At 53.2% G+C, this 138,855-nt stretch overlaps 4 protein-coding genes across 5 annotated transcripts in view; 2 read left to right on the forward strand and 2 right to left on the reverse strand.

Annotated features, from left to right (window-relative positions):
• Positions 1–3,097: 3,097 nt before the first annotated feature.
• On the forward strand, positions 3,098–85,067 carry EPN2 (epsin 2). Of its 2 annotated transcripts, XM_044249344.1 has the most exons (10): positions 3,098–3,195; positions 39,273–40,037; positions 41,828–41,998; positions 61,154–61,266; positions 63,022–63,114; positions 64,189–64,363; positions 77,414–77,587; positions 78,183–78,269; positions 80,340–80,555; positions 82,233–85,067. In XM_044249344.1, exons 2-10 carry the CDS (start codon positions 39,443–39,445, stop codon positions 82,529–82,531), a joined length of 1,923 nt encoding a protein of 640 aa, XP_044105279.1. In that variant the 5' UTR covers positions 3,098–3,195; positions 39,273–39,442; the 3' UTR covers positions 82,532–85,067. The 2 variants fall into 2 exon arrangements, with proteins under 2 accessions (XP_044105279.1, XP_044105278.1); XM_044249343.1 differs by lacking the exon at positions 41,828–41,998.
• A 4,500-nt stretch (positions 85,068–89,567) lies between these two features.
• B9D1 (B9 domain containing 1) lies at positions 89,568–102,336 on the reverse strand. Its single transcript, XM_044249345.1, has 7 exons — positions 102,149–102,336; positions 100,495–100,563; positions 98,390–98,501; positions 94,719–94,815; positions 93,963–94,025; positions 90,215–90,282; positions 89,568–89,891 (listed from the first exon to the last, which is right to left on the reverse strand). Exons 1-7 carry the CDS (start codon positions 102,209–102,211, stop codon positions 89,749–89,751), a joined length of 615 nt encoding a protein of 204 aa, XP_044105280.1. The 5' UTR covers positions 102,212–102,336; the 3' UTR covers positions 89,568–89,748.
• Positions 102,337–131,196: 28,860 nt separating this feature from the next.
• On the forward strand, positions 131,197–136,308 carry MAPK7 (mitogen-activated protein kinase 7). The gene is made up of 7 exons (XM_044249346.1): positions 131,197–131,375; positions 131,669–131,905; positions 132,554–132,719; positions 133,314–134,392; positions 134,499–135,166; positions 135,558–135,691; positions 135,824–136,308. Exons 2-7 carry the CDS (start codon positions 131,674–131,676, stop codon positions 135,975–135,977), a joined length of 2,433 nt encoding a protein of 810 aa, XP_044105281.1. The 5' UTR covers positions 131,197–131,375; positions 131,669–131,673; the 3' UTR covers positions 135,978–136,308.
• Positions 136,309–136,423: 115 nt separating this feature from the next.
• MFAP4 (microfibril associated protein 4) overlaps positions 136,424–138,855 on the reverse strand; it is a 3,128-nt gene continuing 696 nt past the window's right edge. Inside the window, exons 3-6 of the mRNA XM_044249347.1 lie at positions 138,698–138,852; positions 138,111–138,207; positions 137,836–138,018; positions 136,424–137,471 (exon numbers count right to left, since the gene is read on the reverse strand). Of these exons, the coding sequence (XP_044105282.1) occupies positions 137,224–137,471; positions 137,836–138,018; positions 138,111–138,207; positions 138,698–138,852 (683 nt within the window). The 3' untranslated portion in view covers positions 136,424–137,223. The remainder of the gene's footprint in view (positions 137,472–137,835; positions 138,019–138,110; positions 138,208–138,697; positions 138,853–138,855) is intronic.

Below are 138,855 nucleotides of genomic sequence, written 5' to 3' on the forward strand. Positions count from 1 at the left end.
TTGAGAAGTGAGTCCACTGTCTTCCTGGTTTGGCCTCAGTGAAATAAATTCCTTTCCTGCTTTAACTGTGCTTGTCTCTCTGCCTTTGGATTTTGTCAGTGGCAAGTGGTGGGACATGGTCTGTTTGGGAGCCCTGGAGCCAGGCGCTCGTGTATTCCTGGGCTCTGGCTCCACGGGGAAGGGCGGATGAAGTGTCAGCTCCACCCCTGTGCCCTGGGACTGCTTTGGGTTTAGGCAGTGTCTGGCTTATCCTGCAGCCTCTTCTGTAAGACTGTTTCCACGCTCTGGACCAGAACCTGGGTCTGAATAGCAGCATGGTTGTCTGCTGCATCTGTTTCCTCATCTGGAACTAGGGGGACTAGGACTGCTGACCTTAAGGGCTCATGGTGAAGGTGTATTCAGAGAGGGACCATGAAAGACAGTGAGATGCTTCACATCTCAAAGCAGTTTGGGAAGGAGACACCTCTTTATTTATTTATTTATTTGACAGAGAGAGACCACAAGTAGGCATAGAGGCAGGCAGAGAGAGAGAGAGGAGGAAGCAGGCTCCCTGCCGAGCAGAGAGCCCGACTCGGGACTCGATCCCAGGACCCCGAGATCATGACCTGAGCTGAAGGCAGCGGCTTAACCCACTGAGCCACCCAGGTGCCCAGGAGACACCTCTTGGAGGAATGCAGGAATGTCCCCTCTGACCTTGCACTTGGGTGGTGGTCTTTCGGCCTCAGTTGGCCCTGCTCCACTCCCCAGCCTGGCTCTTTCTCCTGCTTTCCAACTTACTTCCTGGGTTGTACTTAAGATCATCCTCTCTCTCTCTCCCTCTTTTCTTTTTTTTTTTTTTAAGTCTATTTATTTATTTGTTATTTATGTATGTGATCTCTACACCCAATGTGGGGCTTGAACTCAACCCCAACATCGAGCGTTGCATTGCTTCTCTAACTAAGCCGGCCATGCAACCCCCCTCCCCCTACGCCATGGTCTCTTTATCTGTATCCAGGTCTTTCCTCAGAATTTGCGTGTTTATGTCTGCGGCTAGGCAGACTTGTTAGCTGGGTGCAGAAGGCAATGGGCTCTACACGTGGAAAAACTGGCCTCGATGACCAAGTCCTGGCATCTCTCCAAACCTCAAATTCTCATCTGTAAGATGTGGACATTAAGACTGCTCACCTTGTGGGGCTGTGGTGAGGTTTAGGGCAGCCGCTGTTCAGTGTGGTCCAGCATCCAGCCGTACGTGGCTATTTAAGTTCATTAATTAAAGTTAAATAAGGTCTTAAAGATTCAGCTCCTTGGGTCATATTAGCCACATCCCAAGCGCTCATATGTGGATGGCACAGCTAGAGAACATTTCTATCATTGCAGGAAGCACTACGGGGCAGCTCCATCTAGGGAAAGCCCTAGAGCCCGCACCGGGCACCCACAGGGTGAGTGTGTAATTCATAGGAAGCTTCAGACTCTGGGGACAGGGATCATGGTTTCATGAAAAGCTCTCCTCTTCCAGAAGGCCCAGCAAAGAGTGAGTTGCAGCTTACAGGGAGTGTTGGACTGGTTGAGGGCCTTCTCCAGCAAAGGGGCGGGCCAAGTTCAAAACGGGGAGCTTGGGTTCCTGCCACGAGGCTAATTAACTATCCGGGTAGAGAAGGGACATTGAGCAGTGGGAGGGGGTTGCAAACCCTGGGGAGGAATTTCTAACATCTGGAACCACCAGTGTTGGGCTTTGTAGAGGAAAAATGGCCACGTGACTTCACAACTGCATTTGTCTCTGCGTTTCTCTCTCCTCATCCCCCCCTCCTTCCCCTCCCTCTCCTTTCTTTCCTCCCCTTCCCTCTGTTTCTCTCTCTCTTCTCCCCTTTCCTTTTGCTCTTATGTTTTTCCCTGAGAAAGGAAGTCTAGATTTCAGCTTGGAAGAACAGAAGGGAAGTCTTCATCCATTGGACTTCTTCACAGAGAGGAGGAATAGTAAGCTTAGAGAAGTGCAATGACTTGTCTAAGGTCTCTTAGTAACTGAGGGCAGAATGGGACTCAGAGACGCAACTTCCCTGAAAACCAGAGCTTGGCAGAGTCTTGATGTCACCTGGGCCTTCTTAGAACACAGGTAACAGGGATGGTGCTGTCTGCCAACCCAGGGAGCTCTGAACCACACCCCAGAATCTGCTCTGAGGGGTTTCTGCTGACCCCACCCTGTCTGGAGTGGGTTAGTCAGCCGCAAGGTCCCAGGAACCTCTCCAAGGTCTGCCTCTTGTCCAGCTTCATCTTCGACTCCTTTTGAGCCTTGCACAGTGCCTGGTGCCTCATGGGCCCTGGATGAACCAGATGGAACGGGCAGCTGTGTTGCTTTTGTGAGTTTCAGGTCGTGTAAATTCCTCATGCGAGGATGACGGTGGGCCAAGGGCTCTCCATTTTTAGTGTTAAGGATGTCTCTGGCTGTCTAGCAAAGCCGATGCATCCCCTTCTCAGAAAAATTTTTGAGTGTGTTTGATTGAAGAATTAACACACATACGGAAAAGGGCACACACCTGAAGTGTACATCAGTGAATTGTCACAAAGTGAACACACCTGTGACAACAGCACTCAGCTCAAGAAACGGAAAGTGACCAGCGCCCCCAGAGCCCCTTGTCCCTTCCAGGCTCCACCTCCTGAGAGAAGCCCCTGTGGGAATAATGTTTCCAAGTGCACGCTGCAAGGTTCAGAACGGAGTTTCCGCGCTGGTGGAGGACTCCGTGTGCTTGCCTGAGGGTGGGGAGATGCTTGTGGAGTATGGAGTGGGGGTTTTGTGGGGAGGTGTCTGAGTGCGTGGGTTCAGGTATGAATTCGCGAGGGTTTGTGGACGATTGGGGGGGTCCTTGAGATGCATGTGTGGAGTTTGGGGGGACGCTTGAGGGATTTGGGCGTAGGTCGAGCGGCACCGCGGGAGCGTTTGGCACTCTGCGCGGGGTCTTGGGTTTGTGGGGGGAGGTCGCGGGGGCGGGCCCTCGGCGGGGGCGGGGCCTCGGCAGGGTGGAGGGGCGGGGCCGGCGGGCGCGCGCACGCCGCCGGCGCGCCCCCTCCCGGCCGCCATGTTGGCTGGTGTGTGGGTGTCAAACGGAGCCAGACGCGGCGGCGGCGGCGGCTGCGGCGGCTCCGCAGGCTCCGGTCGCTCCCGCCTCACCAGCGCTACCCGCGGCCGCAGCCGCGCACCCAGGCAGGCTCGGAGGAGTGGAGGTGAGCCGGGGCCGACGAGCCTCGGGGGGCGGGAGCGGGGCCCCGGGACGTGGACCCTCCCCTCCCCAGGGCACGGACTCCCTCACGGCGCCGCTCCCCTCTAGCCAGCCCCCCAGAGCATGCACCCAGGTGCCCCAGCTGGGTCCCACTCAGGTGGGACCCCTTTCTTTCCCACCAGGCCCCGCCCCACGGGCTGGAGCATGGCCCCCTCCCCATCTGGATCCCTCTTTCCGCTGCAAGGACCCCCCCCCCCATTTTCCTATCTGGAAGCTCTTCCTTTTACATCCTCCGGAGTCTGGGGCTCTCCTCTTACTCCCACCCAAGATCCAGGATTCTCCTCAGGCCCTCATCCTCTACCTTTCAGCTTGGAACAACCCCGCCCCACCTCCCCAGAGCACTTTCCTCCCCTCCTCCGGCCAGGCGCCTCTTTCCTCCCGAGCCGAGCGCGATCTGCCTCCCGCCCCCGTGCACCGCCCAGCCCCTGTTTCCTCCAGGAATCGGGGGAGGGGTCCTCTCTGTCTTAGGATCCGGTCCCGTCCCCCCTCGCCTTCGGGCTGGAGCGGGGCCCTTTTCCCTCCCCAGGGACCAGGTTCTCCCTCCCCACCCCCGACCCCCACAGCACAGCGGGGACGGGGGCGGCCGAGCCTGGTTCCAGCTGCCTTTTGTTCCGCGTGGGATGGCAGAGACCCCGCCCGACGGTCCTGTTCGGCTAATTCGGGTGGGTGAATGGGTGCGTGGGGGCCGGCCTCTTCAAGGAGACCCTTCCTCTCTCTGCCTGTGGGGCGGTTCCCCCTGAGCTGAGCGCGTTGGGAGAGGCTGGCCCTTCCTAGAGGAGTCCGTGCCAACAGGTTTTTGTTTGCGACCTGAAGTTGGCCCAGTGGCTTTGCGGGGCGGGTTGGGGAGGATGGGGGCAGCTTGCTCTCCCCAGAAACCCCAGCTGGGGCCTGTGAAAGTCCATTCCGCCGCCCAGGGGCACGGCCTGGGGTCCCTTCACTGATTTGCCCGGGGGATGCATCTGAAATCCGTGCTTTAAGAGAGGATGGGGCTTGACCATGTTGGGCTTCAGGTGGGGGAAACTGAGGCCCAGAGATGTAGTGATTTGCCCAAGGTCATGCAGTGATACCTTGTCACTGCCAGAACTAGAAGCTTGGTCTCCGGGGTGCTCTCTCCACACATTTGAGAAATTTTTTTAAAGAGAGATCTTCAGGATAACACCCCCTCCCCCTTTTTATTTTTAACATTCACACAAGATAATGGGCTGGGAAAGATGTGAAGTATGAGTTCCACCTTTCTACCTCCAAAAAATGCCCTGTGAAAGAAGAGGTTGGAATAGGAGGTTGAAATAATTGAAAAAGGTGAATTTTAATTACCTCCCCTCCCAATTACGTAAGATAATGAGGATTTGGCAGAAAACATGTACATCTTGTAGCTCTAGATACCAGATGATAGGTACTGGCAAAATCATATACTGAATGCCGCACAGCAGTGATTGAGTTCGTACTGATAATTAAGTTTTCATCTGTATTTAAATGAACATCGGAAGGGACTACAGGGTTTTTTTTTTTCCCCTGACTTGTTCTTATTCCAGTGATTGTATTTGGGATCAGTGATGGTGTCAGAGAAGCCACCAAGATCTGCTCTTTTCTCTATCTGTATTTTTGCTTTTATATTTTTAAAGCTTACTAGTTTCAATATGGGCTTAGTCATGTTACCACTGGGCTTTCTTCTGTAAGCGTTGCATGAGATAATACTGGCCAGTAAAGAGTTAGATAAAGGGCAAATTATTGTTAAGACACGATTCAGGATTGCATCCCACAGGGCCCTGGACCTAGAGCAAGTTTGGATGGTCCTGTGGGATGTACTGATCTCTCCCCCTTTACGCAAGCTTTTTGCCTCCTTGAACCTTGGGTGGTTTGATGGAGAACTCTATCCCAGCAAGGTGTGTTGTGTCAAACACGGTGGCCGATGTGCAGAGATGTAACTTGCAAGTGATGATACCTAGCTTGGTGTATGCAGCCTTGGAAATGGCCCATCCCTTGTAAAAAAAAAAAAAAAAAAAGCCTTTGTAGAAGTATAATTGATGCCTCCTAACATAACTGTCTTCCCTGGTAAGGTGTGAATTTCGTAAGAGTTGGGATTCTGATAAGAGTCCTCCAAAAGTAGATGGAGGGTTTTTAGGACTTTGATTTGTTTTAATGGCATCAGAACTTAAAAGTGGGCTCCTCCCCCCAAAGATTGCATTAGGATGAGGGTAACTTCCAGTTCTTTGTGGACTAAAGTGCCAAGAAATTTTCGTGCACGGAACTGTCCTTTCATACTCCTGGAAGCGTGTTAAAGTTTTTAGGGCTTTTTGGCAGTTGTTCCTCCTGTCTCCCAGGACCTTCCTATCATATTGACGGATCATGGATGACTGTGGTGTTTGTCGTTTCATGGCATGAGTACCTGGTGACCCTGAGCCTTGCAGAAATGAAAGGATTTGGGGCGCCTAGGTGGCTCAGTGGGTTAAGCCTCTGCCTTTGGCTCAGGTCATGATGTTAGGGTCCTGGGATCGAGCCCCACATGGGGCTCTCTGCACAGCGGGGAGCCTGCTTCCTCCTCTCTCTCTGCCTGCCTTTCTGCCTACTTGTGATCTTTGTCAAATAAATAAATAAAATCTTAAAAAAGAAAAAAAAAGAAATGGCTTGCATTTGGGGAACTTGAGGTTGGGGGATATGAGGAATTTTCTAGTTGAGACCCTGCCACCCATCTGTCTGCTGAACTCTCTTCATCTGTTCAGTTTAAACGAACGTCTTCTGTGTAGGCCTTGCCAGCCAGCGCCACCAGTGCTTCTCTCCAAGCCTCAGCGCCCCGCAACAGTCTTTGGAGCGAGCACATAATCACTTGATCTCTGTATCTGGGGCTCTTGTGGCACTGTGACGTCTTGAAGGCCAGTCTTGCTCTACTTCTCCAGCACCTACCCCAGTCTCTGACACATGGTAGCTGCTTAGTGAAAGTCTGAGATGTGGATGAGTTGCCCTGGGCAGGGGCGGAGGAGCAATCTTTTATTGATCCCCTACTACAGGATTCACGGTTCTCTCCTGCTCTTGCAAAAACCACTACTGTTGGTCTAGCCATCATGTGTCATATGGGTCTGTCATGTTACGTAACACATGGGTGTCATCGGCCACAGGCATATTATCCCGCTTCTGCAGTTGAGGAAGCTGAGTGAGGCTCAGAGGCTTAAGCCATGTGCTCAAGGTCGCACAGCTAGTAAATGATGGGGCCTGGATTCGAATGGGTTTATTGGATTCGGAGATATTCTTCTACTTGCTTTCTCATTTGAGAAGCCAAGTCTCACAGAGACGAGGAAACCTGCATCAAGGCCTGCTGCAAGTTGATGGCGGACTGAGTCCTGTGGGACAATGCAACTAAGATTGAGGAGGGCGGGAGAGAGCACATTTTGTTTTTGTCAGCTGCACTGTGAAATGACAGTTTATGTCCATCTGTTGAGTTTTTGAAAATTGACACGCTTTCTGATCACTTTGTCAATGGAATTTTCTTTGGTCTGATTGAGCTTGTTCGCCGTCTCTAAGAATAGAAACTTACAAAAACAAATAGAGTGAAGTAAGTGTCAGCCCTTCAGTGAGTGTATTGAGTGTAACCCATCTATGGACTTTTTGATTAGATCTATTTTCCTGTCATGTGGTTAAGTTTTTTATGACTTGAAATGCAAAGTTGTGTCAGCAGACTTTTTTAACGTCATTTCATTTTGTCTTCGCATCAACATAGAAATAGGAAAACAAAAAAGGGCACCTGTACGGATCAGCCTGTTAAGTGTCCTTTTCTTATCTCAGCTCAGATCTTTAAGTGACCTATTCTTGATCTCAGCGAGATCTTGATATCAGGATTGTGAGTTCATGCCCCCTATTGGGCTCCGAGCTGGCCAGGAAGCCTTCTTTAAAACAACAACAACAACAAAAAAAACAAACAGCCATATAAGATGGGATTACCCCACCCATCTTCAAGTGGAGATAGAGACCCAGAGAGATTAAGTAACTTGTGGGGCAACTGGCACAGCTGGGAGTCAAACCAAGGCCTGGGTGATTCCCAAACCTGGCTTCATACCCCATGAGACCCTCTGTGTTAGGTATGCTTATCTAAATTATGGCATACACTTGTGGTCTTGAAAATCACCACCAAGTCGATGTAGAAGGCTGGGAATGGTGTAGAAGGCTGGGAATGGTGAATGAGAGTTCTTTTTCCTAACCTAGGATCTGTGAAAGCCCTGTGGGTTGAATGTCAAGAGTTTAATGAACCACTTGAACTGATAGACGCCAGATTTAGGATTAGATTAAAAAAAAAAAAAGAAAGGTTTGCCTCCTTTGAACCAGATCGGCAACATTGTTAAAATGCCCGGTGTACATGCATTGGATTCTTTCTGGTGACTCATTCCCAGCATCCCCAGGTGCTGGAACCTTTGTGCCTGGGCACTGACAAGCCTTCCTGTCGGTCAAGGCTGCACTTCAAGTGCTCTGGAGACAGAACAGGTAACTTCTTCTCTTTCTGTTCAAAGCAGTGCTAGGCAGCGGGTGCACAGAGGGCTGTAAATGAAGGGACCACCCCCCCTTCTTTTCATGGCAACCCTGCTGATAAATGGAACAGGGAAAAGCAGGCTCGTCCTGAGGGATGGCTGACTGTCTAAGGCTGATGCATGATGTGGATTTAAAAGCATCTATAATTAATCACTTCTGAGTGCAGGCTTCAGCCTTCCTCTCACTCCCACCCCTCTTAAGCTAATGTCATCGTCGCATCACGGTGGCTCAGTAGCCGAGGGCACCAAATGGTACAGAGAATTTGACTACAAAGGCCATGTGAGAAATAGCTTTGGATTCAGACGTGGGTACAAATTGGTCTCCTGGCTGGGTGGCTTTGAGCACTCTAATCACTGAGCTGCGTTTTCCTCCTCTCCCAAGTGGGGCTAATAATAACCATCTTGCAGAAGAGACTGGTGTTTCTCAGACTCCAAGCATGCATTGGAATCACCCAGAAGTCCTGTTAGACACATTGCCGGGCTCCACCCCCAGAGTGTCTGAGTCAGTAGGTCTGGGATGAAGTCTGAGAAAGTACATTTTCAGCCAGTTTCCAGGTGCTGCTCACATTCCTGGCCCTGGACCCAGATCTGGGGACCCTGGCCCAGAGGACTGAATACGAAGGGGGTGCCTGATTGCTGGGATACTCAAACACAGCGGTGCTTTTCTGCCTCTGAAATGTGCCTGAATCACCTACAAGATGATGGCATGACCCTTGAGAAGAGAGTTTCATTTGTCAAAGAGATGTTTTCACCTTTGTTCTTCTGTGATCAGAACTGGGACTGTGGTCCCAGGCATCATCACTGTGTGAGTTAGTTGGGGTGTGTTCGTTCATGAAGGGGCTGTAAGACGTCAGTGCCCTTCAGAGGGGCAGTAAATCTAGGATTCTGTTAGAAAAGCCAGTTCAGGGGCGCCTGGGTGGCTCAGTGGGTTAAGCCGCTGCCTTCGGCTCAGGTCATGATCTCAGGGTCCTGGGATCGAGTCCCGCATCGGGATCTCTGCTCAGCAGGGAGCCTGCTTCCTCCTCTCTCTCTCTGCCTGCCTCTCTGCCTACTTGTAATCTCTCTCTGTCAAATAAATAAATAAAATCTTTAAAAAAAAGAAAAGCCAGTTCATCGTTCCCACACATCAACAAGACATTCACTGTCAAGGCTTTTTAGAAATGCAGCTGAGAAAGGGCAGGGCACCAGGAGACTCCCACGGGGCCATTAGGGATGGCCACTGGTGTTAATGGAAGTCACTCCTCCTCCCTCCAATGGTTCAGATTGATTAAATATTCTTCGGTGTTTAGAGTTTGTGGGGGGTATTGTTTTCCTCCAATAGTAATTATCAGCTTGTCCATCAAAACCAAACCTGTGTGTGTGTGAGAGAGAGAGAGAGCCCTGACAGTTTTTGAATGTCTTCTATGTGCCAGGCCCTATGCTACTCTTCTTATGCACAATACTGAATTTCTGTCATCCTGCAGGGTCACTATTTCTCTTTTTGCATATGCAAAAACTAAGGCTCAGAGGGGTTAAGCTGCCTGCCTCAGGCCACACAGCCAGTTAAGTTACCCCAGCTGGTATTCGCTGCCACCTGTGTCAGATTCAAAACCACATTATTTCCTCTCCCTCACTCTACAGCCCTGCCAGGTGCTCCCACTGCTTCGCTGTACCTGGGAGGTACGCGTTTTACAACAGATGAACGGACTGTGGCTTGGAGGGGTCAGGCTTGTTCCTGTGCCCCCAGCCAGTCTCATACCTATCCATCTGGTTTTGGAGCCTCATGAAGCTGTTTCTATGACAACCCCTCACCTCCCTGTCCGGGGCCATGGAAGTAAATTCAAAGACCTGTGTCTGCCTTGTTGCGTACAGCAGGGACCTGGGAGGACCCCAGCTGGCTTGGCTGGGAGGAAGTCTGTGTGGGCTGGTAAGGGTTTTTGTGTTTGCAAAACTGTGTTAAAATAATTGCCCAAATTGCTCTGAGGAAAGGGCTCATTTCTTTTTTACTCTGTAATCCTAAAGCTCTGCACATTGGCTCTGTAAACATGACACATGGGGATTAAGGACTAAAAAAAAGTCTCCTGGTTAATGCCGGTTGTTAAAATGTGATTGGGTTCCTGCAGCATAACTCGATAGTCTTAAAAAGTTCTACAAATAAAAATATAAAGTGTCTCCTTCCTCAGCGGGCAATTAACATATGACTTACAGCAACTGGGTGATTTTTCTGGTCTTAACAGTGTATGTGGAGGTTGGGGTGTGATCGCTTTCCCAAGGTTTGAAAATGGCCTGCAGCTCCCAAGCCAAGGAATGGTAAACAGCTATGTGTCAGTACCTGCCCTGTGCTCTCGGGAGGCCCGGGAGGTTTGGACTCAAATTTGTTGTTTTGTAAACTCTTTGAGGCTGAGGTGAATAAATCGTGAGAGCTAGAAGGTGGGCTGTTCAGAGTTTGCACCCTTCCCCTCCCTCCCCCCAAAAGTCGTAGTGGAGGAATAGTGACAGCCTGAAAAGTCACATTTTTAACTTGAAAGCAACCTCTCCATGAGTGCCTGTTTGATATCTGTTGCTGTCCTGGGGTACAGTGACTGTACTTGGGTCCAAAAATTTGGGAAACAGAGGACAAGGGGAAGAATTTTGATAGCGCTTTATGAGAAGCAGTCCAGTTGATGTAGACTTATGGGCGTCAAGTCAAGGACAATTTCATGACATTAGAGCAGAATATTTGAGGTCGGCGTCGGCCTGGAAAATATGCATGTGGTCTCTAGTCAAAATGATGGGTGTAAATGAAAGGCCATGTTTCCTGCCACTGATTGAGAAGACAAAGTTAACGTTTGTGAGACAATTAGAAGCTGGTGATTTGCTGAGCCGTGATTTTGATTCTTTGTCAGGGCATCGAGAATGGAGAAGAATCTGGAAAGGTCAGGGAAGACATCAGGGAGAAGGTGGGATTTGAGGTGGACCTCAGAGGACAGGGGACAGGGTCCAGGTACAGAAGACAGATGGGAAGGCATATCAGAAGGAGGGAACAGCAGGGGGCAGAGCTTGGGGCACCCCACATTCACAGAGGCAGTTCTGCTCTGTGGATGCCCGCTGGGAACAATGAGGACTAAGGTGGCCCGATGGCCGTAGACTCTGACGAGGCAGCGGCCCCGGGATTCGGTGCTGTTAGCAGTAGGGAGTTCAAGTGTTTGGGGAGGGACCCTGGGGCAGGGCCTGACCGGGCAGGTTGGTGAGACTGGATGGGTCGCAGTTCCAGAGAGAACACAGGTGTGTTTCAGCGCGAAGGGAGGTCCTGGAGCCCTGGTCTTTTCGGGGAGAGGCAGGGGCCCTGGAGGCCTTGGCGCTGGCTGGGAAGTGTGGATGGGACAGCCTTCAAGCCCGCAGTTTTCCTCCTTGGCTGCACCTGCAGATCACGTGGCCTGAGAAGCTTTTTTAAAATGCTTGTGCTGGGGCTCCACCCCAGACCAGGGAGGGAGAGCCAGGAGTTTTTTTAGAAGTGCCCCAGATGATTTTCATGGTTTGCGTGGGCTGACAAGATGAACTGTGTGCTCAGGGGAGCCTCTGGGAATGTCAGGGATTAGAAGGTGGGAGAACATTGGAGCCAGAAGCCTGTGCATCGAGGAGATGTGGGGTGCTGGGTCCTGAGTTACTGTGGAGGAACTGAGGACAGGCTGCGGGAAAGAGGGAGGGGGCGTCAGAGAAGGTGGAATCGTGCCAGGGACAGATGACTCCCCAGGCTGCTGGAGTTTGCCTTTGAGCTGCTTTGCCAGCAGAAGCTGGTGTATAGCCAAGACTGTAAACCCCGGTGAGGGCAGGAGAAAAGATTGGGTCCCACCTGTTTGCTGATCCTAAAGATAGTTGTGGTTCAGAGTACCCGACTGAGGCAGATTCACTTTATCCGTGGATGATCAGAAGGGAGGTTTTACCCCGTGCATCTGATGCATGTCACCATATCATAACTTGGATGTTTCCAGAAAAAAATTAGTTTGTGGTCCAGTCCATCTTTAGTGTTTATTGAGCACATATGTATTGTGCGCTGTAGGATGGGAATGCATCAGTGAAGAGCTGTGTGTTCCTGACCCGAATAGCTCGTGTTTTGCAGAGAGCTGCTCCTGATGGAGAGAAAGTAATGGCAGCCCAGGGAGGGAGGAATGGAAAAAGTGGTATCAGACCCCGAGAGTGAATCTGGGGGTCACAGAAGGCTTCAGAGGAGACGTTAGGTAGGAAGGAAAAGTGGGAGCTCTGGGCCACACCAATGAAAGGCCTCGGGGCCAGAGAACTGCACTGCCGAGGGCCTGAAGGGTGGCTCTAGCCTGGCTGAGCAGGGCGGGTGGGGTGGAGGGAAGGGCTGGATATGTGGCAGAACCTGCCCAGTGCTGAGTGCGCTGAGTCGGCCGTGGCTTTTGCACAACCTTTCGGTGGCTGAGTGGGCAGTGCTCTGGGTCCTCCACTTTGCCTCTGATCAGAGCAGCTCTGTGCCGCTCTGAATGTGGGAAACTAAAAAGAGCTCCTTTGAAAAGTGTTCCTCTACTGTTTAAAAAAAAACCCAAAGTGATCTCATTGCTTTCGGTGCTGGGGAGTCACTGAGCCAGAGGGTGCCCTGTGGGTGGCTGGCTGGTGGGGGCAGGGCGGAGGCTTCCCCAGGGAGCTGCACAGCCCTCCCTTCTCCATGCTTGCAGGAGAAGGCAGAGTTGAGAAGGGTTCTCAGCCACGATACTGTAGGCCAGTGTCTCAGGTCCTAGGTGAGGTCTGGGCATGTGCCTGCATTGCTTATGGCTAGCCGGTCTGCTGGGAATGGAGCTCCCGATGCTTACACTCAAGCAGCTTTTATTTTTCGTTTTTTTTTTTTTTTGTTTTTTTTGTTTTTTTTTTTTGTGAGGAAGCTTTGTGCCCAAATGAGGCTTGAACTCGTGGTCCCGAGAGCAAGAGTTGCATGCTCTACCCACTGAGCCTGCTAGGTTCCCCAGGCAGCTCTGTTTCTCCAGAAATCCCTGGAGAATTTTGTGAGTGGGTTTGAAGGTAAGGGACCTAGTGGTTAACCCTGGGATGCGTGTCAGAGAGCTCCTGGGCCAGGCACTGTGCAAAGTACCCAGGAGATGCCCAGCCTTCAACTCTTCCTTGGAGTAGACTAGACGAAGTCGTCCATGGGCCCCATTCAGCCCACAGATGTGTTTTGTTGGGCTGTACTGTCCTTTTTTAAAAAATGAAATTTGGTTGTTGTATTAGTTTCCCATGGGTGCTATAACAAATGATCACAAATGCAGTGGCTTAAAATGGTCGTCCTGCGAGTTAGACTTCCAACACAGGCCTCCGGGGGGTAAAATCATGGTGTAGCCTGGACTGTGTTCCTTCTCGGAGGCTTTAGGAGAAGATCTGTTTCCTTGCCTTTTCCAGCTTTTACAGGGTGTCCACGTTCCTTGATTCATGGCCCCTTTTGTCTTCAAAGCCAGCAGTAGCTGGTCCTGTCCTCATACCGCATCACTCTGACACTGACATCTGCCTCCCGCTTCCACTTTTAAGGATCCTTGCCATTACATTGGGCCCACTGGATAATCCGGGCTCCTGTCCCTGTTTTGAGGTCGGCTGATTAGAAACCTTAATCCCGTCAGCTATCTTAATTCCTCTTTGCCGTGTAACTGGGATTAGGATGTGGACGTCTTTGGGAGGCCATTATTCTGTCTACCAGAGTCGCCAACAGGAAAATCAGGAGATCTTACATAGCAGTCCAAACTTGGAGCTTCATTGACAAATCAGAACACTTGGCAGCCGGGGGCCTGCACTGTTGCCTGGCAACAGTGGGTCAGCGCCAATGTCGGCGCCATCTCTGGATGGGGTTTCGTGTGCCCGTTCTCCACAGCCCCTACCCCTCCCATGATGCCTCCTCATTTCCCTTCATTCCCTGGGCCCTGCTCTGGAGACCAGGGCCTTACACAGCGTTGGCCATGGACGCGTCTTGGGTTCAGGGTGGTAGAGCTCGCCAGCCTCCCTGTTTGATGCCTTCTTCCTTGCCCTCCCTGCTTTAGACGTTTGCCTCGCACCCTCCTCTGCCTGGCACACAGCCACCCCTTCTCTCCATGCCCCCCTCTCTGTGACCCAGGCTCTACATTCCAGAGCATCTCTGATGCTATTTTCGGTGGTATCGTTTGTACCATAACCCCTTGTCTCCTGTCTTCTCCTTTTCTGGCACCCAACACTGGTACATTCTGGTGCCTTCCATTTGATGTCTTGCACTGGCATTTGTGAATAGCTAGTCTTTATGATGCATCTTTAGAACAGTATCCATCAGAAGTCAGGATCAGACAACATTTAGTCGAGCACCTACTACAGGCCATGCACTTTCCTAGATACTGGGAAGACAACAGGGTGGGAGGGAGGGATACCTGCCTGGCCTCCCACCCCTCATCTAGTTCTGGAAGACGAAGGAGAAGGAGGAGAAGCAAGTGGATAGGCAGTTGAAATTTTAGCCTCCTGTTGTAGCATCCTGAGATGAGATGAGAGCTTGGCAGCATCCTGCTTCCTTGGTGCAGGGAGGCGAGCTCTATCTGCAGCGGTGGGGGTTCCATAGCTCTGTTAAAGGCATTCCAGTGAAAGATTTCCCTGTTTCCTGACCCTAGCTGATAGCTGAATTCGGGGCAGGCATCTTGGAGGTCTAGATAATGTATCGATTTGCAGGGTGAAGGACTAGGTCAGATGAGTCCATGTGTTGCTGCCTGGCAGTAGGAACTGGTTCTTTACCAGGGATCCCTGTATGTGGCCTCTTGTGGATGGGCCTGCCCTGGTGACCCTAAACTGTAGGGCACAGGAGGAGGGCCCCAGGTAGAGCCACCAGAACTTGACAGCCTTGGAGCATCTAGTTCTTTTTACTTCTGCAGAGCATTATCCAGAATATGAAAGATTCGGGAATTGCTTGAAAACAAAGCACAACTTACCATTATGGAGAATTTCAATCATATAAGTATAGAATACCTGAGTATGCTCATCTAGGATCCTGCCCCCTCCCCCCTCTTCAATTATTTCCAAAGCAAATCCCAGACTTACATCATGGATAAGTGCTTTGATACACATCGCAAGCAGATATGGGCTCTTTGGAAACTTGTTTTTAAGAGAAGACTGATCACCTGCCATCCTAATTTTGATTTTTGAATGCTCTGGGATTGAAGCTGACTTTCTGCACATGTGGAATAATGATGCACTTTAAAAAAAAGATTTTATTTATTTATTTGGCAGAGAGAGACACAGCAAGAGAGGGAACACAAGCAGGGGGAATGTCAAGGGAGAATTAGGCTTCCCGCTGAGCATGGTGCCCAATGTGGGGCTTGATCCTAGGACCCCGGGATCATGACATGAGCCAAAGGCAGCCATTTAACAACTGAGCCACCCAGGTGCCCCAGTGATGCATCTTCATACAAAATCTTAATGTGGGTTGAGTTTTTTTTTAGCACTTCTGTTGGGGCAAAACAATGATTTAAAAAAAAAAAAGATTTTATTTATCTATTTGAGAGAGCAAGGGAATGGGCACGCGCAGCACAGGATGAGGGAGAGAGAGAATCCTAAGCAGATTCTGTGCTGAGCATGGAGCCCAATGTGGGGCTCGATCCCACAACCCTGAGAACATGACCTGAGCCGAAATCAAGGGTTGGATGCTTAACCGACTGAGCCACCAGAACAATGAACATTTTCCCATTTTAATTTTTTTATTGTAAAATACATGTGACACAAAATTTACCCTGGTAGCCATTTCAAAGCATTAAGAATTCAGGGGCATTAAGTATATTTACGCTGTTGGGCAGTGATTACCACAGTGTTGTTGACAGACTTTTTTCATCACCCCGGAAGGAAACCCGTACCCATTAAGCAGTTGCTCCTGATCCTCCCATCTCCCAGCCCCTGAAAAGGACTGATCTGCTTTCTGTCCCTAGGATTTGCCTGCGTTGGGCGTTTCACATGCATGGCGTCCTCCATATGTGACCGTCTGTGTCTGGCTTCTGTCACTTAGCAGTGTTTTCCGGGTTCAGCCCTGGGGTCACATGTGTCATTCCTTTTTATAGTCGAATAGTATTCCATTGTGTAGCTCTACTGCAGTGCATCTGCCTGTCCGCTGATGGACACTGGGGTTGTTTTTGCCTTTGGCGATTGTGAGTAGTCACCGCTGTAACTTGTCAGTGCCCACTTTGAAACGTGGTGATGCAGTGCATGGACCAAAAAGAAAATGTCATGAATAAGGGGTAGGAGGGTGGTCACTTCCTGAATCCTTTGATTTTAACACATTTATAGAGAACTTCTTCCCGAGGTATATCATACATAACAGCAAAGTATACTATGTGTAAGGGACTCGGAGGCCTCTGTTATTTTTTGGTTTTGGTGGCCATGAGGCCTGCTTACTGGTTGCCAGTCTTGGGAGCTCTGAGAGCTGAGAGATACCAGCAGTGGGTCTGAGTGTGAGCAGTGGCCTTTCTCTGCATTGGCATTGAGGGAAATGCTTGACTCTTTCCGCTCCTGCATTATGGGGACAGTCTCAGTGTTCTTGGTGTTTTCATGAGTCACTTCCTTTATTTCTCTACTTCAGTAAACAGCATCTGTGCCCTTCTGTTGTTATGACAAGGTGCTGGAGTTCAGGGGAGCAGGCTAGGTATGTCATGGTCAGGAAGACAGCGTGAACTTGGTGGCATATTGTATGTGTGGACCTTGATTTTGGGTAGGCTTTTATTTTCAGCATGGATTTCAAGGGCAGCCCAGGATACACCCATTGTGGACCGGTGGGCACCCTTCCGAAGGCTGCCCTGTGGGGTGAGAAGTGGCATATGCTCTCGTTGCAACACGGTGTGTGTCCTCCTTCAGAGGGTATCAGGGAGGCGTTCATCTCAGGCCCCAGGGCAAGGAAGAACTTCTGTGAATCTGCTTTATTTCTTGCTTGTGGACAGAGAACCCTCTTTGCTTTGGCCGTCAGGAAGCTCAGCTCGAAGTCAGTCCGTGTTAGCTCCAGTGTGGCCTGTACTTTGGGTTCTAACCCAGCACCCTCTCCTTTCCTTGTTGCCTGGATTTCTTTGTTGAGGTGCTTTTCATTGTCCTCTGGGCTTCTCTAAGCCAGTGGTTTTCTGCTTGGCTCCTATGCTTTGTCAGAATCGCCTGGGGAGCTGCCTTATTTTTTATTTTTTATTTTTTTTAAATGCCAGTGTTCATGCCCCACCACCTTCTGTTTTAATTGTTCTGGGAGGGGGCCTGAGCCCAAGTATGTTTCCAAAGCTCCCCAGAGATTCACATGTGTGGGTTGGGAACCTGCTACTTAAGGCCATTTCATATTTGTTTAGCACACAAGGGAGGGGGACGTAAATAGACAAGGAAGGAATGTGGGAGGACAGCCTTACCCAGAGTAAGGTGGTTTAAGCTCAGAGATGCTGGGTAAAGAGGATTATGTGGTGTCCAGTGGTTTTCCTGCCAGTGGAACCAGTGGGACAGCTCCGAGGGACTTCTCTCTGGGGCCAGAACCGCAGAGGCCCTCACTCCTGGACCAGGGTTGGGGAGGAGCCATGGGGATTTGACTCTGAAGATCTCAGGCCTGCCTAGGGGGTACGGCTTTTTAACCAGGTCTTTTTGGGCCATTCAGGACCCACATCCCATGCTTGGGACCTAGTTCGTGCTTAATTTTGATTTGTATTTCAGTCTGCTCTACCAAAATAGACTGTAATACAATATTTCCAGGTTGATTTTCTTTTTTATCCTGAGTCTTGGAGAATATTTATGGTGCCTCTTTTAATGGTCATCGAAGAAAATTTGGAAGTAGGAAGGATCAGACTCGAACTTGACCTGTGGCCTTGTCACTGCAGTTGCTGTTAGTAGCTAGGTTTGTTTTCTCTAAATCATTGGTTTGTTTAGTACCCAGGGGTCTTGACAGTCTGTGCAACCATCACCAGAATGGTACAGAGCTTTCCCTTGAACGACCATGGTGGGAAGAGGTCAGCACTTCCTGTGGTTTGTCCCCTCCTCTGTTGCTGGGGGCATCGGGGTCTGCAGCTCCCAGAGGTGTCAGGAGGCCGAGAGGGAACTCTGCTCTGCTGGCTGGAGAGGTTGATTAACCAGGTGGCTGTGGGTGAGGGTGGGCGGGGCTGTTGGTGATGGTGCTCAGATGGGGAAGCATGGAGGGGAAGCGGTCAGCGGGGAGGATGACTTCAGAGCTAGACAGGGGAACTAAGGACCTCTAGCACTGTGTGCATTTCAGAGACTTCTAGAGAGGCACACTGGCCTCTCTGGGCCTCAGTTTCCCCATCTCTGATGTACATTAGAGAGTAGACTAAGCCATACCTAATCTGATGCCCAAATGTTGTCTTCTGTTCTTAGGTAAGAGCAGCGGTCAAGCCGGCAGCACTTTTGTTCACTGAATGTGACTTTTCCCTTTGGTAATGCTGAGCCCATAATATGTTGCTGAGGTGGGCATCAGCCTGTTCCTCCCACACAGTTGATTGCCGCTCTCTTCTGGGGTCCCCAGAAGAGATAGGGCGCCTGAGTGGCTCAGATGGTTAAGCATCTGCCTTCGGCTCAGGTCATGATCCCAGGGTCCTGGGATCAAGCCCCACGTCAGGCTCCCATCTCAGTGCAGAGCCTGCTTCTCTCCCACTCCCCCAGGTTGTGTTCCCTCTCTTGCTGTTTCTCTCTCTGTCAAATAAATAAATAAATCTTTAAAAAAAAAAAAAGGAAGCCCCCAGAAGAGGCCACAGGCCAGTTCCTTAGGAACAGAGTGAGGTTCACCAGCTCACTCTGATCCAGTCCAGAGAGCTGGTCTAGGTCGTGGTCAGCTCGCTCACTTCAGGGAGACCCGTGACCTGTCCGTGACGGTCATTTCCTTCTGGGGCCCTCAGCACTGGCATCACATGGGGACACCAGAGGGGTTTCATGAGCAGGTCTGCCACACTGGGGGAAGGCCCCTGATTTCTCTGCCCACCGCTGTGACGCACGCCTGCCCTGTTCCTGAGCCATCCCCTGTGAAAGAGGTCAGCTCTCCCACAAGGCTGCCTGTCCCAGGAGGAGGGCAGGCCCTTGCTCTGTGCTGCATCCGGCTGGGGGCCTGGTGGCGGGGGGGTGGCATGGGATAGACTCGCCACTTTGAGTTTGCGTTTGGGTGCTGTGTCACACTGCCGACTGGTGAATATTTAAGAAATCTTTTAGGTAGAAACTTAAAAGTTATTATCAAGGTCTTTGTTGTTGTTCTTTTCGAATTGGAAGAAGGAAATCCATTTAAAATTTGAAAAGGGGAAATGTCTTCTTTAGGAGAAAAAACTCATTTTGTAATCCACTGGCTTCCGAATTGAGGCCTCAGAAATGAGATTTCTAAAAAAACTGCCCTGCGAGGCTCATGGAAATATCATTTAAATCAGTCAGCCTAAGGTCGTGCTCCTTCTGGGAGGTCGTGTGGAAACACGGTTTTGCTGCTGCTTTTGTTGAAGATGAAAGAGCGCACTACCTCCTTCACTTGGCATCTTTTGAGCGCTGAGTCACTTCAGAGAGAAATTTCCAGACCAATGAAGTATCAACCCTTTGAGGGCCAAAGCCTGTCCTCACTTGCAGCTTTTGTTTCCAGCTTTCCCCCCTTAGTTCTCCAGGGACTGAGAGAGAGAGAAGAGAGAGAGACAGAGAGAGAGAGAGAGATGGGCAGGGAGGAGGGCTGCCTCCTGGGGAGCTTGCACTCTCTGGTGGGTCTGGAGGGCGGGATGCCCCTTGCCCTGGAGGGCCTGGAGGAAGAGTCTCTCCTGGCCTCATCTCTCACCGCTGTCCTCTCTCTGCTTGCCGCGCTGGGGACCGAGCCACTTGTTTTGCTTGGAGTGTGCTCTGCGGGCCGCTCGCCCACCTTGATCACCCCCTTGCCCAGTCCACACCTGGTCTGTACCCTTTGGGCTTCCACCATAAGGTATCAGCTGTGTTTCCTGCTCCCCATGGGCTGTGTCATGTGCCGTCTTGGCATACGGGACTTGTGTTGGATCGACCCGCCTACCCCAATACTCTGCTGCTGCCTGGCTGGTCGCCGGTGCTGGGGACTCTCTTGCTGCTCAAGTTGGGGGGGGCTCGTGGTTTCTTGTTCTTCCCTTCTTTCCCTTTGCCCCTGCTGATCAGAGAGAGACCTGTTCGGGGCCGGGCATGGGGTGGAGTGGGGGTGAGGGGTAGGAGGGGTGAGTAGGGATGGGAGGGTGGGGATGGGGGTGCACAGATCTCTGGGCAGTACAGGGGAGAGTACAGGTTGGAAAGGGGTGTGGACAGTTGGGAAAGACCACCATAGGCCATTTGCAGCCTTCCAGGTGTGAAACCTGCAGAGCCTGGCGGAGACTGTGGCAGGGCTGGCTGCTGGTGCCTGCCCTTGAGCTTTCCCGGGGTCGTGGGGGCTCTCACAGGTGGGCCAGCAGAGGAATGGAGGGCCCAGGTGACGCTTACTCCTGTCCTGCTGAGGCCACCAGCATCTGGGACCTGCTGGCCAAGGGCTTTGGTATTGTTTTAATGAGGATAGGGCTTACATTTTTTTTTTTTTAAAGATTTTATTTATTTATTTGACACACAGAGAGATCACAAGTAGGCAGAGAGAGAGGGGGAAGCAGGCTCCCTGCCGAGTAGAGAACCCGATGCGGGGCCCAATCCCAGGACCCTGAGATCACGACCTGAGCCGAAGGCAGAGGCTTAACACACTGAGCCACCCAGGCGCCCCTTACATTTTTTTTTTTTTAATGTTTCATTTTCTTTTTATGTTCTTTGGAATAGGCCACACATTGACATAGGTCTAAAATAAAAAGATACAAAAGTATACTTTGAGAGATCTTGTCCTTCTCCTCTGATGTCATCTGCCTTGTTCCCCACCTCCTTTCTCCTTAATAGATAACCCCTTTCAGTAGTTTCGATATCTTTCTAGTATTCCTTTACACAAATAAGACAAACACAAATTTACAGACTTCTTCCTTCTCCCTTTTTGTTCCCACACCTAGCCTCTACACATTGCTCTTTGACCGACCACTGTAGCCAGGAGACTTTTCTACGTCAGTATTTGGAGAGTCTTTGTCATTCTCTTTGAGCTATGTAGTATTCCCTTTTCTTGGAGGAACAAGAGTCATTTCCCTTGTTTTACTTTGTTTTCTGTCCCATCCCTTCTGCAGTGGCATTCACGCACCTACACCGTCATCTTACCTGCATCCTTTTGGGCACCTGTAGGTGGACCTGAGGGTCAGGTCCCTGGGACATCGCTGGGGCGGGGGCGGGTAAACAAGTTTGTGGTTTGATTGATTTTGCCCGCTTGCCCTCTGCAGGGCTGGCTGCTGTTATACTGCATCAGCAACTGAGAGTGCCCGTTTCCCCACAGCCTCGCCAAGAGAACGTATAGTCAGATGTTTGGATTTTTGCCAACCTGACAGGTGTCCAAAGTATCTCCATGTGGTTTATTTTTGTTTGTTTGTTTGTTTGTTTGTTTTGCTTGCTGCTTGGAGTTCATTTTCCACTTGGTGGAAGGTGCACGGTTACAGGGTGTCAGGAAGCCTTGACAGTGGCTTTGATAGTAGGAGTAGGGTCCTCTCAACTTCCTTTTTGGTGTTTTGCTATTTTGATATACAAGAACCCAACTGCTTCTGCTCAGTGTAGTTTTAATTTACATTTTTCTGAAGTGTTTAAAGACCATTTCTATTTTTGCGTGGACAGTTCTTTTCCCATCTTGAGATGGGGTATTGGTTGTTTATTTCTTCGTTTCTGTGAGCTCTTTTGGTTTTCGGAAGATGAGTTTGTTATGTTGTGAGTTGTAAAAATTTCTCAGGCTAGGAATTAATTTCAATCTAGCCAGACTTTTTCAAGTACTTCCTTCCCACCCCATCTCCTGTGTTTAAGGATTCAGACTGTGGCCTTGGGACAGAGTCTGGTCTCTGTTGGGACAGAACCACGACCCTGGCTTCCTTCCATGATTTTTAAATTAATTGACCACAGACACATGTTCAACATGAACATAAAATAGTGTAGAAGCATTTGGAGTCTGCATGGGGATGGGCCATTCGATGCTGTGAAAATAAGCAGCCCCTCACGTGTCTGTGGCCTAACTTGTCCTCCTGCTGCGTGTCCGGCACGTTTGGTCATCATAGTCGTTCACGGGCCCAGGCTGATGGAAGCACCCTGTCTGATTCTCTGTTATTGGTTAACGGCTTTGATACACAACTTATATACCATGCAGTAAAGTTCACTTGTTTGAAATGTACAGTTCAGTAGTTTTTTGTGTATTCAGAGTCGTACAACCATCCCACACAGTTGTATTTTACATTTCATCACTCTCCAAAACACCTCATATCCATTAAGCAGTCATCCCCCCCGCTTTCCGTCAGCCTCTGGTCTCCTTCCTGTCTGTGTGGGTGGGCCTGTTCTGGACATTTCGTATAAACGGGATTATACACTATGTGACCTTTCGTGGCTGTCTCCTCTTCAGTGTATTTTCAAAGTTTCTCGTGTTGTAGCATGTATCTGTACTCCATTCCTTTTTAAGGCTGCACAGTTTTCCATTTTATGGCTACACCACATTGTCTTTATGCGTTCGTCTGCCGACCGACAAAGCTCTTTCCACCTTGGAACCATGAACATTGATGCACAGGTCTGCGTGTGGACATGGTTTCCCTTCCCGTGAGTAGATAAGGAGGTCCATCTTCAAGGCCTCTACCATCACCACCATTTGAGAAGGGAGTTCAGAGAATCACACACTGGCTTTTAAAGTGTTTGACAGAAAAACGCCACATGTCACTTCTCGCACAGTTTGTTGGCTGGTGCCATGACTGACCTCAGAGGGGGGTGGAGAAACGCAGAGGGACCTGACCTGGAAATACTTGGTGAGTAGAACTCATTACTATGGCGAAGAACAAGGGGCTTTTGTGGGACCCAGGAGAGCAATTCCCCAGGTCAGGGGACAGGTCAGGCCAGGAAGGGTTCATCAGTCAGGCAGGAGCTCCAGGGTAAAAATTACCTGGAACGAAATGGGTCAGTCTTGAAAGCTGGTCCATAAGAAGACCTCAGATCCTCCAAGGAGCAGCTTGGGAAGGAGTGTGTGATGATGGTATGGGAGAGGAGAAAGGCAGCCTCACCGGAGTAACCTTAAATCAGCCCAGGTTAAGGACTGGGCTCGTCCCGGGTTTCCACAGGGCGTGTTGTGGCTCTGGTAGGGGCACAGACGTCCCCCCAGCTCATGCTCTGTGTTACTCAACGTCTCGTTTCTCACCTGTAAAATGCCTCCCCTGCAGAATTTGGGCACATAGTCAGCACAGAGTATGTGGTTCTAACATAACCCCTTGGCTGCCTGGGTGGCTCAGTGGGTTAAAGCCTCTGCCTTCAGCTCAGGTCATGATCTCAGGGTCCTCGGATCAAGCCCCGCATCGGGCTCTCTGCTCAGTGGCCATCCCCAAGCCATCCCAGGGCTCTGGTTCACGTTTTCCTTGTGAGGCATAAGTGTGCTGAAGAGCTGCCCTGTTCTCACGGCTGCTTATCCCCCGGGTGGTCGGAGGAGGGGGAGGCTCGGGTACTGACGTGGCCGGTGAGGATTCCGAGGCAAGTAAACAGTTCTTCCTCAGCCTCTGGTGCAACAGATTTATCAACTGGAGTATTTTCTGGGCCCAGGAGAAACTGGGCAGATTTGTGTACGCGCTCAGGCCTCCGTGCTAGAAGTGCCCCCTTTTATTATTTTTCTAAACAAATCAGGACAATGGCAGTGTAAACACTGTTTGAACAAAAGCATTTGGCTAATGGAGATAAAACCAAAAGGAAAATAACAACTTTAATTTCTTTTTGGCTTTTGTGTTTTGACATTTGGCAGCATACTTTAATCTTTTAAGAATTAAGAAAAAAAAAAGACATGGTTTGCAGACTGCTCTTTGTTTCTGCTTGTTCAGTTTAGTGTGAAATTGATTCAGAAATCCCCCCCGCCCCATCAGCTTGGTCCTGCTTTACTCTTTCTCTGAGTTGGCGATGGGTGGCAAGGGGCCACGGGCCTGCTAATGATGTGAACAAGCATGGCAACCAGTAGAAGCCAGAGCTTTCACCAGTTCTCACAACCTGTTCCTGTCCACTGTCTCATGGTGTTTTGTCGGGTACCATTCCCATTTTCCAGAGAAAACTGAGATTCAGTGATGGGGCCAGACAGTGGTGGGGAGAGCGGCCATCATTCCACTCTGCTAAAGTGTTATTTCTGAACTACAGCATTGACAGGTTGTGTTTTATATTCCGTCAGAGCATCTGGAGGTTTGGTGGGTGGGGGGAGGTACGGAGAGGAGCACAGGATGCCGGGAGGGATGTTTGGAGGGAGTGTGTGAGCAGGTGGGCTGGACTTGGTGCCCTGTGGAGTCATTCATTCCTGTGGCAGATGTGTGCCAGGCGCCGTGCCAGGCCCTGTGAGGCAGGCAGCAGTGTGAAGACAGTCGGGGCCTCTGTCCCCCAAGAGCTGCAGTCCAGAGGTCATGGGAGGAAGGAGGAAGAAGTGGAGGGAGAGCCGGAAGCCCCAGCGGGCAGCAGGTGGTGGATCCTTCAGCAGAGGATCCCTGGTGGGAAGGGGAATTTGGGTGATGGGTCCAGTTTTGCCCTGAGACTGGGGAGGAGGTAGCCTGTGCCGTGGAGCTATGGGGCGGGAAATTCCGTGGGGCCTCCCTCACGAGGGTGTCTGAGCCACTGGTTGGTGTCACTAGGAGGAGGCCAGGCTCCCCCAGTCACCCGCTGCTGCTCACGGCACCCAGAAGCATGCTCCTTGCCACATCCTCTGAATGCTCCTCTGTCCCTGCTGATCAGCAGCACTCCCAGAAGCTCTCCCCTCTCCTGCTCTGGGGGTTCTCCTATGTCTCCTGTCCCCCTACCCCCTGGCCCTTGTCGGACTTCGCCCAGAGACTGCCAGCCTCCTGAGTTCTGTCCCAGTCCCTGATCTGCCCTGTTCTCCCTAGATGCTCTCACGCCCCTCCGAGAGGGACATGTGGATCCCAGTACCCCTCCCCAGGTCTAGGTGCCAGCTGCCACGGCTGCCACTCGGCCTTTTTCATGCCTGTTTTGCCAGAACCTCCAGCTACGTTTGGTTGTTTGAAATGAAACCACCGGTTCTGGCTCTTTCCTTCTCCTGAAACTTGTAAACCCTTCCCACCTTTATCTTCCGTGCAGGGAGCCTCTGTCCTCCTGGCTACTTCCACCCCCACCTATTGGACCCCACACTGACATGTGGCCATCAGGGCTTGAGTCTCCTGCTCTGTGTTTATGTTTGAGGTCTCCTGCCCTTTTGTTGCCCTGCTACACCCACATTCAGGCCCCAGTTCCCTTCATCGCCTCCCTTGGGGTCGGTGTAAGTCGTCTTCTGTCCATATCACCCCCCCTTTTCCCCACCCTGGCCTTCTCACCCTGTGCTGCTTGGTCAGGATTCCAGAAATACTCTTCCAACAGCGTCATTCCTCTGCTCCCAAACAAAACAAAAGCCAGCTTCCGTAGCTTCGTTCCAACAATATTTCCTAAAATAATTTTAAGTGGTGCGCACTTGAACGTTAACTCATTTTCACAGTTATCTTAGAAATGCCGTAGGACTATGGCAGTTGAGAAAGTTCAACATGGACTGACTGTGTGAACCAGCAGGTCCACTCCCCAGTGTATGCCCAGGAGAGCTGAATACGTACGTCCGTGCAAACACTTGGATGCAGATGTTCATAACAACACTATTCGTGATAGCCAGTAAGGGAGGGGAACAACCCAGACGTCCTCCAACACAGCAGATAAAACATGTGTCCGTACAGGGGAAAATTATTCAGCTGTGAAAAGGAATGAAGTACTGATACGTAATGCAACACAGACAAGCCTTGAAAAAACGTTCAGTGGAAGAGCAAGACACAGAAGGCCAGAGATGGGATGATTTCCATTCATCTGTAATGTCTGGAATGGGCAAATCCCTAGAGACAGAACGTCTTAGAGGCCAGGGGAAGGGGTCTGCTCACGGGTAAGGTTTCCTTCTGGGGGTGATGGTCATGTTCTGGAATTAGTGTTGATGATAGTTCAGCGCTGTGACTGTGCCCAGTTGTAGGTGTGAACTGAAGCTGGTGAGTATTATGTGCTCTTTGCGATACCTCAAAAATGAAACACGAAGACCCCCCCTCTTCCAAAATGCCATTGCGGTGATCCCTGATCTCGTCATATGTTGTTAAAGTGGGTATTTGAATTTAAAAGTAAGTGGATTTTTTAAAAAATTTATTGATTTTTTTAATGATTTGTATGTATTTGTTAGAGGGAAATAGCACAAGCAAGGGGAGTGGCAGGCAGAGGGAGAAGTGGGCTCCCCACTGAGCAAGGAGCCCGATGTGGGACTCGATCCCAGGACTCTGGGATCACAACCCGGGCCAGAGCTTAACCAACTGAGCCACCCAGTTGTGTCAAAAGGAAATGGACTTGAAGAAAAATAGTAAACTGACAATAGTGCCGCATATAGTAGGAATTCAGTGAGACAGTTCCTAAGATTGTGCCTGGCACACAGTGCATGCTGTGTGTTAGCCTCTGTTATTGTTGTTACTGGGATATGTCAAAATCTTTTTTTTTTTTTAAGTTTTTTTTTAAATTTATTTTTCAGAGAGAGAGAGAGCGCGCGAGAGGGCGAGCACAGGCAGACAGAGTGGTAGGCAGAGGCAGAGGGAGAAACAGGCTCCCTGCTGAGCAAGGAGCCCAATGTGGGACTTGATCCCAGGATGCTGGGATCATGACCTAAGCTGAAGGCAGTCGCTTAACCAACTGAGCCACCCAGGCATCCTGATATGTTAAAATCTTGAAAGTGAATAAGCACAGTAGGCAAGTCCAGATTCCGTCGTGTGCCGAATGAAGCCCTGCGGCCTCCACCAGCCCGCCTGCCCCCTACGGACTCCGCACTCCCACATACCCCCCTGTCTCTGTGCTCTACCTGCATGGCCTTCTCCCCCCATACACAGGCTCGTGCCTCTCATTCTTCAACCCCACTGCCTCAGATGCACCTGCCGAATCCTGCAGCCCGTCCTGATCTTCTTGCTGGAGCACCCAGCTTGTAACCTGCCTTTGATCTACCCCCAGCCCAGACCAGAAAAGACGCCTTGTGCTTCCCTAACAGCAGCTCCCCCACCCCCAACCCCCGGGCCTGTGGGCATTGTTCTTTACACACTGAGTGTGTAAAGAGTGCTTGTTCAACCATTAATAGATCTGCTCTGTAACGATAAAATGATATAAATTAGGGCAGCAAAAATATTTTTAAGATATGCAGAGAGATTTGCACACTCTGTAAATGGGCTGAGCCATTCCTTCAGCTCTCAGGAGTATATCCGGGAACAGCTCTGCACGTGTGTCCCAGGAGACAGAGGCACAGACCACACTTCAGACGTATCCGTGATGGCAGAAATTTGGAAAGAGTTTAGATGCCCGTGGATGGGACAGTGTGTGGGTCAGTTGTTAAATACGAACTTGAAATGGGTAGACTGCAGCCCACCATATGGAGGAGCAATGTGGATGAGTCTTAGAAACTCAGCATTGAATGACAGAAGCAAGCTGTGGAAGACTTACGTTATTTGGTTTTATAACACTTGTGGTAAAATTATATTTTTAAAAAAATACCAGGGACTGAAGAACCCAGAACCTGAACTGTGTGCCCGGGGCAGAGGAAGTAGGGAGGGGAGGGACCCCTCTGGGTGGGCATTGCGGTCATGCAGTTCCCCAAGGAGAATGTGGGTGTCACGGGCCCCTTTGGTTTGTGTCTCACATGTGGTTTGCACTTAATCTTTTATGTGCATCCAATAGTACATAATAAAAATCGAAGCAAACAAGAGGAACAGCAAGAAGACATTAGGGCTGGCTCATGCCTTTTCTGGGGCAGACTCTGACATTTAAGAGTTAGAAGGAACATTTCCTCCTAATATATCCAGTCAGTATTGCAGAGTAAATAAAACACTGGGAATGTGTCCAGCAGAGGAGGAAGGAGGGAAATAATATTTTTATTTTGTACCAAAAAAGGAAGTTTACCTTTTAGCATTGCGACCCAGTCTTTTCTGAGTGGTATTTCAGAGAACGGCACCAATTTCAAAGGAATAATGTAGGTTTTTTAGGTTGTTCAAGTTGATGTGACTCACTTAGTAGGAGACGGGGTTACAGCCAAAGAGACATCATTTCTTAAAGATGTGAGTTCTAAAGAATACATTTTTAAAAAAGATTTTATTTGTTTGACAGACAGAGATCACAAGTAGGCAGGGAGGCAGGTTCCCTGCTGAGCAGAGAGCCTGATGCAGGGCTCTATCCCAGGACCCTGACATCGTGACCTGAGCTGAAGGCAGAGGCATTAACCCACTGAGCCACCCAGGTGCCCCAAGAATACATTTTAAAATTTGAATTCTATTTTATTTATTATTATTATTATTTTTTAAATATTTTATTTATTTATTTGACAGAGAGAGATCACAAGTAGGCAGAGAGAGAGAGGAGGAACAGGCTCCCTGCTGAGCAGAGAGCCCAAAGCAGGACTCCATCCTAGGACCCTGAGATCATGACCTGAGCCGAAGGCAGAGTCTTAAGCCACTGAGCCACCCAGGTGCCCCTTATTTTTTAAGTAGTCTCCATTCCTAGTGTGGAGCCCAGCCGGGGGCTTGAACTCACAACCTCAAGATCAAGACCAGAGCTGAGATCAAGAGTCAAACTCAACTAACTGAGCCACCCAGGCACCCCTAAAGCACATTTTTAGAAATAGCTTTGGAGTTTCTGCGGTATTTCCTGACTGGTTTCATTGTATTGCTGAGGGGAAGCTTTCTTTGAAGAGCATTAAAACCCGCTTCCTTGGTTGGCCATGCTGGTAGGAGCTGGGAGTGCCAGAGTCTGATCTGGGTGCAGCGTTAAACTGCTCTGGGCCTCGGTGTCTGCACGAAGATGAGACCTGAGACCCTTCTAGCTCTAGCGACTTTGCCCCTGCTCACTGGGCCTGGTGAGCTGACTGGGGACAGGACCTCTAGCTCAACAGTAGCTTCTCTGTCGTCTTCTGGCCTCTTAAACATGTAGGCAGGAGGCGCCTTCCTAGACTTGCAGCTTCAGCAGGGACAGGTTCATCGCTGTCACGACTTTGGGCGCTGGACTGGCATGAAGCCAGAAGAAATCCCGGTGTGGGACCAGACGGCAGAGGCCTGGGGTCAAATCCTGGTCCTAACCCGTGCCGGCAGCATAGCTTGGTCCGGTTCCCGAGCCTCTCTGGGCCTCAGCTTCCCCGTCTGTAAAACGAGGGTGGTAAGAGTCGCTCCCGCTCGGACCATTAGGAAGACTTCATGAGGTCACATGTCTGGTCTTGAACTTGCACAGCCGATGGTCAGGCCTCAGGTACTGGTTTGCTGGCTTTTCTTGAAGAGGCCTCTTCTCTTTTCCATTGCTCTTCCAATGGTATTCTGTGACAATTACTGGTCTCAAAGAATGAGCCCGTCTGAGACCTTTCTGGGAAATGCCAGCCGCAAAGGGCAAGAGCTGGAATGGAGACCTCGTTTAACAGGTGGTCTGTGTGCTCGGGAGGGAGGTGGTTGTGCACCTCCCACCCTGGCAGACCCCAGGCATCCGGCACATTTCTCACCGAGAGGCTTCTGCGGCCTTTCCGCTCCCGCTTGGGGCGTTCTCTGTGCGTTGTCCTCAGGGACAGGCCGAGGAACATTGCTACAGATGTTGTCCCCTCGGTGCTGCCGGGGACAGGAGGCAGGCATTTGGACACCGATGGTTTGCCATTGTCTGCCTGGGCAGCTGCTGGCTGCAGCCGACAGCTGTGGACGCAGAGGCTAAGGAGAGCTCATCGGCCTGCCTCAGCTCTCTGCTATGGAAAAGGAAGGATGTCGGTGCTTAGGGTCAGCCTGAGAAGCCCCTGTGTTAGCCCTTGCGCGCTGGCCGGCCTTGCTTCTGAGCCCAGGCTGTCGGGAGTGGTCTCTGCTTTCCGGCTCTCCTGCAGCCCCGAAGGGTGCCAGCTTGGGCGACTGTCCACTCTCCTGACGTGAGCACCCAGGAGGCTTCATGTAGGGCAGTCCCTGCGGTGAGCAGCTGTTTTGAACTCCCGTGATAGTGAGCAAAAAGGGAAACGGGTCATTTTTCAGATTTTCTTTCTGGCTGCCCCTGGCTTTATCCGGTGCTCACTGTATGCCAGGATCAGAGGAGAGTGAGGGGAAGATAGGCAGGACTCTGCTCTCACAGAGGTGGGGGGTTGGGGGCACAGGGGATAAGCAGGTACACAAGCCAGAAAATGCCCAGTAGAGAGCGGGGCTCTGCTGAGAATCAAGGCTAGTGACAAAATGGCGACAGGTGGCCCAGGGCGGTGATGCTTAAACGTGGGCTCTGGTGAGGAAGCCCGTCCAGTGACAGTGGTGGGAAGAATGCAGGCGGGAGAGGCAGCAGGTGGGTGGGGTGTGTGGTGGGGGCCGGTGTGTGGCCCAGGGATTTCTGTGAAGTGACAGGGAGCAGGCTGTCCCAGTAAGAACGAGAGTGATTGCAGAAGAGGGTGTGGCACACGGTGGCATAGAAAGAGTTAATCTTGGAGTCTCCTCCTTCCCCACCTTAGCCTGGGCCCAAATTTAGGATAATTTTGGCCTCTCGGTTTTTTTTTCTTTTGCTCAGGTGAGCCTGTCCTCTGGTCTCTGAGGCTCTGGCCTGACCATCCACCACCTCCCTGCTTCTTGGGGTGGGGGGTAGGGGGCCCTGGGGCCAGCCTTGAGGGTCCCATGTATCTGGTGTCTGTGGAGGTTACTCCCCACTTGCTGCGCACAGAAATCCGCCTCGTTCCTTCACGGCCGTGGTGAGGAGAACCCCACACGACCTCCCGGAACAGCTGCCAGTGGCAAGACAGAGGTGAGCGAACCAGTCACTCTCCTCCTGGCTTTGCTTTTGCACTGAAAAGGGTGGAAATACCCGTTCTGTTCCCACAAGGCTCCTCTTGGCAAGCTTGAGCTCCTTTTGAGAAGTGTTTGGTCACCGCCGTGCCTGAAACCAAGTCTGTGGGGTCCTGGCCGAGGGGACCCCTAGCTCACCCTCGCTTTGCTTCCCCGCGCTCTCTCTGGCTCCTCAGGAGATGGCAGCAGCCCAGGACTTAGTGCCATAACACTGACCAGCCAGGGCTAAATTAAGCCCGAAATCATGGGAAATCTAAATTTTCCCATGCAGCTTTGCATTTTTTTCAAATGTCTCAAGCTGGAACCTTGCACTGCTTGAAGTGTGACCCATAGCTGGGCCTGCCCCATGATGTGGGCTGGATGTGGCTAGCTGTCAGAAGCCCCCGTTCTGTGGTCCCCAGGCCCTGGGTGGCATTGCTGTCTTATTAGTGCGTATTTCTAGTAACAGAGTCACAGCGTGTTAGAAATAGAGACTTTCTAGCCCAGGGGTCACATACAAACTGCCTTCCTGGGAGAGGGAAGGGCTCTGAGGGATAGGCTTCACACTTCCAAAAGCCCAGGAAGCCCTGCTGTTTGGCCCACCATTGAGCCCTCCCTAGACTGAGAGGAACCCTGGCCAGAATTCTAGCCCTGCAGTCAGTGACCTGTGGCTGGGGTTGGCCAGAAGCTTGGGCTCCCCGTGACACCATGGAGATGGCCAGGGATTGAGCCATTTGTCAGAAAGAGGGTCTGGGAAATTGAAGGCCTTAGGGAGAGCAGCTGGTCTGCCTCATCATTTTAGAAGCGAGGAGGTCAGTCACTGGCTTGCTTGGTGCCTCAGAGAGCCCTGGTTTCCGTCTCCTGATTCTCTGTGTCTACAACACCACATTGTTTGCATTTTGGCATGATTTTTTTAAGAACACTGTCCACAATTGGTCACTTGCAAAACTACTTGGAAGAACAAAAGGGAAGTAGGGAGCAATAAAGAATTTTCTTTTTGGGGCACCTTGGTGGCTCAGTCGTTGGGCGCCTGCCTTGGGCTCAGGTCATGATCCCACCCCACAGCTGCCTAGTGGGGAGCCTGCTTCTCCCTCTCCCACGCCCCCTGCTTATGTTCCCTCTCTCATTCATGCTCTCTGTCAAATAAATAAATAATCTTAAAAATAATTCCATTCTTTTTTCCTTTATCACATGTTTATGCATTGCCTTGGTCCAGCTGTCAAGGTGTTTGATCCTTGACCCTGCAGGGGAGGTATGGCTTGACACACCCTGTCCCTGAATCAGGGAGTGAAACTGTGTCAGACTGTGTCAGATGAGGGTACAGCCGGAATGACCAGAACAGGGCTCCAGAACAGGGCTCCTGATCAAGTTCACGTGATACATACGTATGTATGTGTACATATACACTTATTTATGAAAAGATTGCATTTATTTGAGAGGGGACGTCTGTGTGTCTGTGTGTGCTAGTGCACAAGCCAAGTGGGGGGAGGCAGAGGGACAAGCAGACTGTGCACTGAGCATGGAATCGGACACGGGGCTTGATCCCACAACCCGAGCAGAGACCAAGAGCTGGACACCCATCCAACTGAGCCACCCAGGCGCTTTCCCCCTGCCCACTTCCACATGATCTTGAAAAATGAGTGCATTTTAACACCTGCGTAATCTGTACCCACAGGCTGCTTTTCTCTGAGACCCTGTGCTCGGGGCTCGTTGGTAAAGAAAGATGAAATTCCTCGTGTGTGTTTTCAGTCCTTCTGCGTCTGGAAAAATTAAGAACACGGAAAGTCGCAGGAGGCTGGCTGACTTGTTCCAGTGACTGTCAGGCCCTGGCAGAGGCTGCCCAGGAGGCTCTGTGTGGGAGGCCCGCCTGCCTTGTGGGTGGGCAGGCCCTGCCCAGCGTAGGGGCTGGAGTCCTTCACCTCCACCTGGTGGTAGGTTAACGGCCCCCCCTTGGGGCTTTTGTCCCCTAGAAGGGATCGAGGTGAGGTGCAGGGGCAGTTTAAGGGGAACTGCTTTATCATCTGGAAGTCAAGTATGTGTTTGTTTTCCCCCTACCCTCTAAGTATACGAACAGAACAAGCCTTTTTTTTTTTAATCCCACTTTTTGGATGGTGATGTAAAATTTTATTTCTCCGTTCAGCTAGTGAAGAGAACTTTTTTTTTTTTTTTTTTTTTTTTGGCTGAGTCTCACCATTTTTCTGGTGGATGTAAAGGGTTTTTTTGTTTTTATTTTGTTTTTGTTTTGTTTTTTCCTTTTCATTTCTCCCCCTGCATGAGTGATGGTTATTAGGCTCCGAGTTACTGCGAGCTTTTGGCTGATGCAGGCTCATAATAGTCCTTTCTCTTTAGTCTGAAGTGATTACTGTGGAGAAGAATGTGGCACTGTCCATATTGTCCTAACTGGACCGTTGTCTTCTGGAAAGTGGCTCGGTTTGGTCATGTGAGCTGTGGTCTCAGCCACCCCTGACTGAGCCTCCTTGTCATGGTCGTGGTACCCTTTTCCCCAGTAGGAAGGTGGAGATGTTTCCTCACTCATGGATTGCACGCGGAGGAAAGTGAAAGCCAACTAGGCTTGCATAGTGTTCCAGAACTTACTGTTTATGTGTGTCCTACGGTGACACCATGGCACTCGCTTCAGGATATTCAGAAGCCTCCACAGGCGCTTGGTCAGAATGTCATATCCCCTCAGTGCTGCCCACCGAGGTCCCATGTGTGGGGAGCCAGGAGCTTCTGGTAGGTGGCCGACCGCGGGCGGCCCTGGTGAGACTCTAGGCGAGGCGGCGGTACCCCCTCCCACTGCTCTCCCTGTCATCTGCCCAGAGGAGAATTAAGTGCACATGCAGTCACAGGAGGCCGCCAGGCACAGATAGTATGGGCTGTCATCTGGGGGGATGATTATTTGACCAGGGCGCTCGGTGATACTTACTGGTCTCGTCCGGACTATCACAGTTGGATCGGTTGACCCGTGACTGGTTCTGGGGAGTCAGGAGAGCTAATTATTGCTGTTGCCTCAGAGCTGGCCCTGACCCCCGATGAGGGTCCCCAATCCCTGAAAAGCCACTGCCAAAACCTTCTTAGGGATGTGGCGGAGACCTCAGCGGACGGGGTAAGAATCACGCCTCTGCATCCCAGAAGCCCTGAGGGGAGGAGAGACCCACCTGGGCGGGAGAGAGCCTCCTTCTGCAGGGATTGGGGAACTCAAGATTTGGAAGGAATTTCCCCACCCAGTTCCACAAACCCCTGGAGCACATTTCCATGGAATTCTTCTTGCCTACAGGGGCACCACTCTGGCCTTGGAAGTTTTTGTTTGTTTGTTTAGTTTCTTTCTCTTGGCTGTTGCATTTAGCCTGTTTCTAGTCTTCAGTGTGGTTTGAATTCTGGTTGTGTTTTCAGAGGTTTTCCTCCCCGGCTTGCCCCTGCAAATGTCACGATGCAGCTCTTGCTTTATCATTAGCTGCTCTGACAAAGAGTGATGGCCAGACCTTGGCTGGGTGTCTGCATTTTGAGGAGTGACGAGCCTCCATGGGAAGGACGCAGCTCCCGAGTCAGCCTGAGGTGACAGGTCAGATGTGACAGAGGAGAGGCTGGTTGGTATTCCTGTGCTTCTACCTGAGGCCTGTTTGGAGGCTCATGGGAGGCCCCCTCACCGTATATCTGGTGTTTGGCTGTGCTCAGGCTCCTTGATCAGCACACGTTGCTCTAGGTCACAGCTGACCATGTTGGCTACTGCTGCAGAGACGTGCAGAAGTGGTTTCTGGTGCAGGTGGACCCAGCGGTTCCAGCCCTATGTTCTGTCTTGCTCCTGTTCCTTCCCTTTGCTTGCTTCGGCGTCCCCTTTAGACTTAGGGAAACCTTGGGCCTCTGGTGGCTTCTGGCAGCTCGGGCAGCCAAGGCTGGACCATGCACCTGACCCTGATCTAGCCCCCTGACTGGGAGGCTGTGATACTCTGATTGGGGCTACAACTGCCCACCTTCCCCATGGAAGACCAAGGATCTTTCTGAAACAAGGGGGTATGGATGTTGCAGAGGCAGAAGATTCCATTTCTAGAACAGAAATGAAATATTTCTTCGGCTTAAAGAAACTTTTCTAGTACTGGGGCCTGACTGTAGAAAAATGAGTGTTTCCTTTATACTGAAGCGACTGTGGCTTTTGATCCAGGGCTCCCAAGGGTCTTTTGGAAGGCCTGACAGTAATGTGCATCACCCATGGTAAGACTTCCCCAAGCCAGCTGAAACGTTCAGTTTTGTTGCCGTTTTTAAAATTTTATCAATTCAGCGTGATTACTGGTGGTTATCACGTGTATCAGAAGCCTTGATTCTTAATAAAATGAATGATTAATACAAGTTTGGAACATGCTCTTCAGGCTGGAGCTGGAGTGGGGGGTGGTTATGAGGGTCCCCTGGTCATACCATCCAGGGAAATAAACGGATGTCCTCCAGCCCCTGTGCAGAAGAATGTGTTGCTTTGAATAGAAATTCTAACTTGTCTCCATTCAGAAAATATTTAAAGTTGTAACAGAATTGTACAAACTTTATCACTTACAATGAAACAGTTCTACGTAATTCCTGATGATAGAACTCAATTTATTTTTTTAAATTTTTCAAATTTCTTACTAGAGCGAGCACAGGTAAATAGGGGGAGGGAGATGCAGAATCGTAAGCAGGCTCCACACCCAGTGCAGAGCTGGGTGTGGGGCGTGATCTCATGACTCTGAAATCATGACCTGAGCCAAAATCAGGAGTCGGATGCTTAACCAACTGAGCCACTCCAGTGCCCCATTTCTTAAGGCGTTTCTGGTTCTGATGTTCTGATGGCATGTGTCCCAAGTTGTTGGTATGTAATTTATGGAAATGAGCCCCCCTTCTTTTTTTTCCCCCTTTCTTTTTTGATATCTTGGCCTTAAACCTTTTGTTTGTTTGTTTGTTCGTTTATAGATTTTATTGATTTATTTGACAGTGAGAGAGGAAACCCAAGCAAGGGCAGTGGGAGAGGGAGAAGCAGGCTTCCCGAGGTGCAGGGAGCCCAGTGCGGGGCTTGATCCCAGGATGCTGGGATCATGACCCGAGAAGAAGGCAAACGCTTAACCTACTAAACCATCCAGGTACCCCTTGGTCTTAAACCTTTAACAAAGTTTATTTTTCCCGTGATTTCTGCCTTCCCCATATCTGAACAGAAGCTCCTTATAAATGACTGGGTGTTTGGGAGCTGACCAGCTTCCCTGGCTGGAGCCAGGAGCCCAGGAGTTAACACATGGTCCTGTGCTGGTTACTTCAGGCTCAGCTGGAAAGGGAAGAAAACTGGCAGGCTGAGAGAGAAAGTTCGGAAGGCAGAGCACACACACCGCTCAAAAAAGCAAAAACAAAATGAAACTTAGGTTCTGGAAATAGTGCAGGGTGGATGGTTGAGGGTGGAGTGTGTTCAGGCCTGGCTTTTGGGAGGACGTGCCTGACAGATGTTTGCTGGGAGAGGAGATATTTAGGTGTTGACAGCCCAGTCCTGAGATTGGGACGGGGGAGAAGTTTTAAAATGGGAAGAGCAAGGTCTGAGGTCCACATGGACAAGTGCGATGGAGCCGCCCACGTCCCTGTCTTCAGTTGGGGCTGCCTGGGAGAGACTTCAGTGCATGCAGCCGGGGCTGGGGTCCTGCCGTCCGCTCCCATGTCGCCAGCTTTTCTCACGGCCAGAATTGGTGGTGTCCGTTTCCAGAGTCCCCCAGTGAGGTGCATCACCTGATTGGCCTAGAAAATGTTTTCGTGGAGGCGCCTTTGGTGTCCTTTCTCCTGTCGGGAGTTTCTTCTCCCCACATCTCCCCATTCTCACCGTGTGCCCATCCTGAAAGCCGCTCTGGTATATGATAGCTTTCAGAAAGTGGCAGGCAGCCGTTCCAATTATACGGGCTTTATATATTTTTCTGACTGTAAGAAATGTTTTATTACTTTTTCCCTTCTTCTTAAGGCCTAAACATTTCAAAGAGAGTGCTAACAGATGTCTTTGCAAGTTGAGCCTGTTAGAGAAAACCCCTGCCTAGGTCCGCAGCCCTGGGTTCTCCGTTGTTTGGAATTCCTTTGCCAGCCTGTGTCTGGCAGGGCAGAGGGCACTCCGGCCCTTGATCAGAGGAATTGGTGCCTTTTCTTTGCCACTAGAGGCCCAGGAGGCTTGGTGGATGCCGTGGCTGAGCCTCATGGCCTCCCCCTGACCTCTCCAGAGGAGGATACTAGGCTCAAGGTGGCTGGGCTAGAAGGGCAGCAGAGCCTGAGGCATTGTTTCTCCCTCGGGAAATTTTTTTTTTTTCCTCATTATAGTTCAAACCATTTGAGGCCTTTTAACTAGGAGGACCATGTGCTGTCATGCTTAGAGCTGCTTCCTGACCTGGAGGAGGGTAACAGAGGACCTTTTCAGCGGTGGATCCCTGCTCCTCCTGCTTCTTGGAGGGTGGGATGATCATACCTGCTGCGCAGCAGATGGAGGGACAAATGGAACTGCCTGGTGGCCCCTGGGCATTAAGCACACCTGAATGTGACTCCTGATTCTGATGAGTATTTGCGCCGTAAGTTGGCCGATGCTCATTAAAAATCAAAGAGTTCTTTTTTGCTTTCTGGGACCCATCCCATCTCTGCCAGCGGTGAATGTTCCTGTGAATGAAAAACCGAACTGAAACAAATGTGCGGGTCACCGTGAAAATCTTTATCCCTGTCCTTTGACAGGCTTTAGAGAGTTTATGAAAGCAGGCCAGATCCGTGGGGAGATGGAATATGGCCACCTTCTACCGAAACCCCATTCTGCGGATTTGGATGGAGACAGAATTCTTGGCGTAGTTAAGGCTGGAGTGGAGACTGTGTTCGCCGTAGCAGATGTATGGGTTGTCAGCAGGATGAAATTGAATGAGCTGTCTCTTGTTTGTATGGTCATATGTGATAAGTGATCATTGCGTTTCCTGTGGCTCTGCACCCCCCGCCCCCCCACCACCCCAACAATTTACGTTTACTTAGTTATTTTTTTGATGTTCCTGTTGCCTGCCTGAGGCTTTAGAGGAGGAAGGAGGGGGCCATCAGCTGTTTCCCTGACAGAAGCAGCACAGCAGCTTGATGTGGAGAGCGAGGACCACTGCAGGAGGAGGGAGCAGGGACTATCCCCCACAGCCCCCAGAGAGCTGCTTTGGAGGAGGAAACCTTAGTCAGCTTGACCTCGTGACTTGAGGTCCTCCTGCGCCTCATCTCTACCTTACTGGAGGGTTTTCATGAGCATGAAGTGAGGTAGAGTCTGGCCCAAGGCTGCTTTGGCTGCTCCACAGCCAGAAGAGCCAAGAAATCGTCCAGCAGATGGGAGTGGGGGATGGGCAAGGGGAGGGCGCTTGCTTTGTGTCCAGACTCCAGCTGTGCTGCTCTGTCTTGGGCAATCCCGGAGTCTTCTGGACCTCAGTTTTCTCATTTTATAGATGAGGGATAATCTGCATTACCCCACCCCACCCCCCTCCCACGCCAAGCCCTCCTCAGCTTTGAAGACATAATTGTGAGAGTCATTTCTGGCAGAAACTCCTTCCTGTGCCTGCCTTCACAGCCTCCAGCCGCCGGTGGAGTTGGTGGTTCAAGCTTTGCATCCTCAGACCCCCTGTGCCCACCTCTGTCCCCTGCCAGACTGTGGCCTTCCTGAGGACAGGGACACTTATTTCATTTCAGTCTGTTTCATTAATTTATTCAGCACCATTTCTGTCCTTGTCAGTCACAGTGTTGGGTGCTGGGTGATCACTGGTGAACAGGACAAAGCCGGTTGTCAGAGATGTGACCCTCATGCTAGCCCAATAAATGTTTCTTCTCTGGAGAGAGGGGATTTGCGTTTGTGGGGGAGGCGGGGGGGAATGGGTGGACCCGTTACTGTGTAACCCTGGGCCTCAGTTTTTCCCCACTGAGATGAGGGGAGTGGGCTAGAACCAGATTTTTTTCTAGGGTTGTATGAGCTCAGGCCGGGTGCTGGAGACCTCGAAAGCCCAGCAGAGGGCCTTGGCTATGCTCTCTGCCAGAGTAGTTGGAAACCTTCATAAAAAGTCAGGAGAAAAGTGCTCACAGAAAACGTCCTGGGCAGGTAGAAACATGGTGGACTAAGGCCAGATGTTGAACAATTTCAAAAGTATAATTAGGCATCTTAGGGGCACCCGGCTGGCTCAGGAGAGTATGTGACTTGATCTCAGGGTCATGAGTTCGAGCCCCGTGTTGGTGTAGGGATTACTTAAGAAGGGAAAGAGGTATTGGTAGGCATTTTTTAGGTAAGCTACATCTGAAATGAGGGGATTTCTTGCTCCCACAGATAATTTAAAATTCATCAGGACCGACTGCCTCAGGTGTTAAGATTCTTCTGTCGCTGGCTTTTGCTGCACATGAAAATACAATCCAGAGCAGAGCTGTGCCAGTGGAAGTGTTTTGAAAATTAGAACAATGGTTAAAACGTTTACTTGTTTGCCAAAGTCTTGACCTCGAGTTTAGATTTTATTCACTGTTAACTTGTAATACTGATTTTGTTGTAATTTTGGAAAAGGTGGATCTCTTTCCTCCTCTGGAGGCTGGGGCATATCCAGTCATCCCTGTACCCCTGATCCTGCCAGACCTCTGTATCTGCCTTTTACAGAAAGGGCAGAGCCAAGCCTCCTGCCATCCCCAGGGAGATCGTGCTACAGGGAGTGTTTCTTTTTTTCTTTCTCTAGGTCATGGCTTCTGGCTTCTTGGACGTAAGGCTTCAGTGGAGGAAATGACTGCCCAGGCTCGTGCTCCACGCCTGTCACGGAGACTGAACCTTCGCAGGGCACGAACTTGCCTAGCACAGGAGCGTCTCTCTCTTTGAAGGGCTTGACATTTGTCACAAAGAAACGTGAAAATGGCGACTTCCTCTATCAGACGGCAAATGAAAAACATTGTGAACAATTACTCGGAAGCTGAAATCAAAGTGCGGGAAGCCACTTCCAACGACCCGTGGGGCCCGTCCAGCTCCCTGATGACCGAGATCGCCGACCTGACCTACAACGTGGTGGCGTTCTCGGAGATCATGAGCATGGTGTGGAAGCGCCTCAACGACCATGGCAAGAACTGGCGGCACGTGTACAAGGCGCTGACGCTGCTGGACTACCTCATCAAGACGGGCTCCGAGCGGGTGGCCCAGCAGTGCCGGGAGAACATCTTCGCCATCCAGACCCTGAAGGACTTCCAGTACATCGACCGCGACGGCAAGGACCAGGGCATCAACGTGCGTGAGAAGTCAAAGCAGCTGGTGGGCCTTCTCAAGGACGAGGAGCGGCTGAAGGCCGAGAGGGCCCAGGCTCTCAAAACCAAAGAGCGCATGGCCCAGGTCGCCACGGGCATGGGCAGCAATCAGATCACCTTCGGCCGCGGCTCCAGCCAGCCCAACCTGTCCACCAGCTACTCGGAGCAGGAGTACGGCAAGGCCGGGGGGTCTCCAGCCTCCTACCACGGCTGTGAGTAATGGAAACGCTCCCCACCCATGCCAGAGGGTGCCGGGCACAGACACGGAAGCGCTGGGTGGTGGGCAGGGTGGGTGCCCCTGGGCTAAGCCAGAGCTCGCATCTGTCCTCCGTTCTCCACTTTTGGCTGTCCGGACAACGGTGTCGGTGGTCTGCACCCATTTATGGTTGCAGGAGGGTGTTGGGTCCCTCGGCTGCTCTGGCTCAGGAGTCTCAAGACCTTCCTCTGCCCTGTGGTCCAATTCAGGACCCCTGGGCAGGGCTGGAGCCCGGCGATTGGTAGGTAGGAGGAAATGGATGCTCCTTCTTGATAACCTTGTTTCTTTAATCTGTTAAATGTTGTTCTGATGCCTGGGCTGTGGGTCTCCGGACTGGCCCAGGGCATCACTCTCCTTCAGCACCCCAGGGGAGGGAGACGGGAGGTCTCTGTCTCAGTAAAAGAGGGAGAAGGCAGAAAGCTCCACAGGGGTCCGTGTGAGCAAGGCCTTCTCCTCCGACATGGGGAAGAGCGTTCTTGGTGATTTGCTTGCATGGCTGGGGCTGCTCTGGGTGGGGCTGCTCTGTTTGCTCATTTGTGCATGTGGGAATCTGAGGGGTCCTTACCCACATTTGGACAAGATTTCAGGGAAGAGATGTGGAGTTCAGGGCCTGACGGAAGCTGGTCTCTGTGAGCCGTGTGGGCGTCCTGGGCATTCACGAAAAGTGGTCCTGGGAACGGGCGCCCCTCTGCTGTCCCAGGGCAGTGTCAAGACAGGTGACCTGTGCGGGGGTGGCGCACACACTGTGTCTTCTGGCTGAAACAACAGAAGGCCCCCATACCACCTTTCTTTCTGGAATCAGTAACACCGTGTCGCCATAACAGCACATTTTTTTCTCGTTTTAAAGAAGTTGTTTGTCGCCTGACAGACTCCCCTTGGCCCTTGTTTATTTGGTGGCTCTGTGACCAGGCCACCTACTAGCATTTCCTGCTTGCGGGCTTCTGTGTGACACCCTACTTCCACCAGCAGCATTTGAGAGATGTGGCAGCTGGGAGATTTGCATCCCCAAGGCAGACTTCCTGCCTCTAGGAATTCCAGATTCTTACAAAAGGCTCGAAAGGCTCGGAGAGGTTAGCATTTTTCTTGTCCTGTTTCTAGTTACTGTTGTTTCCCTCTTAGTTTGAACTGCTCTGTTGAAGCAAAGATTGTGACCTCCGGGAAACTGCCTGATACGAACTGTGACCTGCCTCTCCGCCAGGGCCAGGTTGCCCCCCAAAAATGAAGATTGCCCTGTAAGGAGGGAAGTTGTTTCTCTCATGTAGCCTCTCCGTCCCCAAGAAAGGCCCGCTGTGGGTTGAGTTGGTCTCAAGCTACCTCTTTGGGAAGTGACTGCATCTGCACTGTCCCGCCATGGACAGCTGCTCTGCTCTCCACATCGCTTTTGTGGTTACTTTTTTCAGGAAGCCAGAGGATACAAAGTAGGAGCTGAGACAGCATCCCATTCATTGATAGCTTGTGGGATAATCCAGGTGCAGGAGCCTGGGGGTCCGGATTGGGCTCCAGTCACAGGTCCTGCCGGCCTTCCACTGAGCTGATGGATGCTGCCACGGTCCCAGCTCTCACAGTTTCCGGTTCCCTCAGACCTTGAGCTTGAGCTGCATGTTCAGGGTCAGAATGTGGTCAGCAGGCTGTTGGCCACCCCTGAGCACGTGGGGCTTCGGCCCCAGCCCACACTCTGCTGCTCCCACTCCCTCTAATGGCGTGTCTCTCTCTGTGTGTATGTGTGTGTGTGTCCCTGCCCGACAGCGCCCGAGGCCTCGCTGTGTCCCCAGCACCGCACAGGGGCCCCGCTGGGTCAGAGCGAGGAGCTGCAGCCGCTGAGCCAGCGCCACCCCTTCCTGCCGCACCTGGGGCTGGCCGCCCGCCCAAATGGCGACTGGTCCCAGCCCTGCCTCACTTGTGACCGCGCAGCCCGAGGTGGGACGGCGGTTTGCTTTTCTCCTTCCTAGAAATGCTGGGCAGCTTGCTGGGGGTGTGCTTGTTGGGTCCAGTACAGCCAACTCTCTCCCTATCTTCTCCTGGGCCTCTCCATCCAGCCTCCTGCAGACCCAGGGCCCCGTGTTCCTTTCTCCCTAGGTTCTCCCCTCTGACCATCTTTGTCACTTGCTAGAACTTCTGCTGTCATTTGGCTAAGGCACGGGTGATTGCCCTTGCTTTCCCTGTGTCCCCACGCCCAGAAAAATTGGAGGGGGCTCTGCTGTGGGCCAGGCCCAGGTGTGGTGGGGGCTGGACACCACTTGGCTTGTTGAGCCAGAAAAGTGAGATTGAAATCTAACAACGCCGGGCAAAGCCGAGGGCCTCGGTGGACAGTTGCTGGAAGCCATCGTTCTTGATGCAGTGATTACGTGCCTTGATGAGGACAAAATGGGATTGTTCTCGCTTCTCAATTAACTGCCATCTTTCCAGAAATCCCCATTACCGTGGTAAACAGAGAGTTAGCTGTACTGTCAATTCTAGGTCACAGAGAAGATAACCTAATTCAATGGGTAACTAAAAGTGGGGCTTCTCTTTTGACTAATTAATAATGTATGGTGGTCAGAGTCTACAACTGTTGCAGGTTAAAGTGAAAACAGATTTTTTTCCTGTTACCTACAAGAAAAATGCTCCCAGTCCACTCCAGCCCCGGAGTGGGGCCTGGCTATAGAGAAGAAAGCTGTCTGTTCTCTTATGCTCCTACAAGAAGGGGCACAGATGAGGAGCCTTTGTGTGACTTCCCTGATAAGGTGGCTAGCCTTTATGCAGCCCTGGAGACAGCTACGTTTCATTCATGCCTCATTAATATTACAGCTCGTTTGACTTGGGTATGCCAGTGATCACTGGGTTTAGCTCTGGGATGTTTTCCTTTGTGCTCCTGTCTTCCCCTCACCGTTTTATGCGGGATTTTGTACGGAGGACCAGCCTTGCTCCATGGAGAGTGTGGATGGTCACAAGTCTGAAGGCTCACACAGAGGCCTTTTAGGTACACACCGTTTCTTCCCCCAGGTCTCTGGGGGCTGTTTTGGGCAGGCTGCCAAGATTCCCCAGGACTCTGGGGTCGAGTCAGTAACTGGGAAGGTCTGTTTGGAGTCTTGGGTTCACTGGCGGCAGGTTGGCTTTCCTGGGACATTTGTGTATTAACCTCAGGCCCACCTGCCTCAGCCTCTGTGCCGTCCCTCCCGCTGTGGCTGGGAAGGACCGCAACCTGTGTCCCCGGACAGGCCTTGGTCCCGTCTGCTTCTCTTCCACCGGATACCTCCCCTGCACACATACGACGGGCAGGTGGCTCCAGGTACACAGCTGTTGTGCATGTCTCTCTTCCTTTGGTTCTGGCAGAAATGAAGGATCAAAACAGTAGGTCTTGTTTGACAATTTCTCATGTCCCAGAAGAGTTTCTGGTGGAGTGTTACACGGTGGCACCGTTTCATCCTTTACCTGGTTAATGCGTGGGTCCCTCTCCATATCTCACACGCTGCTGGTCACCGAGGCTATTGCGGGAGGCAGGACCCTGGCCGGGGACAGCTTTCTGTTCTTCCTTGGCCCCTAACCAGGCGTTCAGTGGAAGGTAAGTGCCGATTGTACACACAGTGGCCATTTCCTTTGGACATACCTGCTTGGAAGGCAGCAGTGGGGGAGTCAGGTGGATGCTGGCCATTTGAGAAGTGGTCTCCTGAAATGCAGGCTGCAATGTAGGGGAGACGAATTGGGGGGCACCCTTGGAACCCCAGACCCTGCAGGGGAGGCCTGATGGGGTACTGGTGTAGACTCGGCGTGAGGGAGAGGGCAGATAGCTGAGAAAGGCCCTTCGTGGGAGAGCAGACGCTGCAGGGAGCCTCCTCTTGCCTCGACTGCCGCTCTGACCCACAGAAATCATAATGATATTTGAGGGGACCTTCCTTTCATGTATCCTATCCATCTGATCTCCCCGTGCCTCCTCCCTCCCACTTATCTCCCACAGACATCTGTGGATCTGACCTTGGAAACCTCTCAAATTCTGTCCCTTCATCTCTAGTCCCATGACCTCAATTCAATGTCCACTTTCCTTGACTGGTTTCTTTGCTTTTAGCCTCCCCCATCCGTGTCCACCTGGAGAGCTCCTCTAGATTCCAGGCTCTCCCAGGATCCAGTGCAGTCTTTGACATGGCAGACAATACCCCTCATGGTCCTCGGCTGGCATCTGACGGTTTAGATGTGCTGAGGTCTGCCGGGAGGGCCGCTCCCAGGCTCACTGTCTGCGGCCCGCCCTGGCTGCACTCTGGCTCCCAAGTTCCCGCGTTCACTCAACAAGTGTGTATTGAGTTCCTATTGTGTGCCTAAGCACAAAGCACAGAGCCGTCTGCCCCTCCTCATGGGAAGAGACACAATAAACCTAAGGCGTGATCCAGCACGTTCTAGGACGAGTACTCTGGGAAGCAGCCCACAAAAACCAAACGACCTAGTCGAGCCTGGGGAGGAGGGAAGGTCGTCTGCAGTGTTAAGGACGGTGTCAGAATAAGCCCCGTTGAGAAAGTGATGTTGGAGCAAAGGCTGAAGGGGGATGAGAAGTGTGCAGTGTGAAGGTTTGGAAGAGCATTCTAGGCAGTGCAAAGGGCTTGGGGTGGAGTGTGTTCAGGGGTGTTTGCAGAGCGGGAAGGCGGCCCCGGATGCGGGGAGCTGAGTGAGGCAGAGTGGCCGGTGAGGTCAGGGCAGGGGTATGACAGAGGGTGGGGTGGGGGAAGGTGGAGGGCAGCTTCTCAAACTGCCTCTGGTAGGGAGCAGCTCTTCCAATTCCTGATAGGCTTAGCCTGATACTTTGTATCAGTGATTGGATGTTGTAGCAATGTTAGATTGCTCTAAAGCTTTCCAACTACTTTCTCTCACTGTGTTTTCTCCTCCAGCTGTGTGTTGGGTGGGGAAACCACCCACCTGACCCAGGTGGGTGATGGCGGGGGCTGTGGACCTCTTAAAGAGGAGCCAACAGGCTTGCTGGAGGACAGGATAGGGGAGGGAGCAGTAGAGCACTGCTAGCTGAGCCGGTGGAAGATGGTGGCTGTGAGTGGAGCAGGTTGAATGGCGTTGGGGTGATGTTCTGGACATGTCAGAGTGCTATTGGACATGCATGTGGAGGTGTGGAGAAGGTCTGAGAAGTCTAGGGCCTGCGGGAGAATTCGGGGCTGGAGAGGCCTTCAGCTCTTTGGTCTCACCTGGCGTTCATGTTTCCTTCCTGTTCCTGTATTCCCTGGAGCCCCAGCTGCCCTCTCCACCCAGTGCTGGGTCTGGGGCTTGCCTATGATGGCCGCCTGTGTGATTTTTTTTTTTTTTTTTTTAAAGATTTATTTATTTATTTATTTGACAGAGAGAGAGAGAGAGAGAGAGAGAGATCACAAGTAGGCAGAGAGGCAGGCAGGGGGGCTGGGAAGCAGCCTCCCCACTGAGCAGAGACCTGGATGCGGGGCTCGGAGACCCTGAGACCACAACCTGAGCTGAAGGCAGAGGCTTAACCCACTGAGCCACCTGGGCGCCCCGCCTATGTGATTTTGATAGGTAGCTGGTGCTCAGGACTGCTGTGTGAAGGGGAGGCTGTGGGGCCCAGGGGCAAGGCCTTTTGGGTTGAGAGGTCAGGGTTTGCCAGAGACCATACAGACAGGGCAGCTGGCTTGGGTCGAGCAGGCTGGGAGACACCTGCCTGTTACCCACGCCATCCCCCACGGCCCACTCTGGCTCTGTCCCCCCTCCTATGTTCTTCAGAGCTGATTATGACGTTCGGCAGACTGTGGAGAAATTGCGGAAGTTCTTGGGGCGGTGGCCTGGGGAGAGGGGGCCGGTTAGGAGAATGATCCCCTGAGTCCAGGTGGAGACTTGAATATAAGATTGCCGCTGTTCTCTTGATGCGCACAGTCCAGAGTCAGGACGGGCCTCCCGCTCGCCTGCTCTCTCTCTTGGGTCGGCCTCTGCAGATGGAGGCTGGCCTGGGAAGGAAGGAGTGCCCATCCCGGCAGCCCCCAGAGCCAGAGCCACACTTGCCTTGCTGCAGCAGGAGCATGTCCTGTGGTGCTGGGCACTCTGGATTCCTGGGCGGGAGATCAGCTGCCAGCATTCCCATTCTTAGAGAAAGGAGAAAGCAACAAGGAAGACAGAATAGAAATGCTCTTTGACCTCTGATTCCCTACATGAATTGGAACCCACCTGAGAACCCAGAGCCAGAGTGGGTGGTCATGTGCTTTGTCCCAGGTCCCCGATGCCACCTGCGGCCACGTCTCAGGCTGTCCTGATGGGTCTGCTGTCTGGGTGACGCCTTCGGCTGATGCAGCAGCTTCCTGTGGGGTGGCTCAGCTCTGCTCCGTGCCTCCTTCAGGTCAGCCCGTCTTTCAGGCTGGGCATCCCTCACACAGGCCGGCACCCCCTCACATGCCGTGGATGGTGACTCCCTGAGTGATTACTAGAGATGACGAGCCTTTCGTGTATTTGTCTTCCTTCTCTCTAGGAAGGGTTGGAGTTGCCCTCCAAAATGCACATAGTGCCAGAGGCTTAAACAGATCCAAGGAATTGGGCCGAAAGGAAAGGTGAGAAAGTAAGAGAAGGCCAGAGTCACGTAGAGGGCTGGAGAGGGATCCAAATCTGGCTTTGAACTTCTCAGCCAGCAGCACGGAAGAGAACAAGTGCTCTTGAGCTGCTGGGCAAGAGTCTAGGATCCAGATCCAGATCCAGCGCAGGAGGCCAGGTGCTCCCGGTGCAGGGGAAGAGCGGGGCCCAAGAGCAGCCCTCGAGAGGAGCCCTTGGTCTGGACTGCGTCCCCACAGCGGGGCCGCCACGCTGGGCCTGAGCCCACTCTGACAGCCTGGCCTGAGTCCAGGAGAGCTCCTGGTCTCTCGGAGTGGGGGGACATCACGGCTTTCTCCCTCCTTCCACACGCTCAGCCATTCGTAAGCCCATTAGGGAGAGTCTGAAAGCGGCCGTGTGCACCGTTTCATGTGTGTGTGGGGAAGAGCCCAGAGGCGTTAGGCCTCTGGAACTCTCCGGGGATTCTGGTTCTCCACAGCAGGGGACCTCAGGGGAAAACCAGAGTCACTGCAGCCCCAGCCCTGGCAGCCAGACTTTTGCGAGGGCAACTGGAGCAGGTAAACACCTGTACATGCATTTTAATACAGATTTTTACATTTTAATGCATTTTAGTTTTTACTACATTTAATTTTAGTACTTTTAATACATTTTAATTTATTTTATTTTTTTAAAAATATTTTATTTATTTATTTGACAGGGATCACAAGTAGGCAGAGAGGCAGGCAGAGAGAGAGGAGGAAGCAGGCTCCCTGCTGAGCAGAGAGCCCGATGCGGGGCTCGATCCCAGGACCCTGAGATCATGACCTGAGCCGAAGGCAGAGGCTTAACCGGCTGAGCCACCCAGGCGCCCCTACATTTTAATTTAAATACCATTTAACTTAATACATTTTAAGGCATTTTAATACAGACTAGGCAGCCGAGAAAGGGAGGCCTCCGTAGGTCTGTTTTTGAAAACTTGAGGATGTGGGACTATATAATAACAATATGTTATTGTTTAAAAAAAAAATCAAACCCAGCCAGCCTGTCCCTCCCGGGGTGTGGACTTGGAAGGGGCCTGGGTCAGCTGAGGCCTCCTGAAAGTGTAGGAGGAGGAGGAGGGGAGCGAAGCTTCCAGGTGCGGGGCTGGGTGACAGTGCTCAGGAACCAGGTGCTCAGCCCAGGGCTGAGAGGTGGTTGCTGGCCAACAGCCAGATAATCGCCCAGTAGTTTCGGGGAAAGGCCAGGGACAGCCACTGGGTGGAAATGTTCCCAGCCCTCAGCGGCCTTTCACCTCAGATAGTTCTTCAGGTGGGATGGACTAGGAATCTGGTGGGAGATGGGATCCGGTTGACTTCTTTTTTGCTGGGGTAAACGTGTTCTCTAAGTCGGGGACCCCTGCATCTTAGGCAGGCAGCCCACCCCAGGGCAAAGGCGGGTGCCAGGCTAGCAGCACTAAGCTTACTCTGGAGCTAATCTCTTCAAGTGCAGATAGAATCACAGAGGAAGCTGCTGAGTAATGCCCGTAGTCCTAGTCCTGCGGGGGTGGCGGCCGTGTCACTGACACCCTGTCTGAGGGTTGACACCAGAGATGCTTATTCTTGCCACGAGGGCTGGTCCTTCGTGGGGTCTGAATGTGCCCCATGAGTCAGCAGCTGCGGGAGACAGTCAGAAGGCCTAGCCATCAACCCTTCTCTGCTTTCCCTTGTGACTGGTCCTTCTGCTGCTGCACTTGACCAAGGAGGTGGGTGGGGCACCTTGTTGATTAACCCACATCCACTCCATCATAATGGTAAAGCTGGAATTTGAACCCAAGGTTCCCAGAACTCTGGTATTCCTACTTCTCAACAAAAAAGTAATGTTTAAATTGTTCTACAAAAGAGATGAATATACAGTGTATACCTAGTGCAATTTTAAGGTGGTTTGGCCCATCTCCTGTAATTTTTTTCTTACATTTTTAAAAAAAGATTTTATTTATTTATTTGACAGAGATCAAAAGTAGGCAGAGAGACAGGTGGTGGCGGGGGAGGGAGGCTCCCTGCTGAGCAGGGAGTCCTATGTGGGGCTCAATCCCAGGACCCTGAGATCATGATCTGAGCCGAAGGCAGAGGTTTAACTCACTGAGCCACCCAAGCACCCGCACCCCCTTACATGGTTTTTGAAAGCAGGGAAACCTCTTTAAACTGTTGGGTAGTGGGGCCCAGGTTTTAAGGAGCTCCTGTGATTGTCAGCGTGAGACTGAGACACAGCTGTCCAGATTGCTGACGGGGGACAATTAGCGAAGGATCAGTGCTGACTTATGCCATAGAAAGTTGAATTATGAATACTGTATTTGTATCTGCCCATTTTTCTTCAAAGCCACCTTTGTAGTAGAGGTAAACAGAGTTATTAGCTCTCAGTAAGTGGAGAATGAAACGGGAAAAAGGAGGTTTAAGTCAGGGTTCGCTAATAGTCACACAGCTGTGACAGTGTCTGAGTCACGGCTGCCCAGTGGCTGGTTACGAATAGTCAGCCTCAAGGGAGCATTTAATAAATAATATAAGCAGAAATAAGAAGGACTGTCTGAAGATAGATTTCTCTTGGTATGGGAAAGTGAACTGTGTAATGGACTTACAATCGCTGTAGAGCGTGTCACTCTCTTTTATTTTGTCTTCACAGTACTTTTTACTATCTGAAATTATCACTCAATTTTCTGTGTCCCTGCACAAGAACACTCCAAGAGCAGGGCGCCTTGTGTGTGCTCAGTGCACGCTGCCTGACCCAGGAAAGGTGTTCAATAAACACTGAATGAATGAGCAGGGCTAAATAAGAATTTATTTATTTATTTGAGAGAGAGAGAGAACGCACAGAAGCAGGTGGAGGGACAGAGGGAGAAGGAGAAGCAGGCTCCCCACTGAGGAGGGAGCCCAACTGGGACTTGATCCCAGGACCCTGAGATCATGACCTGAACGGAAGGCAGAGGCTTGGCCAACTGAGCCATGTAGGCACCCCTGAACAGACGCTAGATAAACCTTAACTTTTCTCTTCTTTTCTTTTCTTTTTTTGTGGTATTTCCTCTCTCTTGATATCTGCCCAAGCATGAGCCTTAGTCTCTTGGAAATACATTTTATGGGCTTTTCCAGGAATAAAGAAATACTTTACGTCTTTGTGCAATAAGGTTGAGTTTAGCAGCAGTATAATTCATAGACACTAGTTTCTGTTCAGTAATAAAACGCTGTTTCTCTTTTCTGCCAGCTGCCTTTTCTCTTTTCCCTCAGCCACCTGCCCTCAAGCTGGCTGCCCTGAGTTTTTTAAATTTCCCAGAGCCTGGGCTACATGTCTGACCAGTGACGTCAGAACCCCAGGGATGGGCCCAGGCTTCACAGTGGGCAGAAGTTTCTGGTGATCACAGTGTGCGCCTGGGGCCGGGCACCGCTCCTCCAGTGGTCTGTTCTGTGTCAGCTTTTGTGGAGCTGAAGCCTTCTGTTCCTCCCCTCTCTCCAACTGATGCCCAGTGCAGGGCCCTTTCAGAAAGTTGCCGTCAACAGGGGTTATTTGGACTTGAAGCAGCTCGAAATTGATGTCTATTGAATCAGTGTCGTCTTGCTGACTGCTAGTCTCCTACTGGACTAGCTTAGTCTAGCACCCTTGACACCAGCTCACTCGGTGGTCTACTTCTCCAGTACTAACTGGTAACCCAGTGTGGATGTGAACTAAGAAACTGCTGGTTTTTTCATTATAAAAGTACCATGTAGAAAGTTCAAAAAGAAGAGAAATAGCCTATAATCTTATTCCTCAAAGACAGCTGCCGTACACATGTTGGCGTATTTCCTTAAGGACTTTGTCCCAATCATTTTCTTTTCCAGGATTGTACCCTCGCTAGCTAATGCAACTTCGAGTCCCTGCTTTTTTGTCTCATAATCCTGTAACGGGAGCATTGTCTCCCTTCCTCCACCACCCTGTAAACATTTTAACAGCTGCACTCGGCATTCCACTGGGTGGGGCTTCCTAGCTCATCCTGGCCTGATGCTGGATGGGCCTTCAGTCCTCTAGCTCGCACCAAACAGCTCGGCTGTTTTCGGTGCCAGGGTACCACTACCTGGACCATGAGCACGGGGGGTTTCGAGCCCCTGGGTATGTGGTTTCATCGTGGTCATCTTTCTGTGGCAGAGCACACAGGTTCGTGATGTAGAAAGGAACTGAAGGCCAGATCAGGACCCATATCCCCAAAGGGCAGCTGTCCTGACAGATCCGGGTCACACGTCTGAACAGTGGTCCGTGAAAACAGAACAAATCTCATGTTTGTACTGTGCGGACAATAGGACAAGATACAGTGCCATTTATAACCACATGACGTTTGCAAAGCACATTATTCAAAACTTTTAAGTTTTTCTTTTTTTTTTTTTAAGATTTTATTTATCAGTGGGAGAGAGAGTGCACACAAGCAGTGGGGAGTGGCAGAGAGAGAGAGAAGCAGGCTCCCCGCAGAGCAGGGAGCCTGACTCAGGGCTGGATCCCAGGACCCGGAGATCATGACCTGAGTCAAAGACAGCTGCTTAACCGACTGAGCCACCAAGGCGTCCCCAAAACATTGGGCTTTTTCTCTTGCTTATTTTGTAAGTCTGTGTGGGCCAGGGGCAGTGCTGAGTACCAAGGGTCTTACATCACAGTCAGCCACTGAGGCATTGCCCTTGGTGGGCTTCCCGTGTCGGAGAGACAGACACATCTAGGGTGTACCAGTTGTGGTGTCTGGGAGGGGTCTGGCAGGGGGCTAAGAGCTTCTGTCCATGTGTCTGTTCGCACACTGTGCCTAGAGGGACGGGGCGAGCTGGCGGAGAAGTGGGCGGTCACCGCAGACCTCAGGGATCCCAGTGTGACAGAGATTGCCCTTCAGCTGATTCTTTACTGATCCCATGAGAAATAATACAGTTGGCAGTCTGATCTTTTCACCCAACTTCCTGTGTGCATTTTCCATGTTGCTGCATAAGTCAGCCTTAGTTTGACAGGTTAAGCCTGGGGTATTTCTTAACTGCTGCAAGTTTAAGTCTTTTAATTGGTAACCTAGGGGTAAGGGTAGCCTCTCCTGGATTATTGTGTAAGCTACCTGTGCTGACATAATGCTGTGCACATACTCCCTTGCACAAAGGAAATGCACCATAAATAGATCATTTACTATCATCGTTGTCATCAGAATTGCTGTTTTCAGGTTCTCACCAGTGTAAATAATGCTGCAGCAAACTTTGGGCAGAAAGCATGCTTTAAAAAGGAGTCCTTAGGGGCGCCCTGGGTGGCTCAGTCCTTAAGCGGCTGCCTTCAGCTCAGGTCATGATCCCAGCATCCTGGGATCGAGTCCTGCGGTAGGGCTCCTGGCTCAGCAGGAAGCCTGCTTCTCCTTCTCCCTCTCCCAAGGCTTGTGTTCCCTCTGTAACTGTCTCTTCCTCTGTCAAATAAATAAAATCTTAAAAAAGAAATAAATACCTAAAAATAAAGGATTCTTTAGATTCAGTGTGGTCTTCAGTGTAGAGTTGCTGGCAGTGAGATAAATGGGAAAGTGTGAGAGCGTCCTCTGTCTCCCGAAGCATTATAAATGCTTTCCGAACGGATCATGCCCTTGTGCAGCGCCCCCCAGCAGGGGTGACTGTCCTCCATTGACGGCTGCAGAACTTAATATGGGTACTGTGATTTGTTCTTTTTAAAAATAGTCACAAATTAATTTTTTTTAAATTTTATTTATTTATTAGCGATCACAAGTAGGCAGAGAGGCTGGCAGAGAGAGAGGGGAAGAAGCAGGCTCCCTGCTGAACAAAAAGCCCGATGTGGGGCTCGATCCCAGGACCCTGGGATCATGACCTGATCCGAAGACAGAGGCTTTAATCCACTGAGCCACCCAGGCGCCCCACAAATTAATTTTTTTAAAGATATATTTATTTATTTTAGAGACAGTGCGCACACACAAGGTGGGGGGAGGGGCAGAGGGAGAAAATCTCAAGCAGACTTCCTGGTCATGGGGCTCAACTCTCACGACCCCAAGATCATGACCTGAGCTGAAATCAAGAGTCAATGCTTTTCTAGCTACGCCACCCAGGACCCGCAGATCATCACCGATTTCATAGATGGAAGTCACTGTCAGAGTACTCATTTTAAGAGAGAAATTCCAGGGTACCTCGGTGGCTTAGTGGGTTTGAGTCTCTGCCTTTGGCTCAGGTCATGATCTCAGGGTCCTGGGATTGAGCCCCGCATCGGACTCTCTGCTCAGCGGGGAGCCTGCTTCCCCCTCTCTCTCTGCCTGCCTCTCTGCCTACTTGTGATCTCTGTCAGATAAATAAATAAAATCTTATAAAAATAAAAATAATAATAATAAAATAATTAAAGAGAGAAATTCCATCTTGGTCAACATTTATGCTTCACCCAGGGCCTGCTTACAAGTTTGGGTGCCAGTGTTCACTCACCTCCACTGGGACCAAGCGGGCTTCCAAGCACTGCCCCCCCCACTTTCTCCCAAGCCCCTGCCTGGAGATCTGTGGGCGCCTGCAGGGCTCTACCCAGAGAGTGACTTTCACCACAACAGGAATGACAGGGACTCCTGGGAGAAGAGTAATGAGATGGGATTGCTCCCTGCCCCACCTCGCAAGCTGGTGATCAGGTCATGGAGAGCATTTCATCAGGAACCAAAGAGAACAGCACAAACTCGCTCTTTTATTTCAAACAGAGGATGGGCTTTGAATCCCGCAGACAAAAGGACTGCCTTTTGTCTCTGCTCCACCCTCCTCCAGCTCAGTCTCCAGCCTGGCCTGGGGAGGAACGTGGCCATTGTTCTGGCTCAGCCCCCTTCCACCAGGGTTTCAGCTTTCGCCTCTGAACTGGGGTTCACAGCACCACTGTCTCACGGTGCTGGAGAGGAGTGTATGAAATGTGCCCTTGGAGGTGGTAGCCATTGCTAGTTTTGCCTGGAAACCCAGCCTGAAAACGAGCCAACAGGTGTTTGGACTCCTGCTCTTTGTCTGTTAGGACGCCGATGTGACCCCTGTGTATGCAGAGCCTTGGGCCAGGTCAGGTTGGGAGGTGGCTGGACTGCAGGCAGGTCCACAGTGTAGAATGCATAATACTGATTACAGAGGGTCAGAGAAGGCCACCTGCTCTAAGTGCCGGGGTGGGCGGGGATGGAGCCAGCAGGAGTCCTAATGGCATGATCCAGGGAAGATCCGTTTGAGAAGGCGGGATTGGAGCTGACAGTTGGGATGAGGAGTTTCTCCTTTCCTGTTTGAAGAACAGCAGGAGGGGTACAGAGGCAGGAAGGAGGCTTCTAGGCCCAATGTGGAGGCTGGCAAGCTGGGTTGCCTGGGAAGAGGACAGGCTGGTGAGCAGCCTCAGGGAGGAAAGTCAGTCCTGGAGCTGAGGGGCGGTACTTCCTTGCCCTGCATGAGGAGAGTGCCTACGTCTATGTGTGCAGGCAGGTGGTGGGAAGACCCTGAGGTTGCACCGGAAAAGCCTCTGACCATGACTGGGCGTCGTAGAACAACACCCGTTTGGAGACCAGAGGTCTAAGATCAAGCATACTTCCTTTGAATCCTGGAGGGGAGAATTCTTAACTTGCCTTTCCCTAGCTTCTGTTGCTGGCCGCAGTCCTTGGTATCCCCCGGGCTGGCAGCTGGCAGCACTCCAGCCCCTGCCCTCCATCACGGGCAGCCTCCCCTTGCCTGTGTGCGCATGCTCAGGCACCTGTGACTCTTCCCCTTCTTGTAAGGACACCAGCCTTACTGGATTTAGGGTCCGCCCTGCTTCAGGATGACCTCATCTTAGCTAATCACATCTGCAATGACCCTGTTTCCAAAGAAGGTCGTGTTCTGAGGTACAGATGGTCAGGACTTCACTGGGACAATTCGAGGGACCCAGCTCTGCCCACAACACCTACATCTGCCCCTTGCAGTGGCGGCATCACACCCCGAAGGCCTGCTTCAGTTGTGAGCTGTGCGCCAGGCTGGGCAGGGTCACAGATACTCTCTGTGGCCTCAGGCTAGACGGTCAGGAGCATTTTCAAATATAATGGACTCTCAGTGAAATGTATCCTGAATGCAGCCACTGCTCACCTGCAAAGCTACTATCCCACCCCATGCTCCCATTGTCTCTCCCTGGGACCAATCAGATTGCATCACCGCTCTTCATAGACCCACGTCCTCCAAAGCCCCTCCACGGGCCCTGAGAACCACTTGGCTCTTCCATCGTGGCCCTCTGGGCACCCTTAGCCTTTATCAGCCTCACGGCCTCTGCCCTCCATCCCGAGTATAGCTCCTGCCTATCTGCGCCCGCCTATCTCCTTCCCCAACTCACACTGCTCCAGTAGCTCCGAATGGCCTGCCCTGACCTCTGAACACAGAGAGCCCAGCTCTCCTCTGCCCTGGGCACTTTGTCCCCCTGCTTTCTTTATTCCTGTGTCATCTGTCCTTACAGGTGCACAAACTCCAGGAGAATAGGGACTTCCCTCAGACCTAGAGCAGCACGGAGCCTGGTGGCCACTGAGTGTTATGACTGAGTCTCACAGTACTTTTAGGATGTTGGGCAAGCATAGGGTTTGGCCCTAAGACTTTGCTTTGAATTCATCTCTCTGTGAACAAGTCATTTAGCCTCTCTGGGCTCTAGTTTCCTCCTCTGTGAAAAGAGTGGCATTAAAAAACGAGGCTGTAAGGGTCAGACTTGGTCTCTCCCTGGCTGAGTGACCTTGGGTGGGTCCCTTCACTTGGAGCCCCAGCCCTGGTCTGTAGGTAGGACTGAGGGTTCATCGAGATACTAGGGAGAGCTGTAGGACTATCATGTGACAGGCACTGGTCTGATGCTTTCCACAGGTTAGCCCACTGGGTCTAGGACGCAAGTACTCTAGCTCCATTTTGCAGATGAGAAAACCGAGGCTCGGAGGATCCTCTGCCTAGGCGGAGGTCGTTGGGCGAGAAGTAGCCGAGCCCCGATCCAAGGGCAGGCTTTCAGACCTGCTCTCCACGCTGGGCTGTAGCTTACTCGGAAAACGCTCAGCCCAGATCAGGCTGCAGCAAAGAGACGTGGCACACATAACCGTGCTTTCCCGGGGCTAAGTGTTGGAACCGCGCGCCCACGCATTGTCACTCGGAGTAGGCATTCAGCGGCTTTCTGGGTAGAATCACAAGAAAATGTCAACAGCTGTTTCCTCTGGGGAGAGGAATGGGGGCAGGATGAGAGGTGTGGCTCCCGCTTCCTTTTATGCTGTCGTGTTTAAAAATAAGTTACGGGCATCATCATGATCCACCCGTAAATACTCAGTATGTGTCTCCTCCCGAAGAGTGAGCGGCAGTGCCCTTATCCCACAGCCCCAATCTTGACCAGTACCCAGTCCATACTCAGGTCTCAACCAGTGCCCAGTCCATACTGGGGTCTCGTCAGTTGTCCTCAGCATGTCTTGCAGCTGATCTGTCTAAACTGGGGACCCCCCTCCCACCTGCCCCTGTTCCCCTGAGGACCACAAGTTTCCTCTGACTATCCTGTCCCTTTGGTCTGTCTGCAGCAGATGGTCTTTTTCTCGTGACCTTAATATGCTAAGAGACTGGGCCAGTTGTCCCATAGAGCATCCCTAGGTCTGGGTTTGTCCGTCTGTCTACTGCGTGGTATGGTGTTCGGCTCTGTCCTCACCCTGTTGTTCTGTGAGCCCGGAATCAGTCTAGGGTCTGGATTGGAGTCAGATCAGAGATTTTGCCCGAATTGTCCTGGGATGTGGGTGATGTCATGTGACGGGCAGAGGGTGGCTACAGCATGGGGGGCTGTGGTTTGTCCCTCTGTCGTGAATTGTCACACACAAACACACACACACACACACACACACACACACCCTTTGGTCTGAACGTGATCTGACTGATGATACTGGATGCACTTTTCATCTTGTACCTTTTTGACTTTTCCAACCGTGTGTTTATATTTTTTCTCTTTTAATGTGACCTGGGGTGGTCTGAACTTATTTCCTCATAATTTGCCTCAGTTGACTGAAGACAGTCTTTCCCACTCCTCCGTGTGAGGAGGTAAGATGAAGACCCTGGAGGGTCTTCCATGGGAACAGGTTTTGAAGCCTCAGCTCGGGCCAGGCTGCTGGGTGGGGGTGGCCGAGGTTTCACTGGTGACTCAGGAAGTGGCCCATAGAGCCACAGGAAGGTGTCACCACATCGAGAAGGATCCAGTAAGCACTTCGCTGCAGTTCAGTGATGAGGAAGGAACTCAGCCGGCCGGGGAACTGGTTACTGGAGGGCGGAAGTTAGCTGTGGGCTCAGTGTCCACTCCCCATCTCCCCCCTTGGAGGACCACGGCCCCAGTCCCATTCTCATGGAGGCCTGGGAAGGGCCAGGGTATGACGAGGTACCTATTTACAGCTTCTGCTGTGTAAGTTGGGGAGTGGGAGTGTCAGACAGCTCCAGCCCCTAGGTAGTCTGGTGGTCATGGGTCGAAGCAGGGAGATGTGACCTGGGGCAAGGCCCATTTTCCGGGGAGAGCCAGCTGTGTGTTGGGCATCCCAGGCCCCTCCCACAGACCCCGTTTGTCTGCATTTCAGAGATGTGGGTATGAAACGGAGGGGGCAGGCCATTTATTTGCATGTGACCTCCCTGCTAGTAAGTGGCAAGGACAGGGTTTGAACCCTAGCATACCTGTCCGCAAACATGCCCAGGGTTATAAAAGGTGGCAGCAGTGTTAAGATCCAGATGGGGTCTTCTCTGGCCCCCGAGTCCCGGTGACCTTCCATTCTTCCCAAGGTGTCAGCTCTGCCTTGTGCGCCCAGGATCGGCCACTCACCTTGTATAGGGCTCAAGTGGCCAGAGTGCTTTATCCCAAGTCCCGCTGGTCACTTACTCAGAGCCCTTGCCGGTCAGGTCATGTTCGGAGATGTCTGTTACCTTTTTTTTTTTTTTTTTTTAAGATTTTATTTATTTGACAAAGTGAAACACAGTGAGAGAGGGAACACAAGCAGAGGGAATGGGAGAAGGAGAAGCAGGCCTCCTGCAGAGCAGGCAACCCCATGCAGGGCTCAAACTCAGGACCCTGAGATCACGACCTGAGCCAAAGGAAGACGCTTAACGACTGAGCCACCCAGGCGCCCCTGTTCCCTTTAATCAGTGTGACTGCAGACGCTGCGTGGTGCTTTCTAGGAAGACGGCGAAACGCCCTGAGAAGTGGTGATTTCCTATTTTCCTGTTACCTTGACTACTTCGATTTCTTCTTTCACAGTTGCCCAAGATTGCCCAACTGAAGCCTCTTTGTTAGAAAATCTTCCAGCCTTTGCTTGAGGGGTGCGTTTGGGAACCAGGGTCCCTCCTACAGCCGGGGCTGGCGCGAACACCAGACGGGCTCGTCTCCCTGCGGTGGGAGGTATTTCTTGGTCTTCCTCTTAGCCTGTATTTGGAGGGAAAAGTTGGCCTTTGTAGGCTTTCCTTCCTCTTTAGCCCTTCCCCTGGGCTTTCTCAGCCCAGGTAACAGGCCAGAAAGCATCAAATTGAGGCCTGGCCAATGTTTCTGATTCTCGGCCGCAGCAAGCGAGGACTTTGATGAGTTCCTCCAGGCGGGATCCGTACACAGAAAGACATCTTAGTGGTTGGAGAAGGGTGATGGCCTGTGTGTGGTTCTGCTAGTGATTTGCCTACTCTGGCAGTTCCCAGTCTTCCCTCCAGGAGGCGGCCGGTGGGAAAGCGTTGCTGGGCCACCAGCATTTTCCAGGAGTCCCTGTGCACTGTGGACCTGCAACCCCTCGGAGATGGGACAGGCTCAGGTGGTCACAAGGGAGCTTTCAGGCCCATCTCACAGGCATATCTGTGTTCACTGTCATGTATGCGGGTACAAGGGGCCCTTTTTGGGGCCAGGCTGCTGTCACGGAGGCAAGAGCGTCTCCGCGGGTGTTCCTCACAGCAGAGACCGCTGTGCGCAGCTCAGCTGATTCTTGGGGCTGATGGCTGTGAATTCTGCCATCTGTGGAACTGAGAGCCATACATCCGTTGACAAAAACCACAGCATTTAGGGGAATACCCTTTGTCTTTAATTTCCACATTGATGTGGTAAGCTATTTCCGCAAATGCTGGCTATGCATTATTCGACAGGCATCCGTTAAGGGCAGACAGGAACACGTCCATTTGCATTTGAAGCCAGTCTGGCCTTGCAGATGTCAGAGGACAAGGGAGGCTCATTTCTCTAGAAGGTCCCTGTTGAGAGCCCTTCCCATTCATCCCTGGCGGCGCTGAATCGGGCCCTGTGGCGGTACAGCCAAGTGGCAGCTTCCCCTGCCAGGGTGAGCCAAGATGGGGCTTATTTTTCAGAGCCCTTTTTCGGGGTGTGGGATGGGATATAGGTCTTCTTTATGTACTCCCCATTTCCGTGTGGTAGTGAATGAAGGTGCCGAGTGTGCTGTGTTCGTTCTAAACAGAGGGTTCTGTGACGTGAGCTTCCAAGATCATCAGGAAGGAGGCTGGGAGCAGGCAGCCCGGTGGTCAGGGATCTGTGTGGGAGCCACAGTCAGCTGAGAAGAAGCCTCCAGAACTGTTCCCCGGTGCCATGCGGCTTTGGTCTCCAGCAGTCTGGGTGGGGACACCTTTGCCTCCAGGTACAGGAAAGCCCAAGACCTAAGCACTGTGACCCATCAGTGAGGCTTGGGCACAAAACCAGCAACAGCAAAAAAAAAGGGGGGGGGGCTTTTGTCTTGGTATGTTATTAATGAGCCAGATTATTAAGGTGGACTTGACATGTTCTTACCATCTAGTTTTATTTTTAAAAGAAGTACTTTGGAAAAAGCAATGTGATATAACTAGCCTGGGATTCAACTTGTCTTTCATCTTTGTCTTGTTCATGGAGCTTAGAGTAGATGCGGGGCAACTGTTTGCTGGTTTGTTTGTTTTTTTTCCTGATTCTTTGAGTTGACAGTAAATCACAGCAAATGTGCACTGTGCTTCATGACATGGGACTGTTCTGGATGAACTCTTTACAGCTGTATGTTTTGTGTGTTTGACACAAAACTTGTGCAAGAAAGCATTGCCTTTCACAGTCTCCTGCCCTGCCCTGCCCTGCCCCCTGCCCCTTACAGCCCTGCCGGGTCCTCCTATGACCCTAATTATATCTAGCCCTCTTTTCCTGTTTTGTTTCCGATAACCAGAGCCTACCCAACTGGAAACCTCACCTTCCAGGAATCATTCCTGACCTTATTTACTTTCTCCCAAAGAGGCAGTCCTAAGCAGCAAATTTGGATTGGAGTTTTAGGTGGGAGCAGCATTTGGGTGGGTGAGTGGTAATGGTTGCGTTTGCTGGAAGGGACATAATGAGAGAAGGAAGAAAACTGATACACACTTAGAGCATTTTCAAGCAAGTACCCATCTGCCACGAAATTGAATTCTCCATCTGTCCGTCCATCCATCTCTGCATGCTTCCGTGCATCTGGCCAGTGGGTATTTGCCAGCAGCTCTGCCAAACTTTGAGGATGGATGTAATGGTGAGAAGACAGGTGTGGAGCCTCCTCAAGGAGCGTACCTTCTGGCATGATCTACCAAACGGCACGGTAGGGGAAGTGCTGTGGCGAGGAGGGGCTGCTGACTCAGCACCAGTGAGGAGGGTGGTCCAGGAGGATCAGGGCGGCGGGGCTGAGCTCTGAGAACAGAGGAGTTGGCTGGGTGAGCAGAGGGGATGGTGTATGTAGAGGCTCAGTGGGGAACCATCTGAGGCAGTGGGACCTGGCTTTGAGAATTTCAGAGAAGCCGTGGACCCTCTCCTGTGGTGAAGGCAGAGGTGGCACCGTGCTCCCAAAGTTTTGTGCCTGGTTTCTGGAGATACCTACACTCCTTGATGCACCAAAATCCCGATGGCCGTGTGAGCCCCGACGTTTTCCGTCTGGGGAGGCCCAGGCCGGTGTGATGAGTGTGAACGCGTAAAGATGCCTTTCCTGGAGGTGTCCTGTATCAGCCAGGAGTCCACATCTCATCCCTTCAGTAAAACTGTCTTTCCAGGAGCTGCTTGCAAGTGTTGATACTAGCTAACTTGTTGAGTTGATACTAGCTAACTATTGATAATAGCAAAAAAAAAGTGTTTTTCCCAAGTTGATGCAGTTTTACATAGAAAACAAAAACTTTCAGGGTTGCTGCAGAAACACTTGGGCTTCATTTTCCATGGTTTGTACCACCATGAGATCCAAAGTGAGATTCTTAAATGTTGTGGGAATCCTGAGTGAAGTTCTTGGTCCTGCCCTGTGCTTGTATGAATGGCACTCTTTGATCTGGATGTTCAAGAGCAATACTTCTGATCTTGTAAAAAAAAAAAAAAAAAAAAAAAAGATAGTTTCTGTCTTTGAAGGAGGGCAGCTCTGCAGTGAAGACGGAGGTTCTAATCCTCCCTTGCCCTGGAAGGCCTCTTGCCTTGATGGCCGCCGGCCACGTGGCTTACATCCCTGAGAATCCATGTGCCGGCGTTACTGGATTTTAACCTGGATGTACTCGCAGACCTTTCCTTTATGGCGCCCATGTTGTCGGGCTTTGTGGGTGTGAGGTGGGGACAGAGTGGTCTGACCAGGTGACCGTGAGTTCCAGCCTGTCCTGTGCATGTGGTGACTTTGCTTTTCCCCCACAGCCACTTCCCCGAGGGTGTCCTCTGAGCTGGAGCAGGCCCGGCCGCAGACCAGCGGAGAAGAGGAGCTACAGCTGCAGCTGGCACTTGCCATGAGCAGAGAAGTCGCTGAGCAGGTTGGTGCCAGGCAGGTGGGACTGCACGCTGGGGGGTCCCCAGGTGGGGCGTGGGTCACAGCAGGGACAGTGACAGAAGCAGGCCCCGGCGTCATTGTTTCCCCAGATGGGACTGGGCGTTGCCGTAGCGGTGCTCGTGCCACCCACTGCCACCACACCCCCATCCCCGGTCAGGGAGGGGGTCCTTTTTGTGGGCCAGTGGGTGAGCTGGTCACAGGGCTCCCCAGAAACACTGCTGTAGACACAGCCATGTATCGTGGTCCCTTCGTGCAAGGCATGTGGGCTCAGCCCCCAGGGAAGGCAGTTTGGAAGATAGGTCAGGAACATCTAAATGCTGAGAAACAAGGCTGGGAGGGAAAACTGCAGGTAGTGAGAACCCTTATTATGTTTCGACGACGGCTGTTTGTGCAGTTTCAATTTTTTTCTCAGTTCCTGTTTTTCTCTAATAATCACGCCTGCCTTTAGCATGGAGAAGGAGGGAAAGGCGTGTTGGAAATGACCTTTCAGAGCTGTCGTCCCTTTGGTCCCAGTGATCAGGTCTGTCCCTGCTGACCTTGGGTGAGGGAGGGTGGATGGAGTCAGGTAGCACGAGGCTCTCTGTCGCCTAGAAGTGATGCACAGACGCAGATATTAGGGAGAGTTGGATGGAAGTGGCTGATCTGTGTCGCTATAACTGGAACCTCCTGAACCTCAGGGGGGTAGACAGTTTCTGTTACAGCCTCCCTGTTCACAGTAGGGAAAGCCCAGCTGTTAGATCCATCCCTGTGGATGCCTGGCTCTGTCCCAGATGGTCCAGGAAGAAGGGGCAGGAGTGCAGGGATGGACAGACAGATAGAGCCCATTTTCGTCCATAACTCATCTCTGTGATTAATCATATTTGTAATAAGTAAAATGCAAGGAACTTATTTCTGTTCTGTGATGACATAAAAGCTAGGACAGCCCAGTCTTCTGCATGGGGTGACTTCGCCTTAAACAAATATTAATTAGATACAGGTGACCCTTAAAGAACATGAGTTTTGGGCTGTACAACTCCACTTAAGTGTGGATTCTTGTCAATAAGTATAGGGCTGTAAATTTATTACCTGTTTCTTAATTTATTAATAACATTTTTTCAGCTTAGTTTATTATAAGAACACAGCATAGTCACACATACACAGAATATGCATTCGGTGACTTACTTGGGTTCCAGTCAGCAGTTGGCTCTTAGTAGTTAGGTTTTTAAGGAGTCAACATTTATATGTGGATTTTCAGGGTGGGGGTTGTTTCCCCTAATGCCCATGTTGTTGGAGGGTCAACTGTATAATGAATCCTTTCTTTTTGAAATCCTAGAAATAAACATGCAGTGATAGGTGATTTGCATCCTCTTCCTGATTCCTTTCTGGGCTCTCAGGCTTTTGTATTCTACAAGGAGATGCATTGCTTCTTTAATTAGAATATAAAGCCATTTTCATTTTAAGATAAAAGCATTGTAGAATAAGTGTTCCCTTTCCCTGGACTTGGTGGTGCCTGTGCCCCTCCCCCCCATCTGCCCGCTGGGACCCCAAAACCAGGGAAGCCACATGGGGCGAGGGGTGGGTGGGCGAGGGGACGAGCCCTCTGGGCCACACTCGCAGACAGAATAACTGTATTACCGGTTGTTTTCTGATCTTTCTTTGCAATACTGCGTGGTCAGATTTTGTTACCCATGTTCGCTTTGGGTGTTGCTTTGTTCTGTTGCACTCAGTGATGTTGTTACAGTGCCATTGTCCTCTGCAGGAAGAACGCCTCAGGCGGGGTGATGACCTCAGATTACAGATGGCCCTAGAAGAAAGCCGAAGAGACACGGTTAAGGTTCCCAAAAAGAAGGAGGTAAGCGCCTCATGTGTGGGAAGTGTCAGTGTGGGAGCCAGTCCCACAGTGGTTGCCCAGCATCCAAGCCCAACCCACAGGGCAGGACGCCTTCTGTATACCCCTCCGTGTTGAGCACGAGTGAGGGGAGGACGTGACTGAAAACACCCCCGCCTGTGCCGTTCCTCCAGAGGCTCTCCCGAGACCAGCCGGAGAGAAGGTGGGCGCTGGCAAGGGGCCTCTGTGGACCAGGGCCTCAGTTTCCTCCCCTGTACACCAGCGAGTGGTAGCCTTATGGTCAGGTGACTGTTATAGGAGCCGAGTGTCTGGTGGTTTGGAACAGAGTCCTGGCACAGGGAAAGGCTCAGTAGTGCTGGGCTTCGCGGCTGTCATTAGCCTTACCCTGCGCCAGGCTGCCCGCATGGGGCCTGAGGCGACCAGGACATGATTCTGCTCCCACAAGCTCCTCTGGTCACAAGACAGGCTCTCCCCGACCCCCATCACTGTGCCTGGGTTCTGGTGGTCTCCCATATCAGGGTGCCACAGGGTCCCTGACAGCAGCTCTGGTGGCTGTGGGAGCTGGAGGGCAGGGCAGGCCCTGGGAGAGGGGGCCCGGATGATGGCTGGCTGCAGGGGACACCCAGGTGGGTGGGTGGGGACAGCATTTTGGAGGGATGCTGCAGCCTGGTGCAAAGCCTGTGTCATCCTGGAAAATCCTGGGGCTGTTTGCAAACGGGTGGGCTTTGAGCCCAAAGTAAAGGGCTCGATGTGGGTGGAGCCTGGGCTGGAGTGGGGAAGTGGGTGGAGCTTGGGCTGGGGTGGGGAAGTGGGTAGAGCCTGGGCAGGGGGGTGGAGCCTGGGCTGGGGTGAGGAAGTGGGTGGAGCCTGGGCTGGAGTGGGAAGTGGGTCCATGGTGTGGTGGGCCAGGTGGGGCAGGAGAGGGGAGGACATGGGGGCCTGGTCAGTTTCCTCTTGGCCCCGCCCAGAGGGCTTCTAGTCGCAAGAGGGATGGTATTTACGGCTAATGGCTAACTCATAGATATTTGCTGTTAACTGTAGCAAAGTAAAACCTGTCCCCTCTCTTTGTCTCAAAAGCATGGCTCCCACCCACAGCAGACTACTCTGTTGGATTTAATGGACGCCCTCCCCAGCTCAGGCCCTGCTGCCCAGAAAGCAGAGCCTTGGGGCCGGTCAGCCTCAGCTAACCAGACAAACCCTTGGGGCGGGCCGGCGGCCCCAGCCAGCACTTCAGACCCCTGGCCACCGTTCGGTAAATACCCTCCTCATTTGTGTCCCCTGCCTGCCTGCTAGAGGTGTGAAGGGCCTTGGGGCCGAGCTTCCTGCTCTCTCACCCGGTAGAGGTGGGAGTGGGGTAGGTCTTTGGTGATGGGTGCCCAGGCTTCTCCAGTCCCCCTCTCAGGTGATACCGGACTGTAACACCCAGTCCCGTCCTCCTGATGACTGTGGTACAGTGCTCTCCTGTTTTGAATGGTTTTCTGCTTCGGTAGAGGGAAAGCTGACTTCCTCTCTGCTTCCCACACACATCAGAAATGCTTTGGCCCTCTTCTGGGACATTTGTCCAGTCTCTTGGCCTCAGAATTGCACCCAGCACCCCAGGTAAAGAAGCTGTAAGACACAGCATGAAACATCTCAATCAGGTTACTGGAATTAGTGGAAATTAGGATGTGAGTACTGTGATCACTAATGAAAAGATACATTTACTGTCATTCTGCTTGCTTGTTACTTAAAGTAACAGTAAGTCCGTTTACTAGGATAAATGGATTGTTTTAAAGTTCCGTTTAATGCCACATGTAAGAGAATCTGTGGGAGAATATTTGCATCATGAGTGTGACACAATCAGTATAATCTGGGTAGAAATCTTGGGCATGGTGTTTCGTGATCGCTGGACGCAGGGTTTGGCCTGTGGGCTTGGCCTGTGGGCTTGGTGGTGGCTTCCAACCCAGTCTGCTGCTCTGGGAGATTCCCTCTGGGTGCTCCAAGCCCTGCCAGCCTCAGCTGATCTGTTTAGGAACTTGCATTTGTATATTTTGTGGCAACTTGCCTGTGTCTCTTTGGGGTCTCTGTTTTCCCAAACTGGAACCATCTTCCGTATTCAGCTCGGTTCCCTGGATGTTTGCCGAAGTGTGCCAAATGCCAGGCTCTATCATGCTATCCAGGGACCCACACACAAACAGGTAATGGTCTTGCCTTCAAGGTCTTGGGTGGGTGTGGACAAGGTGGATATACCAGCATCCTGGGATGGGACTTAGTTCAGGAGGATGGCGGGCATGTGGCAAGGATGTCCCCAGCGGAGGGCTGGCCTTGTGAGAGCCGAAGAGCGTGCAGTGGTTTGGTGGGTGTGAGACATGCCATGGGGAGCAGGGGTGTGGGGTCAGGGCTCTGCCTGCTCAGGGCTTGGCAGTCATGTCCAGAAGGCTCTGTCAGCCCCAGATGTCCTTTGGCAATGCGGTTGGCCTCGGGGACCTGGGCAGATCCCCAGACTCCATTTGGCAGGAGCCCTCTGGGCCTGGAGTCAGACTGCAGGCCAAATGGCCTACAGGTCTCACTCAGTGAAAGCCAGAGTCGCATGGCGGCAGGGAGCTTGGTGGTTCATGTGGTCGGTGGCCTGTGTGCTATGTCCCTGGGGAGCTTGTGGGCTAAAGTCTTGCTTAGCCTACATGGGGATAGCAAAGGCAGCTCTGGAAATGCCCACCTGGGCCCCTTCCAGACAGTGGCTCTTGACTTTTATACTAAATCTGAAAATAGTTCCTCTGTAAGGTGCTGGCCTCCTTGAGTTATGGGTAGGATGTTCCTCAGGAAAGATTCTTGATCCCTTTCACAGTTGTGTAATGGGTCATTACGCAGACTGCACGTTTTTCTAGCGGCCAGGAGAGAAAGCAGTCCGGGTGGAAGCCAGAGGGGAAGAGGATTGAATTGTGCTGAGTCAGTGGCTGATGGGAGGTGGTTGGCATGGGGCCTGGGGGTGCGGTGGGGGACAGACTTCCATTGTCTACCTTTTTTATACTGTTCCACTTAACTTACTAAGGGTGTGTGTTACCTGGTCAAGAGAGACCAGATTTACAAGTTTTCCGTGAACGAGGTGGTTCTTCCCTTCCTTTGGCTGGTGGACGGTACTGTGTGCCTCGGAGCTGGGTGTCTTGATTGAGCCAGAGACTGACCTCACGGGGTGCTGGGGAGTCTTCTGATGGGCAGAGTGGGGCCACCTCTTGCTGTTGGGGTTCTCACACCACTGCACATAGCTGGCGCCCAGTGGCAGCTATCCCTCACCTAGGGGTGCTGTGTCTGTGGGTGGACAGTGCGGTAGTTCGTAGCCATTCATGGTACCATAGCCATTCATGGTACCGGGCAGCCCTCACTGCTGATCCCGGGATGTTTCCGTCACTCCGTCCCCACTGAGCAGTCACTCCTTGTTGTTTCTCTGTCAGTCCTGTGGTAGCTGCTGGTTTCTGTCTCTGGAACTGTTCTGGATATTTCAGATACGTAATGAAGTCGAACCAGATATGGCCTTTGTTTCTTTCACTTAGCATAACGTTTTCAGAGTTCATCTGTGTAGTAGCGTGTGTCCCTCTGTTGTTCCCTTTTTTGGCTGAATGATACTCCATTTTATAGACAGACCACATTGTGTTTAACCGTTTAACAGCTGATGGACTTCAGGGTTGTTTCCACTTTTTGGCTACTGTGAATCCAATTCTTTAAAGAGAAGATTGAAACCTAAATTTTCGAAATCTATTTTTAAATGGTCACAATGAATTTTAAAAATTGAGAATATGGTTGGGGAATATATCTATGGGGGTGGGGGTCAGCGTGGTTTAGGCACAGCTAGTTTGGCATCTGTTGTCTCCTGCCCAGCCCAGGGCCCTCTCCTTGGTTCTGACACACTTTGCATTGTAACCAAGGACCTGGGGAGGAAACGGGACACCAAAGCCCAGAGAGGCCGTTCATTCCTCTGGGGCCACAGGGCAAGTCAGGGGCAGGTTCGGTGCTTATCATGCCATCTTGGACCACAGCAGAAACCTTTTGTGGCCAAGCAGGTCCTGGAAAAGTCACCTCCGATTCTCGGATTGAGAGGGAACCAGTGCTGACATATTAGCTTCTTTGCTTCCTGTATTTTCTGGGCCCTTGCTTGTATGTAGTTCAGGTCATACTGTATCTACAGTTTTACAAGTAGGTAGGAGTATTTCTGTTTGCACTGTGTGATGAGCGTTAGAGGCTCCAGTGGGACAGTGCTGGGCTGGGACACTGTCACGCAGCAGCTCAGGGCTGTCCCCAGAGATGTCCTGCACTCTGCTTTCTCAGCTCTGTGGGAGGGTGGGAACCGCGCCTTCTCCTCCATCCTTCACAGCAAGACATGCTGTCAGACTTACCGACAAGTCGCTAGTGAAACCTGCTTGGGTGTGTTTCCTGGGCCACCCCATTGCCCGGAAACACATTCACAAATTGGAAAGATCGAGAGTCTCCGCCCGAGCCCTGATAGTTGTGCCCTCTGGATGAAAGGAACACTGTTTGGAAAGCCGCTCTTTGTAGCCAGCCCTGCTGTTTCCAGTTCTTTCCAAGTGGCACTGGGAGCCGCTCTGTCAACCAGGCCTTGGGAGGAAGTGCTGAGGGATGAGAGGAGGCGGTTGGCGCCCGCCGGGTCGGCTGGGCGCTTCCTCTGCTCCAGATGCACAAGCAGCCACCTGGGGAGACAGGGGTCCCAAGCCTGGTGATTCAGAAGGCCTTGGCCGCCACGGGCCCGCTCACTGCCCAGGCCCGGACAGAGGCCGGCTTCCGCCCCAGGGGCAGCAGGTGGTGCTGCTGGTTTCTTGGTGACCCCCACCCCTCAGTTCTGTGACTCCACCATGTGATGGCCCCCCTGTGCACATGAATATTTATATGTGAGACTTTGAAGGAGCTGGGCCGGCGGGTGAGGGGCCCGGGACACGTGCTCATTATGAATGGGCCCACAGAGGACGAGGCCGGAAGCTGCTTGATCTCTCTGCCCTGGGTTCCATCCTCCTTTGCTCTCATTCACTCATGCTTTCAACAAGCATTTATTTATTGGGTGTGTGGCGTGGCCCGGGCCCTTTCAAGGATGTGAAGGACAGAGCACAGAAGAGCCTTGCAGCAAAGCTACTGTCCATTCATGAAGGAGGAAGGCGGGGGCCCGGGTCCCGCAGCCTCACTGTCAGCAGGCGTTCACTGCGGGGGCTGCCGTGTCAGCCCCCGCTGCCGCCTGCTTTCCCACAGCCCTGCTTAGCTGGGCAGTCAGCCCCCATGGGAGAGCCCACATAGCCCACGTTCCCTGTCTCTCCCAGGTTTGAGGGGAGCGAGGTGCCACGGTGTGGTCTCCCCTGACTTGTGGCTGCCGTGGAGCAGACAGCATGGTGGCCCGAACGCACGTAGGTCCCCGCCACCACCCGTGGAAGCCTGCCAAAGCTCCCCAAGCCAGCACTGCTTATCCAGGGCCGTCTGGATGACTGGCCAGGGTTTGAACCAAGGGCATCTTTCCTTCCGCGTTCAGAGCTCCCTGAGCGTGGCGGCGCCAGCGGGCTGGGGCTGCTTTCTGGGCCTTTGCAGGATTCACGGCTCTCGGCCGCCCTGTGGGTTTTGTTGTTTGAGCAAGTTCTCACAGGGAAGCAGGGCCTGTGGGAAGTCACCATAAGGGTCAAAGAGGCTCCCGAACAATGTTTGGGTGGCATTGCACAGCAGTGGGGGGCTCTGGGTGGAAGCCTTGTCTGCAAGCCACCATCTCTGGGGACGGCCCCAGCCGCCGGGTGGCAGTGCCCAGCTCAGCGCGGTGCCTGCTCTGGGAGGAGGCATGAAGGTACACACAGCATCGGCGGCCTCGCAGGTCGCAGCATTCGGGTGGGTAGAATACTTCCAGAAAGATGGCAGGACTTCGGTTCGACTCTTACCCATCTGTGTTTGTGAGCTTGGGGAATAGCTAGCATGTTTGGAGCCCCGTTGTCTGAGAGGGTCTGGATGCAGGCCAGAGCTGCCCTTGTACATGGCATGGCCCGTGTGCGGAGGCCAAGAGGGTAGCAGCCGAGGGCCTGGGCTGCCTGGGTTCCCGTGAGCCCTGGGTGCTTACTTGTTACCTTGGTAAATTCCTGTGTGCTGTTGAACGTGTGCTTCTGGCGTCGTGCTCGGGAAGACACGGTCCCCTGGTCCATAGGACTGCCTCACCCATCCCGCAGTGACCGGCCCCTGGGACCCTCTGTGCTGACTGCAGTGGATACATTCTTGTGTCTCTCACAGAGGCTGGACTTGAGCCTGGGCCTGGGGAATGCCGGCCAGCTGTTGCTCAGGTAGAGCAGGGTGACTCCGAGGACCTCCCATCTGGGGGGGGCAGGGCTGGGCCCCCCTAGCCTATGTATCCAGCTGGCCCTCCGATGGTGGCCCCCACTTCAAGAAGCCTTGGCCCAGCACCTGAGTGTGCAGGAACTCAGCGGCTCTCCCTCGCCCTGGCTGCCCATTCTTGTCACCTGGGAGCTTCTAAGACTCCAGACACCAAGGCCCTGCCAGAGTCTGTGTGTATGAAGGGAGGAGATGGTGTGTTGTCCTGACATCCCTGCAGAGGTTCCTGAGGATGACCACAGCTCAAAACTGCTTCTCCGGGGCTTCTGAATGGCCTGGTGAGGGACGCGCTGTCCAGTCCAAGGTGTGGGAGTGCTCTATGCACCATCAGAGGCCGGACGGCTCCCGCCTGTGGGTGTGTCTCACGCCTGATGCAGGTGGTTACCTGGAATCGTCCAGAAGACGCGATCACTGAACTCCAGTGTTCAAGGACGCCTTGCTGGAGGCGGTTTGAGCATAGGAAGTGCAAAGTCCCTCCAGCCCCGGGGTTCTGTGGTTCCCCCGACCCTTCAGGGCTTCCCTTCAGCCCCCGCTTAGCGGCTGAGAGTCTTGGGTGTGTGAGGCTCTGTTCTGAGCACAGGGAGCGGGAGCAGAGTGGGCCAAGCGGACCCGGCCCAATTCTGTGAACTACTCCCTGGCTGGGGAGACAGAGTCCCACACGAGCAAGAGCAGGGGGTGCGGGCCATATGAGGGGCTCAGGGCTGCTGGGTGGCTGTGGCCTGAGGTCGTGTGAAGGCTGTAGGGTGGCGATCGTGCCTTTTCACAAACACACACACACACACACGCACGCGCGCACCCAATCCCTCCACATCTGCAATGGCTTGGGGAGGCAGTCCATTTAGGAAACTGCCCTGCAGACAGCTTCAGGAGAGATGGAGAACTTAATGTACTGGCTCAGAGATCATCACCAGGACCCTACCCGCTGGCCCGGGGACCTCTCCCCTCTAGCCTCAGAAGCCCCAGGTCCTGCTGCCTTAGGGCCTCCCTTGTGTTCCCAGCCCACAGTCCAGGGATGGGAAGGATTTCTCAGTAGCCCCTCTACCATCCGGGGTTTGGGAGTGGGGCGTTGGGAGCGGCAGACTTGGCAGGATGACGTTAGCTGGTGGAAACCCTCCCTTTTTGCCAGAGCAAGGTCATTTCCACTCAGACCTGGGACTTGGGAGTAAGCGAGGGGGTAATTCTCCCAAGGAAAATCAGGGTGTCTTTCAGGAGAAATGGGGAATGGTGCTGGAAAGTGACCCGGGAGTCCCCTGATGAGGGCGAGGAGGGAAGGACAGTCGCTCTCCCACAGTGCCTGGTGGTCAGGGCTGCACGGGAATGCCTGTGAGACTCCAAGCCGTGTCCTTCTGGTGCTGGTGAGCTGGCTGGGGAGGAGGTTGTGGAATGGGTAGCCTGTGTCTCCTGACACAAGTGCGTTCAGTTGTCGCGGTTGCTAGTGAGCAAGGGGAGGCTGCAGAAGCTGTTTTAACACCCCCGCTCTCACAGGAAGCTCGAAGCAGCCTGGCCCAGGTCTTTCTGTGGACCTAATCCCAGGGCTTTTGCACTGCATCCCAGACAGCTCTGAGCACACAGCCCATCTCCTCGCACTCCTGCTCTCTCCTGGACATAGTTTCTACTGTGTTTTTTGCTCTAGTTGATCTGCAGAGCCCAGTCCCTGCGAGGCACCATGTGGGGACAGAGCAACAGCCTGCCCCACCGTGTGATTCCAGCTGGGACCAGTGTCCTGCTAGGCCCTGTGTCATGCCCAGCAGAGGTGGGCCTGGGGAGAGCAGTTGCTGTCACTGTGGCTCTGTGTGCGGTTCTGAGAAGACCAAGAGGGAAAGGTCACAGCAGCTTCTTGAGGGAGGCAGCTGTTTCTGGAATGAACATTGCAAGTCAGAATCTGCCTTGGCCCGTGTCCAGCTCCCAGCGTTACTGCGGTTGCAGTGACAAGTCTGGGAAGTAGCAAAGGCAGACTGTCCTCCCCTTCCCTGTACCCCTCCCACTTGCTGTCAGTCAGAAGTCAAGGTGGCAGCTGATACAGGCTGGACAGGCCCGCTCTAAAGGCACTCAGCATCTCAGGGGCCAGAAGAGAAAGCCAGCACAGCAGAACGCCTAGCAGAGGCTTCACATTTCTGAAAGTCAAGGACCGTCCTCCCCACATGTCCATCCCCTTACAAAGCTGCTAAGGGTGCTAAGAGGGGCATGCCTGGGAATGGGGCTCTGGGCTATGGGTCCTCCTGCAGCCCTGGGGAGCATCCCTGGTCTTCTATGAGACTGGCAGTCACTGCCCTTCCTACCTGCCCTCTCTGAGCCTTGGAGCTCAGCCACATTGTCCCAGGTGCTACCCTCCCACCTGCAGGGGAGGGGCCCACCTGTGCCCCGAGGAGGGGGTCACAGCCCAGGGAGACTGTGAGGCACACGAGTGCTCTGAAAGAAGGCTGAATGATTCCAGGAGTTAGTGAAGGCAAGAAGAGGGAGAAAGACGGGACCTAGAGGCCTAGAGGCCGCAGGCAGTGGACGTGCCCTTTGGTACATCTGGGGAGCGGTTGGGAGGTCAGTGTGGCTGGGGAAGCAGAGGCAGAATGAGGACATCTAACACACATTCTCTTTGGAGTTCCAGAAGAGTTTAGGTTTGAAAAAAGAGTGATTGAGGGTTTTTAGGTTTCCAGCAAGGCGCTACTGCTCAGATCCAGGAAGCCTAGTGATTTGTAAGCAGGATATAATAAAAGAAGTCCCCACATGCTAAACCCACAGAGGGTGGATGGTCCATGGAAAAGGGGCGGCAAGCCCCTGAAGCCCATGGGTTGAGATCTTCAGGGGACTGGAAGAAAAACCGTCGCCTTGGATTCCCTTCCTAGTAAAATCCTCTTTCTTTCAAGAACGATGGTAAAATGCATTTTAAATCTTGAAACACCAACAAAACAACCGTGACCCTCCAGAATTGTATATTCGATGAAGGTATTCCCTAAGAAGGAAGGTGAAGCGCGACATTTCCAGGTAACAGAAATGTTCCCAGCTCCTTATTGAGTCTTGGGCGTTCTGGTTATCCTGGCTTCAGCCAGGAGGTGGCCAGGAACCCACACAGGGTCGCCTCAGTAAGCAAGAGATGCTTGTAGTGCCTGGTCACTTAAGAAATGACAGGGGTTTTGGGAATTCTGTGCCAGGAGTGGGGGTGTGCAGACTGATATGTATATTTCATAGTATTTCACCACAAGTAGTGAAAATGTAACAATTTGGGCAGCATGGTTCATGAGTTCGTGGATTTGTTTCCAGTGAGGGGAGCACACACGTTTCGAATACTGGCAAAAACTTGATTGTATGCTGGGCGTAAAGGCTAGGAGCCTCAAACCATTTCTGGAAATTGGGAGCACCCAGAGCACATTTTCTGAGCGTAATACCCTCGACAACAAAAAGAAAACTAGAAAAACTCCATACACTTGACACTTGAAAAACACTCCTGAAATCTTGAGTCAAAGAAAAAATGATAATGCGAACCAAAAATATTAAGGTAAATACACTTATTTCAGAATTCGTGGGGCGCCTGAAATGACAGTGTGAGGGGAAGTGACAGCTTTTCAGCGCTTACATTCGTAGCATTCTAAAATGCCTGCCACCCAAATAAAGTGGAAGAAATAAAACATGGTTAGGAACAGAAATCCATGCATTAGAACAGACACACGATCATATCCACAAAGACAGATATTGGTAATCTGAAAGTGTAATAAAACAGACAAATTCCCTGGCAAGATTAATTAAAAAAAAATAAAGAGGGGGCGCCTGGGTGGCTCAGTTGGTTAAGCGTCCGACTTTTGATCTCAGCTCAAGTCTTTATCTCTGGGTTTGAGTTAAAGCCCCACACTGGGCGTGGAGCCTTCTTAAAATAGTAAGAGGAAAGGCACAGACACTATGAGGAGTGAACCACGGGAACATAACTGCCAAGAATTCCCGTGGAGTGAGAGGCTATTTGATCAACTCTGTTCTTACAAAACCTGAAAACTTAAAGAGGATAAATTTAGAAGGAAAACTTAGCAGAGCTGGCCAAAGAACAATAGAAAAATCCCAAGGTAGGGATCGTGCTATAATCATTAAAGGCATTGAGTCAGGGCTCAAAAATCCTCCCCACCCAGCGATCCACCCAGAGGGCTTTACCTGGCAAATTCTAACACATTCAAGAAACAATTCCACCTTTATACAGACTCCTTCAGAGGGTAGTAAAGTGGGGAGTATCCCTCCTGGTTTTATGAGATGAGCATCACCTTACCACCAAAACCAGACAGGACATACCATGTGAGAACAGACCTCCCAGGCCACCCCTAGCTACGAGTACAGACGCAAAAAGCAAAGACACAATTGCAAATCCAAACTGAAAAATATACAGACCATACAGTACATGATGAGAAGCTTTGTTCACAAGGAACAGGTCCTTAGAAGACGTATTCATGTACCACATCACAGACCAAAAGAGAAAAATTGTGCTGTAATCTTAATAGGACCAGAAACCAGTTGGCAGAATTCATCAGCCGTACATGGCAAAAGTCCTAGCAAACTTGGAGTGATGAGGATTTTCCATGACCTGATAAAGGGCTTCCAGAAGGAAGAAATCCTACAAGTGGTAAATGCAACTGTTTTAATTTAAATTGTTGAAAATGGATCCTGAAGAGTGAGACAGAGACACTGACTTTGCACACTCATACTTTACTTTGGGACTGATGGCCCCAGCCAGCACAGTGAAGCAGGAAAAGAAAAGAAAAAGTATAAGGCCTGGGGAAAATTAGACCATCATCATTTGCCAGTGATATCATCATGTACATAGGCTATCCAAAAACTCACATAACTCTGTTAGAATCAAGAGGTATAAGAATCCTTAGAATAAATGATTTGCATTAATTTTAATTATTAGGTGAGCGTTTAGTAAGATTGCAGGCTGCAAGAATCAGTGTATAAAGTTAATTTTTTTCTGTATGCAATAAACGAATAAAAATGAAAATTTAAAAATATACCAGTCCTGGGGTGCCTGTGGCTCAGTCAGTTGTTAACCATCTGCCTTTGGCTCAGGTTATGATCCCAGGCTCCTGAGATCAAACACTGCATCAGGCTCCCTGATCAGCTGGGAGCCTGCTTCTCCCTCTTCTGCTCCCCCTTCTTTTCTGCTTGCTCTCTGAGATAAAATCTTAAATGTGTGTGTGTGTGTGTGTGTGTATACTTAAGTCCTTAGAAATAGGTATTACAGAAGTTATAAAAATGATTCCTTTATAGAAATAAAAGATTAAAATAAGATTTTCACTGACATCTTTCACTTCAGATCATTCATTTAAAGAAGGACTTAAGTGAAAGGAGAGATGTCCTGTGACTTTGGTTTTTTCAGAAGACTTGCTGTTAGAGTGACAAGAACTTACTTCAAACTGATCTGAGATTCAGTGCAATTCTGACCAAAATACCAGCAAGGTTTTTGGTTTTTTAATTTAAAAATTTTTAAAGTTTAATTTATTTATTTGACAGAAAGAGAGAGCAGCAGCAGGCAGAAAGAAAGAGAAGCAGGCTCTGTGCTCACCAAGGAGCCCAACGTGGGGCTCGATCCCAGGACCCTGGGATCATGACCTGAGTGGAAGGCAGGTGCTTAACCAACTGAGCCACCTAGGCTCCTGCCCCCCCCACCCCAAGGTTTTTCTTTCCTTATTTTCTTTCTCTTTTTTTTTTTTTTAACTTGACGTGATTTTAAAATGATTATGGAAGAGCAAATGGCTGGAAATAGCCATGTATGCCCGAGGAACAAGATCGAGGTATCAGGTACCAGATAGCCATTTTTATTATGATAAGAATATCCATGAGGATAATCCAGAAAGCACAGGGGTGAAAACAGAGGGGTCAGTGGATCCGAAGGGAGAGCCCAGGAATGAATCTGTGAAGCCAGGACTTGTGGTGGAGGCGGCAGTGTGTGCAGGTCAGTGGGAAGAAAGTGGTAAGACGACTCAGGGTAGGAAAGCATGAGATCAAATCTGTATTTTGTGCCATATGCAAAAATAAGTTGCTAATGGGGCAAACGCATGAATGTGCAAGGCAAACTGTAGCTCTTTTTGATGTTGCTATAGAGGAAGATGGTTGAGGTGTAGGGAAACCTTTCCTAAAGGTCAGGAAAAGCACAAATTACAAAGGAAAATACTGATAGGTTACACCCTGCTCAATTTCAGATAATGTCTACTCATCAAAAGCTACTTTAATTTAAAAAAAATTTTTTTTTAATTTTTAAAAGATTTTATTTATCCATTCGTCCGAGAGAGAGAGCGCAGGAGGGAGAGCTCAAGCAGAGGAAGAGGCAGAGGGGGAAGCAGACTTCCTGCCGAGCAAGGAGCCCAATGTGGGACTGGAGCCCAACGTGGGGCTCAATCCCAGGACCCTGAGATCATGACCTGAGCTGAAGGCAGGCGCTTAACCAACTGAGCCACCCAGGTGCCCCCAAAATCTACTTTAAGGAGAGAAAAGAAAAGCCACAAATTGGGAGGTATTTTCCTTGCTTTTGTAACCCAAGTAAAACCCTATTCTCACCTATTGATGAGAACTCTCAAATCAAGAAGAGAAAGATAAACACCCAAAGGAAGGCAGAGAAAGATTGGGATAGGTGCGAATCACAGAAGACCCACAAACAAAAATGACAAGAGGCATGGTCTCATTAAGGAACAATGAAATGCAAATCAAAACAGCCAGGTGATCTTGCCAGATTGTAACATGTCAGAAAGTGAGCAGGAAGCTTTACTGAGGTTAGGGGCCAGTTGCTGGAGTGCCAGGACTTGTGTGCACACAGCGTAAGGCACGACCGCGCGGAGGGGACGGAGCCTCACTGGTAGGAGTGCACAGGACAGGAGAAGAAAGAACAGCACCACCAAAGCAAAACCAAGCCAGTACCTTCAGCAGACTGACCAGCTGTGGTTCCTCTCCGCCCGACCCCCGCTAGACTGGAAGGTTCTAGAGCAGGAAAAGGGAACAGGTTTCAGCTGCATGTCAACACAGCTGAAATCTCCCATATCAAGTGCGTTGTGAGCAAAGCCGGTCACACAGAATGTGTGCAGTGTTTCCGTTTGTGTAAAGTTGAGAAAAGTGGCACAGCTGATCAGTAGTGTCTCAAGGTGCCTCTGCAGGGTAGAACCAGAGGAAAGATCAAGGCGGGGGCTAACACAAAGGAAAGATTGGGCTGACAGGTGTCATGAAGCAGGGAGGCCCTTCTGCCCCTTGAAAGGCAGTGGTGACCTTTAAACACTGGCTGTGACCTTCCTCAAAGAAAGGCGAGGCATGCTTGGGGCGTGTACGCACTTAGCCTGAGTAAGGCCCGCATCTACATGTGACAGATGAAAGGTATGCACAGCTGGATGGACACTGCCCGTTAGGTGTGCTCACGTGTCCCTGTTATACTCTCTTAAAAAAGGCCAGTCATGACCCCATAAACTGGTTGGTCACTCACTGGCTGAAAACACCGGCTATGCATATAGGCGTTTGTTTACTGTTCCCTCACACGGTCCTCATCTGTTTTATTTGCCCTCTATCAAAAGCAGAAACCACTCAAAGCAGGGGGGTACTGGGCGCATCCGGCGCCCACGGCTGCCGCGGCGGATGCCTGGGCAGGGCTCCCTCTATGGAGGAGGAGGCTGGCGGACTCTGGGGAGGCGGGTTTGAACGTGGCTTGGAGCTCTGTGCAAGACCACGTGTGGCAGCCACTTGGGAAAGTTCTCAGCTGTGTGCTGTCTGGTACCTTCCCAATAGTCTGGGCCCAGCATACCCCACCCCCAGGGTGGGAACCCCCATGGCTGTCAGTCCCGGCCTTTGGCTCAGTCTAGCTTCGTAGGCCTGGGACAGCAGCCTTAGGGTAGCTGCCTGTCCTGACGTGGGGCAGACCCGGATGTAGCTCACGTGGCCCAGTATCCTTTCCTTTCTCACCCCAGCTGCCCAGAACTTTCTGAGGACGTAGCTGAGCCTACTCTGCCTTCCACAGGTGCCAAGCCAGCTGCCTCTGTTGACCCGTGGGGTGTGCCCACTGGTGCCAGCACACACTCCGGCCCGAAGGGCTCGGACCCCTGGGCGGGCCCGCAGCAGCCTGCCCCCAGGGCCGGGAAGACAGCAGACGCCTGGGCTGCAGCCTCGGCCACTAAACCCGTCTCTTCCTCTGGTGAGACCTCGCTCTGCACGGGCTCTGAGAGCCCCTTTGGACACACTGCTGTCCCCTGTCCTGGCTCCTCGGCATGGGACCTATGGTGGCCTGCTCTTGCTACCTTTGTCTCTGCGGCTTTTGTCCCCAGCCTCCCCCCCAACCACCACACGTGCCATAAGCCCACTGCAAAGAGTGAGCCCACAGGCCCTCGGGGCACCTGAACCGCCATCCAGAGGGACTTCTCTAGGGCACCTGGGCAGGCTGCATTCTAGGCACTCCTTCCAGTAGCTTCCTACGGGGGCCATCCACGTCGCCAAACCCGGCTCAGAAGTCTCTCCCCCCGCATGAGCCCCTCCTTCAGTTTGGGGTGGGGCTGGTGGGAGCAGTGGCAGGCAGACGCCCCCACGCTGGGTTGTGGGAGGCCAGGATCCTTGGCTCAGCCCCTGCCCAAACCAGCTGGTGACCCCGAGCTGCCCTCTGGTTCTCAGTTCTTCCCCAGGAGCAGGGTTAGCGATCCCTCCCCCACCTGCCGCCAGCAGCCCTAGGTTATAGACGGGGAAGCAGAATCATGGGGAACTACACCTGCAGTCACCAGCCTCTTGTGTTCCCCCAGGGGCCTTTGATCTCTTCAGTAATCTGAATGGTACCATTAAAGATGACTTTTCTGAATTTGACAACCTCCGGACTTCAAAAAAAACAGGTATGTGTAGGTGGTGGTTGTTTCTATAACGTTCTGTGCATTTGACCAGTCCAGTTATGGCAGAAATAATGAGCTTTCAGAACCTCTCAACTTCGCGCATTTTCTTTCTGTCTTGATCTTGGGAGCTGTGAGTGGCTGGTTGCAGGAATTCACACATCAGCGGTGAAGAGTCATGCAGTTGAGATTTTTTTTTCACACTCTCCTGGTGTTGGGCCTATGCTTCTGGTCTCATTCACCTCTGGGTCTCGGCCCCACCCCTGGGCCCCTCAAGGTTGCCTGCACAGGTGCCCACCCCCACCCCCCGCCGCCTCTCCAGCCCAGCCTGGGCCCCCACCGCCCCATCTCAACTGCTGCCACCATATGCCTTAGTCTTCCCACCTTCCCTCTCCACATGGTGCCCCTTTTCCATACAGCGCCTGCTCTGGGCCTGGACAGGGTATCTCTGCCTCTACTTGATCATCCTAGGTTGTGGCTTCCACCCAGTCCCTGTCAGAGCCCCAGCCCAGTGCCTCTGGGCTGCAGGGTATCAGGGTGGGGGACAGAGAGTCCAGACTGGGGGAGGAGGCCAGGGACAGAGCCAGGCTGCCTCTGTCCACCTCCAGGCCACCTCTCCCAGCCACATGGAGCAGCTTCTCTGCTTCTCCTTGTGCCCCTGCCACGATCTCCATCTGCCCCTCCACCCCCTCACCTCCCTCTCACCTCCCCCCCACTGCTTCCCCCAGAGGCAGCCATAGGCCCAGCTGGCCTCCCATCTGAGGTCCGTGCAGCCTGACCGATGCTTGGCCCCCTCTCAGCTCAGGGGACCAGAAGCAACTTAGAACGTGCTGCTTCTTGGGGTCTTTCTTTTGCTGCATTAAACAAAATTCTGGAGCGCCTGGGTGGCTCAGTGGGTTAAGCCTCTGCCTTCAGCTCAGGTCATCATCTCCGGGCCCTGGGATCGAGTCCTGCATCAGGCTCTCTCTTGACCGGGAGGCTGCTTTCCCCTCTCTCTCTCTGCCTGCCTCTCTGCCTGTTTGTGATCTGTGTCTGTCAAATAAATGAGTAAAATATTTAAAAAACAAACCAAAAACCCCCCAAATTCCATGCATCTCTTCTGCAGGCCGAAGTGTAGCCTCGTGGTCCTTGCCGACCCAGGTGCGCTGCAACGAGAAGGCAGTGTGGCCCTATAACGTGCACAGTTGTTCTGTGCACTTGCAAACACTCACCCCCAATTCTGGAGCTGTTTCCACTGTAGAAAATTTGGAAAAGTGTATGGAAGAAGACGGAACTCCTCTGTAAACCTCCCTCCCCCCGCTGCTGTGTTGCCTTCCAGCGCTTTTTCTGAGCTCTGCTGACACGGTCTTTGCTTTTCTTCTCTATCAAGAAATTCATGATCATTGTAGAAAATTGATAGTGGAAACACACGACATACGTCTTCTGTGTGCGCCTGGCCCGCAGCCCCCAATACCATCCCAATATTTCTAGAGGACCGGGCCGTACGCACTTTTGCCAACTGCTGCTCTTCCCGTGATGTGATCCGGCCCTCTTTCCCCGTCACTAGGCCTCCTGTCCCTGCGCTCTGGGTTTGCGTACACGAACAAGGGTTCTTTTTTTTTTTTTTAAAGATTTTACTTATTTATTTGACAGAGAGAGATCACAAGCAGGCAGAGAGAGAGGAGGAAGCAGGCTCCCTGCTGAGCAGAGAGCCCAATGCAGGGCTTCATCCCAGGACCCTGACATCATGACCCAATTGGGCTTGATCCCAGGACCCTGACATCATGACCCAGTTGGGCTTGATCCCAGGACCCTGACATCATGACCCAAGCTGAAGGCAGCAGCCTAACCCACTGAGCCACCCAGATGCCCCCACAAACAACGGTTCTGTACACTACCCTGTGGCTGACTGTCCCCGGCCAGGTCTGTTGGAAACAACACTGCCGTGGACATCCCCGTCTTCTGTGTGGCGACACTGGTGTCCCCCAGAATGTGTGTGTCTTTGCACAGAACGCTGCTGGGGTGAGCAGTGTTGCATCGGGTCTCGGGGCCATGCCGTCTGTCCTCACCACGCCCCTGTGTGTTCTTGTCTTGTAGCTGAGGCTGTGGCCTCGCCGCCGTCCCAGAACAACGGAACTACAAGCCCAGACCCCTTCGAGTGCCAGCCCCTGACCTCCACCTCTAGCAAGCCCAGCAGCGCTCGGAAAACACCCGAGTCCTTCCTGGGCCCCAATGCGGCCCTGGTCAACCTGGACTCGCTGGTGACCAGGCCAGCCCCGCCAGCCCAGTCCCTCAACCCTTTCCTGGCACCAGGTATGCTCGCTTCCTGGGGCTCCCTCTGCTTGTCTGCCCTTCCTGACTATGGGTTTGGGGCTAGCCTCGGGCCTTGACCTCTCCTCCACCTCTCACTTCTCCTCCGGGGATCTTCCTGCCTTACCCAGGAAGCATGCCCGGAATTCCTGGGCCTCCCCAGGGCCTGGGGGTTGGGGCATGAAAGCTAATGTGTGGTTGGGGGGATGGGTGGGAAACAGCCCCACCTCACTGTGGAGACCACTGAGCAGAAGTTGCCCCAGACTTCGTGCCCTTGGCCAGGGAGACCCTCCAGCAAGCACCACTTCTTGGTCAGCTGCAGGAGGGCAGCGGCGGGGAGAGGAAGAGCTGGGGTTTGCAGCCCAACATTCCCCTTTCGGGGGGCCCTTTGCAAGGGGCCCACAGACCCTTCTTTAGCCATTTGAGGTGCCGGATTCTGTCTTTCTGGGGCTGGGAGCCCTGCCCTCCCACCTCTGTATCTATCCTCCCTGCCGTTAGGCTCCGTCAAAATGCCCGTTCTGCCCCTCAAAGGCTCTGTGGACTGCAAGACAAGCCCTCCTGCCTTGGCTTTAGAGTCCGGGGTCCCTGGGGCCATGGGCTCCCCAGTGTGTCTCATTCAGGGCGCTCAGTCTGAGAGCCTCCCTCAGACCGCGGAATCTGCGGCCCCTCGGAGGACCCTGCAGAGATGGACCCCGGGTCTTAGAAGTGCTGAGGGTGGGCACTGTAGTCAGTTCCCGTGGTCCTGAGCGGGGCGAGGACATGGTTGCCCCTTATTCCCTAGGTGGAGCCGGATCTGAACCCTGTGTCCTAGCTTGCCTGCCTGGGGTCCCACCATCCCGCTACAAGGGGCTCCCGGCACCTCCGGGTTGGCTCAGCTCTGGCGGGGCTGCTCTGCAGCATTAGGAGTGGTGCTGGTGCAGGAACGCCGGCTGTGTCCTCAGCGGAGACTGCCTCCCCCCAGGGTGGGCTGGAGAGCGGGCAGCATCTCCTCAGGGAGGCTGGGGGTGCTCCTCGGCAGGCAGCCTGTGTGCTCAAGGGCTGGGCTGCTTGGAGGCTCCATGCTGGTGGCGCTCGGGGGCTTTGGCAGACCACCAAAGATGTTTTTGCTAAAAGCCAGGGGAGAAAGCCTTAACGATGTGTGGTACTTTCTGGAAACGCTGGGTAAGACAGAGCTGCCTCCACTTCTTGACTGCAGGGCTTCTCAGAGCCTTAGTCTTGCCAGCCCTCAGGTCCCAGGGTCCAGGGTGGAGGCTGGCACTCTCTGGGCGCACACTGAGGATCCCCACTCCCCGACGGTGCCCCTCTTTCCCGGACACCTGGTGTCACAGAGCTTGACAGACAGATTAGGGGAGTGGGGCCAGCTATTTGTTGCTGAGGGAGACCTGGGGGGCCAGCTCTGAGTAGGCATGCTCCTGGCACTGCCTCAGTCAGGCTTGGTGATTCCGGATGAGCCACTCGGCTTCGAACAGCCTTGGTCTCTTCGACCAGACGCTGGAGATGCAGGCAGGGGGCACGTGTGCCCTGCGTTGGCTGGAGACCGGGGCTCTGCAGAGCAGCAGGCACTATGAAGCACCCCGTCCCCTAGAGGTGCACACGTGCTCCTGGTCGCCCCCGTCTCCTGCCCTTGGACTTGGGGGTGGGTCTATTCTGACTCAAGCCACTGCCCCACCTCTTTCCCAGGTGCAGCCACCACTTCGGCCCCTGTCAACCCCTTCCAGGTGAACCAGCCGCAGCCGCTGACGCTGAACCAGCTGCGGGGGAGCCCTGTCCTGGGGACCAGCACGTCCTTTGGGCCTAGCCCAGGTGTGGAGCCCATGGCTGTGGCCTCCATGACCTCCACGGCCCCACACCCGGCTCTGGGGGCTGGAGGGTCCTCCCTGACGCCACTTGGCCCCACTGCGATGAACATGGTGGGGAGCGTGGGCCTTCCCCCCTCAGCAGCTCAGGCCACCGGCACAACCAACCCTTTCCTTCTCTAGTGCCAGGGCTGGGGCCCCACCACAGAGCGCATGCCCAGAGCCTCCGTGCCTGAGGACGCCGAGCAGGGACTCTCGATTGTGGAATGGTGTCCGAGAGTGGGGGTGTGGGTGTTAGGGCTTTCCAGTTCTGGCTTCCTGATAGAAGGGTTGTCTGCACAGCCCCGACCTGTCAAGCAGCGGTAGGCCTGCTAGACGTCAGACGTGGGTCTCCGCGCCTTCTGAGGCTGCCCACCCACCTGTCCCCAGCCCACTGCCTGCAGGAGGGGCCCAACCAGTGGCCTCCCCACTTCCTCCCGAACACCGAGGTCCTGGTCCTGGAGACCGGCTAGCTCTCTGGGGCCCAGGACGAGGGGGTGGGAGCTGTCAGCATTGACCTCACCCTGAGCCTCAGCCTGAGGGCCTCTGGGACACTGCCTGACCTAGGCCTAGGAACGGCCACCACCGTGTCCTTGTGACCCACCCCCTCCAGCCCTAGTGACACCCGAGGCGGTCCCAGGTGTGGATGGAATGAAGCACCGGCTCCGTGAGACGCTGACCTTCTGGGGAAGTGGTTGTGCATATTTTATTTTTCTTTGACTCGTGTGTGAGTTCAAAGCAAACCCTACCACCGCGGAACAACTCTTAAATTAAATCCACTAGAGCGAGCTTTAAACTAATCTGAGCATAACCCCTGCCACGTGGCTCTATGCTTGTATACGTTTGCACATAATTTGTTTAGTACAGTTTCATATTTGAGTTTGCAGAATTACCTAATAGTCTTTTTTTGGCTAATATTTTTATAACGTGGTTCTTATTTAACTGTCTAGTTTTGATAGAATTTACCAGGTCTGGCTGAATTAAGATACTGGCACGTGTCATGTGAATGGTTTAAACCCTCTTATTTATGGTTTTAACTCTAAGAAAATTTAAATAGGAAGCAAAAAAAAATGCCTTATGGGGAAAAAAAAAAAACTAAAGTAAATTCTTTATAGGGAAAAATACGGGAATTTGATTACACAGAAAAGATGATGTTTATTTAAAAAAAAAAAATCTACAACAGCAACAACAACAAAAACCCAGCCTCCAGTTGCCTTTTCCTTTCTTTTACTCCCTTTTTTGGTGACTTACCCAACAGATTGAACCGCAGCCTTCTGGGCTGGATCCTGAGAGAGGCTGTTTTTCTTACTGGTACACCAACATCAAGTTAAAGGGAAAAAAATCTGATGGATGGATGTGACTCACCAGTTTTTATCTGCTAATTCCCTTTTATAACTGAAGGCATGCACGGATCAACAAGGACTTCCGTTTCCGGTGCAAATTGGAAACGAAAGAGGCATCTTGAACCTTGTGTGTCTGTGATCCTCTCTGTCTTAATCCGCACTCAGGGTAAGGATGGGGATGGCGTGGAGACTGCGGGCGTCTTCAGTGCCCACGGCTCCACGGGGCCAGCCTCCTGCTAACTCCAGACACACACTGCAGACTTAAAATTCTCATCATCTCTTATTTCGGAGAGGAAGAAAAAAAAAAGTCATTCTCACATGGATTTTTAACAAACATGCACTAATATTACCTCCCTTTCCCAACTCCCTCCTTTCCTCACCCCACCCACCACTAGAAGAAAAGTATGAATTCATGAAAGAGCAGAAAAGGCGTGCTTCTCCCCAGGGAAGGAAGCCCCTCCTCCCCCCGCCCCCGCCACACACACACCCAACCTGCCTCCGGTCAGGTCACCTTGCCTGTGGGCGCTACAGTCTTGCTTTCCACTGTGGACTTCACCCCAACAACAAGGCAGCTGACCCCCCGGTGTTCCTCTGCTTCCTGTGGCCTGTTCAGGGAGGTCAGACCCTGAGCAGGGCACAGGCCTGGAGATGAGCAGGCGGAGTCCCGAACAGCCTTTTCTGGCCTTTCCTGTTTCCTCATTTTAAAAGCTCACCCATGCCGCTCCCCAAGGCTGTCCCCCAGCCGGAGGAGCCACCCCCAGAGCTCCTGACTGGCCATGCCTCCACCAGAGCCGGAGAGCTGGGGCTGGACCGCGGGCTGGAGCCCGCCCTGGCCTCCTCCGACCTGGGGGAGCATGGGGACAGGGTGGGGCCCAGCAGGTGGCTTCCCCCGCCCCCCGGGAGGTGCTTTCACTCACATGGTGCGAGCCTGGACCCCTTCACAGGCCAGTAGCCCAGACCTGACTACTGCGTCGGTGATTCTTTTTGTAAACAGTCAAGAGCTCTTCCTGACTTGACTTCGAGGCCCCAGCATTCTAGCCACTGGGCCGCCGAGGCCCCATGAGACCCACTGCGCCCCCTCCCCCCACCCCCTCACACCCGGGCACAGGCCTGTCCCAGGCACCTTGTCCCTGTTGCCTGCTGCACTGATCATGAAGCCGCCGGCCGCTGCCACACGTGTGATGCACGTGCCGTCATACTCCCTCCTGATGGGCACTGGGGTAGGGGGCGCCGCCCAGCCGTTTTCTCAGTCCCAGGGGCCGGTGGCTGGTTTTGAACGTGTGTTGACTATTGATACTTATTTACTGTACAAATATAATTTATCATTTGTATCATGATGCGGTTTCTGGTTGTGTCCTTCCTCGCCCCCGTCTCTGTCTCCCACCGGAGACGGGTGGGCAGGAGCCGGTCCTCGTGCCTGTGTGAGTCTTTGTGGTCGGGGTGGGGGGGAGGCTGGCTGGAAGGCAGCCCTCCGGGCACCACCACAGGTGGTCGGCAAGGCAAGGGCGTTGGTGGGTGGGTAGGTGCACCTCCCCACCCGTGGACTTGGGATCCTGTGATCAGAGGTGGCACCACAGTGGAAGGACAAAAACTCCTTCCTTTCCAGGCAGAGATGGAAGAGGTGTTTGGATAGCAGGAGGATGTACGGTAGAGGCCAGCACAGAGTGGGGAAGGAGGCCTGGGGCGGCCTTGTGGCTTTCCACTTGAGAGGAACCCCCAGCTCTGGCCTCTGGGGCTGCCCTGGCCGCCTGTGGCCACTCAGAGAGCAGGACTCAACAGGCCTGGGGAGGGTTTGCCCAAGTTGGGAGCAGTGGGGCCAGCCACTCCCCGGACAGGAGAGGGGGGCCTGTATGTCACGGTGCCCTAGGCTACACTGCCCTGTCAGTGGCTTAGCCATGGCGGTCTGTGCTCACAGAGTCTGTTACCGTGTAGGCTGGCTCTGCTTCTGTGGGCAGGGAATGAGTGAGCAGTGAGAAGTGTGTGAGGTCTCATAGGGGGCCAGGGCGGGCAGGGGCTTTGACCGCCTCCCTCACCAGCACCAGCCCCGGGGGCAGCAACTGGGAGCAGGGGTTGGGGGAAACGCAGGCCTCCTTGGTGCCCCAGGGGCCGGGAAGTGGGTTAGGGTCACACACAGCTGGTCTCTGCCACAGCTGTCCTGGTCACCAAATACTGATTTCATTCCCCTACAGGTGAAGCATATCCTTTCCCCCAAGGGAAGCATTCTAGGGTCACTTAGAGAATCACAGGAGGTCACACGTGGTGGTCTTAGGCGACAATGTTTGTGGATAGATGTTACACAGCAGTAGATAACAGGCACACACATAAAATTCTTCCTCGCTGCCTTGCCCCATGTTTTTTTCAGCTCCCTGGTCGCTCCTATTGGGGCTGTTGGGGATAATGGTAGGAGTGAGCTTAACTCCTGAGATCTGATGCTTAACCAGGTGGCTGAGTTGCTTGGCCTCATGAGAAGTTTTTACTAGAACTTGAGTGCTTGAAGCATTTTTCCTTCTCATCTCTTCCCATTTGCCTTCTGGACCCAGTAGTCTCCTTTCTCAACCTTTCGAGGCTCCCAAAATTTTGGATTCTCTATTTCTGTCATTTGGCCTTGCAAACGGGCCTTTTCTTGCGTGAGCTCACTGCCTTCCCATGCTGGCTTTCCGGATGCAGCCCGCAGTGGCCAACCCTCCCCATGCATCATATCACCCACCTGTGCCTGCCCCTGGAGTTGGCCCACCAGGCACCAAACCTAACTCCCACGTTGTTGGCACAAGTCTTACCTAGTTTTGTGCTCGCATAAATGGAGCTCTCCGGCCATCCAGCCTTTTCTCTGTGCTCTACCTGCCTGTCGCTCAGCTGCTAAGCCAATACCACGTTCACTCGGTTTGGGTTTGGGTGATGGCAGAAACCCACTCCTGATTCCAATTTCTGTATCAGACCGGAACGCTCTGCAGAAACCACCCCTGAACTCTCTGTGGCAGAACGCAGTAAAAGTCGTTTCTAAACTGCCCAGTGGAGACATTCCTGGCTGTTCCTGCCGTGTTCTGTCTTCAAGATGTGCTCTCGAGGGTGCCGTGGGGAAGGATGGAACGATCGACCTGGGGAGCTTTGTGTCAGACCTCTCAGTGCCAGACAGCTTTTCAACCCACCTTTCTTTGGCCAGAGCTACTCCCAGAGAGCCACCTGGATACAAGGGGAATGGAGTCTTACGAGCATGAGGGGACAGAATGGACGGTGGGGGGTGAACTTGGGGCTGCCCACCTTGACTGTTCTTCAGGTGGATTGTCCCTGACTCCCCACGCAGAGTGCCCGCAGCCTTCCAAGTTTCTGTCCTCCTGCCTTGACTGGGAGAGGCGTGAGGTGGCTTCCTGCGGCGGTGGTAGCCTTCTAGACCCTGACCGGGCATTGGGCACACATTGTCTGAAACTCAGTGTGTAGTACACTTGAGATCTGTGCGTTTCAGTCCACATTTGTGGTCCTGCGAGAGACACAAATGACGCCCACAAACAAATACAGAGCTCCAGTCACGGGCACGCATGCTACAACGTACTGCTGTCTGTGATTTCTATGGAAATGCACTAAAACCAGGCTGGAGGGAAGGAGGGATGAGAACACAAGTGTGGGAAGGTGGCAGACTGCACGATGGCACAGAACGAGAAGGGGGTGGGACCACTCCATCAGAGGTGCTGGCGGGCTGGGCCTGACGGGACAGAGGTTTCCGGGCAGCGGCGGGAGCTGGCCGACGGGCATGGCATGGGCAAGGATGGGGGGCAAGGTCGGGGGGGCTCAGCCTTTCAGAGTTGCAGGGGAGAGAGGAGGGGGCACAGGTTTGGTGGAGGCCAACTGCATGATCCTGCCAGGTGGGAAGCCCTTGATGGACGGTGGGGGGAGGAGTGGGAGCAACTTGAAGGCATGGGGTCTCCTGGGACCTCAGGTGGGACCACAGTGTCTCTGGGGGGCCGGACATGGTGGTGGGACAGAGGAAGCTCCTGGACTTTTTTTTTTTTTTTTTTTAAGATTCTATTTTTTTCAAGTAATCTCTATCCCCAGCATGGGGCTCGAACTCACAACCCCAAGATCAAGACTTGCATGCTCCACCAGTTGAGCCAGCCAGGCAACCCTCTTAGATCATTTCCATTTCCTCATGAGTCGTTCAGCTGAGGGTGAGCACTACTGGAGATGCAAAGAAACACAAGGTGAGGCCCTTTCTCCGAAAGGTGAGGAGAGCTGGAGGAGGAGAGATGGGTCTGCCTGCTGCTGTGAGGGATCCCTGGCTGTGGACTGAGCAAGGCAGTCCTGGGATGGCCACCATGACTGTGCCCCGGCCAACTGATCACTGTCACAGGCCCGAGGGGTGAGTAAACAGGGACAGGGGCACAGCAGTGCAGGGTGGCAGTACCTGTAATGACCCCTGTGAATTATAAATCAGGACAGGAGGAAAGGGAGGGAGAGGCTGATGGGCGGCCCAAAGTGGGGACAGGTTGTGGGGGGTCTTGCAGGGCCCTGAGGCCATGAAGGACTGTTGGTGCGAGGACCACGGGAGAGGAACCACCAGGAGGGGACGCGGATGATTGGGGGCTATCTTGGAGGCAATGCCGTCACTGGTAACAAGAAATAGGCAGTTGGATGGGTGGTTGCTGAGGGGCAAGGCCAAGGTCATCGCAGGGGAGAAGGCGAGGAAGAGGTGTGGACGGTGGTGGTATCCAGAATGGCCGGAGTAGAAGCCCCAGGGGAAGGCAGTCAGGTCTTCACTGGGCTTTGGTAGTTGGTAACCGGCCCCGGGCGTCTGGGGAGCTGGGACAGGGGAGGTGGAGATGCCAGTAGGGGTCCAGATGCAAATCTTGTCTCCAGCCCCAGCTCCAGTCCATGGGCTGGGGCAGCAGAAGAGGGCCGTGAGGGCCAGTGTGGGCTTCGGCACAGGACCTAGGTGGAGGGAACTTTCCATTCAGAGAAGACGGTCAGAATCAGGAATGTTGCAACGAGTCGCAGAGCACACAGGGAGCCGGTTGGGAGAGGCCGGGGGACCCGCACAGACTTTCGGTGTCCAGAGAGCTAAGTGAGAGGAGGGGCGGGGCAGGGTGGGCACAGTGCTGTCGCAGGGCAGGGTCCACAGATGGCCAGGGCAATGGGGGGGGGTGGCAAGGCTGGTGGTCTTGAGGCTGGGCGGCGGGGGCTTCGTGGCTCCAATTGAATCGAACAGCCCCACGCCGGGGATAGAGATTACTTGAAAAAAACAAAATCTTTTTTAAAAAAAGATGCAGGTGGAGAGCAGATCAGGGGGCTGCAGGCCCCGTGCCCGGGGGAGAATGGGGACAGGCTGGGAGGGTGACTGCCACAGCAGTGCCGCAGGGACCTGTGTGTGGATGGCTCCACTACCCGTGTGCTGAGTGCTGCTGGGTGCTGGGTGCAGGGGCCCACTCTCCTCTCCTGCTGTGAGCCCAGAGAGCTGGGATTCCAGCAGCTTCCGGCTTCTGGGAGGATTTCAGCCCTGGCGTCTGGGCTACGGGGGGCCTCTCCCTGCGGCTCCCACCGATCTCATTCTCTTCTCCTCGCACAAGGGCCAGGTGCTCCTGAGCCCCAAAACCTTGTCATCTCCCTCCTGTGTTAGGGAGGAGTGTGGGGAGAGTCGCACAGCCCCAGGCAGGGCTGAACCAGAGCTCACAACCCAGGTGGCTGTCTCGTGTGCCTCTCCGGGCAACTTCTGTGCCCTAAGCAGTATGGAGTGGGGGACAGGTCCTGGTCCAGCTCAGGGAGGCAGGCAGGCAGGCCCCAGTGACCTGCTCCCAAGGAGTGGGGGGCAGGGCCGAAGGGAGGGAGAGGAGGTAGCTCCAGGCCTAAGCTCTGGGGAAAGGTGATGCTTTATTATATAAAAATCTGACCCCACCCTCTTAGCCCCTCCGGGGCTGCACATCAAGCAGCTGGATCCCTGGCCAGCTCTCCAAAAGGACAGCCCTGCGTTCTTTGGTGGCGGCATGGCCAAATTCAGTGGCTGTGGCTGTGGCCGTGGCCCAGTGCGGGCCTTCACCGGGGGATGCTCTGGGGCGGGCTGGGCCCCGAGGTGCCCTGTGTGTCAGGAGGCCCAGTGTCGTAGCCCAGCTTCCTCATGTCCTTGGTCACCACATTGAAGAGGAGAGTGACAAAGCCCTGTGAGCGCACGCGGGTCACTGAGGAGAGAAAGTGGTGTCAGCTAGGCTGCTCTGGGGTATCTCAGCCCCAGCAGTCTCTCCTGTAAAATGGGAATGGCCCATGCCCCCACAGGGAGGTATGGGGGCTGCACCAGGAACCGACAAACCTGGCAGACCCTCTGCGCTCCAGCCAGGCCCAGGTGGGAGCAGTGCTCGGGGGAGAGGCCTGGGCTGCTCTCACAGTCCATCTTGTGCATGGCAGGTCCCCGGCTTCCACCCTGTTTCCTAGGGGTCTACCCAGTCCCTCCCGGGCTCCAGCTTGCCTGTGGGGAGGGGGCGGGGTTGAGGGGATCAAGCTTTACCTTCTCGGCCTTCACCCTGGGCCACCACCTTGGGGTCTGTGTACTCAGGCCGGCGTCCCATGAACCAGCTGGGTGGACAGGAGGACACGGGGTGAGCAGGTCCTCGGCCTGGCTATCCCTCAGACCGGAGACCTGGGCTTCAGAAACCAGCAGCCCTCCAACCCCTGCCCCAGGGCCTGGCCCTTGGCAGAACCTTTCCACGCCCCCGCCCTCTGCTGGGGAAAGGTGAGGCTGGGTGCCGCAGGAGGCATCCACGGAGGCTCAGCAGGCTGCCCCCCAGGCCTGAGGTGCTCTGCGCTCCACCCCTCCTTGGCTGCACACCAAGCTTTCCCATCACGATCCCCTGTGGCTTTGAGGGAGGTGTGGGGCTGGGGGCACAGTGGGAGCCCAGGTGGAAATCCCAGAAAGGGGACAGCAGTTGGGGGCGGGCAGTGTGACCTCCCTCCATCCTCCCGGGGGGAAGACAGGCCCCATCCTGGAGTGGTGGACAGAGGGGCCGGATCTGGGCTCTCCACTTTCTTTTTTAATAGTGTGGGATCCAGGACAGTCCCTTCCCATCTCTCAGCCTGAGCCTGGCTTCCTCCCGGCGGTACAGAATAAACTCCCAGAGCTAGAGGAGAAGGCACTCTGGCAACTGCTGGGGTGGGGGGGGGGGGCAGTCATCCTCTTATTCATGGCTCTCACTCTGAGGTTCAGGTGCCCCAAGGATGGGCTCGCTCCGTGGTGCCCAACTCGATCCTCTCACCCCAGTCACAGGTGCAGGGGTGCGGCCCTCTGGGGGCCCCGACATGCTGGCTGTCCACCCGTCCCTCCCAGGAGCCCGGAACTGTAAACACCCCCATCTTCCAGAGGCTGAGAGCAGGATGGGCACATGCCCGAGGCCACAGGCGGAGAGGTGCGGGCTGGATGCTCTGGGCTGCTGTCCCCGGGCCTGCCACTCCAGGCCCCACAGCCTGTCACAGCTCCTTCCAGACCAGAGGCCATGCCTCTGCCAAACCCACAGGAGCCCGAAACAATCTGGGTGCACATTCCCCGCGGGGTGGGCCAGGCAGGCGGGGGTGCCACCGATCCAGGAGCACCTCCAGCCTGTGCTCTGGGGGTCCTTGGGGGTGCGGGGGGGAGGCCAGTGATGCAGCTGGGGGTAGTGGAGGCCCCACCAGGAAGGAGGCCCCTCGGTCTGTCTGTCGAGGTTCCCACATTCCCAGAGCAGGTTCCGCCCGGCCTTCCGGCTAAAGTGGCTGACCTGGGAGGGCCAGGAGGCCTGTGCTCCGCCCCAGCACCCCCACCCTCCCCATGGCTGCCCAGCACCCTCCCCCACCAGCAGCCCCTCCAGCTGCTCGCTGGAGTCTCCTCTTGGCTCAGGCCACCCGGCCTGGGCCAGCCCCTTGGCCCCCGGGGTGCAGCCTCCATCGAGGGCACCGGTGTCCCCTGGGTGCTGCCCAGGGGTGGGGCTCCAGTCTGGCTGATGCTGGACAAAGCAGTGACTGCCCCCTGCTGTCTGTAGGCCGTGGGAACAGCCAGTAAGGGGGCTCACCGGCTCCGAGTCTCCGGACGGGGATGGGAGGGGAACTGGGAATCTAGGGTTCTAGCCAGGGCTGGATGGCAGGCCACTGTGTCTGTGTGCCTCAGTTTCTCTATCGGAGGAGGGGGGGTCTCCACCTCACAGGCAGGGGAAGCAGCCACCGCTCTGTCCTGAGGTCTACAAGGACAGGCTGTTCAGGGTGGAGGAGAGTGTCCAGGCAAGAGCTGAGGCCAGGAAGGACCCGGTGGGCTGGAGGACATGCGGGCAGGGGGTAGGGCTGGAGGTCAGCAGGACAGGAGAACGCAGGGTCTCCCAGCACCCTCGCTAAAGTTGATTCTAAACGCAGAGATGTGCTTGATGTGTTTCTAAAGCAGCGTGTTTAGGAAAACCATTTTTGTCGCTCTGTGAAGGCTGGGTGGGAGGCACTGTCATGGGCCCGATAACGGCCCCAGCAGTCCTTGTCCCTGGAACTTACCAACGTGACCTTATTTGGGAAAAGAATCTTTGCACATCTGACTAAAATAAAGATCTTAAACATGGGGGCGTTGTCCTGGGTTATCTGGGTTCACCCTAAATGCCCCCTAAGTGTCCTAAGAGGGGGAGGGAGAGGGAACACACACAGGGGAGGGGGTGACATGTGAGGTTGCACACGTGACCACAGAGGCAGAGACTGGAGCGATGGGCCCCAAGCCCAGGCAGGCCGCAGCCAGCAGAAGCTGGCCAGGAGCAGAGGCTCCCCAAGAGCCTGGCGGGGGGTGCAGAGGTGGCGGGAGGAGCGCAGCCCTGCGGGCGCCTTGATCTCACCCCACTGATACTAGTTTTGGACTGTGAGACAATTAAGTTTCTGAAGCCATTGAGTTTGTCGTCGCTGGTTACACCAGCCCCGGGAACTAATACAGGGCTGAGGGGAGGAGGGCAGGCAGGGGGGCTGAGCAAAGGCTGGCCTCTATGGACAGGCTCTGGGAAGATTTTGACCAAACCACCTTCGCTCATCAGATCCCCCACTGTCCGGACTGCAAACACACACCTTCCCCAGGGGAGGCTGCCCACTGCCCCCAGCTGCTAGCCTCTGGCACTGGCAGAAACACCCAGAAACTTGTCCTGCACGGAGACCCTTTCCTCAGAGGGACGTAGCCCTGAGACCCAAGGTTCCCTTGGAGCTGTGGGGTGCAGAGCAGCACGGACGCCGCGGCCGGGACAGCAGTGTGGGCTCAAAGCCCTTAACCTTCCTGTCCCCACTAATGGACACGGCCCCTATTTTCCCGACAGTTCCGCAGGTGGGTGTCGTCCCGTCTAGCTTACAATGGCCCAGGGCACCTTCCCATCATTGGCTTCCCAAGGGCCTTCGCGGGGGCGGGCACCCACATTCTCCCCTCCAGGCCTCAGAACTCAGTGAGGCCTCCTCTGTGAGGCCCAACGCTGTCCTGCCCTGCGGGACTCTGGCCAAGGCTCACCCCGAAACCACCCAGGCCTGCGGAGGGGCCGCTCGTCAGCTGCACCTGGGCACCCGGGTAGCCTTCCTTCCCCCCGCCTCACCCCCATCCTGGCTGTGAACAGAGGGCTCCTGGCTGACCTAGAGCGGAGCAGTGCGGGGCTCGCAGCCAAGCTGAGCGGACAAGAGTCTCTGTCGCCAACCTCGAGGCAGTCGGCCTGCCCTCTAAGCCTAGACATGGATGTGGTAAGGGCCAAGAGGCTCCCCGCCTCCCTGGTATCTCCCCCACACTCCCCTTGCTCACCACCCACCAGCGACACCACATCCATGCTGCTCCGAGCACACTAAGCCCATGGACTTCGCACTGTTTCCTACACCTGGAATATTCCTTCCCCAGATCAGCCACACTGGCCCTTACCTCCACTCTACTTTCTGTTTGGATGTCACCTCCTCCAGGAGGCCCCCACACCACTGTATCCTCCTGTGTCCTTTTTCATATTTTAATATCCTATTACGTCGTGAGCATCTCCCCATCTGTCGAGAGCTTTCACTCTGCCCTGGCACAAAGACCAGTAATGGGGCACAGAGTATAAAGGTGCCCGGCCTCATGCAGCTGGATCAGCGGCTGACCGGAGCCCACAGCCCCTGCTTCCCTGGGCCCCAAAGATGGAGCAGATGGGAGACCCGACGAGGTTACCCAGCGCAAGTGAGGAAGGACAGGGACACCCCTCCCTCCCTCCACTCTGACTCCCTAGGTCAGAAGTAGGCGCCGGCAGGAGGATGTCGAAACTCACCTCGTAAACTTCTGCAGTTTAGACGTGGATTCAGGGACAAACATAGGGATGGTCCTTTTGTGCCTGAAACAGATGTTTTCACGGACAGATGTGCTGAGTAACAGAAAAGTGGTGGGACTTCCCGAGCGTCTGGTGAGCAGGAGCGGTCCATCAGGCAGCACCGAGTCCGAGCCAAGCCCTACCCGTCCCCGCTGTGCTCGCTGCAAGCAAGGTGCTGGAAACGGCCCAGGGACCCCGTGGGCCTGGCATCTTGTCAAGGCTCAGGTAGAGCCATCACTCCTGGGGCCCTGTCCCCCCACATCTCCAAGGCCCGGTATGGATGCCCTTCTTCCAGGAAGCCCTCCACGATTCCCTGCACCTTCCCCCGGCTGCAGCCCCCTGCCCTAGTCCTGCCCGCCAAGCCTGGGGTCCTGGCCCTCACTGCCCCAGCCCCACCTCCTCTCCACATGCCTCCCCCCACATCCTGCGCCTTCTGTCTCAGCAACAATACTCAGGACATTTGGCTGTTCTACTCTAGGCAAACTCCCCTCATCTGCATCCCAGAATCCCGTCTAGAGCTATCACTGCGTCTCTCTGTGTCTCTACTTCTCCGACAGCTCCCACTGCCCAGGCCCCAGGGGACGCCAGCACACTTCCAGCCTCGCAGCAAAGTCTGTCCTAAGAAAAGCCCTGCTGGGGGGTGCCCTGGTCCTAAACCAGCATGGCCCAGCAAGGGACGGACTGTGGCCCAGGGACCCAGTCAGAGCCAGAACCCACCTGCCAGGTGAGAAAGGCACGTGCACTGCCCCGTAGCCTCGGACCACATCGTTCCCAAACACGTCTGGTCCGTATACACTGAGCACAATCTGTGGCCCTTGGGAAGAACAAGACAAGCGGTCAGCAGGTGGAAGGTGTAGGGCAGAGAACAGGAGTGGACATCGGACCCCTCCCCCTTCTCCACTAAGGGCTTCTGCTGACCCAGAATCGGGGGAGGCAGGCGGGGACAGCGGTGGAGAGTGCAACAATTGGGCGAGGTCCTTGGCAAGGACCAGATGCCTGGCAGATTCTGTGCCTGGACAATACAGAGAGGACCCCCGAAGGCACTCTTCTCCTCTGCTCAAGGCACAGGGACCCAGCCAGGAAATGAGCAAAGGGGCCGCTTCTTGGGAGCCTCCTTTTTGATACAGGCGGTCAGATTCAAGTGTGGGCTTCCAAGGTTCGCAGCCTGGCTTTGGGGTGCCGTGGGGGAGGTCAGAGGGAAAGAAAGACCTTCCTCACCATTTTCCTTTAAATGATCGCTGATCCCACCAGTTCCCTGTAAACATGGAGGTACACTGGGTCCTTTCTACAGGATCAGTCTATTCATCCTCTGAAGGCAGGGGAGAAGTCGCTGCCTGGAGTGAGGCAGGGAGGCCCAGGAAACCGGGCTGCCAGGCACCTGCGGCCTGTAGGATGGGCCTCAGGCCATCGGACAACTCATCCCCCAGCCTCTCAGGTCCCTCACCTCTAGGCCATGTCTGTGCCCTGTGTTAGGTGCTTGGTGAGCGTAAGACACAGGTTCAGGGCCCTTCTCATCACTCCCCCTCCCCCAGAGGGAGCCCCTATTCTGACTTGAAGAAAGTACTCCTTGTAAGCCTTTCCTGCCAAAGAAGGCATCCCAACATGGTTTCGATTTTACCCACTTTTTTAAGGGTTTTAATTTTGAGAGCGAGAGAGCGAGCGAGTGAGCACAGGGAGGGGCAGAGGGAGAGAATCACAAGCGGACTCCAAGCTGAGCCAAAACCAAGAGTCAGACACTTAACCGACTGAGCGACCCCAGTGCCCTGGTTTTACCCATTTAAATGAATAAATAAAACCTTATACAAATGGAATCGTGGAGTCTGTGTATTGGTACCCAGCTTCTTTAATTCAACGTCGTGTCTGTGAGATCGTTCAGACTGTGTCATGTAGGGGATGTCGCTCGTTCTCAATGCTAGAGAACATTCTGGCTCTGGACAGACCAGGACAGGGTTTGCTCCGGTGCCGATGGGCATGTGGGCAGTTTCTCCTTGGGGAGCCCCCAGGTGGTGAGGCTGAGCTCTTGTTCAAGCCCTTGCCCCATGCACGCACATGGTTCTGCTGGGCACACGTCCCAAGCGCCCTCACACCCGCCAGGCCCTGGAGTTCCCTTCACACCATGTCCTTACAAAGCAGGGGTCCTCAGTTTCCCTGATTGGAGCTATTCAGGCGTGGGCACGGGTGGCAGCTCACCACAGCTTGCCTTCACCTTCACTGCAATCTTTCTCACTGAAGTAAAGCCCTTGCTCTGTTTCTCAGTAACTCAGATACCCTCCTCCGTGAAGGACCTGCTCGGCCTCTTGCCCGTATTTCTACCAGTCTTTTCCTCATTGATGTGCAGTGTGTATGTGAGTTCCGTGGCCTGTCTTGGCAGCTCTGTTATATTATGATATTATAGTAAAGAATTTCTTTTTGATATATCATTTTTGAATCACATGTGTGCACAAGAGAAGACAGTCTATTTATTTTCATACAAAAAGCCACTGGTTTTTGTCTGTTTATCTCCTATCCAGCATTCACGCCACTTTATTATTTTAGTAACTTATCTGTGGGTTATTTTGCAAATTCTACACACATAATGTCACCTGTAAAAAATGACAGTTTTATTCTTTCTAATTCTTATGCCTTTGTTTGTTAGCAACAAGGAAATTGTTCACCATTTCACTTAGAAAAGCTAATGTTTGCTCCAAGTTTTTTGTAGATAGCCTTTATCAAATTAAGAAAGTTTCCTTCCAGGAGCCCCTGGTGGCTCAGTTGGTTGGGGATCCAACTTTTTTCTTTTTTTAAGATTTTATTTATTTATTTGACAGATAGAGATCAGAAGGAGACAGAGAGGCAGACAGAGAGAGAGGGGGAAGCAGGCTCCCCGCTGAGCAGAGAGCCCGATGCAGGGCTCGATCCCAGGACCCTAAGATCATGACCTGAGCCGAAGGCAGAGGCTTTAACCCATTGAGCCACCCAGGCGCCCCACAACTTTTTTTTCAAGATTTTATTTATTTGATGGAGAGAAAGAGATCATGAGTAGGGCGGGGGTGGTAGTGGGAGAACCAGACTCCCCACTGAGCAGGGAGCCTGATGCTAGACTTGATCCCAGTTCCCCGGGGATCACAACGTGAGCCGAAGGAAGACGCTTAACTGACTGAGCCACCCAGGCACCCATGGGGGTCCAACTCTTGATCTCAGCTCAGGTCATAAGTTCAGACCCCACAATGGGCTCCATGACTTAAAAAAAAAAAAAAAAAAAAAAAAGCAAGCTTTCTTCTATTCCTAGTTTGTCAAAGTTTATCAAGAATGGATGCTGAATTTTATCATCGTTTCTACATTTATAGGGATGATCGTGACTTTCCTTCTTTTTAAAGCAGTGAATCACGCTGGTTGATTTCGGATATTATATAAGCTTTATATTTCTGGGATAAACCATACTTGTTCATATGTTATCCCTTTTACATCCTGCTAGATTAGGCTTATGAATATTTTATTTGAGAGCTTCTGTAACCATGTTCAAGGTCAGGAACCATCCGGAGCTGGGCCGCAGCTCCCAGGCTCCACCAAGCGCTCTGAGGTCTCTGTCCAAGTTGCAGGGATTTTCCTGGTTTTTGCACCCTGAGCCCAGAGCAGCTGTCAAAAGCCTCCATCAGCCTCTAAGTCACCTCTGGGGGAATCAGTAAATACTCTCGGGGCTATGTGAGCGAGATCACGTCTCTAGATTCCTATATTCTCTGGGATCGTGGCCTGGTAAATCTCTAATACTTTGCTAGCTCTCTGAAACCTTGGAATAGTTGTGTTTTGTTTTTGCTTTTTACTACTGTATTTGCCTCTGCGAGCCTTCCTCAGCAGTAGGAAATGGCCCACCATCCAGTGCCCTGTCCCAGGAAGCCTATGGAAGCATTCTTACTTGCGGATAATGACAAGGAGGACCGCCAGGCAACCCCTGCTTCGGAAACCCCGCAAGCCTAGGCCCCAAGCCACGTGCAGCAGAGAGGCTCAGACTGTGGAATCAGATGGGCCTGAAATCCAATCCATGCTCAGCTGCTAGATATAAAGCCAAAGGCAAATGATGTTACTTTTGGGCCTCGGTTTCCTAACGTGAGAAAAGAAACAGAGTGATTTGTCCACCGCATAGGCCAAGCCCACCTGGGCCATAATGGCCACAGGCTGGGGCCGCACTGATACTCTCTGAGCTTCCTAAAGGTCAGCTCTGTCGCCTGTCCACGAACCAGGGTTGGGGTGGTGGGGGAGGTGGAGGGAATCGGCCAGGTGGCAAGAGAGCAGAGGACGGGGCTGTCACAAGGGCCCAGGGGACGGGCAGAGAGGAGCTGGGAGCGGATGGCCCTGGGGGCACCTCCCCCCGCCCCCACCCGGGTGTCCCTGCAAGGCCCCTGCAGACTCACAGCCGTAGGGGTTCGTGCTCTTGAAGGTGACGTCAATTGGGAAGTTCCACACCAGCGCTCGCCGCACATCCTGGCTCTTGGACGTGATCTGTGAGATGCCCTCCTCCAGACCCTGTGGGAACAGGGACGGCGACAGCTGCTGCCCGTGCTCTGGCTGCCACACTGCTCCCCCGATCCGGGTGGGCAGTTTTCCTCACTACCTTCTGCCAACACGCTAACTTCCCATGACTGGAACTCCAGGGCGCTGGGGCAGCTCCTGAGCCTCTCCGGGTCTTCGTGAAGAGCCAGCCCGGGCCCGGGTTCTCGCCCCCTCACCAGAGGAAGCGGCTGCGGGTCATGTCCCTCTTCTGTCACGGTCACGTATGTCGGTGCATGCGTGTGTGCGAGCTTCTCTATCAAGAAATGAGGCTGGCCCTATGTCTTCCTCCACCCAACAACCCATTTGTAGCTCCCCTGCCAAGTACAACTCCTGGAACGAGCTGTGCACACTCTCCGGCCCCCATTCCTTCTCACTTCCCTCTTGAGAACCCACTTCCGTCTGAGCACAGGTGCCCGTGCTACCGAAGAGCTTTTGGTGGGGAGATCCAGGGACCCCAGGGTTGCTGTATGTGCGGACATTTCTCTGTCCTCAGTTTACCTGACCCAGCAGCAGCACTGGACACACTCTGCCTTCGTGGCTTCTGGGACACAATAGTCTTTGGGTCTTTCCTCATCCCGGTGGGGGCGCCCAGTGTTGCCCTTGCCACTTCCTCTTCATGTGGGGGAGACGGACTCCCAAACCCGCAGCCGGTCCTCACCTCTGACCTCCAGAGCGCCCCGCCTCCACTGCCAACCCTGCACCCTGGCTGGATGTCTACTGGGAACCTCAACCTCCACACATGCCGGACAGAGCTCTGGAAAGTTCTCCCAGATCTGGCTACCCAGTCTTCTCACTGAAAAGCGGCTCTGCTCCCAAGTGCCCGGGCTCAGAAGCTTCATGTTATTCTTAACTCCTTTCTCCCATGCCCCACATCTGCCCAAGAGGAAACCCTGTTGCCTCCACCTTCACAATATATTGGAAATTCGAGTACCTGCCGCACCCCCAGTGCTGCGCCTCATCTACGTGCTGTCTTTGCTCCTCTGTTTCTGGGAACTGTCCAGGGTCTCCCTCTCTGGCCCTTGCTCCCCCGTCTACTCTGGACACAGAAGCCAGAGGGAGCTATGGAAAACACTAGAACACTAGGCAGGCCACTTTCTCTGTTCCAGACTCTCTGAGTGGGTCCCATGTAACCCTGTGTGAGGCCGTGGTCCTTACTCTGACTGACCGTGTCCTCCACGGCCTGACTACCCCCCCACACCCTGCTTCAGCTCCTGCCACACTCCTCCCTGCTCATGTTCCTTGCTGGCCACACCTGCCTCCTTCCTGTTCCTCAAGCGCCAGGCGCACTCCAGCCTCAGGGCCTGTGCACCTCTGCTCCTTCTGCCTGCAGAGCTCTTAACACAGACCTGCACATGGCTCCTTCCCTCACTCCATTCAGGTCTTGGCCCGAAGTTACCTTCTCAGGGAGGCCCTCCCCGGCCCCCCTCACCTAGATTCTGGTTTCTCTCTATCCTCCATACCTCCCTTCCCAACTCTACTTTCTCCTTGGCACTTTTTACTAGAACATACTAGAACACTGGTACGTATTGTCTGTCTCACTGCACAAGGATGTGCGCTCCACAAAGACTGGGACTCTCATCTAGCTATCTGGGGGAGACAGATTACTCTGAGCCAAGTCTTGCAAGGAGAGCTTCTGTTCTGCCTTCGGACTCCCCAGAGTCCTCCCCGTGGGCTAGGAGAAGGCCGGAGGCTCTACGGGCTGCCCACACGTTCCTCTTTGCGGCCACGTGCAAGCTTCCGGGACAAGGCACGTGAGCAAGTGCAGCTTTGATCTGGGAGCCCGCCGATGGCTGCATTCCCCACTCCAGCTTTACCAGGAACAAAGTCACGCTTGGAACCTCCCTGAGCTCAGTGTCTACCTCTGCATGGGTTCTGAACTGGGAGCGGAAGGAGAAAGGTGGACACCTTCAGAAACCCCATCGGTCATGGAGCCTGTGCATAAGGGACGCCCGAGGGCCCAGCTTACCGCCGTGGGGGCCCAGTCCTGGCCATACACAAAGCAGTACTTGCAGTAGAGATCATCATACTCCGGAAACTGCAGGAAGAAGCACACACAGCTTGAGATTATGGAGACCCGTGGTGAGGCCAACATGTTGACTACGTAAAGGCAGCCAATAGGAATTCTGAGCACCAGGCACCTGGAGTTGGTCTAAGAAACAGCCAGGGCTGAGGACACGGGGTGCAGCATAGGGATTGGGGCCCGAGATGTGGGAGTCCAAGGTGCAGTCCCAGGCTGCTACTGCCGTTGAGCCTTTGCCTGAGTTCTGGCTTCTGTCTGGCATGCCTTTCCCATTACTCCATCTGGCAAACTCCGGTTCATCCTTCAAAACTTACCTTCCAGGGAGCCCGTCCTAACTTCCAGGTTGTTTTAAGCCTCCCCTGCCCCCTGCCCCCTGTCCTGGCTCTGTCAGGCCCTGGTCCTCCCCTCAATCAAAGCTCTGATGGCTTGTTTATTTCTGTCAACCCCATTTGACTATGAACATGGAACAAGTGTGATGACGTTTTTGTGTCCCCAGTGCCTGGCACAAGGGTGGGCCCAGAGGAGGTCTGAGGGAATGGTGCCAAAGTGAAAGGATGCTATTGGGACACGAAGCCTACAGGGGACTGGAGCTCAAGGCCTGGAGAGAGGGAGGGACCAGAACTGACTGGGAGGCCCCGGAAGGCGGGCATGGGTGCTGACAGTGCACAGACGTGATCCAGCCCAGCCAAAGGCCCCTAATGGGACAGAAGAGACGAGGGGAAGGTAGTTGTGGACACTCGGCCAAGGGGCAGGTGGACAGGGTGGGAGCACGGGGACATGAGCCCGATGAAACAGGGAGGCATGAGAGACCCAGAACTTTACCCAAACCAGTTCACCTGATCCTCACAATAATACAATAAACACCATCTTCCAAAAGTCTGGAAGGGTAATGCACCAAAGTTTTGGCGGCAGGCAGACCTGGGTTCAAATCCCAGCTTTGCCGCTCCATTTGGGCAAGTGTTCCCATCTATAAAATGGGGATGCTAGTAATATCCACTTCACAGGATTGTTTCGAGGACCGAATGAGCAGTGCTGCAAACGGCGAATTCATGGTGAACATACCTATCTACCTCTATCTATCTATGACCAATGGTTCTTACAAAGTGTAGTAGCGTCCCCTTCTGTCAAACTGACCAGACTCTCCCAGGATCTTTCCACCACCACCATCGTTCGATCAGATTCACCAGATTACCTCCGTTCTGACCCAAATTCAAGGATCTGAGAGTTCAGAGTGCAGAGCACTAGAGGACCGAGGCCCAGCGTCCCGGTCGAGTTTCGGCTCCCCGCCTTACACCCGCGTTAGGTTCCTGCCCGGGACTCCACAAGCTGGACATGATCCGAACGGGGTCTCAAAGGCTTGGCCGAGCGTGTCCTCGGCACGAGCTCAACCTCTCGAGGTCGGCTTCCACCCGCGCACATCGGGGCTGAGTTTTCGCAGGAAAGCCTCTCAAACGCTGGTTCCCCTCCCCCGCCTAACCGTGGGAGACAGAGGCTCGGGAGGAACAACGCACCTCTCCGGGGCCACGCGGCAGCCCTGGAGGTCGCGGGATGGGCTTTCGGGGAGAGTGGGGTAGGGCGGGCGAGGTCCACGGCCGCTCACCTGGGCGCTCTCCACCTGCCCGTTGACCATGAGTAGGAAGACGCTGGGACCCGCGGCCGTCATGGCCACGCTGGGGGCTCCAGGAAAGGACCAAGGTTACGCGCGGGGTTACGGAGAGGCTCCGGGTTGCCCTGGAAACCGACGGCGTGGCGCGTGGGACACGTTTCTTGGGATAGGACCTTCGCTAAAGCAAGCGTGCATGCCGTAGTGCGCAGGCGCAGCCAGCGGCGGCGGGTGGGGCTGGGCGCTCGGAGGGCGGGGCTCCGCAGCCCCACCCCTCTCCGGGGAAGCTGGGGCAGTCCACGAGACCGGCGTCGGAGCGTGGGCCTATTGCGTAGAACCTAGCCGCGCTGCGGGATCAGGCTACACCTCCGGGGAGTGTGTGTCCACTCGGCTTCGGCCCCGCCAGCTCCTAAGCGCAGAGGCGCTCCCTGACTCTGGCCGGTCGGATACCAAGTGATACAGATGCCTTCCGCCACGAGATGGCGCTGTGGCGCTACCGGGAGGATTGAGGAGGGGAAGACTGCGGGGCGCAGGTGCAAAACCACCACCGCGAGTCGGAGGTAACGCGCTAGGCCCGCGAGGGGCGGGGCCGCCCGGGTTCTGGAGAGTCCCCAGCTGGGGCCCAGCAGCTGCGTGCGCAGGTCAGAGGGATGCTCCCTTGGGGCTTTTGAGGACCCCGGCCTCCCCAAAGTTTATTAAACTTGAGAGGGACCTCAAAAAAACCTTTAGTCCAAGCCACGGCTCCTGCATGTGAAGGGGGGGAAACTGAGGCCCACGGAGGGCTTAGCACCTGGCATCCCAGCCATCCAGCCGTGGGAAGAAGAGTGAGCCTGAGTCCACGGCTCTGCCAAGTTAATGTTCACATGACAGTTACTCCCTGGCTGCCCCGAGTAGGTCATAGCTTCTGTTAACACATGGATTCTGTCCCTCTTAGCACTCACCATGGTTTATATGACTCGAGCTAGTGCTTGGCTCTAGACAGCCTGCCTGTTCCAGGAGCCCAGGGGCCACGCTGATCTTGTGTTCTGGTTTCGGGGCACATCGGAAGCCCTGGTAACGGTGTTAGATGAATGAATGAAGGAGAATCACAGAGGGGAGGTGGCTGGGCTACAGTCACAGCAGCAGGGAAGTAGCTGAATCAGGGTTCACTGCCAAGACTTCACAGACTAAAGAGCCTCAATGCCTCCTCTCTCTGGTCCTGGGCCTGTTCTTGGCCATGGTGTCCAAAAATGGCATTAGAGACCTTAGCTCTGATCCACGAAATGAAGGGAGGCACAGGTGTATAGATTTCCAGGAGCCCAGGCCCCCAGCAGGGACCCCAGATCATGATGCCCCTGCAGCAGCCAGTTGCTAACTTGGAGGCAGGCCAGGGGGCTCCCTTCAGACACCTGTGCAGGAGAGGGAAGGAGGAGTCAAAGTCAGCCCAGACCCACCAACCACTCCGGAAAAGGTGAGTAGAGATAACGGATTGGGGAAGGGAGCTGTGGGCAGCCAGGGTTCACACGTGTGACGGGAGATGCTGAGGTTGTGGAGTGCAGATGGGTGCGGGCCCCAATGCGACCACACGTGGAGCTCAGAGCTGGGTTGGGAGTTGTCTGCCTTTCCAGGGACTTGGTCATATCCCTTCCCCCACCCCTCATACCTTCTTTCCAGTTCAAATACTCTCTCCCACGGATTCTACCACTCTTTCCTCCTTGTGGCTTTTGAGGCTCAGTATCATACAAAAGTCGGTTGTCAACAAAATGCTTGTGATTATCAAATAACCAGGGCTCCCAGTAGTTTATAAGCTGGCTGTGTCAGGGGCACCTGGGTGGCTCAGTCATTGAGCGTCTGCGTTCGGCCCAGGTCATGATCCTGGGGTCCTGGGATAGAGCCCTACATCAGGCTCCCTACTCAGCGGGGAGCCTGCTTCTCCTTCTGTCTCTCCCTCTGCACCCCGCCCAGCCCACTAACCAAGTATATGGAATGGGAGGCCCAGGATTGGGTGGGAGGATGGCCAGGCCTAGCTCTCCCAGGTCTGGTAAGCTTAGGAAGGACTGCAGGGGAAGGGGCAACTCGAGGCTTGCTCAGGACCCAGCTGGAACTCTTATCACCAGTTTGGGGAAGAGGGTGGCAGGGGGCTTGGTGCCCTGGGAACCCTCAGGCAGGCACCTACAGGTCTGGACAGTCAGGGTGGACACTGTGCAGCAGGGATCTGCTCTGGGAGCGTAGGGTGGGGGGTGGTGGGGGGTAATGGGGGGCAGACCCGCAGCCAGGACTGACATCCAGATTTGCCCATTTCCTGCCCTTCCCTGAACATCCTCCCGGACACTCCCCACTCCCACCTGCCTTTACTAGGGCTCCATCATCTCCTGTGTTCTCACAGTCCTCCCAGGGAAGCTTTAAGCCTGGGGAGGGGACCAGGAAGGTGCCCATTGCCTGCCATGGGGGCTGGGGGCTGACTGGGTCCTAGTGGGGTGTCCGTGCTCCCCCTCCCCCCTGCCTCAGCTGTTCCTGGGGCTCGGGGACTGTTGGGATTACTGCTTCCGCAGGTGCCCCAAGCTCTTCCCTGACTGCCTGCCTCACCCCAGTCCGGCGCCCCCTGCTGCCTTCAACTGTCCCAGGTCTCCACTCCCATCCTGCAGAAATTAGCCTCAAATCCTTGGTTCCCTGCAGAGCTGCCACAGGAGGAAGGGGTGGGGCCGGGTGGACAGAGGGACAGGCTGCACAGTGATTGTGGCCTTGGCCGCAGGGCCAGGGCCAGGCACCAGAGCCAGAGCCCTCACACCCTCCCGGGGACAGGAGCAGTTCCTCCCCTGGGAACAGGAGCAGCTCCTCCACACGGGACATACTCTCGCATGAGGCCGTGGACCCGGGACGTGTAGCCTTCCTCTCTTTCCTATCTGGCCCCCAACCTTTCCATCCAGGCCCCTGCTAAGCTCTGCAGCCTCCCTCCTACCTCTCACCCCTCCAGCTGGAAGTCAGACTGCCTGCAGTGTGATCCTGTGTGACTTGGAGAAAGCTACTCAACCTCTCAGAGCCTGTTTCCTGGTTACACTCAGGGAGGTCGTGGTCAGGATTAGATGTGATAATGTAGGTCAGACACTTAGAGCAGACTGAACTCGATGTATTTGAACTCTTCTTGTTATTAAAAGCACTTCTTGGAATACTCATGCTCTTCCTTCTATCCAGCACATCATCTCTTTCCTGCCCATCCAGAGAACTCCTATTCAACCTTCAAAGCCCATCTCTGTGAAGTCTTCTCTGAAGTCCTCTCCCCAACCTCTCACCATCTTCCTCCTGGGACGATTTCCTCACCCTCCTCCCTAGAAGCTGGTTGTAGGTGGGGTATCCAGCTCTGCTTGCTTTTCTCTGGAGACAGGGAGCTCACTCATGACTGAGGCAGCTGGGTCTCATTTAGGTAGCCCACCCTGTCCACCTGGTCCCACCCTCAGAGATGGAGCCCCATACACGTGGAGCTCCTCCCTGCAGACTAGGGGCCGCCCACCCCCACCTGTCACTATCTCTGTCCTGCACCCAAGTTCCTGTTACTGGAACCCAAGCCTGGGTTAACAGTTTTTAGAGAATGTGGACTCTCAGCCCTCAAGGGATGGGTGGCCCCGCCCACTGTCCCAGCCCCCGTCCCAGCCCCCTTCCCGCAGCCCCTCCCCAGAGAGCAGCAGCACCAGCACCACCAACATTTACACAGCCGGCCCTGGGTCTCATCCATCCCCATGGGGTCTGGCTTCCTCCGTCACCCCAGGACATTTCACCTCTCTGGTGTCCCCTCCCCACCACCCACACAAGGCTCACGTCAGTGGGCAAAGGAGACTACCACCCTCCCTCTCCCGACATCTCACGGAGCTCTGGGGCGCCTGCATTGAGGCTTTCTCACAGCAACTCCACAGGAGCGGTGCTCTGTGCCTCCCACGCCCCCCTCCCCCCATTAATGACAGGGCGGCTGAGGTTCAGAGAAGTGAATGGCTCGACCAGATTAGTGTGTTGGAGGCTGAGTTGGATTCAAACCATGGTCTGGGCCACTCCAATTCCCTATATCCTTCTTCTCCTAGCCCTTATGGGTCCCTCTTCCTGGCTCAGGCTCTCAGTTGTTCTGCAGAGGGGCTGGACCCAGAGATGCAAAGTTAGGTCCTTTGTGGCCCGGCAGGCCCCCCCCACCCTCTGTCCCTCCTGCGGCTGCCCCACCATTCCCTGCCCCCCAGCTTTACAGTACTGCACACCTGCATGCACACCGCCTTATTGCAAATTGTATGCATTTATATTTCATTGAGGTGGAATTCACAAACATGAAAGCAACCATTATTTTGAAGATTTATGTGTTGGAGAGAAAGAGCGTGTGTGCTTACACACGCACGCACAATGCCGGAGGCGGGGAGCAGAGGGAGAGAAATAAGCAGACTCTGTGCTGAGCTCGGGCCCAACACAAGGCTCGATGCCACGACCCTGAGATCACAACCTGAGCCCAAATCAAGAGTCGGACGCTTAACCGACTGCGACACCCAGTTTCCCCTAAAGTAACCGTTTTTAAGGTAAAATTCATCATACCCTGTTGTCTTACCACATGCTGTTCCTTCATGCCTGAGATAGCCCTGCCCCCTTTGCTACCTGAAAGCTTCTAACTGAACAACCTCAAGTTCCAGATAACTGTCCCCTTCTTCTGCCTGCCTTTTCTCTGGACGCCTCAGCCCCTCGGTCACAGTCCCACCACAAAGAGGCTGTGGTCTGACTTGGTCTGGACCACACTGAGAACTCCGCGAGCGCCAGTGGAGGGAGGGCACATCGGAACCCTTGTCGGATGACCGCGTGAACGAGTAAATGAGTGGAGGTCTTTGGGGGGGGACCTTTAAGGGGACAGGCCCACAGCCTTAAGGACCAGGGCTGAGCCTGCAGGTTCCAGCCAGAGAGAGAGTGTAGATTCAAGTTGGGGGGGCGGGGAGAAGACTGAGGGACCCCAGCCTCCAGCAGCACAACAGAATCATCAGGGCTGGGTCTCAGGCAGAGACCAGCATAGAGTGTAGGGTCCTCAGTTTCCATCTCCAACCTGTCCCCCGTTTTCGGTATGACCCTGGGTTAGTGATTGCCCTATTCTCGACCTCAGGGTCTGCATTAACAAGAGAAGGGCAGTGCCCGAACTTCTTCATTCTCCCGTTGAGTCCTTTGAGAGGCTGGGGGAAATCCCTGTCCCCTTCAAACCTGGCCCCGGGGATGGGGGATGCTCTCAATCCCTGAAGGTCAAGGGAGGAAGCGGCTGGAATGGCTTCTTCCAGGAGTTAACCAGTAGAGGGAGCTGTAGAGACGTGAGTCAGACAGCACTGGGTTCTAATTCAGATTCTGGCCCTCAGTAGCTGTGGGAGCTTGGGCTGAGGGCTTTGTGGCCCTGAGTCTCTGCTTTCCAGGCACCCCTCTCTAGCGCGGCACAGTAAGTGGGAACAGCGTCTCCACGGTGAAGACGGTGATGTGATTGGAGCCCATGTTGCTTGTAGACAAAGTTGACTTGCTGGCCAAATTCTGGAAAACACTGTAAGTCTTTAAAACCTTTCATCTTTATGGGGCACTTGGGTGGCTCAGTGGGTTGGGCCTCTGCCTTCAGCTAGGGTCATGATCCCAGGGTTCTGGGATCGAGCCCTGCATCAGAATCTCTGCTCAGCAGGGAGCCTGCTTCCTGCCTGCCTCTCTGCCAACTTGTGATCTCTGTCGGTCAAATGAATAAATAAATAAAATTAAAAAAAAAATTTTTTTTAACTTAAAAAATGGTCATCGTGATGAAGTTCTGGAACCCAGGTGAGGTTTGGTGGGCTGAGGTCCGGAGCCGATGACCAAGAAAGAATTCTTGAGACATCTTGGGTGCAAAATGGTGGTTTATTAAAGCACGGGGACAGGACCCGTGGGCAGGAAGAGCTGCTGCCCCAGGTTTTGAGGGATGGCAGGTTATATACCTTGCCGTTGGGGGGGTGTGAAGGGAAGGGAGATTCTTGGTGGGGTGTTATGATCCTGCTATCATTTACATTCCCTTCTACCTCAGCCTCCTCCAGTTTATGGTGGGGAGGGAGACATTAGGGCTTCAGGAACTGAGAGTTATTTGCCTTTGGAAATTTGTGCTATTGATAAGGTAACCTCCCTGTTTGTAGATCTCTAGGACATCTGCAGAGCAAGGGAGATTCCTGTCCTGCAGGATTGTGATCTCTGCAAGTTAACTATTTATCGTTTTATGGCAGTCAGGGGTGCCTGAGGAATGCTACACATATTATGGAGTGGAGTGGGTAGAGAGGGGGGTGCAAGGCGCCAGCTTTTTCTCTGTCCTCAGCCAGCCTCCTGCTCCCTCATCAATTGGCTCCGGACCTCAGCCCACCGGACCTCACCTAGGTTCTAGAACTTCATCAGCCCCACATCACAGGGCACGTCTAGCTGCAAGGGAGTCTGGGAACTTGAGTGTTTCAGCCTCCCCAGGGTAGGACAACAAGGGACAAGGCAGTTAGAATGAGTGTTGACTTAGCCAAGTCCTCACTTCCATAAAGAACCATGCCTGTTTCTGTGCATCAAGTGCATCTCCACTTCTAGCTTCTGTTTACCTCTTCCATTCAAAGGCCTGGGCTGCCAGAAGTATTTCTCTGTTTTAAGAAAGCAAAAAAGCTCAGGCGTGGAAATAAGCAAGGAAATGATGGGAGCCGCTTTGCCTCAAGCAGTTGTTGAGGATGGGGGCTGTGCTTGGAATGCTGAATGAGTCTTGAAGGGGGGCACCAACCCATGCAATCAGATGATCAATTGATCAAAACACGCCCAACCGGGGCGCCTGGGTGGCTCAGTGGGTTAAAGCCTCTGCCTTCGGTTTGGGTCATGATCCCAGGGTCCTGGGATGGAGTCCCGCATCAGGCTCTCTGCTCAGCAGGGTGCCTGCTTCCTCCTCTCTCTCTCTGCCTGCCTCTCTGCCTACTTGTGATCTCTGTAAAGAGAATAAATAAAATCTTTAGGAAAACAAACAAACAAACAAACAAAAAACATGCCCAACCAACCTGCCGGGACACCTGCTGGTGGGTCACACCGCTTCCTGTGGACAGGATACCAGCCTCGGTTGTAAGCGTTTGGATCCACAGTTGCTGCTTTAAAGACAGCTGGAGGGGCGCCTGCCTGGGTGGCTCAGTCCTTCAGGCAACCGCCCTGGGCTCAGGTCATGATCTTGGGGTCCTGGGATGGAGCCCCAAATCAGGCTCCCTGCTCAGCGGGGAGTCGGCTTCCCCTCTGCCCCTCCCCCTGCTCACGTTCTCTTTTCCTCTCAAATAAATCTTTTTTTAAAATGCTGTTACAGGGCGCCTGGGTGGCTCAGTGGGTTGAGCCGCTGCCTTCGGCTCAGGTCATGATCTCAGGGTCCTGGGATCGAGGCCCGCATTGGGCTCTCTGCTCAGCAGGGAGCCTGCTTCCTCCTCTCTCTCTGTCTGCCTCTCTGCCTGCTTGTGATCTCGCTCTGTCAAATAAATAAATAAATAAAATCTTTAAAAAAATAAAATAAAATAAAATGCTGTTACAGAATAAACCCAAAGAATGTAATTTGGTATTGTTTGTTGGCTCTTTCTTGACAGACTGTTGAAATTACACGCATTGAAAGGGGCAAAAAACACAAAAACAAACCAACTTGGGTTTTTACTTGATAACATGTAAAATCACGTCGTAACCGGTAAAAGAACGGGAGTTATGTTCTTACATCCTATGAGGCTGATAATAAGTATCTCTGACTGTTCTAGGATGTTCCTTGCTCGTAGCTACAAAATGGGTTGCGGTGGGGTTCCCAGTGCCACTTTTAGCAAGTGCTTTCCCATCCGTTCAGCCGCCTGATCCCCGACAATAGCCCTGGAGTTTGAAGTCGGCAGCTCCCTCACAGGGAACAAAGCCACGAGGCTCCAAGACCCAGGGCGCCACACAGACTGCACAGTGAGGTGGGAGGGGGCTGAGCTAGAATCCTGCCGGCCTCTGGTGGGCTGGGGGGCGTGGCCTCGGTGGGGCGGAGCAATTAGCCCCTTCCAGCGGAGGCTCGCAGCTGTTGCAATTGTTCCCACGGAGCATAAAAACTGAACACCAAGGTCATGAGAGCCAAGCGTTACCTCTCATTCAGTAGGTATCTACTGAGCATCTCCTGTGTGCTGCCACACAGCATACTGTGCTGGGCGCTTGCCATGAAGTTGAGAGCAAGATAGGCATACTCTGTGCCCTCGTGGATTGACTAACTGTGCCGGAGGAGACAAACAACTCAACAGGTGTCACAACGGTGTGAGACAGGGATAATTGCTAGGGAAAAAAAATAAATAAAACAGGGTAAAGGGCTGGTGGGCGGGGTGGGGGGGAACTCCCAGACAAAGCACAGTCAGTGCAAAGGCCCTGAGGTGGAATGCGCTGGAGGAACAGAGAGGCAGCCTGGAGCTGGCTCATGCTGACTTGCAGTGACTCACAAGAGACAATTGTGCATAACTCTGTCTTCAGGGATGTCATGTAGGCAGCATGAAATCAGCCACAGAGGGAGTATTTATACCAGGGAAATTGGCAAATGCTAAAATCAGGGCTTTTGAGTTAAAAAAAAAATTTTTTTTTTTTTTAAGAAGGCTCCACACTGGAGTGGAGCACAACGTGGGGCTTGAACTCATGACCCTGAGATCAAGTCCTGAACTGCGATCAAGAGTCGACCACCTAACTGATTGAGCCACCCACACATTTCATGGCCTTCGATGTTTTATATTTTATTTTCGTTCTTTTTTTTTTTTTCCAAGAGCCACCTCAACAGCATAGCACTGGGGGTAGGAGATGGGTTTAGAGAGCTCACCAGGGCCTCCGAAGTGGTGCAAAAAAGAAAAAAAAGGAAGAATGTGAGGTGGCCTGGGTTTTACCAGAGTCTGGGGCCACCATGTGAGGAAAAGACCATGGGTGTGTGTGTTGGTGGGGGGTGGGGAGCTGGGAGGCTGGGAGGGAGCTGGGAAGCTGGGAGGAAGCAGATGTGCCCATCCAGGTAGGATTGCCAGATTAAGCACAGAAAACTATGGGATGTATGCAGTATTTCAGACACCCATAACCAAAAAGCAAATGGTTGCTTATCTGAAAGTCTGAGGTAACTGGGCGTCTTGTGTTTTAGCTGCAGCCCTGCCTGAAGGACCAGGCAAGAGGAGGCTGTCCATAGCTGATTCTGGAAGGCTTGCTGCCCGGTCCCTGGATGAAGCCTCACTTATGGCCATTCCCCCCTTCTGGGGTGTGCAGAGCAGGACCCCCACCAACCTCCTGCTGACCCAGCCCACACTCCAATCGACCCTGGAACCCTGGACCTGTGCACACCCGCAGCCATTTCCTCCAGCTTTCCCCAGCAGATCTGATGGGGGACACTGAGCAGGGAGCAGATCCCAGATGGGTGACAGGATTGATCTGACAGGAAACCAGGTGAGCTGCCGTCTGTACCCTGGGGATGCAGACCTCGGGGAAGCTGGTTCCTCTACCTCCTTCCCTTCTTCACGAGAGGGGAGTAGAGGGCTGGGTGATGGACTTGTCCTCTGGGAGGAGGAAGCTCCCGCAAGGGACATGATCTGATCTGTGTTTTCCGAAAGGTCTCTCGGACTGCAGTGCAGGGACTAGGGTATAGGAGCAGGAGAGGAAGCCAAGAGGAGACAACTACAGTGGGACTAGGCTGTAAGCAGGAAAGACGGCGCTTCTCCTATTCTAGCTCCCCGATTCACCCCACTCTAGCTCCTGTCTCCTGCCTCTCAACTACACCTGCCTCAGGGCCTTTGCACTTGCCCTTCCCTCTGCCCGGACTGCTCTTCCACCAAATCTCCACAGGGTTCATTTCTTCTCCTCCTTCAAATCCTTGCTCCAACGTCACCATCTCTGTCTGGCCTTCCCTGATTATTCTATTGAAAATTATACCCCCTCCCCGCCCCCATCAGTACTTCCTACCTCTGTCCCCTGCTTTGTTTTTCTGCAAGATGACTGTGACCTTCTAAGACACCGTGTAATTGAGTGGATTGATCGTGCTGCTCTCTTCCAACCAAAATCTGAGTTCCTCAAGGCAGAGATTTATGTCTGTTTCACATCCCAAATCCCCCGAACTGGGATTTTATTTATTTGAGAGACTCAACCCTAAATGGTGTCTGTCTGGCATGTGCTAGGTGCTCTGTATCCTGGAGTCAGTGACTGCAGTTTTGGATTTAGGTCTGTAGGAGGTGGTAGATAGGAGGGGTAAATCGGGGTGGGGAGGGGGAAAGGGAGGGTTTACGGGTGACTCCCAGGTGCCTGCCCTGGATAGAGGTACGGTGTCCTCTGGATGGGGAGCCAGTGAGCATGGTGTTTGACACAGGAATTGGAGGGCTTGTGGGGTGTCTGTAGGGAGATATCTGGGGAGCCCTGGCTGTTGGGTCTGGAGCTTGGGGAGAGGACCAGGCTGGAGCAGGGTTCAAACTGGTCAGTGCAGAGATCTCAGGGGGAACAGAGTGTGGAAAGGACAGATGCCCAGGCTGAGCCCTGAGATACCAACATTCTGGAGAAGGACAGAAAATTGGGGGGAGGGGAAATCAGGAGAGGGGAGTTGCTATGAAGTTGATGTTCCTGATGACATTCCTCCCAGCAGGCCTGGGATCTTTCCAAGAACAGAGCAGATACAATTCTCCACCCCACACTCTGGGCAATCACAGGCAGGCCTGTGAGTGACACAGGAGTATCCTGGGCTGGGCAAGGTCAGCCTCAGTGTGTTTGCCCAACTACTGGGTTCCCCAGGGACCACAAAGGATGGCAGCCCCAATGGTGGGACTCCAGACACTGGGACAGCTGTGATGATATCTACTTCCACCCCAACATCCCCAACCAGGTCCCTGCAGCTTGGGTAAACTAAGTGGTGGAAGCAGGGGTGAAGAGGGGTGCCCAGAAGCCACAAATGACCTCCAATTGCAGCTGTCTGGCCATGAGGTCAGGCCACCCGCCCAAGCCTTTGGGAATCAAGGATGGCACCTTCTTGGCAAGCTTCCTGTCCTCCCCTCCACCCAAACCATAGGGAGCTCACAGGCTAGCCTGGGGGAGTGTGTGTCCCTCTCCTGCGGCGGCGGGGTGGGGGACAGGCTTGAAATACCCCCAGCCACACTGAGGTCTCGCTCTGTATCCTGTGTCCTGTGTGTATATTTCCATGTGGACATGTCTCTGCATGTGTATATTTCTTGTGTGGATGGATGTGTCTCTGCTCGCCTCTGTGAGTGTGAATGCAAGTGTGCGTGCGAGAGTGTGTCCCCACACCCCTGTGTGTGTGTGTGTGTATGTGTACATAGCAGTGTCTGTGTCTTGTGAGTCCCTGCATGTATGAGTACAAGTATGTCTGTAAGCCAAAGTGGATTGGGCACCCATGTGGGCCCTGGGGGCTGACTGCTGGTGTGCACGTGTGTCACAGCATGACTGTGCATGGCCTGTGAGGCTTGGCAATGCTGGGGATTGGAGGGACAAGCTGGAGCTGCCAGCCAGCACCAGCCTCACACCCGGCCCTGCTTGTCGCTGGGGAGACACTGGGCTCTGGGCCGTGCTCAGTCTTGGCAGCTGCTACCTTTTGGAAAGAGCTTGGGAGTCCCAAAGGCTGGGAGAGATGAGGAGGATGGTTGCACTGGGGAGAAATGAACCGCAGATGGGGGGTCTAGACCCTGCCCGGGCTGCCAACCTTCAGGGACCCCTAGAAGAGGCCTGTCTTGGTCTTGGGCACTAGGACACCTCCCACCTGCCCTTGTGCCCAGTAGATCTGACTTTCCCCTTTTACCTATGAGTTACCTACTCAGTACCTGCTCTCCACTTCTCTTCCAACAAACCCTGATTTGGGGAGCCACAATGTGCCTATAGATGCACTGGGCTTCTTTCTTTCTTTCTTTTTTAAGATTTTATTTATCAGAAAGAGAGAGAGAGCGAGAGAGAGCACGCACAAGCAGGGGAACAGCAGGCAGAGCAGGCAGAGGGAGAAGTAGGCTCCCCGCTGAGCAAGGAGTCTGATACAGGACTCGATCCTGGGACTCTGGAATCATGACCTAAGCCAAAAGCAGCTGCTTAACTGACTGAGCCTCTCAGGCATCCTTGTACTGGGTTTTTCAGCCTCTCTTGCACCTGGGGATAGCCTATGACACAGTTCTAAGATGTAAGTACACATCTGCTGGGGGCTACCAGGAAGGCGTTTGCTCTCATGATGATGGGGGACAGATGTAGCACCGTGTCCTTCTGCCTCCTTTATTCTGTCTGGAACTTGAATGGGATGGCCGGATTGCAGCAGCTGTCTTGCAGTCATGAGTTAAGGGAGAGAAAATGTCATGAGGACGATTGCAAAGTGAATAGAATCTTAGTCCCTGATGAGCTAAACCAAGGCCAACAATGTACTTTGGATTTCGGGGTGCCTGGGTGGCTCAGTCGGTTGAGCGTCTGACTTAGTTTTGGCTCAGGTTGTGATCTCACGGTCATGGAATCGAGCCCCTCATCAGTTTCTGTGTTCGGCAGGGAGTCTGCTTGAAGATCCTCTCCCGTTGTCCCTCCCCAAGCCGTGTGTGTGCACAAGCACATGTTCTCCCTCAAATAAATAAATACATCTTTTAAAAAATAACACAAAGCACTTTGGATTTCTCATGATGAAAGAAAAATACATCTTCATGTGTTAAGCCAGGGTTGGTGGTTTTCTGTTAGTTGTGGTCTGGTGCAATCGTAACTGATCTTTCCAGGTTGAGGTGGGAGAATGGGCCACCCTGTCCTCCCCCGACCCCACCAGCTGTGGGTCCCTCCCTCCCCGCTCAGAGTCCTTCCCACCTCCAGCTGCTGCCGCCATTAACACCAGGGCCCGGGTTCGAATCAGGCCTAGAATCCGTTATAATTTAGACCAACTCCCCAGTCTCTCGGAGGGACTCCTTCCTGAGTGATGGGAGAATAGATTGTGACCCTCAGGGTACTGAGATTCCGAGAGGGCTGAGCCTACCCTATAGTCCCAGCTGAGGGGATTACAATGCCCCCTCCTCACTGCTTGTGCTCTCGCTCTCTCTCTCAAATAAAAAGTAAAATCCAAAAAATCCCAAAAGAGTCAGATGAATTTTGAGGTTTTTCAGTTTCATAAAACTTATGTTCACACTATAGTCTCTCTCTCTCTCTCTCTTTTTTTTTTAAGATTTTGTTTGAGAGAGAGAGAGAGAGAGACCGGGAGAGAGCATGAGCAGAAGAGGGACAGGCAGAGGGAGAGCGCTCGACCCCTGGACCCTGGGATCATACCTGAGCTGAAGGCAGACGATTAACCAACTGAGCCACCAGGCGCCCCTATACTCTAGTGTCCTAAGTGTGCAGTAAGGTTATGTCTCCGAAACGTACATGCCTTCATAAAAAAAACACTTCATTGCTGAAAACTGCTGACTATCCTCTGTGCTTTCAGCGAGTCCTAATCTTTTTTTTTTCTTTAAGATTTTATTTATTTATTTGACAGAGATCACAAGTAGTCAGACAGTCAGGTGGGGGGTGGTGGGAGCAGGCTCCCTGCTGAGCAGAGAGCCCGATGCAGGGCTTGATCCCAGGACCCTGAGATCATGACCTGAGCCGAAGGCAGAGACTGAAACCATAGAGCCAACCAGGCGCCCCACAAGTCCTAGTCTTTTTCTTGGTGGAGGGTCTTGCCTCAGTGTTGATGGCCACTGACCTATTAGGCTGGTGGTTGCAAAACCCTGGGGCGGCCATAACAGTATCTTAAAATAAGACAACAGTGAAGTTGTTGTACTGATCGACTCTTCCCTTCACGAACAATTCCTCAGTAGCACGAAATGCTGTGTGAGAGCAACGTAGACACAGAACTTCTCTCAAAATTGGAGTCAATTGCTACTGCCCCTTGGAACAATTTGTTACTTAAAACTATAACCCCTGGAGGATTTTACTAGTTGCCAAGCACATTTAGATATGGCCTTAAGAAAAACTTATACTGACAGCAGGTCTTTGGGGAGAAGGACGATACACGACCATGAAGCTGGGCAGTTGGGGATGCCCGGCTCACTCAGGGCTGAACGCCGCCCCTTCACAGAAGCCGGGCAGCCAGGAATGTCCAGCCTGCCCAGGGCGGAACACCGCCTGCTTCAGGGAAGCCAAGCACTCGGGAATGCCGGGTCAGCTCAGGGTGGAACGAAATACCGCCCGCTTCCCTTTTCCGTTATGGCTCCTTTTTCTTCCCAGAAGCACCCGTTGTTTTTTATATGAGTCCTTTGAGTGTGCTTGGTTAACTATAAACTTTATCCTCCTCCTTGCTTGTCCACAAGACGTGATTAACGTTTGACCTTCATTGGTTCCTCTGTTGGCTTTTGTTTCTATCTAACAAAAGTGAGACTGTGGAATTGCTCGTGGCAGCAGTGTTTTTGTTTTTTTTTTTTAAGATTTTATTTGTTTATTTGACAGACAGAGATCACAAGTAGACAGAGAGGCAGGCAGAGCGAGAGAGAGAGGGAAGCAGGCTCCCTGCTGAGCAGAGAGCCCGATGCGGGACTCGATCCCAGGACCCTGAGATCATGACCTGAGCCAAAGGCAGCGGCTTAACCCACTGAGCCACCCAGGCGCCCCGGCAGCAGTGTTTTTGACTGTTGTACCCTGCTCCCGATCTCTTGCAGCTGACTTGTTTGTGCCTAATTCTTCTCCCTCACTGACTGGAAGAGGCCGTCAATCCTCTCAAACTCCTCCACCGCCATCTTTCCAACTAAGTTTACGGAATCTTCTAAATCCTTTATTGTCATTTCATCAGTCTTCACCAGGAGAAGATGCCGTCTCAGGAAACCATTTCTTTGCTCACCCCTAGGAAGCAAGTCCTTATGTTTTCCCAGTTTATCACAAGATTGCCGCCATCCAGTCCCCAAGTTTGAGCTCCATTTCTAGTTCTGTTGTCTTGCTCTTTTCCACCATATCTGCAGTTACCTCCGGCAGTGAAGTCTCAAACCTCCGATCTGTAAAAAAAACAAACAAAAACCAAAACAACATACTATCCAGGAGGCACAATAAAGCAAGGGACGCATGTACTACCTCCCCAGGCATCACTTGCCCAATGAGAGGCCACCCCAAATCATGGCTGGGACTGCTGACTACCTCCACTGCCACAATGGGGGGCCCCCGGAGGTTGTCTGAACATACATTTTGTTCTTGCCTTTTTCTTTTTTTTTTTGAGACACGTCCTCTAAGACTCTTCTTTTTTTTTTAAAGATTTTATTTTTTATTTGACAGAGAGCATGAGTGAAAGAGCACAAGCAGGGGGAGCGGCAGGCAGAGAAAGAGGGGGAAGCAGGCTCCCCACTGAGCAGGGAGCCAAATGCAGGGCTCGATCCCAGGACCCTGAGATCATGACCTGAGTGGAAGGCAGATGCTTAACCAACTGAGCCACTCAGGTGCCCCTCTTTTCTTGCTTTTAACGTATGCAGGAAATAGTGGTGCAAGTAAGATGATAGCATCTGGCACTCGGACTGTGCTGAGGCGGGCATTAGGGAATGGTGGAGACGGCGGTGAACTGGAGAGCCCATGCCCTTCTGGGGGTGCGGGGGTGTTACAGCTCAGTTGCAACCCATTATTGCTATTCGTCAATGCAGGTCTGAGGCTGCCAGATCTTCTGGTTTTCTGGAAGAAACCAGAAATCAGGATTTTTATGAGGTACCTCCCTATTTTTAACATAGGCAAATAATTCCGGGCTTTAAAAAAGCTCTCTGTGAGTCATTCCCCAATCCTGCTGGTAAGTCTAAATTGGTACAATCTGTAAGGATGGAGTTTCAACATTAATGATTAAACTTATAAGCGCAGGGGCACCTGGGTGGCTCAGATGGTTGGGCGTCTGTCTGCCTTGAGTTCAGGTCATATCTCAGGGTCCTGAGCTCCATGCTCAGTGGGGGGTCTGCTGCTCCCTCTACCCATTCCCCTGCTCCCGTATGTGCACTCTCTCTCATTCTTTCAAAAAAATAAATAAAATCTTAAAGAAGAAAAAAAAAAAAAAGGAAAGCAACAAGTGTTTGCGAGGGCGAGGATGTGTAGAAATTGGAACCTTCAAATATTGCTGGTCAGACAATACAATGAATGCAGCCGCTGGGGAAAAGTTTTGCAGTTCCCCCCAAAACTAAATATAAAAGTTTACCATATGACCCAGCAGGCTCGCTCTAAGGTATAGACCCAAGAGAAATGAAAACATGCCCACACAAAATCTTGTACGTGAATGTTCACAGCATCATTGCTGATGATCGCCAAAAAGAAAAGACAACCCAAATGTCCATCCACTGATGAATGAACCAAATCTGGTCTATTCATACAATGGAATGGGTTTGGTCTTTGAAAGAAATGAGGTCCTGATACGTGGAAAAGGATGAACCTTGAAAGCATGCTAAGTGAAAGGAAGGACACACAAGGTCACATACTGTAAGATTCCATTTGTAGGGAATGTCCAGAATAGGCAAATCCAAAGAGACAGAAAATAGCTTAGCAGTTACCAGGGACTGAGGAGGGGAAATGAGGAGTGATTACTAATGGGGCTCTTTTGGGGTTGAGGAAAATGTTCCAAAATTAGGGTATACAATTCTTAAGGACATACTAAAACCACTAAACTGTATACTTTGAAGTTTTATAGCCCATGAATTTTATCTCAAAAAGCCTATTATAAAAGAAAGAGGAATCTCTCTGGTTATTGAGACTTATTGGTCTTCCGGCAAAGTGTATGTAATTTGCTACCTTGTAGATATCAAGTCAGCTTTGGACAAGAATGTATTTGTATTTGCTTTACTTTGTAGAGATGATGAAAGTAACCCCCTGGATTTAAGACCAAGATTTTTCTTTTTCTTTTTTTTTAATTTTTATTTATTTATTTGACAGAGAGACATCACAAGTAGGCAGAGAGAGAGGAGGAAACAGGCTCCCTGTCGGGCAGAGAGCCCAATTCGGGGCTCAATCCCAGGACCCAGATGCCCTTAGGACCAAGATTTTTCACTTAAACCTTCTTATAATGAGTTTTGAGTCAAATAAACGATTTTCTCTCTTTTACTTATTTGAAATTACTTTTTTTCTCTTATCTAATTACTTAGCTCTCTTTTACTTATTTACTTATCTTTTCTCTCTCTCTCTCCTTTTACTTATTTGAGAGAAAGCCGACTGAGCACAAGAGGAAGGGGTGGGGCAAAGGGAGAGGGAGAAACAGACTTCCTGCCAAGCAGGGAGCCAGATTCAGGGTCAGATCCCATGACCCTGGAATCAAGACCTGAGTTGAAGGCAGATGCTTAACTGACCGAGCCACCCAGGCACCCCTGAAATGATTTTTTTTTTTTTTTAAAGAAATGGTCTGTTGTGTCAGCTGCAGCAGAGCTCAGTAAGATAAGGGCTGAAGAATGTCCGTCGGATTTGTCTACAGTTGGATAATTGATGGCTTTTCTAGGACAGAGTCAGGGCCTAGTGGGGTAGAAGCCAAACAGCTCACAGTGGATTAAAAAGTAGATGAGATGGGGCACCTGGGTGGCTCAGTGGTTAAGCCTCTGCCTTCGGCTCAGGTCATGATCTCAGGATCCTGGGACTGAGCCCCACATCAGCAGTCTGCTCAGAGAATGTTGAATAGCCTGTAACTTGTGTACCCAGCCTAGCTGAACTATTTATAGAGAATTAAAGTAAACATAGTTTAAGAATCTCTCATGTGATTTTTGTTTTATTCCTGGATCAGACAGGATCATCAGGCGGCTGACCAGTCCCCTGAAAAGTGTTTGCTTTTGTAAGCCCTCTACTTACATCGAGGCTCACCACTGGCCTTATACTGCATGTACTTCAGTTAGGGAATATTATGTACTGTATCCCCTAAAGAAAGGCCATCAAAGAAGTATTTTCAGACTTCAATGACAGAAAATGTTCTTTACCCACATACATATTGATTAATATTCAATGCAAATCATGTAACCGATAATTTGGCTTTTTGGTCTGTGTGGGAAAAATCAGAAACAAATTTGTAGTTCTGCCTTAACTGAGGAGATCCCTATGATCTTTATATGCCTAAATACTAGATAGCTGTCTTTCCAGAGGCTGACCTAATTCTTACAAGTATGTTTTTCCTTGGGTATTTAAAAATGCAGTGATCTACTTTTTCATTTCATTTCATTTCATTGAAGATTTTATTTATTTGACAGAGATCACAAATAGGCAGAGAATCAGGTAGAGAGGAAGAAGCAGGCTCCCTGCTGAGCAGAGATATGGGGCTTGATCCCAGGACCCTGGGATCATGACCTGAGCCGAAGGCAGAGGCTTTAACCCACTGAGCCACCCAGGCTCCCCTACTTTTTCATTTTAATGTAAGATCCCAATAAAAAAAATTCAGTGCCCCGCAAAAAAAGTATGGAAAAGGGTTACCAAAATGAAACCACCACCATTAGAAAAGAGAAGGAACTTCTGAGCAGCAGGTAATTTTTCTGAATTCAGTACAACTGGTGTTCAATTTTTGAAAACTGATGGAACTATACAAAGGTCTAACTTTCTGTATGTGAAAAGTGAAAAGGGTTTTCTCCCTCCCTTTCCCCCTCCTTCCCCCTTCTCTTTGCTTAGCCAACACCCCCTTCTCCCACTCCCTTAAACAATCCTCTCATGTTGTAAAAAGTGATGATACTACAAGGAATGTTGAAAGGTCAGTCTACATGCAAATAAGGGATTGTAGTCTGACCAATGCCGATGGTCAGTCTACATGCAAATAAGGGATTGTAGTCTGACCAATGCCGATGGTCAGTCTACATGCAAATAAGGGTTTGTAGTCTGACCAATGCCGATGGTCAGTCTACATGCTAATAAGGGATTGGGATCTGGCCAATGCCGATGGTCAGTCTACATGCTAATGAAGGATTGAAATCTAGCCAATACTGTCTGTTTCCCTTTTGTTAACGACCAATGAAAGTAACTTCTCACTATGTAAATGAAGGATGCTGAGCGAACCAATCAGGGGTATTCCTGCGCGCCAAGTATGCCTTTACATTTGAACTAGCCAATCTACAAACACCAAGTATGCCTTTACATTCAAACCAGCCAATGAAAACTTTGTAACCGTGCTTTTGCTTCTGTATGTATGTTTTCGCTTCCCCAAACCCCATAAAAAGGCCCTGAACTAAGGGCTGGCGCGCGAGTCCTCCTAAGACTTGACCGCCCGCAGGTACCTGTGTCTACTCAATAAACCTCGTGCTGTTTGCATCTGACCAGTGGACTCGGCTTGGTTTTTGGGTCCGGGGGTCTCCTCCTGAGAAGGGGTCCATTCCGGGGTGCTTGGAGCCCCGGGGGGGATCTTTCATTTGGGGGCTCGTCCGGGATTCGAGACCCCCACCCAGGGACCACCGACCCACTGTCAGGAGGTAAGCTGGCCAGCGCTATATTCGTTGTGTTTGTGGTTTGTGGTTGTAGTCGGTTACTTGTAATTTTGCGTGGTGTCTAAGGTTGTGTCTGGATCTGTTATTTGTGATTTGGCACACGCGTTTGGTTTGGGGTTCGATCGGATCCATTTGTATTTGGCGGGGGCCAGAAGGAGCTGACGGGCTCGGACTTCTCCCTCGCAGCCCTGGAAGACGTTCCAGAGGCATTTGTAGTCCCACCAGGTGGGACATTTGGGTCCTTCAGGACATCTATGCCCTGGGGCAGCGGGGCATTTGGAGCTCGGCCGGTATCGGAGGGATACGCGGCCTTGGTTGGAGAGGGGGAATCCGGACCCCCTGGATCTCCATTTGAATTTTTGCTTTCGGTTTTACGCTGAAGCCACGCAGCGCGTCTGGTTGTTGTGTGTCTGAGTCTAGTGTTTGTCTCTGTAATAATAACCCTTTTTGTCCTTGAGATTATGGGACAGACAGTGACTACCCCCTTAAGTCTGACCCTTAGCCACTGGGGCGACGTCCAGAACCGAGCAAACAACCAGTCGGTGGAAATACGGAAGAAGAAATGGGTCACCTTTTGTTCCTCCGAGTGGCCCACTTTCAATGTCGGATGGCCGCGCGGTGGCACTTTTAACCTTGATATTATTTCTCAGGTGGAAGCCAAAGTTTTCAGCCCTGAACCCAACGGACATCCCGATCAGGTGCCCTACATCGTCACCTGGAAGGCTCTGGCCTCAGACCCCCCACTTTGGGTTCAGCCTTTTGTTTCCCTTCCTAAACCCTGCTCTTCCCCTAACACCCCCACTGCCCCACCTCCCCCGAAGGAGCAGTTGCTCCATCCCCAACCTGCACCTCTTCCACCCACCCCTACTTCCTCTTCCCTTTACCCCGCCCTCACCCCACTCCAAGACAAGTCCCCAAAGCCCCCCAAGCCTGTTCCTGTTTTGCCCCCAGACACGGGGTCCCCTCTTATAGATCTGTTAACAGAGGAACCGCCTCCATACCCGGCGGCTGCCGCAAACAAGCAAGAGCCTGGCCAAGAGCCTGGTCGAGAGCCTGGTCCTCTGGAGTCGCCCATTGCTGGGCGGCTTAGAGATCGACGCGCGCAGCCTCCGAGCCAAACCTCCCAAGCATTACCCTTGAGGGAAGGTCCAAATGGTCGGCCACAGTATTGGCCCTTTACCGCTTCTGACCTCTATAACTGGAAACAACATAACCCCCCCTTCTCTAAGGACCCCGTCGCCCTAACTAACCTGATCAAGTCTATTCTAGTTACCCACCAGCCCACTTGGGATGACTGTCAACAGCTGTTGCAGACTCTGCTGACCTCGGAGGAAAAGCAGAGAGTCCTCCTGGAAGCCCGGAAAAACGTACCGGGCGACGATGGGCGACCAACCCAGCTGCCCAATGAGATCAACATGGCCTTCCCCTTAACCCGCCCAAATTGGGATTTCGCCACACCTGCAGGTAGGGAGCGCCTTCGTCTCTATCGCCAGTTGCTCATAGCGGGTCTCCGAGCAGCCTCGAGACGGCCTACTAATTTGGCTCAGGTTAAGCAGGTGATACAGGGAAAGGAAGAAACACCTTCTGCCTTTCTAGAGAGACTTAAGGAGGCTTATAGGATGTACACCCCGTATGACCCTGATGATGAAGGGCAAGCAACTAGTGTATCAATGTCCTTTATCTGGCAGTCAAGCCCTGACATTAGGAGCAAATTACAGAGATTAAAAGGGTTACAGGGGTATACACTTTCTGATTTATTAAAGGAGGCAGAGAAGGTGTTCAATAAGAGAGAAACTCCAGAAGAGAAAGAGGAAAGAATGTGGTTAAGAATGAAAGAGGCACAGGACGAAAGAGATAAAAAGCGGAGCAAGGAATTGACTAAGGTATTGGCCACCGTAGTTACTCAGGGACAGAACAGAGAGGGAGTCAGACTGGGAGAGCGAGAACGAAGAGGGACCAAACTAGACAAAGACCAGTGTGCCTATTGTAAGGAAAGAGGACACTGGGGACGAGAGTGTCCCAAGAACCCCAAGAGTCTCAGAGGACCTCCGATGCCCAAGCCACTGACTTCCCTACTGACGTTGGAAGACTAGGGAAGTCGGGGCCAGGAGCCCCCCCCTGAGCCCAGGATAACTTTAAGCGTCAGGGGGCAGCCAGTTACCTTCCTAGTAGACACCGGGGCCCAGCATTCAGTCCTAACCCAGACTCTAGGACCACTCAGCAACCGAACTGCTTGGGTACAAGGAGCAACTGGAGGAAAGAACTATCGGTGGACCACGGAACGCAGGGTCCAGCTGGCTACCGGTAAGGTGACGCATTCATTTCTACACGTACCCGATTGCCCCTACCCGTTACTGGGGAGAGACCTTCTAACCAAATTAAAGGCCCAAATCCACTTCAACCCGGAAGGGGCGGCAATAACAGGCCCCAATGGGGGACCCTTACAAGTACTAACCCTCCATTTGGAGGAGGAATATAGACTATATGAACCTGAACAATCCTCAGAGATCCAAAATGAAGCTTGGCTAAAAGAGTTCCCTACGGCCTGGGCAGAGACGGGGGGCATGGGTATGGCTCGTCAACAACCCCCCCTCATAATCCAACTCAAGGCGACAGCCACCCCAGTGTCAATAAAGCAGTACCCAATGTCTCAGGGAGCACGCCAAGGCATCAGACCTCATATTAAGAGACTTCTCGATCAAGGAATTTTAATTCCCTGCCGGTCACCTTGGAATACACCTCTGTTACCGGTAAAGAAACCCGGCACAGGAGATTACCGGCCAGTACAGGATCTAAGAGAAGTTAACAAAAGGGTTGAGGACATACATCCCTCCGTACCCAATCCATATAATCTACTGAGCACCCTGCCCCCTTCCCACGGATGGTATACGGTGCTAGACTTGAAAGATGCCTTTTTCTGCTTAAGACTACATCCAGTGAGCCAGCCACTCTTCGCCTTTGAATGGAGGGACCCAGATCTTGGGGTTTCAGGACAGTTGACTTGGACTCGGCTTCCCCAGGGTTTCAAGAACAGTCCTACTCTGTTTGATGAGGCGCTGCACAGAGACTTAGCTGATTTCCAAGTGCAGCATCCCTCACTGATACTTCTTCAATATGTCGATGACCTCCTCTTGGCGGCTCACACCCAAGAAAGCTGTCTAAGTGGCACTAGAGCCCTCTTACAGACACTGGGACAATTAGGATACCGGGCCTCAGCAAAAAAGGCCCAAATATGCCAAAAACAAGTCACCTACTTGGGGTACCAGCTGAGGGAAGGACAGAGATGGCTCACTGAGGCACGAAAGCAGACTATCCTCCGCATATCCACACCTACCACCCCACGACAGCTAAGGGAATTTTTGGGAACTGCTGGATTTTGTCGCTTGTGGATCCCTGGGTTTGCGGAAATGGCAGCCCCCTTATACCCCCTCACTAAGCAAGGGGCTCGGTTCCATTGGGGCGAGGAGCAGCAACAGGCCTTTTTCAACACCAAAAAGGCTTTACTAGAATCCCCAGCCCTGGGACTCCCAGATGTGACTAAGGCTTTCGAACTGTTCATAGATGAAAAACAGGGCTATGCCAAGGGAGTACTAACCCAAAAGCTAGGGCCTTGGAAGCGCCCGGTGGCCTACCTGTCAAAGAAGTTAGACCCTGTGGCTGCTGGTTGGCCACCCTGTCTACGAATGGTGGCTGCCATTGCCATCCTAGTCAAGGATGCGGACAAGCTAACTTTGGGCCAATCACTTACCATCTTGGCCCCCCATGCGGTTGAAGCCTTGGTCAAGCAGCCCCCAGACAGGTGGCTCTCCAATGCTCGCCTGACTCATTATCAGGCCATGCTCCTGGACACTGATCGTGTACAGTTCGGGCCTGTGGTGGCGCTCAACCCTGCCACCCTACTCCCCTTACCCGAGGCTATGGAAACACATGATTGCCTCCAGATCCTAGCTGAAGTTCATGGCACCCGAAAGGATCTGACGGACCAGCCCCTCATGGGAGCGGACTACACCTGGTATACAGATGGCAGTAGCTTCCTGCACAATGGCGAGCGAAGAGCAGGAGCTGCAGTGACTAATGAGACAGAGGTAATCTGGTCCAAGAAGCTATCTCCTGGGACATCAGCTCAGCGGGCGGAACTCATCGCCCTGACTCAGGCTCTGCAGATGGCAGAAGGTAAGAAACTAAACGTTTATACCGACAGCCGCTATGCCTTTGCTACGGCCCACATACATGGCGAAATCTATCAGAGGAGAGGGCTCCTCACCTCCGAGGGAAAAGAAATTAAAAATAAACCTGAAATACTGGCTCTGCTCAAAGCCTTGTTCCTGCCCCAAAAGTTGAGCATTATGCGCTGCCCGGGTCACCAAAAGAATAATAGCCCAGTGGCAAGGGGAAACCAGCTGGCAGATCAAGCTGCTAAGGAAGCTGCCCTGGGGGAAAAAGAGACTGGGCCCATTCTCACCCTGAGCATAGGGCCCCCACAAGAAAATAATAAACCTATGGAGTACAGTTCTGAGGATCAGGAGCTGCTAAAGAAAATGGGGGCCACATGGGATCCACAGAAAGGGGCATATACCATGGACGAAAAAATTGTTATGCCCACTTCATATTCTCACCACATAGTCCAATCCTTGCACTCACTGACCCATCTGAGCGAAAATAAAATAAAAACCCTCTTAAATAATGAGCACCAACCGTATTTGTTACTAAACCAAGACAAGGCGTTGCGATCCATAATTAAAAATTGCTTAGTCTGTGCACAAGTAAATACCGGAAAGGCTTATGCTGCCCCTGGAGTGCGCGTTCGAGGACATCGCCCTGGTATTCACTGGGAAATCGACTTCACGGAAGTAAAACCTGGACTCTATGGTTACAGATATTTGTTAGTTTTTGTAGACACTTTTTCAGGATGGGTAGAAGCCTTCCCCACCAAGCACGAGACTTCGAATGTGGTCACCAAGAAACTACTTGAAGAAATCTTCCCCAGGTATGGAATACCCCAGGTATTAGGCACCGACAATGGTCCAGCCTTCGTCTCCCAGGTAAGTCAGAAGGTGGCCAAATTATTGGGGATTGATTGGAAATTGCATTGTGCATATAGACCCCAGAGCTCAGGACAGGTAGAGAGAATGAATAGAACAATCAAGGAGACTTTAACTAAATTAACGCTTGCAACTGGCTCTAGGGACTGGGTCCTCCTCCTGCCCCTGGCCCTATATAGGGCCAGGAATACCCCCGGGCCCCTAGGATTGACTCCCTTTGAAATATTATATGGGGCCCCACCCCCTATTGTAAACCTTTTTAATCCTATTGATCCTCATGTTTCTTCTCTTGCCTATCGTGCTACCCTACAAGCCCACCTCCAGGCACTCCAGATCGTTCAGAAAGAGGTCTGGAGGCCACTGGTTACAGCTTATCGAGAGCAGTTAGAAAATCCAACTGTGCCACATCAATTCCAGATTGGCGACTCTGTCTGGGTCCGCAGGCATCAGATCAAGAACCTTGAGCCCCGATGGAAGGGACCCTACACCGTACTCCTGACCACCCCGACGGCGCTAAAAGTCGACGGCATCGCGGCGTGGATCCATGCCTCCCATGTAAAACCAGCTCATCTGGGACCAGACGAACCGACAGCATCCGATCTCAAGGAGGAATGGCGAGTTCGACGCACTCAAAACCCGCTAAAGATAAGACTCGTGCGATCCTAACATTGACTATCCTTGTTCTGGGCATTCCAAGCTCCCATGGGTCCCCTCATCATGTAAAACAGCTCACCTGGCAGATCCTGTCTCAAGCAGGACAAGTAATTTGGAACACCTCTCAGCAGCATGCCCCATTCACTTGGTGGCCTAACCTATACCCCGACATTTGTAAATTAGCCATGGGAGCTCCAGCCAACTGGGATATAGAAAATTACTTTGACCTACAGAAGCCGCCTTCACAACCATCCCCCCAAGGACGACTCGGGTTAGATCCTTGGGGAGGCTGTGGGGATTGGAGTCAACGAAGTATGTTAAGGACACTCACCTTCTATGTATGCCCCGGGTTTCACAGACCCAGAGAGTGGACCTCATGCAGTGGGGCATCCCACTTTTACTGTCACAATTGGGGCTGCGAAACCACTGGTGACACTTATTGGAAGCCCACCTCAGGTTGGGACTACATCACCGTAACGGCGAATTATTCCCACGCCAGGAGCAGCCCCAAGTGGACACAAAACCCAGCCTGTCAAAATCAGTGGTGTCACCCACTCAAAATAGCCTTCACTGAATCAGGAAAAAAACAACTTAATTGGATAAAGGGATATACCTGGGGCCTCAGATTCTATAAAGAACGTTATGACGACGGCCTAACGTTCACTATAAAGCTTTCTATAGAAACCCCAAGAGCCGCCATAGGACCCAATCCAGTTCTCGCCTCACCGCCCCGAGGCCCCCCCCAAAGGTTAAGGTTAACACCAAGACCGACACCACTTTTAACCCCAGCGACTTCCACAGCTATACAAACCAAAAAGACCCCCGAAATACTCGGAACAGGAGACAGGCTTATCAACCTAGTGAGAGGGGCCTACCAGGCACTTAACCTCTTCAGTCCAGAGAGAGCAAACAATTGCTGGCTATGTCTTAATCCAAGCCCTCCATACTATGAGGGCATAGCCCTCTCTGCCAACTATACTAACTCCACTGCCCCCAATGCTATATGCCATGGCCAAGATCATCGCTTAACCCTCTCACAAGTTTCAGGAGCAGGGCTGTGTATAGGCACCCCGCCTCTTCGTGTTAAAAAAACACTCTGTAGTTCGACCCATAAAATATGGGCTAGCTCCTATTATTTGATCCCACCCAATGGAACCTATTGGGCATGTAACACAGGCTTAACCCCTTGTGTATCTGCTACTGCCTTAAACCAGACTACTGATTATTGTGTGTTAGTTCAACTATGGCCTCGAATAACCTATCACTCAGATGAATTGGTTCTTAGCTATCATGAATGGAGTGATCTCAGCCGAGTAAGGCGTGAACCTGTCACCCTAGTCACCCTAGCTATGTTATTGGGGGTAGGAGGCATTGCCGCCGGGGTCGGTACTGGGGCAACCGCCCTGGTCCGAACAGACCAATACCTACTTCTACATCATGCTATGAATGAAGACCTTAGGGCCTTAGAACAGTCAGTTCAGGCCCTCAAGGAATCCCTAACCTCCCTGTCAGAAGTGGTGCTACAAAACAGAAGAGGCTTAGACCTACTGTTCCTAAAAGAGGGTGGCCTTTGTGCTGCTCTCAGAGAAGAATGCTGTTTTTTTGCCGACCAGACTGGAGTAGTAACAGAAACTCTAGATAAATTGAAGGAAAGGCTAGATAAGCGTAAAAGAGACTTTGAATCTCAACAGTCTTGGTATGAAGGAGTTTGGAATCGTTCACCCTGGTTTACTTCCCTAATAACCTCCTTAATAGGACCTTTAATGCTCTTAATGTTAATTCTAACATTCGGGCCATGCATCATTAACAGGTTAACCCAATTTATAAAAGATAGATTGTCGCTTGTCCAAACCATGGTATTAACCCAACAATATCATGCAATAGAGCAGCGGGAGCTTAGCCCCTAGTAAAGTAAAAGATTTTACTCGGGCCAAAAAGAAAATGGGGGAATGAAAAGGGTTTTCTCCCTCCCTTTCCCCCTCCTTCCCCCTTCTCTTTGCTTAGCCAACACCCCCTTCTCCCACTCCCTTAAACAATCCTCTCATGTTGTAAAAAGTGATGATACTACAAGGAATGTTGAAAGGTCAGTCTACATGCAAATAAGGGATTGTAGTCTGACCAATGCCGATGGTCAGTCTACATGCAAATAAGGGATTGTAGTCTGACCAATGCCGATGGTCAGTCTACATGCAAATAAGGGTTTGTAGTCTGACCAATGCCGATGGTCAGTCTACATGCTAATAAGGGATTGGGATCTGGCCAATGCCGATGGTCAGTCTACATGCTAATGAAGGATTGAAATCTAGCCAATACTGTCTGTTTCCCTTTTGTTAACGACCAATGAAAGTAACTTCTCACTATGTAAATGAAGGATGCTGAGTGAACCAATCAGGGGTATTCCCGCGCGCCAAGTATGCCTTTACATTTGAACTAGCCAATCTACAAACACCAAGTATGCCTTTACATTCAAACCAGCCAATGAAAACTTTGTAACCGTGCTTTTGCTTCTGTATGTATGTTTTCGCTTCCCCAAACCCCATAAAAAGGCCCTGAACTAAGGGCTGGCGCGCGAGTCCTCCTAAGACTTGACCGCCCGCAGGTACCTGTGTCTACTCAATAAACCTCGTGCTGTTTGCATCTGACCAGTGGACTCGGCTTGGTTTTTGGGTCCGGGGGTCTCCTCCTGAGAAGGGGTCCATTCCGGGGTGCTTGGAGCCCCGGGGGAGATCTTTCAAAAGTAAACAAAAACACAACAAAATACACAACTTTTTTTTTTTTAAACAAAACTTTTAAAAAGTGTGTGATCTTGCCAAACTCACTTGTGGTCTGGATCCACTTTTCAGCCCCTAGTTCGCGATATAAGGGAAAGACCCTCGATCTGGCGCTCGGAGTCTAACTGTTGGGTTCCATCCACCGGTCATTATTCAGGGCAAAAGAACCTGCAGAGCCTGCGCTGCTCTCCTCCTCGGTCTCCATACCTTTGCCTACTCGTTTCCCACTCCTTCTCTTCTCACTCGGTGGAAACAGCCACTTTTGGAGGCGCAACTCCCAAACGCCCTCCTTACAGCACGACCTCGAGCCCCCTGCTGAAAACCTTTCCTCCCCACCAGGTTCCTCCCGAGTCCTCGTGCCACCGCTGCCTCCTCGGCACTGGGCTTTTCAGGGATGGCGCTCCATAAATATTTACTATAGGAATGAACTACCGGGCCCTGGAGTCGGTGGGGCAGGGAACCTGGCTTCCAAGGCGGGCCCTATGTGGGCCCGGCTGACCCACGAGCTCGCCGCTGTCGCTCTCAGCTCTGCCGCAGTCCGATAACGCGGGAGCACTGGGACAGAGCCACCAGGTGGAAGGAACACGCCAAAGGCCTGGAACAACGAGCAGAGGCCCCGGGACGCCGGAAGCTCTGCAGAGGACCAGCCGCCGGAAGTCATTGGCGGCTTCGGACCGGACACTCTAGAATCCCGGAGGCCCCGGATCTCTGTGGTTGGACGCCTCGGATCGGTCTACTTGGGGTGGCGTGTTCCCAGAGCCGGGCTCCCGGGACCGACCGGGAAAATGCAGGGTGGTGCTTGATTCCTCAGGCGATGGGGACCGACAGGGAAGCAGGGCCTAAACGAGGGGAGTTTCGTGAACCAGCCGACAAGGTAACAGATCCACGCACCTCAGCCCCTCCGGACTCCCGAGACCAGCAACAGTCGACCCAGTCCATGGCTGTGCGCAAGCACGCACGGGAGCGTTGCTTTCCACTCGCGCGGCGCCTGAGGTTGCTAGCGCGCATGCGTCAGAAGACTGCGCGGGGCGGAGAGCCTGGGAGGTGCGGAGCGCCCTTTGGGCGGCTCCCGCGGGCGAGCTGGTAGGGACGCGCGCGCCCGCGCGCCCGCGCGGAAGGGCGGAGGCGTGGCTTTCTCTGGAGCTGGTCTCGGATTGGACGCAGCAAATCGAAGGGGTGGGAACCTCCACAGAGAGCGCCCGGAGATTGGCCAGAGGCTGGAAGGAGCGTGGTCTTGGGAGGCGGGGCGGGGGAACCGGCGGGGCAGAGCGCGGCGCTGAGATGGTGGCGGCGGCCTTGAACAAGTGAGCGAGCGGCTCCTGGAGTACCTCTCCACTGGGGAAGGGAGCCCGGGAAAGCGGGGAGCGCCGGCGACCTCCGAAGGCCCGGAGGAGGCGTCGGAGGGAGGTGCCATTCGGTGAGTGTTGACCGAGAGAAGCGAAGTGCCCCGCCCCTCCCTTTCTTCCTGGACCGCGCCTGGCGGCGCTTCCCCCACCTCCCACCCTGCGTTCCACCCCGGACCTGAGCTCCCGGTTCCGAGTCCGGCTGTGGGACTACTGCTACGTCCCAGCCGCTCTCTTAAGCTCCCTATCTGGCCCCTATCGGTTTTGGGAACTTGCAGATTCCCTGGTCCTGCTCCCCGGCCTCCCAAAGGGGAAACTGAGGCCCGGCGGCGGAGTCGGGCCCCTTCTCACCAGCGTCTCCACACAGACGCCATGGCTGAGCCCCTGAAGGAGGAAGAAGGGGAGGACGGCTCTGCGGAGCCCCCTGGGCCGGTGAAGGCGGAACCCACCAACACCGCTGCCTCTGTAGCGGCCAAGAACCTGGCCTTGCTCAAAGCCCGCTCCTTCGACGTGACCTTTGACGTGGGGGACGAGTACGAGATTATCGAGACCATAGGCAACGGGGCCTATGGGGTGGTGTCCTCCGCGCGCCGCCGTCTGACCGGTGAGCTTCCCTGTCTGCACCGCTTATAGATGTGGAAGCTGACCCCAGTCTCGAGCAGCCAGGAAGGAAAGCTGGGATCTAAATGCTGGTTCGAGGCAACACATGCGGGTTAGGTGCCTTCTGGGTGCCATGCTGTGCGTGGGGCACAGTTCTCTGAAACTGCCATGGTGGTGTGGCCTCTTTCTTAGAGAAATGACAGTCCCAGTTAGACCAGAATGGAGATTCTCTCTTTGGTTTCTAAAACAGAAGTGTGTTCCGGAAACAGAGACCAGGGCAAGGAGCTGGTGGTGGGATGGGTGAGGTCTGAGATGGAGAGAGAGGGTGGGGAGGTAGAGTGAGCATGGCTTTACAGTCAGGACGCTACACCTAACTAACTGTGCAGCCCCAGCACCTTTCTGAGCCAGGGGTTAGTCATCCCCAACTTTGAGCAGTTGGTATCTGCCTGGGGATTGGTGGGAAGGGAGTATCTGGTAACATCCATAAGATGCTTAGTACAGGGCTCGACACATAGTAAGTTCTTGCTATGTGATGGTTCTTATTCAGTGTATGGTAACTGCGTTGTAGAAGGGAGATGTCGAAAGGGGCTTTTCGCCTGTCTGCAGCTGTTCTGAGGTACCTGGTGATGCCTGTCTTTTCCCTGCTCCCCAGGCCAGCAGGTGGCCATTAAGAAGATCCCTAACGCTTTTGATGTGGTCACCAATGCCAAGCGGACCCTCAGGGAGCTGAAGATCCTCAAACACTTCAAGCATGACAACATTATCGCCATCAAGGACATCTTGAGGCCCACTGTGCCCTATGGCGAGTTCAAATCTGTGTAAGGAGCAGGGATGGGAGAGCAAGGCAGAGGTGGATCTGAAGTTCCTAATGTAAGGCAGGTTGAGAAAATTCTTAATGATTCCAGGACCATGGTCCCTGGCTTTGCCTGGGATAACTGTGGTTGCTTAAGAATAGGCAGATGTTAGTGTCTTATAGAATCTTGACTTGTAGGATGGCCAGCATTCATCAGTACATTCATACAGTAACCAAATTTTTATTCTCATACCAGATAATCTCGGTCAGTCATAGAACACTGTCTTGAAAAACTGGGCGGGCCTTCAGTTTTCTTAGTTTTTCAGGCAGCCATACAAAAAAATGGAGATCGCCCCAAAACCAAATCATCAGCCAGCCCTGGTTTAGTCCAACCCCATCTTTTCTTTGATGAGGAAACTAGAGAGAGGAAAGTGATTTCACTTCGCTGAAGTTCACGGGAATGTTGGAGAAGAACTAGAATCTTCATATCGTGCCACTGGCCTGTGCAGAGTGCGAAGATGAGGCCATTACACCTGTCAAGCTGGAGGGTGTAGTGAGGCTGGGGCTGGCGCTGGCATGTGGGCGAGGTGGCCATGCCTGTCTCTCTTGTCCCCTCTAGCTATGTGGTCCTGGACTTGATGGAGAGCGACCTGCACCAGATCATCCACTCCTCCCAGCCGCTCACCCTGGAGCACGTGCGCTACTTCCTGTACCAGCTGCTCCGGGGCCTCAAGTACATGCACTCGGCTCAGGTCATCCACCGCGACCTCAAGCCCTCCAACCTGTTGGTGAATGAGAATTGTGAGCTCAAGATTGGTGACTTCGGCATGGCCCGTGGCCTGTGCACCTCGCCTGCCGAGCACCAGTACTTCATGACTGAGTACGTGGCCACACGCTGGTACCGTGCTCCTGAGCTTATGCTCTCGCTGCACGAGTACACGCAGGCCATTGACCTGTGGTCCGTGGGCTGCATCTTTGGTGAGATGTTGGCCCGGCGCCAGCTCTTCCCCGGCAAAAATTACGTACACCAGCTGCAGCTGATCATGATGGTGCTGGGCACTCCGTCGCCGGCTGTGATCCAGGCTGTGGGGGCCGAGAGAGTGCGAGCCTACATCCAGAGCCTGCCCCCCCGCCAGCCTGTGCCGTGGGAGACAGTGTACCCAGGCGCTGACCGCCAGGCCCTGTCCCTGCTGGGGCGCATGTTGCGTTTCGAGCCCAGCGCCCGCATCTCCGCAGCTGCTGCCCTTCGCCACCCCTTCCTGGCAAAGTACCATGACCCTGATGATGAGCCTGACTGTGCCCCGCCTTTTGATTTTGCCTTTGACCGTGAGGCGCTCACTCGGGAGCGCATTAAAGAGGCCATAGTAGCTGAGATTGAGGATTTCCACACACGACGCGAGGGCATCCGCCAGCAGATCCGCTTCCAGCCGTCCCTGCAGCCCGTGGCCAGTGAGCCTGGCTGCCCTGATGTTGAGATGCCCAGTCCCTGGGCTCCCAGTGGGGACTGTGCCATGGAGTCCCCTCCGCCAGCTCCACCGCCATGTCCCGGCGCTGCACCAGACACCATCGACCTGACCCTGCAGCCGCCCCTGCCAGCCAGTGAACCAGCCCCTGCAAAGAAGGAGGGTGCCATCTCCGACAACACCAAGGCGGCCCTCAAAGCTGCCCTTCTCAAGTCCTTGCGGAGCCGGCTCAGAGGTGCCTTGCGGAGGCAGCGGCTGGCCAGGGGGTGGGGTTGCAGAGGGGTGCTCCCAGCTCGGACAGGCCGTAGGCTTTTACCTTCTCCCTGCCAACTTCTCTGCAGATGGCCCCAGCGCTCCTCTGGAAGCTCCTGAGCCTCGGAAGCCAGTGACCGCCCAGGAGCGCCAGCGGGAGCGGGAGGAGAAGCGGCGGAGGCGGCAGGAGCGAGCCAAGGAGCGGGAGAAGCGGCGGCAGGAGCGGGAGCGCAAGGAGCGGGGGGCCGGAACCTCTGGGGGCCCCTCCACTGATCCCCTGGCCGGGCTGGTGCTCAGTGACAATGATCGCAGTCTGCTGGAGCGCTGGACTCGCATGGCCCGGCCCCCAGCCCCCACGCCAGCCCCAACCCCAGCACCAGCACCAGCCCATGCCCCAGTCCCTACCCCCAGCCCAGCCCGGCCTGGCAGCCCTCCTGCTGCTCCCCCAGCACAACCTGTGGGCTCCACCCCTGGTCCTGCACTGCAGCCCGCCTGCCCACCCCCTGGCACCTCTCCCCACCCTGCCAGTCCTCCTGGGCCTGTCCCTGGCCCTGCTCCACTCCAGACTGCCTCCTCTAGTCTCCTGGCCCCCCAGTCACTTGTGCCACCCCCAGGGCTCCCTGGCCCTAGTGCTGTAGGTGTTCTGCCTTATTTCACGTCTGGCCCACCCCCTCCGGACCCTGGAGGGGCCCCTCAACCTTCCACCACAGAATCCCCCGACGTGAACCTGGTGACTCAGCAGCTGTCCAAGTCACAGGTGAGGCGCTGTGGGGACACCTGAATCTGGGGCCCAGGAAAATGGGCTTGGGAAGTCCTTGCTGTTTGGCAGGGATAGGGATGGGCGAGGCTGTGGTGCCTCCTTAGTCCTTGAGAACTGAGTGGCAGATGGGGCTTTATCTCTGAACTTGGCCTCTTGCTCTTAGAAGGAGCACAGTGCCCATGAACAGGTCGCTGGGAGACAAACAACATGCTTCCTAGGAAGGGCCTGGCCTGGAGACCGGCCCTCAACCAGTGCCCATTGATTGTCTCTGCTGGCACTGTCACCTGAGGCTGTCCAGGCAGAGTCCCTGGCAGCATCAGGACAGACTTACAGACTTCTGTCCGCTGTTGGTAGTGCCTGGCTTGTAACCTGCCATCCTCCTTTGCAGGTGGAGGACCCCTTGCCCCCGGTCTTCTCCGGCACTCCGAAGGGCAGTGGGGCCGGCTATGGTGTTGGCTTTGACCTGGAGGAGTTCCTAAACCAGTCTTTTGACATGGGCGTGGCCGACGGGCCCCAGGATGGGTAAGATGGCTGGACCAGGCTTCTGGAATGGGCCTGTGGGTAGGGTTTCCTGGTGCAGGAGGAGCTTGCCTGTGGGATGGGCAGGGAGCCAGCCTAGGCTAACAGTGCCTCTTTCCTCCACTCTCCCTGCAGCCAGGCCGACTCAGCCTCTCTCTCAGCTTCCCTGCTTGCTGACTGGCTGGAGGGCCACGGCATGAACCCTGCCGACATTGAATCCCTACAGCGGGAGATCCAGATGGACTCCCCGATGCTGCTGGCTGACCTGCCGGACCTCCAGGAGCCCTGAGGCCCACAGCCTGGGCCTTGCTGCTGGGTGTGGACCCCACGACAAGACTCACAGGAATGTTTCCGAGGGCTGGAGCCCTGGGCCCGGAAGTGGAAGCTGAGCTTCGATGATTCTGCAGGTTCATCTCAGACACACTATGCAGCCTTAAGCAGCCACCTGAGCCACCGCCAAGCCATGGCAGGATCAGGAAATCTCTACTCCCTGAGCGATCCTTTTCAGTATTGTTTTTTTATTATTATTATTATTATTATTATTGTTATTAATATTATGACGCGATCTTTTTGCCACCAAAACGAGGCCTGTGAAATATAAGGTTCCCTTTAGTGCCTAACCCTGGGTGTCTTTTTGGAGTTGATGGCAGGGTGTGGTCAGTAGGGGGGCAAGGAGGAGCCCGGTCCTCGCATTTGGGGGCCAAGCAAATCCATATACACGCACAACAGCCAAAGTCGGTTCATTCAGATCCTGAGGTTTTATTGAGCTTTTCACTCACCACTTGCTTCCAGCCCTGCAGAGGTGGTCCTCTGTCCCCCCAGCACGGTCAAACCTCAGCTCTAGGGCGGGTGGGGGGACTTCATATCCCTGCCTGTCTCGGCGGGAGCTGTTTTAGAGCGGCGTGCGATAGCTGTGGGGAAATTCGGTTTTGGCATTGAGCTGTGGGGCCTGGGACAGGCGGGAGGGGGCAGCGGGGTAGGACTGTGAGTTGGGGCTTCGGGCCCATGGTGCTCACCACTGGGGAATGAGTTGGTGGGAGGGAGGCAGAGGATGGGAGATACTGAGGACAGCAGAGTGGGCTGCGGGTAGGGTGTGGCTATGGTGGCCACACGCAGGTGGCCTGGCACATGCCACGGCTATTGGTCAGACTACGGCAGCCCAAGCTGGCGTGCTAGGGGGGGCTCCAGACAGAGCAGTCTGCAGCAGGGGAGCTGTTATAGCCTCAGAGAGCGGTTCCTGGCTCTCTGCCTTGTGGGGAGCAGAGGCAAGGAAGAGTCTCGAAGAGCCCAGGCAGGTCCAGGAGGCCCAGGAAAGGGGCTGGCTGCGTGGCCGCAGGTGAGGGGAATGGAGGCCTGGGTTTGAGATGGACACCGTGGGTGTGACAGGACCTGCTGGGGCTACAGCCGCAAGGACCCCTGGGAGAAGCAGGTGCTAAGAGAGCAGTGGGCGGGGGTGGGGGCTGGGGTGTAGAGGGAGCACTCATGGAGAGCTGGAGCAGCCAGGGGAGGCTTGGGGCCTGACGGGGGCCAGCCCCTCAGGCCCGGCGGATTTTCATCTCCGTGCGCTTGAGGGAGTAGTAGAAGCCCTTCCACTGGGCCCAGTTGATGCCGTTTGCATAGGAGAGGTGGGAGCCACCCAGGTAGAAGCCATTGAGGTTGGCGAAGTGGCAGCTGCGGAACCAGAAGGCTCCCGAGGAGAGGGCCGCACAGTTCTGCACAAAGAGGTCCTGGTCCCGGTCAAAGGTGGAGAACTTCTGGCCACTGTGGTAGGACAGGGAGTCGCCTGGCAAGAGGGGAGGAGGGATGGGGCTGCTGAGGTGGGGAGCCAGCCCCAGCCGGCCAGGGTGGCGGATGGATGACGGGCAGGAGTGACGCCATGGGAGGTGTTATGTGGCAGCCGGCGGGATGGGGTGCCCTCCCCTTGCCGGCCGCTGGGTCACCACGCTTTGGCATGAGGAGAAGCAGCTGCTACCCCTGGGGCTGCCCAGAGCAAGCGGACGCAGCTTCTCCAGGGGCCCGGGCCCAAGCTGGGTGGAGGCCGGCACAGCCCCTCCAGGGGGTACTGGAGGGGGTCGGGGACCCAGCGGACCATGCCAGCCCTGCCTTCCCCACCGACGCCCCCTCATTAGGCCGGCAGCTGGGCATACCTGCCCCGCCATCCTCGAAGCCTGCCACGTAGAGGGTGTAGCCATCCTCCTCCGCACTGACCGCGTTGGGTGAGATAGAGAATTCAGCGTACTTGGCGGCGGCCGTGTTGTTCTCAAAGTCTTCCAGGTCCACCCGCAGCTCGTACTTCTGCTTCAGCGTCAGGAGGTGCAGGTTCTGCAGCCCTGGGGGGAGAGGAAGGGAGAGACAGCTGGTCAGCGGAGCCCTGGCTCGGAGCAGCCCCTGGCCTCTGGGACACCCCCTGTCCCCATCTTACCCAGCCAGTACTCCCCGTCGGCACGGCCGAAGCCCAGCTTGTAGTCGTTCCAGCCCCGGAAGAAACTCACTGAGCCATTGAATCGCTTCTGGAAAACCTGGAGCAGAGAGGATAGGCCTGGACGATCAAGAGTCCAGGGGGCGGAAGCCTCACCTAGGCAGGGGCCCTGGGATGCTGAGGGCTTTTGTTAAAGGCCGAGCTGGGGCCTAAAACAAGGCCTGTGCTGGCCCCAGGCCCCTCAGTGGGCAGCTTCTGGGCGCCAGGAAAAGGTTAAGGGGGTGGGGCGTGGTTCTAGAGTTCTGGCACCTGGCAGTGCTTCCCGGGGTGGGCTGTGTGACCTTGCGCAAATTATTTCACCTCTCTGGGTTTAGGTTTTTTTGTAAAGCGCACCTATCTCCCTGATGGCTTTGAGGATACAGGCACTAACCTGCCTCTAGCACCCAGAGTTCAGCCATGGAACAGCTCCCCAGCTCTGCTGTGGGGGTCATGATCCCCATTTAGAGATGGAAAAACTGAAGCGCACAGAGGAGAAGTGTGGTCACACGGCAGGGACCAGAACCGCGCCTCCACTCCCCTTGTCCACTCACTGTCCACTTGCCGCCCTCGGTGGTCATGTCACAGAAGACAGGCACGGGCACGCTGGGGCCCGAGGGGTAGATGAGGTACACGCCGTCCTCCTGGTAGCCCTGGGCGTAGATGTCATCGCAGTCCAGGGGCTGCTGAAGGCAAGACTTCTCCAGAGCTG

The sequence above is a fragment of the Neovison vison genome, chromosome 5, assembly GCF_020171115.1.
Source record: "Neovison vison isolate M4711 chromosome 5, ASM_NN_V1, whole genome shotgun sequence".
NCBI lineage: Eukaryota > Metazoa > Chordata > Mammalia > Carnivora > Mustelidae > Neogale > Neogale vison.

What these genes read in the sequence shown, in the direction of transcription:
- EPN2 (XM_044249344.1), top strand. Translation starts at nt 39,443, where the DNA reads ATGGCGACTTCCTCTATCAGACGGCAAATGAAAAACATTGTGAACAAT. An exon ending in GCAGAGAAGTCGCTGAGCAG is followed by an intron (nt 61,267 to 63,021) that starts GTTGGTGCCAGG and finishes TGTCCTCTGCAG; the next exon opens with GAAGAACGCCTCAGGCGGGG. An exon ending in TAAACCCGTCTCTTCCTCTG is followed by an intron (nt 77,588 to 78,182) that starts GTGAGACCTCGC and finishes GTGTTCCCCCAG; the next exon opens with GGGCCTTTGATCTCTTCAGT.
- B9D1 (XM_044249345.1), bottom strand. Translation starts at nt 102,211, where the DNA reads ATGACGGCCGCGGGTCCCAGCGTCTTCCTACTCATGGTCAACGGGCAG. An exon ending in GAGCACGAACCCCTACGGCT is followed by an intron (nt 94,816 to 98,389) that starts GTGAGTCTGCAG and finishes GTTCTTCCCAAG; the next exon opens with GGCCACAGATTGTGCTCAGT. An exon ending in GTGCCTTTCTCACCTGGCAG is followed by an intron (nt 94,026 to 94,718) that starts GTGGGTTCTGGC and finishes CATCTGTTTCAG; the next exon opens with GCACAAAAGGACCATCCCTA.
- MAPK7 (XM_044249346.1), top strand. Translation starts at nt 131,674, where the DNA reads ATGGCTGAGCCCCTGAAGGAGGAAGAAGGGGAGGACGGCTCTGCGGAG. An exon ending in CGCGCGCCGCCGTCTGACCG is followed by an intron (nt 131,906 to 132,553) that starts GTGAGCTTCCCT and finishes CCTGCTCCCCAG; the next exon opens with GCCAGCAGGTGGCCATTAAG. An exon ending in TATGGCGAGTTCAAATCTGT is followed by an intron (nt 132,720 to 133,313) that starts GTAAGGAGCAGG and finishes TGTCCCCTCTAG; the next exon opens with CTATGTGGTCCTGGACTTGA.